Here is a 144,179-nt window from a genome sequence, read left to right as displayed (position 1 = left end):
TATGTAGAACTGACTGTACAGCAGAAATTAACATGACATTGTAAATCAACTATACCTCAACAAAATTGTTTTTAAAACACACTGCTTTCAGTTATTTTGGGTTTATAGCCAGAAGTGGAATGCTAGATCACATGGCAGTTCCATATTTAATTTTTTGAATAACCACCATACGGTTTTCCATCGCTGCTGTACCATTTTACATCCTCAACAGTACACAGAAGTTCCAGTTTCTTCACATCCTAACACTTGTTATTTTCCGTGTTTTGTTTTTTTTTATAATAGCCATCCTAAAGGGTGTGAGGTAGTATATCTTTGTAGTTTTGATTTGTGTTTCCCTGATAATTAGTGATGTTGAGCATCTTTCATGTGCTTATTGGTCTTTTGTAATCTTCTTTGGAGAAATGTCTTTTCGAGTCCTTTGTCCATTTTTGAATCAAGTTGGGTTTTTTTGTTGTTGAGTTTTATGAGTTCTCCATATATTCTGGATATTAATCTCTTGTCAGATATATGATTTGCACAGATTTTCTTCCATCCTGTGGGTTGTCTTTTTACTCTGTTGATTGTGTCTTCTGTGGCACACATTTTAAATTTTTCTTAAAGCCCAGTCTATTTATTTTTTCTTTCCTTGCCTGTGCCTTTGGTGTCATATCCAAGAAATTATCACCAAATCCAATGTCCTAAAGCTTTGCCCTGTGTTTTCTTCTAAGAGTTTTATAGTTTTAGGTCTTACATTTAGGTTTTTAATCCATTTGGGGTTAAATTCAATCTGCGTTGTTAGATAAAGGTTGGCCACAGGTACTCTTTGAAATTGCAAACATTTTTCTGATATTCCTTTCTACAAACTCCAACAGCTACATAAGTAAAGAGGACCCCTTCCGGGCTTCCCTGGTGGCGCAGTGGTTGAGAGTCCGCCTGCCGATGCAGGGGACACGGGTTCGTGCCCCGGCCTGGGAAGATTCCACATGCCACGGAGCGGCTGGGCCCGTGAGCCATGGCCGCTGAGCCTGCGCTTCCGGAGCCTGTGCTCCGCAATGGGAGAGACCACAACAGTGAGAGGCCTGCGTACCTCAAAAAAAAAAAAAAAAAAAAAAAAGAGGACCCCACCCCCCCAAATAAACCCCTCATTTTTTTCATATTTTGATTAGCAGGAATAATCACATCTTTCTCACATTCTCTATTCAAAACACCAAATGTCACAATTTCAATAAAATTGTATTTACAAAAGCTTGCCTAATAAATACAACGGCTTCGGAAGAAATGTTGACAGTAGAAGCAGCTGTTACTGCTGAAAATTTTGGGGCTATGTTACTATCTTCTCCTAAACTGGTTCCTCTGGGATGGTCTTTCCTTGTTGTTAAAGAAATGTGCTGTGACTTGTCTGTGCCCATGGAGCGTCCAATCTAGTCTTTAGCACCAGAAATGCCCTCCTGAGAGGTGCATGGATCAGGGCTGCATACTTCTCACCATGTCGTGGGTGCTCATTTCTTGCAGAATGAAGGATGGATATTTTCTCTTTCTGGTCTTGGCAGGTTGGCTATTATGTTCTTTTTTGCAGCCCTTTTATTTTTTGTATTTGCTTCACAGTTCACAAGTCTTGAGTACACCCCCATCCAATCTCTTAAAATCATCCCTAAAAAATCTTTTTTTCTTTGTTGGTCGGCTGGTTTAAAGATTTGTCAAGTCCAAATCGGATAGGGAGACAATTCTAACACATTTAATTCCCCCAAATCATTGATTTGTCTCTGTATTGGGTCATAGAAAATGATGTGCATACTTCACCTACCCATTCATTTGTTTCCACTCCCCAAACACAATAGAACTAATAGCTCTCACATTTTACGAGTTTTCTACATTCCAGAAAAAAATGTAGGGTGCTTGACTTACATGTTAGTTCATTAAGTACTCAGCGTAACTCTGTGAGTGGATGTTATCAGCCTTAATTTATAAACAAATAAATCTATTTGTAATTAAGTCTGAAGTTTGGCGAAGCACTCCTCAATATCGAAAAGCATATTATTACTTTCATAATTGCTTGAAAATGTCCCATGGCACTTTTCCTATGCTGCAGTGCAGCTTTGGGGTTTGAAAGATGTGAGTTTGAATCTTCGCCTTGCCACTTGCTTTACTGGGACTTTAGGCAAGTTGCTTACATTCCCCTAGGACTGTTTCCCAGGATGCAGTGTGGGCCAGTGGGGACCAGGAACTCCCACTAGCGAGTACTGTGGGCATTAGGGAGGCACTATAATGGAGTGTCTAGTTCTGGGTCAGCTCCTCCCCTCTCTAGGACACTCTGGGAAGGACAAGTGCCAAAGTCTCAACACCCCGAAGAAACCTCTTCTTGGGAGTTAGGGTTTGGTCAGGACTCCCTAAGAGCTGCCTGAGTCATAAGAAAACATGAGTCTCTCATGCTCCCTGAAATACTTCCAGAATGGGTCTCCAGGGCCCACCTCACGCAAAATGCATCAGGGAGGAGGTTCTATGGTTCCTCCATGTTAATCTGCAATATGTTTAGCATGTCTACTTGCTTATTAGCAAAGGGACCTCTTTGCTGGGTAGTTTCCCCTGTATTTTGGGTGTATCCCAGGCCCCTGGATCTCTGGCAGCATTCAAAGTATTACCATACAGTAGTTACTAAGGTGACCCAGGAATATTTAGCCATTATTTTTAAAAAGGTGTTGAATGGGTTTGCAGAAGGGCTTAGCAAAGGGCACTTTGGAGTTTGCAATATTCTGTCAGAAAGGTCTCTGCAAGAACATTACTCCTGTAGGTTCTCGGTTATAAATATTTAAAAGTCTGAGTCCAAGTGTCCATTCTCTACGTCTGCATCTGGGGGGGGGGGGTGGGATGAACTGCGAGGTTAGGTTTGACATAAATACAGTACCATGTGTAAAATAGATAGCTAGTGGGGGGCTTCCCTGGTGGCGCAGTGGCTGGGAGTCCGCCTGCCGATGCAGGGGACACGGGGTCGTGCCCCGGTCCGGGAGGATCCCACATGCCGCGGAGCGGCTGGGCCCGTGAGCCATGGCCGCTGAGCCTGCGCGTCCGGAGCCCGTGCTCCGCAACGGGAGAGGTCACAACAGTGAGAGGCCCATGTACCACAAAAAAAAAAAAAAAGAGAAAAATAGATAGCTAGTGGGAACCTGCGGTATAGCACAGGGAGCTCAGCTCGGTGTTATATGATGACCTAGATGAGGGGAATGGGGGTGGGGAGGGAGGTCCAAGAAGGAGGGGATATATGTATACGTATGTATAGCTGATTCACTTCGTTGTACAGCAGAAACTAACACACCATTGTAAAGCAACTATATTCCAATTAAAAAAAAAAAGTCTGAGCACACAGAATGCCAAATTTGTCTATCAGCTCTGCAAATAAAACTACCTATTATTTTTCCATTTAGTACTACACATTTCCTAATTTACACATGCCCCAAATCAAGCTGTTCCTGCCTTATACAGTGGTGTGTCTTCTCCCTGGAGTAGCCTCAAGTGAGCCAGCTGCTAAGAAGACTGATGTTTTTATTTGCAGTTTGTTCTCAGTCCTTGACCTCAGAGAAACTGCTTTCATGAGAGGTTAGGACTCTGCTATGGTGGGAGCAGGGGTGGGGGTGACAGTGGTGAGGGAGCAGCTTCTTCTGGAACAAGACCATCCAAGGCCCCTTCTGACCTGCTCCATGAGGCCTGTGAAGAGTAAGGGTCTCCTTTCTCAGGAAGCCTTTCTCCTCATCTTGGCAACACCAGAGACCATGTGTACATCAGCGTTAACACATTTTGTGGGGCAACAGGCAGAAGGGAATCAAATCTATCTTTGCCTGAGGACTTGAGAATTTCCTGGCCCTTTCTTACCCGCCCATAAGTATTCCTTATGCCTACTTTCTAGCTCCCTGTGTAGAAGGAAGCAGAGAAAAAAGAACTAGCTGATTGCTGTTTAAAAGTGAGGCGAAGGACCACATCAGTCATTCTGAAATTTAAGCCTAAAGGGAATTCCCTGGCGGTCCAGTGATTAGTACTCCACGATTCCACTGCAGGGGGCACCGGTTTGATACCTGGTCGGGGAACTAAGATCCCACGTGTTGCGATGCAGCCAAAAAAAAAAAAAAAAGAAAGAAATTTTTATTTATTTATTTTGAATTTTATTTTATTTTTTTATACAACATGTTCTTATTAGTCATCAATTTTATACACATTAGTGTATACATGTCAATCTCAATCTCCCAATTCATCACACCACCATCCCCATCCCCACCGCCGCTTTCCCCCCTTGCTGTCCATACGTTTTTCTCTACATCTGTGTCTCAACTTCTGCCCTGCAAACCAGTTCATCTGTACCATTTTTCTAGGTTCCACCTATATGTGTTAATATATGATATTTGTTTTTCTCTTTCTGACGTACTTCACTCTGTATGACAGTCTCTAGATCCATCCACGTCTCAACAAATAACCCAATTTCGTTCCTTTATATGGCTGAGTAATATTCCATTGTATATATGTACCACATCTTCTTTATCCATTTGCCTGTCGATGGGCATTTAGGTTGCTTCCATGACCTGGCTATTGTAAATAGTGCTGCAATGAACATTGGGGTGAATGTGTCTTTTTGAATTATGGTTTTCTCTGGGTATATGCCCAGTAGTGGGATTCCTGGAACATATGGTAATTCTATTTTTAGTTTTTTAAGGAACTGCCATACTGTTCTCCATAGTGGCTGTTTCATATTACATTCCCACCAACAGTGCAAGAGGGTTCCCTTTTCTCCACACCCTCTCCAGCATTTGTTGTTGGTAGATTTTTTGATGATGGCCATTCTGACTGGTGTGAGATGATATCTCATTGTAGTTTTGATTTGCATTTCTCTAATAATTAGTGATGTTGAGTAGCTTTTCATGTGCTTCTTGGCCATCTGGATGTCTTCTTTGGAGAAATGTCTATTTAGGTCTTCTGACCATTTTTGGATTGGGTTGTTTGTTTTTTTAGTATTGAGCTGCATGAGCTGTTTATATATTTTGGAGATTAATCCTTTGTCTGTTGATTCATTTGCAAATATTTTCTCCCATTCTGAGGGTTGTCTCTTTGTCTTGTTTATGGTTTCCTTTGCTGTGCAAAAGCTTTGAAGTTTCATTAGGTCTCATTTGTTTATTTTTGTTTTTATTTTCATTACTCTAGGAGGTGGATCAAAAAATCTCTTGCTGTGATTTATGTCAAAGAGTGTTCTCCCTATGTTTTCCTCTAAGAGTTTTATAGTGTCCGGTCTTACATTTAGGTCTCGAATCCACTTTGAGTTTATTTTTGTGTATGGTGTTAGGGAGTGTTCTAATTTCATTCTTTTATATGTAGCAGTCCAGTTTTCCCAGCACCACTTATTGAAGAGACTGTCTTTTCTCCATCGTATATCCTTGCCTCCTTTGTCATAGATTAGTTGACCATAGGTGTGTGGGTTTATCTCTGGGCTTTCTATCTTGTTCCATTGATCTATGTTTCTGTTTTTGTGCCAGTACCATATTGTCTTGATTACTGTAGCTTTGTAATATAGTCTGAAGTCAGAGAGTCTGATTCCTCCAGCTCCATTTTTTTCCCTCAAGACTGCTTTGGCTATTCGGGGTCTTTTGTATCTCCATACAAATTTTAAGATTTTTTTGTTCTAGTTCCATAAAAAACACCATTGGTAATTTGATAGGGATTGCATTGAATCTGTAGATTGTTTTGGGTAGTATAGTCATTTTCACAATATTGATTCTTCTGATCCAAGAACATGGTATATCTCTCCATCTGTTGGTATCATCTTTAATTTCTTTCATGAGTGTCTTATAGTTTTCTGCATACAGGTCTTTTGTCTCCCTAGGTAGGTTTATTCCTAGGTATTTTATTCTCTTTGTTGCAGTGGTAAATGGGAGTGTTTCCTTAATTTCTATTTCAGATTTTTCATCATTAGTGTATAGGAATGCAAGAGATTTCTGTGCATTAATTTTGTATCCTACAACTTTACCAAATTCATTGGTTAGCTCTAGTAGTTTTCTGGTGGCATCTTTAGGATTCTCTGTGTATAGTATCATGTCATCTGCAAACAGTGACAGTTTTATTTCTTCTTTTCCAATTTGTATTCCTTTTATTTCTTTTTCTTCTCTGATTGCCGTGGCTAGGACTTCCAAAACTATGTTGAATAATAGTGGTGAGAGTGGACATTCTTGTCTTGTTCCTGATCTTAGAGGAAACGCTTTCAGTTTTCCACCATTGAGAATGATGTTTGCTGTGGGTTTGTCGTATATGGCCTTTACTATGTTGCAATGGTAAATGGGAGTGTTTCCATAATTTCTCTTTCAGATTTTTCATCATTAGTGTATAGGAGTGCAAGAGATTTCTGTGCATTAATTTTGTGTCCTGCAACGTTACCAAATTCATTGATTAGCTCTAGTAGTTTTCTGGTGGCATCTTTAGGATTCTCTGTGTATAGTATCATGTCATCTGCAAACAGTGATAGTTTTACTACTTCTTTTCCAATTTGTATTCCTTTTATTTCTTTTTCTTCTCTGATTGCCGTGGCTAGGACTTCCAAAACTGTGTTGAATAATAGTGGTGAGAGTGGACATCCTTGTGTCGTTCCCGATCTTAGAGGAAATGCTTTCAGTTTCTCACCATTGAGAATGATGTTTGCTGTGGGTTTGTCGTATATGGCCTTTATTATGTTGAAGTAAGTTCACTCTATGCCCACTTTCTGGAGAGTTTTTATCATAAATGGGTGTTGAATTTTGTCAAAAGCTTTTTCTGCATCTATTGATATGATCATATGGTTTTTATTCTTCAATTTTTTAATATGGTGTATCACATTGATTGATTTGCATATACTGAAGAATCCTTGCATCTCTGGGATAAATCCCACTTGATCCCACTCTTTGATTTCTTCAGTGATCTCTTGGTTATTTAGTAACGTATTATTCAGCATCCATGTGTTTGTGTTTCCTACATTTTTTTCTCTGTAATTCATTTCTAATCTCATAGCGTTGTGGTCAGAAAAGATGCTTGATATGATTTCAATTTTCTTAAATTTACTGAGGCTTGATTTGTGACCCAAGATGTGATCTATCCTGGAGAATGTTCCATGAGCACTTGAGAAGAAAGTGTAATCTGCTGTTTTTGGATGGAATGTCCTATAAATATCAATTAAATCTATCTGGCCTATTGTGTCATTTAAAGCTTCTGTTTCCTTATTTATTTTCTGTTTGGATGATCTGTCCATTGGTGTAAGTGAGGTGTTAAAGTCCCCCACTATTATTGTGTTACTGTTGATTTCCTCTTTTATAGCTGTTAGCGGTTGCCTTATGTATTGAGGTGCTCCTGTGTTGGGTGCATATATATTTATAATTGTTATATCTTCTTCTTGGATTGATCCCCTGATCATTATGTAGTGTCCTTCCTTGTCTCTTGTAACACTCTTTATTTTAAAGTCTATTTTATCTGATATGAATATTGCTACTCCAGCTTTCTTTTGATTTCCATTTGCATGGAATATCTTTTTCCATCCCCTCACTTTCAGTCTATATGCGTCCCTAGGTCTGAAGTGGGCCTCTCGTAGACAGTATAGATATGGGTCTTATTTTCGCATCCATTCAGCAAGCTTGTGTCTTTTGGTTGGAGCATTTAATCCATTCACGTTTAAGGTAATTATCGATATGTATGTTCCTATGACCATTTTCTTAATTGTTTTGGGTTTGTTTTTGTAGGTCCTTTTCTTCTCTTGTGTTTCCCACTTAGAGAAGTTCCTTTAGCATTTGTTGTAGAGCTGGTTTGGTGGTGTCGAATTCTCTTAGCTTTTGCTTGTCTGTAAACCTTTTGATTTCTCCATTGAATCTGAATGAGATCCTTGCTGGGTAGAGTAATCTTGGTTGTAAGGTTCTTCCCTTTCATCACTTTAAGTATATCATGCCACTCCCTTCTGGCTTGTAGAGTTTCTGCTGAGAAATCAGTTGTTAACCTTATGGGAGTTCCCTTGTATGTTATTTGTCGTTTTTCCCTTGCTGCTTTCAATAATTTTTCTTTGTCTTTAATTTAAAAAAATTAATTTAACCCTAAAAAGTCAATCTGAGGTGCTGGTTAAAATGCATATTCCTGGGCCCTATTTCCAGCAAATCTGGTTCATTAGTTCCAAGCCCCCTGATGATGGCTTCCAGACTAGTTACCAGGGTAACCCTGGCAATTACTTAATCCACCCCAGCTGATACATCCCAAGGTTTTAGATTTCATTGATCCCCAGCCTGGGGCCAAATATCCTGTCATCACTGAACTCTTAGCCAGTCACTGATTCACTGCTCTTTGTTGTAACTCTGCTTCCTGTTCAAGTACATGACCACACAGTCCTCCTATATAACAACAGTTCAAAGTTCCTGTGTTCCTCTTCCTCTGTTGTCAGGGACACCCCCATGCAAGGCAAAGGGAAACAAGAGCAGCTGTTTTTCAGTGGAGTGAAAAGGCTCTTTGGTCCATCTTTCTCTCCCAGTGCTTGCTCCCCTGACCCATCCCCTCCTCCAACTGGCATATTGGTCATTTCTCACAATTTTTTAGTAAATAAAATCACAGTCACATCAGAGCTAAGCAGCACCTTTGAAAGGACCTGGTCCTACCTCCTTACTTTCCCGGAAAGTAAACTAAAGGAGAGAGGGATTAAGGGCCTTACCCAAGGTCACACAGCCAACAGGGGCAATGGTGGGGTTCAAACCCAGACAGTCTGGCTCCAGCACTTCTGCTTTAACCTCCATGCTCTATGGTGCATAGATTTAGTGAGAAAGCTGCACTAAGAGTGGAAGACAGGCTGGCATAACCATGTTGGGAAAACACACGTATAGTTCAAGGGCAAGGCTATCCTTATGCTATTCTTGTGATTTTGTTCTTCTGTCAGTGTGTGGGTAGAAAAATAGGCAAACCTGAACACTGTCTTGACTATTTCGAAGCTCTAATTACATCAGAGAGGAGATTAAAACCCAGAACGTAGGGTTATTTGGCCTCTGTCACTTCATTCTTTCCCATAACTCAGAAGAAGAGGCAGGTAGCATGGACAGGACAGGGAGTGCTGGTCGACCCCAGAAGCCTGGGGTTCTACTCCAACTCCCAACTCTGCCTCTTCCTGATTCTGATGGTACAGAACTTCTCTTCTCTGGGCACTATTCCTTCATCTGTAAATTGGAAAGAGGATTCATTCAAGGTGATTGCTGAGCTGCTTCCAGTTCTATGATTGGATGTGTGTCTCACCAAAGAGTTGGCAGGGGTGTTAGTGTTGTCTCTGGGCAGCTGAGGCTGAGGGTAAATGTCTTGGTCACTTGCATTTCTATTGACTGGTTCTGTGTCAATACATACCCTTAGGAATGGGGAGAACCTTCACAGCCTTTCTAACTCCCTCAGTATTCTGCCAGTGAATGGTATTGAATAATACTGCTGAGTGGCTGTGTACAGGGCCAGAGCCAGCTGGGGACCCCCAGAGCCTTCATAATGCTGCCCTCTATAGAATTCTCCTGCTCTCCTCCTCTTCAAGAAGTTACTCTGGAGTTTAGGGGGCTCAAGTATTCAACAAACAGATCTGAGTGACCCTCTGACTCTGTCATCTCATGGTGACTGGGCAGGAAGACAGCCTATCTCTCTGACTCTTGTGAGGCTGCTCCCCTGACCTGTACAGATATCTGACTGGAGGCAAAGGAGCCCTCATTTTGCTTCTTGCTTGGGTTGTCTGGGGTGCCTCAGGGTGTCTTTGACAAAACAGAAAGTGTTCAAAATCTTTAAAGTATCCCCCTGTCCCTACCTTTGACCTACAGCCCCGTCATCACCAATAATTAGTCAGTTTCATCTCTTCTCCCATATCCATATCTCCCATATCCCTGGGGTAGGGAGATGGGTTCCATCCTGGTTTCATGATGGAAGGGTTATGAAGATCTGTGTCAAAGCCTAAGACTGTATAAAACCCAACAAATTATTTGCTGAAAAGGAAAGAACTTCTGTGTTTTCATTATGCTATGGCCAGGTAAAATTCCACTTCAACAAATATCATGGTAAATATGCAAGTTTTTTGCATAGCCCAGCTGTTTTCATACTTCTTTGGTGACTTGTTACAACATCCCTTCACAAACAGTTGTCTGAGTCCATTCAGGCTGCCATTAAAAAAAAAAAATTCCATATACTGGGCAGCTAATAAACAACAGAAATTTATTTCTTTTAGTTCTTAGAAGTCCAAGATTAACATGCCAGCAGATCTGGTGTCTGGTGAGAGCCTTCTTCATGGTTCATAGATGGACAGTTTTTTGCTGCGTTCTCACACGGTAGAAGGAGTAAGGATCTTTCTAGGGCCTCTTTTTCTAGGGCACTAATCCCACTCACGAGAGCTCCACCCTCATGACCCTATCATCCCAAAGCCCTACCTCTAAATACCATCACATTGGGCATTAGCATTTAACATATGAATTTGGGGACAGGGGACACAAACATTCAGTCTATAGCAAGAGTCATTTAGTTCAACAAAATAATTATGTCTCTCTTTTAGATAGAACACATCCTTTCCTCACAAAAGTAACCAATTGATGGCACCTACCTTATAAGAAGAGTAGACCAGAGTTCAGTGTAGTTATGTCTGACTTCAGGGCATTCTTGATCTCCAGAAAGCAGCAATTCCTTTTAACTCCTCTTTTATCTCTTTTCATGCCACAAATCCCACTAACACACCTAAAACCCCCCAAAATTCAATCATACCCTTGGGGATGCATATCACAGTGCTTTCCTCTACTGAGAGATTGAGCATAAAATCTCTTTCACTCCTTACTCCTTTCAGACTATACAATGGTGTCTGGTGGTGAATTGTGTATACATTCCACCAAAACGAGCCAACGAAAAATGGAGTGAAATTGCCTCATTTTTTGCTGTATGGATTCCTGAAAGTTCCATCACATTGTCAAGTAGGTTTCCAAAATGGATAAGCAATGGTCAAAAATCTAGTTGGCAACATTATGTAGAGGAACAAATGCTATCAACAGACTAATGTGTTTCTCCCTTAATTTTACTTGTTAGCTGTGTGAACTTAGTAAAGCAAACAGCCTCTCTGAGTAGAGATCTTCCTCTGTGAGCTGGATGATCTCTCAAGTCTTCCCAGCTCACTGATCCTGTACCTTTATTTCCCTGCTTATTTATAAAGCTTACCTTTTTGCATAGGACATCTTTGTTCTGCTTTTCTAATTTTTAAAAATATTTAATTTATTTATTTGGCTGCATCGGGTCTTAGTTGCTGCACACAGGCTCTTCCTGGCAGTGTTCGGGCTTCTCCCTAGTTGAAACGCATGGTCTCTAGAGTGCGCGGGCTTAGCTGCCCCACAGCCTGTGGGATTTTAGTTCCCTGACCAGGGATCGAACCTGCATCCCCTGCTTTGGAAGGTGGATTCTTAACCACTGGACCACCAGGGAAGTCCCACTTTTCTGATATTTTAAGAGAGTAAAAGTTATTTTGCAAAAAATATTGAACCTCCCAAATTGCCATATACATTATTTTACCTAAAATGTCAATTTCCCTATCCAGAACTGAAAACGTTCATTGATGTAGTCGACCATTCATTTGATGTTATTTCTTTCCTCTCCGCGTTAATGTGAAAGAGCTACCTTTAGCTCATGAGGAAGGAACGACTGTTTCCAAAACTTTGGGAGAAGAATGAGGGAAAGAAGATTTCGTGTTTGTCTTGCTTTTATTTTAGTTTTTCCTCCAGAAGAACTCCTCCTATACTAACTGCACCAGGACCCATCAGAGGGAAGAGGGTCCTCACACCTATGTTCAGATGCACGAAGGGTCTTGGGCACATCATCCCTCACTCGTCCTTCCACCCCAGATTCTCACTGAGGCATGTAAGTCATGTCCTATACGAGAACTCTACCTATGCCCGCAGCCCCTGCTCAGACCCCTCCATCCAGCTGCAGTTGCCTCCCACCCCCCAAGCCTGGGGCTCTGGCCAGGGGATTTGGCTCACCAGGCAGAACCAGCTGGATAACAAATGGTCCCAATTAAGGTGCTCTCTGATCACATTAAGGTGTGAACCTCTCCAGCACTATTTTTATTTTGTCTCACCTAGAGGAGGACTGTCTGAAGGAAGAGTGGGGAAGTGTAAACAGGCAGTGAGGTTGGAATGTTCTGACAGTCCAGTGCCTCCCACAGCTCCTGGACTGAGGCAAGCATGAAGGCTGCCCAGAAAAGGGGGCCATCATGAGAAAAAGCCACTGACCGGAAGTCAAAAAGCCCCATGAAATATGTACAGCGTTGGAGTGCTTAACTCGAAAAGGGAGTGGGGAGCCTCCAGAGTCCCGCACATCCCTTACCCCACACAGTGGTTCCAGAGGCACCTCCTTGGGTCAAAATCATCAGTGATCACTTCCAGGAATAATTCCAGGAAGCCTCACTGCCTGCTGTGTGGAGGCCTTGATACCATTCCCTGATAGAAACAGCCAGAGGTGGGCAGGGAGCTTCTGCTTCCTCTACAGAACTCTCTACAACCCTCACTTCACAGTCTGTGCCTCAGCATCCTTCTATCCTCATCCCAGCGGCTCCACCCTCACACCCACACACCCCACCTCCGTCATATCAAGCCATTCACAGTTGTTCACATCCTTTCACTTCTCCGTCATTGGGATGCCTTTCCTCTGGGTGAGCCTCTTCTCAGCCTTTAAAATTCACCTCAAATTGTACCTGTTAAAGCATAACCTTCTCACACTGGCCTGAAGTCTACCCTTCTTGGTCTTAGCTTTGTATTCACTTCTGACTATGATGTTTGCCAAAATAATTTCTTCACTTCTTTCACTTCTCTACTTGACTATCAACTCCTTAAGGTCGGGGACAAGGTTATATACATCTTTCAGCCCCAGGGCTAAATACAGTACCCTTACATATGATAGTTACATTTCTGTGTCACCATGGCTAGCTATGGTGCACAGTTGTTTGGTCAAAACCAATCTAGATATTGCTGTAAAGATATTTTAAAAATGTGATTAACATCTAAAGCAGTAAACTTAGAGTAGAACAGATTACTCTCCATGTGTGGGTGGGCTTCATCCACTCAGTTGAAGGCTGTAAGAGAAAAGACTTAAGTCCCTGTAAGAGGAAGGAATTTAGCCTCCAAACTCCCTTCAGACTTGAGTCACTACATCAAACTCTTGGAATTTCTAGGCTGCCAGCCTGTTCTGCAAATTCTGGACTTGCCAGTCACCACAATCATGTAAGTTCATTCCTTAAAGTAAACTCTCTGCCTCTCTCTGTCTCCATTTCTCTGTCTCTGTCTCTCTCTGTGTCTCTGTCTCTGTCTCTGTCTGTCTCTGTCTCTTTCTCTCTCTCTCTCCCTCTCTCTCTCTCTCTCTCTCATATATATATATGTATATACACACTATTGCTTCTGTTTCTGTGGGGAACCCTAACTAACATAATGCCTGTTTACTGGACCTCAGACAGACTTAATAGCAAAGAAAGGAATATGGCAAATGGGACTAAAGGCTGAATAGCAGAGGGAAAATGGCTGAAAATATGTGGATACGTAGACAGATTGAATGACCAGAAAGTAAACAACATGCCACTATTTTTGAAATAATGATTTCTACATATATTATGCACCTGGGTACCATATGTGCACAGAAATATTTTAATGCAATTGGATATCCTTAAATTTTATAGGTTCCCATGTAAATATCAAACTTTAAGGTAGAATGGGATTAAGATATGGAAAAGGGGATTTAGGCCAACATAAAGCACATATAACAAAGCGTATTCATATTTTGTAGGGGATTTTCTGGAATCTTTAGAGTCTTTTGGGACTGGATTAATTCCCTGGGATTCCTAAACCCTTAGGAGTCCTCAAGCTATTTTCAGCATTTTTAGAAGTCACATTGAAGTCCTACCCCTGCCTGCGAAGACTGCGTAGGCTCATTAAAATGTCAAATTTTGTTTGCTTTCGGCTAGAATTCTCTTAAACCAGTGTGATGACATTGGTTATCCTTTGCTGCTCAATATCTCTATTTGTTAATTGTATATATCTTTGATTAATTTTTTAAAATGGAAACATAGCTCAACTAATTAACAAATATAAGATTTTGATAGCAAAATCTCTTCAGACAAAGGGGACCCAAGAGGTGGAGAAAAGTGGGGAGATAATGAAAGGAGTTTCTGGTGATGGAAAGGTAGGAATCCTCAGACTGGATGATTGCTGAGCTCCTTCAAGGCCCCGGAGCTTAGTGAAGTCAGCTCAGTAGCTTATTAACCACTAGGCTTATGGTGGGCAAATGATAAGTGCCTGCCCTCAAGTTCACATGCAGGTGGAACAAGTAAGATGGCTTAGAGAAGCTGGCCCAGCCAGGCAATGGGTCCAGCTGAGAGGCAAGGTGCTAGAACAGCAACTGCAGTGGTTCTGCTCCTTAAATCTTGACTGTGGGATGTTGAAGCAACACCCCTCAACCCAGACTGCCTAACTTTGAGTCCCAGCTCTGTCCCTCACTAGGTCTGTGACATCTTTGTGCCTCACTTTCCTCATTTGTAAACTGATGATGATGTGTTCTAGATTTGTTATAAGGATCAAATACTTTAACATGCAAAGCACCTGGAACAGTGCCAGGAACAGAGGAAGCCTCCAAAAAAACTGGATTTTTGTTATATGTCAGACATTGTATCAAACATTTTGCATACACTTTCTCTGTCTCCAGAATAAGCCCTCAAGGTAGGTACTATTATTATCTCCATTTTACAGATGAGAAAACTGATGCTTAGAGAGTTTAAGAAACTTGTCCAAAGTCACCCATCTCATCAGTGTCAGAAATTGGACTCAAGTAAACCTTGACATTGCCAGTCACTCGTTGCCTGCCCCAGTGGAGTGAGGGTTGTGCCTGTGGGAGACCCCAGAGCTGCTCACACACTGTGTGCCTCTGGGCAAGTCACCCAGCCTTCCCAAGCTTCCATATTTTCATCTGTAAGGTTAGAGGGTTGTTTCCCAGTTTGGATAATTTATTAAGGTTATGTATACTGTTATTATTGGGGAAAGCAGGGTGAAGCACAGCAACCTTATGCACTAACTTTGCAACTCCTCTGGAACTTCTAAAATGATTTCAAAGTAGAAATTTTAAACACTACTGTAGGGATATGCTACTTGGCATTTTTCTTCATGTCAGGCACTGTGCTTTGCATACAAATGGTGCTCACAAATCCTTACTGATGTGATTTATTTGATTTCTAGAAAATGAAATGTGACCAGTACTGAGCAGATTGCTCTGTGTGATACAAAATACAGAGGTCTCTCTGTAAAGTCTTGATTTAAGTAGCAAGAACAAGTAATTTAGATGATGAAAACATCTTATTCTTTAAAATAACATTTTTCATGCATTTAGAATTTTATATTAAAAAAATCCATCACATCCACAAACTAAAAAAGAAAAATCACGTGGTCATATCAATAGATGCAGAAAAAGAATTTGGCAAAACCTAACACTCACACATGACAAAAACTCTCAGTAAATGTACAGCACACAGAATATAGCCAATCTTTTACAATAACTATAAATGGAGTATAATCTTTTAAAATTGTGAATCACTATGTTGTACACCTGAAACTTGTTTATGATACTGTAAATCAACTATATTTCAATGAAAAAAAGTCTCCAAAAACTCCTCCTTTAGCTATCTTGTTAGTGAGTATTTTAATTCTTGGACTGTCTTACGTATTATAAACATTTTTTCCAGTTCATCATTTATATTTGCATGTTTTTGTATATAGTCATTAAACATTTTTGTATACACTTCAATAAAAACACCTCTCAGTAAACTGGGAATAGAGTGGAACTTTCTTAACTTGCTAAAAACTAACTGCAAAACTCTTAGAGCTAACATTATACTTAATGGTGAGAAACTTGAAGCTTTCCCACTAAAATCAGGTACAAGGCAAAGATGTCCTCTCTCACCGGTCCTTTTCAAACATCCTAAAAAATGAAGGAAATGGACTCCATGTTCATGGATAGAGAGACTCAATATTGTCAAGATGTCAGTTCTTCCCAACTTGATCTACAGATTCAATGCATTCCCAGTCAGAATTCCAGCAATTATTTTACAGATATCAACAAACTAATTTTGAAGTTTACATGGAGAGGCAAATGATCCAGAATAGCCAACACAATATTGAATAGAAGAGCAAAGTGGTAGGACTGATGCTACCTGACTTTAAGACAACTTAAAGCTACAATAATCAAGATAGTGCGGTATTGGTGGAAGAATAGACAGATAGATCAATGGAACAGAATAGAAAGCCCAGAAATATATCCTTTTAAATATAGTCAACTGATCATTGACAAAGAAGCAAAGGCAATACAATGGAGCAAAGGTAGTCTCTTCAACAAATGGTTCTGGAACAATTGGACATCTACATGCAAAATAAATGCATCCAGACACATACTTTATATCCCTTCACAAAAATTAATTCAAAATGGATCATAGACCTAAATTTAAAACACAAAACTGTAAAACTCCTGGAAAATAACATGGGAGAACACCTATACGATCTCAGGCATGGTGATATCTTTTTAGACACAACATCAAAGGCACAATTCATGAAAGAAATAATTGATAAGCTGGACTTCATTAAAATTAAAAAGTTCTGCTCTGGGGGATCCAATGTCAAGAGACTTAGAAGGCAAGCCACAGATTGGGAGAAAATATTCACAAAGGACACATCTGATAAAGGACTGTTACCCAAAAATACATAGAACTCTTAAAAGTCAACAAGGAAACAATTTAAAAATGGGCCAAAGATCTTAACAGACACCTAACCAAAGATACATAGATGGAAAATAAGCATGTGAAAATATGCTCCACATCATATACAGGAACTCTCATACATTTCTAGTGGGAATGCACCAGTGGGGTACAGCCACTTTGCAAGACAGTTTAGTGGTTTCTTACAAAACCAAATATACTCTTACCTTATGATCCAGCAGTTGCACTCCTTGGTATTTACTTAAAATAGCTGAGGGCTTCCCTGGTGGCGCAGTGGTTAAGAATCCACCTGCCAATGCAGGGGACACAGGTTCAAGCCCTGCTCCGGGAAGATCCCACATGCTGCAGAGCAGCTAAGCCTGTGCGCCACAACTACTGAGCCTGTGCTCTAGAGCTCGTAAGCCATAGCTACTGAGCCTGCGTGCCACAACTACTGAAGCCCACGCGCCTAGAGCCCATGCTCCGCAACAAGAGAAGCCACCGCAATGAGAAGCCTGCACACCACAACAAAGAGTAGCCTCTGCTTGCCACAAGTAGAGAAAGCCCACACGCAGCAATGAAGACCCAATGCAGCCAAAAATAAATAAATTAAATATATAAATTTTTAAAAATAAATAAATAAATAAATAAATAAAAATAAAATAGCTGAAAACTTATGTCCGCACGAAAACCTGCACCTAGATGTTTATAGCAGCTTTGTTCATAACTGCCAAAGCTTGGAAGCAACAAAGATGTCCTTTAGTAGGTAAATGGATAAATAAACTGTGACACATCCAGACAATTTAATATTATCTGGCACTAAAAAGAAATGAGCCATCAAGCCGTGAGAGGACATGGAGAAAACTGAAATGCATATTACTAAGTGAAAAAAGCTACATACAGTATGATTCCAACTCTATGAAATTCTGGAAAAGACAAAACTATGGAGATAGTAAAAAGATCAGTGGTTGCCAGGGGTCAGGGAGGGGCAGGAGAGATGAGTAGGCAGAGTCTAGAGGATTTTTAGGGCAATAAAAATACTCTGTATGGTATTATACTGATGGATGTATATCATTATATGTTTGTCCAAATCCATAGAATATACAACACCAAGAATGAACCCTGAGGTAAACTATGGACTTTGGATGATTATGAGGTGTCATTGTAGGTTCATCCTTGGTAACAAATGTACCACTCTGGTGAGTGATGCTGATCTTGGGGGAGGCTATACATGTGTAGGGGGAGGGGTGTATATATGGAAAATCTCTGTACCTTCCTTTCAATTTTTTTGTGAAACTAAAACTGCTGTAAAAAAAATACAGTCTTTAAAAAAGAAAACAACTTAGACGGCTGGATGTAGGGTTGTCTAAGGGTCCTTCCTGGGGTAGGACCACTGTCTGCAATAGAACAAGCCTCCCCCATCAGATTCTCCTGCAGCAGAAGCAGAGGTTCTGTGCACACCCGGCCCATTGCCGCGGGCTGCCAGTCCCGTCTTTCGTCTCATTCAGTTTGGACACTGCCTCAATGGTAAATACTAGCGTGCCCAACCTCCGCCCTTGATGCAATCACTGCTGCCTTCAAGAGCAGCTGGAAATCCTTCCTGCCAGGTGTATTTTGTCTGATAATGTTGGTCACTGTGGAGGTGAAAACAGAACTAAAAGGCTCTCTGTGTTTTAGGGAGCTGTGAAAATCTGGGGCCAGGCAGGTGGGCTCCAAGCACCATTCCCAGAAATAGCAACAAAGGGATTCTTTTAAAAGCCTGGTGTTTTCCTTTTGATTGAACACTCTCTTAGCGACCAGGCATTTTGCTCTGGACAGAGAAATCTGTGTGCCTTTCTTTGTTATACAACAGTCAAGCAGAGCCAGGACACGTCAGTCAACCGCTCTGTGCCTCAGTTTACCCATCTGTTATAAATCACCTCTACTTGGTGGGAAGCATGTCATTTGTACAGTGGGGAGGGAGAAGGAGGGAGGGAAGTAGAATAGAAATGAAAAGCTTCTTTTTTCTTATTTCAGTCCATGGCCAGAATGTAAACAGTAGCCTGTTTCTAAAACTCAGCCGACAGAGGAATAGCAGTGAGCCGATGCTGGCGGGGCCCGGGACCAGCCTGAACAGAAAAGACTGACGTGGTTCTATCTTGGTCCCTTCACAAATAGTGCTCACTGGGGGTTGCTCCTCAAGGCCAGGCCTCCTGGGCTGTCCTGGGCGTCAGATGGAAATGATTTGGGCACATCCGGTATGGCCTGAATTTGATCCTTTGGGTAAGATCCGAAAAAGAAAAGAAAGAGAAGAGGGAAGGCAAACCGATTCCCTTAAAAACTATGCATACTGAAAGCTTGATATTTAAGGCTCACCCCTTAGAGCTGTATTCCTAACTCTGGGTTTGTAAGACACAACATGTTTTTCCCCTAATCCTTTCCAAAAATGCATTCCATAAATTGTTAACATCCCTGCCAATGGCCCCAGTAAACTCACATACCAGCTTTAAAGTCAACCCCTTTTAAACCAATGCATCAGTCCTTTGAGTTAAGGGGATATTATTTCCAGATTCCTATAGCTGCTAGCTTCTTTTTAAAGTTGCAAATGATCCTGTTTCTCTGTTGCTGTTAATTTTTAGAGAGAAATAGATACAGTGGCAGCAATACATGTATACAGTAGCTGTGACATCCTCCACGGCCCCTTAGTACCCTAAGATGCTCTGACAACCCCCCACCACCTGCCTCCTTGTTTAATCGCCCCTCTCCTAAGGGCTCAAAACTCTCCTTGTTCAGAATGACCAGAAGTTCCCATATATGGTATTACCGTGCCACTGCTATTATTATTTGTTTTATGACAGAGAGTGAAGTGTGGTGGTTTAACACATGGGCTCCAGAGCCAAACCACCTAGGTTTGAAGTCTAGCTCTACCACTTACAGCTGTGTGACCTTAAGCAACTTGCTTAACCACTCTGTGCCCGGGCTTCCTTATCCGTAAAATGAGAATGATGATAGTACCTTCTTCATTCACTAATGTATATAAAGCGGTTAAGCAGGGCCTGCGCAGAATAACTTCCACACGAGTGCTAGTTGCTATCGCACAGTTTTTCTAGGTAGTAAATTCAGCCATCGGGCACGGCTCTGAGTCAACCATCAACATGGAAAACGTCTAGAAAGATCTGGGGACCAGTTAAAATGTATGCGGGGAATACAGGAAAGCAAGCCTCATGACTTATGGCCCCTCAGGGTCACAAAGGCTGCTGAAGGAGAGCATCTTAGACTTTATGGATCAGGGTGGGACTCACAGACTGTCAGGCCCTACCCCTCATCCTAGAGCCTCGTGCTGACAAGTTGAGAGCAAACCTAGTGCCAGTCTCTAGGTCTCCATGCTTTCTTTCCCCAGACCAAGTTTTTCCCATTGCCTGGAGCTGCTCTCAGAGGGGAGAGCTGTCATGCCCCACCCAGGTCCTCATCACACCCAGGCCTTGGGTAGGGGGTCTCCCTGTTTGAGTTTTCCCTGCTCTGATCCCCTTTACATCTTTTTGCCAGAATAGTTTTGCTCAAATACAATTTTTTCTCACTGAACTCCAACATCTAAGGATCTGCAGGTCTTCTCTCCTGTATGTGACGTGCCGCTGATTTTCATGGAGACATAAAAAACCAGTTTCATTGCTTCTCATTTTTTATGTGACTTCTTTTTCTCTCCAGTGCTTAATAATTTGCTTTCCCAAGGGGTAAGTGTTCAATAAATGCTTATTGCCAAAAAATAGGACATTGGGGCCCTGAGATATAAATACAGAGACAGAGATAGAGATAGAGACAGAGAAAGAGACAGGGATAGAGATCCTCTGGCTCCCATGCACAATCCCTGAGCAGAACAAGGTTCATGGAGTATGTGCCTTGCTCTAAAACAGGACTGCCAGATTCTCAAAGCCTCTCTGCGATGTTCTTCCAGGAAAAGCTACTTTTTGATGAACTCAAGGAGACTTTATCCATCATCTAGGCCAATGCAGTTCAAACTGTCCCAAAGTTCGGATGAGGTACCACACAGGCCAGGCGAGGAAAGCGGGGAGTGAGTAGGGAGAGTTCTGGGGCCCTGGCTCCACTTCCAATGGGACAGCTCTGCTTTCATAGTGTCCTGGTTTAGAAAGAAGGAAACCATAATCTAGAGCACTGCCCAAGGCAATTAAGTTTCAGAGATGAAGCAAGTGACCACAGGACATTCAGCTAGTTAGTGGCAGAGCCTGGCATCAAACCCAAATCTTGGGGTCCTTTGCATCTCTCCATGCTGTACCACCAACTGTCTCATACATAAGGTATCTCAAGCATTCTGTGGAATGCTCAAATACTGCTTTTTAAAAAGCATTAGGAAAGAAAGCACCAAAATCTCCATAAAGCGTACACAACACTATCTATTGCCAACAGCCCGAGACAAAGATATCTTCACATCCAGCTTGAAAGTGTACTGTTTTCTCTCCTCCACCCCAACTGAAGATAAACAAGGCCAACGCTTACTGTAATCAGCTAGTCAGTAACTTTGTTTTCCAGGTCTTTCTTCAACATAATGCTTTCCTCTGCTTTAGCACCCTTTTCCTCTGTTAAAGCAGAGAGAAATCTACCACCAATAATTTTACCTGTGGTTCAGTTTACTGACTACTTTTTTCCTTATGAATGGCTGTCTTCAGTATGCTCTGTTCCTTAGTGGTAATTGCTTTAAAAATTTTGTCTCTAATGATTTCATAAAGATTTTTGGTCCCTTATTAAAGGAATTTCAGGCACGTGTGATGGAAAAAGGAAAGATACTTTTTCTTAGTGGTTGGGAAGATCTTGTGATCATATTAGGTACTCATTCAAGGTACCCTTAAGGTGACTTAGAAGAGGAAATGCTATTTTGATCTTTCAAAGGCAGAAATCCCTACCTAGTCCTCTGGATCTGCATAGAACTTGAAGCATCCCTTGCTGATTTTTTCAACCACAGGCTACCTCAGAAGCCCTCACATGCACATTTGCCAGAATTCTGCCTGATGGGGAGAGAGACATAGGTAGCTGGGGTGCCCTATTCCCTCTCCCCTTGTCCAACTCCACCAAAAATCTGAACCTTCCCCTGCCTCTGACAACTCCCCTGTTCCAGGAAACGAGGAGTCATTCTTTATTTCTTGCTCCATAAGGGGAGGGCCCCACGTGACTCCCTGTGGAAGGGGACGGTGGGGTGGGGAGGCTGAGTGGCTCCTCGGGAGCCCACAGTGGCCCCGGCTCAGGCGTCCTCAGGGAGGACAGGCTCTGTCCCTTGTAGCTCAGCATCGCCAGCCTGGAGACTGACTCCCCTTGGTACAGCCCCACAGCAGTGTCCTCTTTCCCCTCTCGTCTTCCCCACACATTCTGCCTTTACTGAGCTTTCCCCTCCCTCAGCCCCAGGGCTCCTGTTTGCATTCTTTCTATCTTCTGGCATTTTTTTCATGTTGTTTTGCTTTGTATTTAATAATAGCTCCACCTTTTTTTTCTTTACCTGAAATCAAGAATCATGCCTGTATCAAGTGTTCGCTTTGGGAATAAAATTTATGGCAATGTTTGCCATTGGATTAATTGCTTTTCATTAGCTTCATACTTCTTAATGATTACAAATTGTTTTGCCTGTACAAGAAACAGTTCCATCCTGTTCTCTGAATTTACTGGCCTTCAATTGCAACCAGAAACTGGAAGTCTTGGATTGCCCGTACTTGCGGAATGAGGTTCCTGGCTTTTTGCATCAGGGTCTGGCTATACTGAGGGTGGGTAATCCTAGATCTTTAGACTTCAAAGCTCAGATCATGGTCCATAGGCCAAATAAAAAGTGAACTTAGCTTTTCTAAAGCATAGACTGTTCTGTGTCTTGGTTCTCAAATCCATAAAGTGCAGTGAGAAAGACAGAAAGACAAGATATAGATATTTAATAACCAGTTTACTTTAAAATCAGTTTCAAAAAACCTATACTTCATATAATGAATGGGGTTTTTAAAAGCAAGCAGGAAAGAATATACCCACCAAAAGGGAGCAGCAGAATAAATCCCAATGGAAAATGTGTGCCTTTCTGTGGTTGGAGTCATTTGGTCAAGAAATGATGAAATTACAAATTTCTGAAAAGGGTGTGTGTTTTGGAGTTACTGAGGTCCAGGTCTCAGCATGAGATTTAGGCAAGGCCAGCATTTAACTTCAATGCAGAATAAAGAGAAGGAAGTGGTCACGACCAGCATTCTTTCCCACCAAGGCAGCACCTCCCTGGTCTAATGTTGCTCATCAGTCTCTTGTCTCCTGAACTTGGAAGCCAGCTCTCTCAGCAAGCCTGTGCGCCCAGCATTCCCTGCGAGATAATTTGTCCTTTAACTCTATATGGGAATGGTTGGTAAAGAGTGAACTGCGGCTGGAGGTGTAGGGGAGCTCAGCCGTCTGGCCCTGCACAGAGAGGACCTGTGTGTGCAGCAGTATCAGCAGCTCTGGGAGCTGAGCGCTGGCGCTGGGGAGCAGCGGGAGTTGCTCCGTGCAGGGCAGCACCGCTGCCCTTGCCCACAGCCCAGCTATTGACTTTAGTCCTTTCAGTAACTAGGATCCGCCTCAGACTAACACATAGGAATAGAGGAAAGTAGACCCAGAAGAACCAAGCACTCCAGACCAATCTGTGTGTTTTGTGCCCATAAGCACAATGGTTCACTTATTCAATCATCCAACAAACAATTGAGTACCAACTGAATGAGGAAAGAAGCTAAACTATTATGACAGAGGCACACACTACACTGACACTGGCTTAAGAAAGTCTCTCTCTCTCTCTCTCTGTCTCTCTCTCTCTCTCATCCCTGTTACATAAATCCTTAACTATTGTTAACCTCTTTTCCCCTAGCACAGTGCTATTCAAAGTATGGTCCAGAGCTCCCCCGGTGGTGCAGTGGTTGAGAATCTGCCTGCCAATTCAGGGCACATGGGTTTGAGTCCTGGTCCAGGAAGATCCCACATGCCGCGGCGCAACTAAGCCCGTGTACCACAACTACTGAAGCCCGCGTGACACAACTACCGGAGCCCGTGTGCCTAGAGCCCGTGCTCCACAACAAGACAAGTGACTGCAATGAGAAGCCTGCACACTGCAACAAAGAGTAGCCCCCGCTCGCCGCAACTAGAGAAAGCCCTTGCTCAGCAAAAAAGATCCAACGCAGCCAAAAATAAAAGTAAATAAATTTATATTAAAAAAAAAAAGTACGGTCCAGGGATGGGCAGCATCAGCATCACCTGAGAGCTTGTTAGAAAGTTCAGTTCTTAGGCCCCAATTCAGAGCTATTGAACCAGTATTTCTGGTGGCTGCGCCCAGGAATCTGTGTTTTACCAAACTCTCTAGGTAATTCTTCTTTTTTTTCTTTCAATTTTTTTTATTGTGGTAAATTACACATAGATTTACGATTCTAGCCATTTTTAAGTGTATAACTCAGTGGTATTAAATACATTCATAATGTGGTACTACCATTACCATCAGCCACTTCCAGAATTCTTTTTATCTTGCAAAATTGAAACTGTACTCATGAAACAATAACTTCCCATTTCCCCAGCCCCTGGCAAGCACCATTCTACTTTCTGTCTCTATGATATTGACTACTCTAAATATCTTACATAAGTGGAATCATACAGCGCTTGTCTTTTTGTGATTAGCTTATGTCACTTAGCATAATATCTTCAAAGTTTATCCATGTTGTAGCATATGTCAGAATTTCCTTCCTCTTTAAGGCCGAATACTGCATTGTATGTATATATCATATTTTGCTTATCCATTCTTCTGAACACTTGGGTTGCTTCCATGTTTTAGCTATTTTAAATAATTCTTCTGTGAACATGAATGTACAAATATCTCAAGAGCTTACTTTCAGTTATTTGGGATATATACTTAGAAGTAGAATTGCTGAATCAAATTGTAATCCTATTTTTAATTTTTAGAAACCACCATACTGTTTTCCACAGCTGCTGTATCCCTAAACATTTTCTGCAGCTGCTGAATGTAAAATTCCCATCAACAGTGTACAAGAGTTCCAGTTTCCCTACATCCTCACTAACACTTGTAGTTTTCTGTTTTGCTTTTGTTTTTGATGGTAGCCATCCTAAAGGGGGTGAGGTGGCATATCATTGTAGCTTTGATTTGCATTTCCCTAATGATTAGTGATGTTGAGAATCTTTTCATGTGCTTATTGGCCATTTGTATACCTTTGGAGAAATGTCTGTTCAAGTCCTTTGTCTATTTTTGAATTGAGTTGTTTTTTTATGTTGAGTTTTAGGAGTTCTCTATATATTCTGGATATTAATCCCTTATCAGATAGGTGATTTGTAAATACTATTTCACACTCTGTGGGTTGTCTTTTTACTCTGCCGATACTGTGTTTTGATACACAAAATTTTTTAATTTTCATGAAGTCTAATTTGTCTATTTTTTCTTTTGTTGACTGTGCCTTTGGTGTCATGTGAAGAAATAATTGCCAAATTCAATGTCATGAAGCTTTCTTCTAAGAGTTTCATAGTTTTAGGTCTTATGTTTAGGTCTTTGATCCATTTTGAATTAATTTTATTTTTTTTTGCGGTACGCGGGCCTCTCACTGTTGTGGCCTCTCCCATTGCAGAGCACAGGCTCCGGACGCGCAGGCTTAGCAACCATGGCTCATGGGCCTAGCCGCTCGGCGGTATGTGGGATCTTCCCGGACTAGGGCACGAACCCGCATCCCCTGCATCGGCAGGCGGACTCTCAACCACTGCGCCACCAGTGAAGCCCCCATTTTGAATTAATTTTTATACACAGTATTAGGTAAAGGTCTAACTTCATTCTTCTGCTGGTGGGTAGCTATCCAGATGACGCTTATGCACTTTGGTTTGAGAAGCCCTGGTCTCTAGCACTGTTCTCACTTACATGCGCCAGGACTCTGGACGTTTTTGTGCCAGCTTGAAGGAAGGGAGGAGAGAAAGTAAGTCCAGGGCAGCAATTCCCTTTTAAGGATGTGAGGGTGGGAAGCTGAACTCTTCATTTTAGCTCACAATCCATTGGTGAGAACTTAGAAACATGGCCACTCGAGCTGCAAGGGAGGCTGGGAAAAGTAGTTTCTGGCTGGCTGGCTATGACCCTACCTGCAGTGTTTTATTATACAAGGAGAGATTGTGTCTTAGGTGGGTATCTAGTGGCCTCTGCCACTCGTGTCATGTGCTAGGCATGGTGCTAGTGGGAGATGATGCTTGCTCTTCAACAAGACAGTCCACGCACTCAAAAGCGGTCTAATAAGGTGTTCCCTCCTGGTGCAATCATTAAATAACAGGGCCTGAGTATGGGATAGTCCCCTCAAACTAGAGTGCACTAAATATGCAAGTCTCTCATCTTTAAAAAATGGTATTAATATCTATGGACATTCACATCCTAATAAGGCCACCAAAGACATTGCTCCAAAGTGGGGATTGGCCAGCTCTGACCAGTGAACCAAATCAGGCCCACTGCCTGTTTTTGTAAAAAGAAGTTATTGGAACACGGCCACACTCTTTCATCTTCAAATAGTCCATGGCTGCTCTTACACTACGACAGCAGAATTTAGTAGTTTTGAGGGAGTTCGTACGACCCACAAGGATGGCCGCATTTACCAGCTAGCCCTTCACAGGAAACGTCTGCCAAGACCTTTACAAGCACTCTTAGTTGTGAAGTTCACAAACCATTCTTGGTGGTGGGTGCTTAGTAAAGGCCTTTCAGGTGGTCTTGGCAGATCCAAGGAGACACCCAAAGTTAGGCTCCCCCGTCATCAAGGGAGAAGAGGGAAGTCAGGTAAGGAAGCTGTTTATTCTAGGGACTGAATGATAATTTCAACTTTCTTTTGCAGCTAAGCACCATGCTAGACATTTAGATATGTTATCCTGTCTAACTCTCACGAAACTCCATAACGTAGGAACCACAGCTGAGCCAAGCTGAGCCCCTTGGCTTCTCTCTTGTGGTCCAGGGCTATGTTTTTAACTGGTCACAGGACATGCCTATGTAGATAATCTATTGACACCTTAAGCCCAACGTATTCAAAATAACTGATTGTCTGTTTCCCTAAACCAGTCCTTGGCTTCTTCTTTAGACTGTAAACTAACACCTATTTCATTGACTTCTTATCATTAGCAAATCCTAGACTGGTGCACTTATGAATCAGTTCCTTATTAATTAAGGTTTTTCTGGTCACTCCTGTTTAAAACCTGCCTTAGTGTGTCTGGGTCTTCCCATTTACTCAGATCCCTTCTAATCAGTCTCCAAGTCCTGTGAAATTAACTCACCCCTCTGGCTTCCCGTCCTTCTGTTGTGATCCTTAAAGCTCAGTGTCAATGATATCACCCTCACGAACATTTTGTGAACCTGCAAATGAGCACCAACAGCATTTTATTGCCGCTGCTTCATGACTTTATGCATATTCCTCCCAGAACCATAGCTAACACGACACTATGCATATTCCTCCTAGAACCACAGCTAACACGACATTATGCATATTCTTCCCAGAACCATAGCTAACACGACATTATGTATATTCCTCCCAGAACCACAGCTAACATGACATTATGCATATTCCTCCTAGAACCACAGCTAACACGACATTATGCATATTCCTCCTAGAACCATAGCTAATGACATTATGCATATTCCTCCTAGAACCATAGCTAATGACATTATGCATATTCCTCCTAGAACCATAGCTAACACGACAATATGTATATTCCTCCTAGAACCATAGCTAACACGACATTATGCATATTCCTCCTAGAACCACAGCTAACACGACAATATGTATATTCCTCCCAGAACCATAGCTAACACGATGTTATGCATATTCCTCCTAGAACCATAGCTAATGACATTATGTGTATTCTGCCTAGAACCATAGCTAACGACAAACTTGAGTTAAGATCCTTAACAGAGAGTAGGCTTCTTGAGGACCAAGAACTTGCCCTGGTATTAGCACTGAGCCAAGATTCCATCCTAGGATCTTTGCTTATAATGTGCTGAGCACGTTTACCTACACTGACATCTGTAAGAGATAACAGCAAGTGAGAAACCATAGCAGAGACCTGTAGAGATTGAGATACTGATTTCCTCCAAATTATGCTTTTCATAGGAGATGTTTGTCTGCTTATTCCCTACAATCACCTGAAAGTATCTCTACCCAAGTCTGGATACTTTGATAATTGCTTGTAAATGATCGAACAGATTTTGACAGAGGGACCATCCTTTGAATTTTAAGAATTTAGTTGGTAATTGGAGGAGATAAGACTATATTAGCAGAACTACTGGCTGAGCTGAAGCCATAATTTCTCTTTTGCTTTGCTCCAAACAAAACAATATAGTCAATATGTACATTTTGACTAGGGGGTCAAGGTAACTTCCATTCTAGACCCAGATTTTTATTTATTAGCAGTTTGATATTTGGCAGGTCATTAAGCTTCTGTGGAGCTCAATTTCCTCCCCTTGCAGTATGGGGATTACATACCTGCCCCTCCTGCCTTACTGGGTTATTGTGAGCAGAGTAAAGTGAAATAAGGTAGGTGAAAAAAATGTATAGCACATAGCTTTTGCTGCTGATACCCTAAAACACAGTGGCTTATAATAATAACCATTTATTTAGCTTATGACTTTGCGGATCGGCTGGACTGTGTAGTCTGGGTCAGCTTAGTTGATCATTGCTGGGCTCACTCATGTGTTCATGCTGAGCTGGCAAATTGGCTAGTGGATGGGCAATCTAGGATGGGCTCAATCACATGGTTGCTGTTTGTCAAGCTGTAGGTCTGGGTAACAGGAGTGACTGGGCCATGTGTATCTCATCATCCAGGAGGTCAGTTTGGACTTCTTCATGGGCAGCCTCAGGGTTTTAAGAGAAGACAAGCTCCATTGTGCACATGTTTTTCAAGTCTCTGCTTATGTCACATTTCCTGACATCCCATTGGCTGAGCCCAGAATTATGTGAGAGGGCATTCAAAGTTCCACGGTAAGGAAGCATGGATGGATGGATAAGGGAGGAGAAGAATGTATGGCCATTTTTGCCATCTACCAGACCACTGCCAATTGGGATAACAGCAGCAGAATTTCTAGCACCCAGTGAAGACATGCAAGTTTCTCACCTTTTAAAAATGGTTTTAATATCTATGAACATTCACACCCTAATAAGACCACCAATGACGTTGCTCTAGCGTGGAGATTGGCAAACTCTGGTTTGTGAATCAAATCAGGCCCACTGCCTTTTATTGTAAATAAAGTTTTACTGGAACACTGCCACACCCATTCATTTTCCTATAGTATATGGCTGCTCTCACACTACAACAGCAGAATTGATGGTAATTTTCTTTAAAAATTTTTAAGGAATCTCCATACTATTCCAGCATCATCGGTGGGAGCTGCAGTATTGGAATCCAAGTGGCAGGGGCACTGGAGTCCTTGCTGGAGCCATCCCACACTGTGCTTTGTGTATTACTCTCAGCTGAGTGGGCTTCCAAGCTTAACTCTCTGGCCTTCCCGAAGAGTCTGTGAGGCATCTGATCTCTTTTAATAAATTCCTTTTTTGTTTAGACTAGCTAGAGTGGTTTCTACTGTTTCTAACTAACTAAGGATCCTGACACCGATAGTTTTCTAAGCCTGGGGCTCTATGGCTTGAAATACCCTATGTTGAAGAAGGCACAATATTTTATTTTTTTGCAAATAAAATGTTTAGTTTACCTACTCCTAGGTATGCATTCATATAATCCAATTAGGCGTTCATACACCAGCTCTGGACTCCCCAAAAATCGAAGATGGTTTGAGAAAAGAAGGAAGGCAAACTCCATTTTCTCCCATTTAGAAAAGCAAACACTTCAATTTTGTTTGAAAAATCTAAGCTCACTAGCTCCACTCAGTGTCCCGATGAACTTATGTGGCACCATATTTGTTTGTAAAAGGATGAAAATAGCTTCGTTGGACAACCTTATTCTTTGGCCAGCTTTATAGTTTTACGTCTTACGGTTAGGCATTTAATCCATTTTTGAGTGAATTTTTATAAATGGTGTAAGTGTCCGACTCCATTATTTTGCATGTGGATATCCAGTTTTCCCAGTGCCATTTGAGAAGAAGCTGTTTTTCCCCACTGTGTAGTCTTGGCACCACTATCAAAAATCATTTGGCCATATGTGTAAAGGCTTATTTCTGGACTCTCTATTCTGTTCCATTGGTCTCAACATCTATCTCTTTGCCAGTCCCAATGGTCTTGATTACTGTTGCTTTGTAGTATGTTTTGAAATCAGAAAGTGCGAGGCTTCCAAATTTGCTCTTCTTTTTCAAGATTGTTTTAGCTATTGAGGGTCCTATGAGATTCAGCTTTGAGATTTTTTTCCCTCTACTTCTGCAAAGAGTGCCATTGGGATTTTGATAGAGATTGCACTGAACCTATAGATCTCTTTTGGTAGTATGAACATTTTCACAACATTAAGTCTTCCCATCCATGAGCACTGATAACTTTCCATTTATTTGTATCTTCTTTAATTTCTTTTAGCAATATTTTGTAGTATTCAGTACACAAGTCTTTCTTCTCCTTAGTTACATCTATTCCCAAGCATTTTATTGTTTGTGATGTTATAGTAAACAGAGATTGTTTTCTTAATTTCTTTTTCAGATTGGTCATTATTAGTGTATAGAAACACAAGTGATTTTTATGTGTTGATTTTGTATCCTGCAACTTTGTTGAAATAATTTCTTAATTTTAACCATTTTTTTGTGGAATCTTTAGGGTTTTCCACATATAAGATCATGTCATCTGTGAACAGAGATAATTTTACTTCTTTCCAATTTGGGTGGCTTTTATTTCTTTTTTGATATCAGAGTAATGCTGCCCTCATAGAATGAATTTGGAGTGTTCCCTCATTTGAAATTCTTTGGAAGAGTTTAAGAAGAATTGGTATTAATTCTTCTTTAAATGTCTGGTAGAGTTCTCCAGTGAAGGCATCTGGTCCTGGACTTTTCTTTGTTGGGAGGCTTTTGATTATTGATTTAATCTCCTTACTAGTTATATGTCTCTTCAGATTTTTAAATTTCTTATGATTCTGTGTTGGTAAGTTGTATGTTTCTAGGAATGTATCTTTTTCTTCCAGGTTATTCAATTTGTTGGCAAATAATTGTTCATAGTACTCTGTTATAATCCTTTTTATTTCTGAGACATTCTGAGTTGCAATGTCCCCCATTTCATTTCCAATTTTAGTTATTTGAGTCTCATTTTTTTCTTAGTTATTCCACCTAAGGGTTTTTCAATTTTGTTGGTCTTTTCAAAAAAAAAAAAAAAACAACAGCTCTTATATATCCGGAGAAAAACATAATTTGAAAGGATACACCCTAATATTCATTGCAGCACTATTTACAATAGCCAGGACATGGAAGCAACCTAAATGTCCATCAACAGAGGAGTGGATAAAGAAGATGTGGTACATATATATAATGGAATATTACTCAGCCATAAAAAACGAACAAAATAATGTCATTTGCATCAACATGGATGGACCTAGAGATTGTCATACTGAGTGAAGTAAGTCAGACAGAGAAAGACAAATATCATATGATAGCGCTTATATGTGGAATCTAAAAATGGTACAAATGAACTTATTTACAAAACAGAAATAGAGTCACAGATGTAGAAAACAAACTTATGGTTACTGTGGGGGAGGTGGGGGGAGGGATAAATTGGGAGGCTGGGATTGACATATACACTCTACCATATATATAAAGTAGATAACTAATAAGGACTTACTGTATAGCACAGGGAACTCTTCTCAATACTCTTCAGTGACCTATATGGGAAAAGAATCGTAAAAAGAGTGGATATATGTGTATGTATAACTGATTCACTTTGCTGTATGGCAAAAACTAACACAACATTTTAAATCAACTATACTCCAATAAAAATTTTTCAAAAAGCTCTTGATTTTAATTTTTTCTATTGTTTTCTATTCTCAATTTATCTCTGCTCTAATCTTTTTTATTCCCTTCTTTCTACTAACTTTTGGTTTAGTTTGTTCTTTTCTAGTTCCTTGAGGTGTAAAATTAGGTTGTTGATTTGAGACTTCTTCTTTTTAATGTAAGCATTTGCCACTAAAACTTTCTTCTTATTACTGCTTTCACTGTATTCCATACATTTTGGTATGTTGTTTTCATTTTATCTCCAGATAGCTTCTAAATTCCCTTGTGATTTCTCCTTTGACTTGCTGGTTGTTTGAATCAATTATTTATTTCCACGTTTTAGTGGATTTTCCTGTTTTCTTCCTGCTATTGATTTCTAGTTCCATTCCATATGGTCAAAGAAGATATTTTACATGATTTCAACTTCTTAAATTTGTTAAGACTTGTTTTGTGGATTAACATGTGGTCTATCATGGAGAATGTTCCATGTGCACTTGAGAACGTATTCTGCTGTTTGGGGTGGAGTGTTCTGTATGTGTCTGTTAAGTCTAATTGGTCTAACTGTGTTGTTCAAGCCCTCTGTTTCCTTATTGATCTTCTGTCTGGCTGTTCTATCCATAGCTGAAAGGAGGGATTAAAGTCTCCTATTATTATTATGTTGCTGTCCATTTCTCCCTTCAGTTATGTCAATGATTCATACATTTGGGAGCCTTAATCTCTCTTTAAATAATATAGGATTTATGATATAGGGATCATATTTCTCAATAGTGGAATGTAAATGTTGCCTTGGGGAGAAAGTGGGTTCATGTAGCTGAAGCTCTTCAGTGGCAGCGAGGGCTTGGGCCACTGGACCACTCTTCTGTTTAGAAGACCTTCTATATCTTCCATACATCCCACCATGGTCCTGTCTGGCTTCTGTCTACTTCTCCAATCCCATATCATGATGCTTCATTGCTCATAACTATTCTCGAGCTATCCTGATATTATCTGTTATGTTTCTTAAACACCTTTTTCTGCCTCAGCACACACACATGCATGCATGTGCACACACACATGCATGTGTACATACACACACATACACACCTCATTCAAGATTTTTGTTATGAAGATATATTTGTAAAGGTACATAAAATGTTAGCTTGATTGATATTTTAAAATATTTGGACAAATAGTATCAGGCCTCATAAACACTCAGGAAGGGCCTGGAGAGAAGTTATATGAACAGAATTAGTTATTATAGCAGAACATTGAAAGCATCTCATTGTTCCCCTTTGGGACATTTAAATTCTATCCAAATAATGGAATGGTATTTATCCATATAGTAAGATTGTTTGAAGCCCATGAAGCATGAAGAAATACTTATGATGAAGAAAAGCATATAAAATCAAATATAAATTAAGAATATATCTATGTGAAAATGCATATAAGAAAAAAATGAAATAGTTTTCAGGATTGTAGGATTAAGGAGTTTTCTGTAGTTATTTTCAAAATATTTATATTGCTACATTTAACTCTATAATTTGAATAAAAGGCAAGAACACAACTCATTAAATAACCTGTTTCCACACCATTATAGCAGCTGCCTATGGAGAAATGCTCTGAGATGAAGGACTACTCAGCCTCACTTGCCTTCCTATCCACCAGCAGCAGGGTTTCCATCTTTGCTTCCATGGATTCACAGTGGGAAGACAGCCACAAAGCACAGTACAGATTAAGACCAAATATCTCTAGACAAGAAATATTTTAAAATAAATCTACAATAAACGGACAGTTTAATGCTCAAGTGAGATAAATTGGGGGGATTCTTTTCTGAAATTTTTTTAAAGTATTTATTTATTTAGTTGTGTTGGGTCTTAGTTGCGGCACGTGGGATCTTCATTGTGGCGTGCGGGCTCCAGAGCGTGCTGGCAGGCTTCTTTCTAGTTGTAGTGCATGGGCTCCAGAGCGCACAGGCTCAGTAGTTGCGGCACGCAGGCTTAGTTGCCCTGCGGCATGTGGGATATTAGTTCCTCTACCAGGGATCAAACCCACATCCCCTGCATTGGAAGGCAGATTCTTCACCACTGGACCACCAGGGAAGCCCCTGGGGGATTCTGAAGAGTAAATTTGCATGACCTTGTCTGGTACCCAGCTTCATGAGGCAGAGAACTTGAATTCATTCTTCTGCCAGTGAAAAGACAAAGGAACAGGTGAGATCCAGCACAGGTAAATCACAGGCATCCATGGGAGGCTAACAGCTCTGAGGGATAAGCAGATGTTAGGCAGGAAATAAAAAGAAGGCAAAGTGGGACAGGCAATGGAGGGGAGATGAATGCCAAAGCAGAGCCTTAAAAAATGATCGTGTCTCTGAAAGTCTGCGTGAAGTTCTGTGTGGTAGATCTTGTGAAAAGTCACCCTGACAAATCTTGGAGAGGATTGGAGAAGAGTAAAAGCGGAGGCAGGAAGATCGTCTAGAAGACTGTTGAAATGTTTAAAGAGAGAAAAGATGAGGATGTGACTCAAGGCCTGAGCAATGGGGACAGAGAGGAGATGAATTTGAAAGGTATGAGGAGAGAGAACCAGCAGGACTCAATAAGTAATCAGAAGAAGGAAGGTCAAGGATGACGGCCAAATCCTGCCAAACATCTGAGTGCATCTGTAGGAACAACGTTGCCAGACAAGTCTCCAGAAACCAACAAGGACTTGGTATTATTAGTTTGTATTTTAGATTGAAAACTGTCTGCATCTTTCCCAGGTTACAATCCCATGGGGATCCACGATGTTTATATTTACATTTTATGTTTACCTAGGCTGAGCTCTGTAGTTACATAATCAGAGAAGGAAATCCCACAATCAATTCCAGGACTCTTTAGACATTACCTTTTGTAAATAGCCAGAGCTAGGTTTGCAGTCAAACCCAGAGGCATTTATGAATAAATACTGACCCCCAGTGTCTAACTGCAGAAATAAAGATTAAAAATAAAGATAAAACACCAAGACTCTTAGGAGAGTACCTGGAATTCCAGCTACAAATAATGTTCCCTGCAATCCAATTCAGAATCCTGGGGCGCTTCAGAAACAGAAATACTGACTAGTATTTTACTATACCGATGGCTAGTGGCTGCCAGGAGAACTCTAGTGAATGTTCTATAGAATAAGTGTCAGAATGGATTTGGTCTCAATCATGGGTGTGTAACTATGTGATGGTCTTGGCCCTCTCTGCTCCAACGTCCAGGTTTAACTACTCCAAAGAGTCTTCTCACTAAAAGAGTAGATTTTTATGCAATTAATTTGACTGATACAAACTCCAGCTGTGTCTTAATCCCCACCTAGGTCAGCATTACATCAAATGAAGATTCCTCTCAAGTGGATGCAGGACAGTGTGGTTGGTGGATGTGCCCTTTTCAGCATCTGTGTGGCTAGAGTGAATTCATGAGAAATTCTTGAGTAAACTCTCTGCAGCAAAATAGCTCCTTCCGGACTTCCCCGGTGGTGCAGTGGTTAAGAATCCATCTGCCAATGCAGGGGACATGGGTTTGAGCCCTGGTCCAGGAAGATGCCACATGCTGCGGAGCAACTAAGCCCGTGCGCCACAACTACTGAGCCTGCGCTCTAGAGCCCGCAATCCACAACTACTGAAGCCCGCACGCCTAGAGACCGTGCTCTGCAACAAGAAAAGCCACCACAATGAGAAGCCTGCATACCGCAACGAAGTGTAGCCCCCGCTCGCCACAGCTAGAGAAAGCCTGCGCACAGCAACGAAGACCCAACACAGCCAAAATAAATAAATAAATTTATAAAAAGAAGAAAAAAATAGCTCCTTCAGCTGCAGTTGGTGTCAAATGGTATCTGTTTTTTGCAACTGGAAATGAGGCACTGGCTGTTTGGAGACAAGCTTATGTCACATTCTGGTCTATGCTGAAGTTTTTAAGAACTTGGCTTTGCAGAGAATTAAATGAAGCCGTCTTGAAAAGTTAGAGTTTCCTTCATGAAAACAGGATTGTTTTCGTGAACGTTGTTTTTAAAGTAAGAATAGACTTCAGGCTTAAGTTGTCAACCACAACATAAATAAAAGGCCAATCTTTAGTGCCAACAGAACCTATTTGACTTCTGCTTTGGGCAATGAGAAGCATTCATTACAGGCTATTGACCCTCAGCAGTCTTAGTAGAAGGAAGCATGGAGCAGCAGTAGAAATCATGGCTGCTTTGAGGTCACATGGATTCAAGCTGGGCGATGACACTGAGCTGAGGGACACAAGGGACACGGGAGGTGGCCACTGCAAAGAGCTAAAATCGAAGGAAACGGAGGCCCAGAGACTAAGTAGAGTTTAGGGGCCAAACGGTGGCATTAAGAAGGGATGCCATCCTAAGGTACTAAAAGATTAAAGTAGAAGGTTTTGTATCAGGAGAAATTCTATTTGTTCAGCTACAAGGTGATGGCAATCATAATCCTATTTTTGACTTGTATTAGCAGAGAAGCTAATTGTCTGATACATAACTGTAGCACTAGACCTAGTAGAAAAAAATAAGTGTAGAAAATTTGTTTCTTGACAATACAAAGAAGTTTTTCCTTTACTAACCAAAACTGAGATTTCAAGAATAAAAAGTATAGAAACCAGGCACCTTTATCCAGTCACTGCATATAGCGAAACATGTTTTAGTGACTGTACTTAATACAAGGTTGTTTTAGTTGCTTCTTTGCCAATTTTTTTTTCTCCTGTCACTTTATTTATTTGGGGGGATTTTATTTTGGAAAATGTCAAACCTACAGAAAAGCTGGAAGAATAGTACATTATTAATTCTTTCCTCATCAATTACAACATTTACTATATTTGCTTTCTGCGTCTCTTTAAATATATAGGAGCAATTGTGTTGGCTCAAACATTTTAATGTGAGTTGCAGACATAATGACACCTCACCCTTAAATTTTTCAGGCCCCCAAAATATCCTTTATAACTTTTAATTAAAATATCAAATTAAGGTTCAAATGTTAAAACCCTAATCCCCGGTGTGATGGTATTTGGAGGTGGGGCCTTTGGGAGGTGAGCAGATTTAGATGAGGTCGTGAGGGTGGATCCTTCATGATGAGAACAGTGTCCTTCTAAGAGGAAGAGACCAGAGCCCCCTCCCTCTCTACCATGTGAGGACACAGCGAGAAGGCGTCTTTCTGAGCACCAGAAAGAGGGTTCTTATCAGACACTAAATCTGCCAGTGCCTGGATCTTGGACTTCCCAGCCTCCAGAACTGTGAGAAATGTTTGTTATTTAAGCCACCCAGTCTGTGGTGTTTTGTCACAACAGCCTGAACAGACTGAGACAAATGTTCTATAATCCATTCTTGTTATTCTTTTCTTTCATCTCAAACGGTCCCAGATTTGGCATTTGAAGCCAATTTTTGTGTCCCACCAGTCTTTGGGCATTTTTTTCTTTTCTGACTCAAGATGTTCTAAACTCACCTTATACTTTATCTGCCTCCAACCTGGAATCAACGATTTTCCCAAACATGCCTGGGTCTGTGGAACAGTATTTAGAAAACAAGATCAAGGGAACTACGTGTGCTATTACTAGGTTATGGCTTCTAGGCCCTTTCAGAGCACAGAGCCAGAGCTGGGGTTGGGGGGTGGGGGAAAGGTGGGGTGGCGTTGGGAAGAAAGAGAGGGGAAAATGCACACACATTCCTACAGGTATCTCCAGCTCAAAACTAGTAACACGGGGGTCTTCTTTATCTTCCTCCACTTTCTATCTTTATCTTCCTCCACTTTCTATCTCCCTTCTCCCATTGTGAGTAACCTAATTTACAATGACATCAACAAATTTGCTCAATTTTTTAAATCTATGAGATTCAGAATTACATCCTAGAAACAGTCTCAGGAACATTTTCATCTTTAAACACTTGAATTTAACATCAGCGGTACCATATCATCCCAAATTATTCCGCAGAAGTCGCACAGACTAACAGCTCTTTAAATAGCAACAAGAGATAATGCACCTATATATAGGACTCGAATTGGACAACTTAGCAATGGTTGTTTCTTGAGAGGACCAAAGAGGACAAATTTAGAACAGATTACTGTGGCTTCTGCTTTAATTGGTTGAAGACTATTTGAGGTGTTTTCCTTTTCAAAATTTATCCTGTTTGACGTTTGGCATTTGTTTCACAGCAATCCAGTGGACAGTGTGAGAAGATACACATAATGGTTAATGAGGTGATAGTGGCTGATGGGTGAGTGTTCTTTGTGTTATTTATGCTCTCAGCTTTTGGGGATGTTTAAATTTTTTTATAATAAAAAGATTTCAAAATATATATTCCTGTCAAATCAGAGTAAGCATAAGCTTAAATGGCTAGCCCCAACTCAAATAAATGGCAAATAAGATGTGGCTCTATTATGTGAAAATAGGAAGTATTGATGACAATCTAGCTTATCTTTAAAAAATTGTCTAAGGAACTTTCATTTTTTGGGGGGCTTAAGTTGCATGTTTTAAAGGTTAGTCTATATAGCTAGATTATCCTCCAATAAATAAAACTTCACCAATTGTGGAAAAAGATTGACTTAAATTCTGCCTATCATTTTGCCAAATAGCTTTGTCACTAGAGGGAGATTGTATGATTAAAATATTCTTATAGAACGGATGTTTCATATTCCCCTTGGGATCAAAGTCCCCTCACAGACCGATGTGGAAACCATCAGGCTACAGCATAACATGGCATCTGTCACAGCCAGATCTTTTGAGAGGCCAGGCATGATTTAATACAACGAACAGTGTTACATAAGTGAGCCCCAAACTTGCAAAATCCAACCATGCAGAAGACAAAAACAGGAGAAACGATCAGGGTCTACAATGTTGAGGCAATTTGAACATATGAAAGACTTTCCAGGTAAGAGGAAAGCTGAACTTTGAAAAGAGGCTTGCCACTTTTTATGTAAAAGCATAAAAATATATTAAAAATGACGCTGGGGATGATGAATCTTCTGTCTAGTAAAGCTGGTTCCCCTACCTCATTCTGTCATAAACACAAAGGAGCTAGAAAAATAAAAAACTATAACTACATAGTAGGAAAAGGGGAGAAATGTACATGACCTCTGGCTTCTCTTTCCTGAGACTGTCATCATGATCAGGAGGACTTCTGCTTCTGGCCACCGAGTTGCCCAACTGCTGTCCGATGGGGCAGTTGGGTTAACCAGCTCACACACTGACCAAAAAAAAGCATTTTCACAACAAAACTATAGAGCCTGGGGAGGCTTCCCAGGCCAGAAGACAAATAACCACTGCCATTACCGTGCACATGGAGGGACTGCATTTTAATAAAAGTGGTCATGACCCAAGATGAGAAATAGTCTGCAAATCTGGAGCAAAAGAATCTGGTTGAGCTTGGAAATAGCCAGATCATGTTAAGAAATTTGCCTCATACATCTTATCAAGGAAACATACACGACATTATGTACTCTAACCGAGGATGCTTTGTTAATTCAGTGCTCAAATTAGTACTGGATGATGCAAGAACTTCCATTTTCTGAGGCAGAATTTCTGTTCTTTCAGAAAAACAAAGTCTGAGTGTACTGGGATACACTACTCATCTGAGATATTTAAAAATTAAAACTCTAGGAGTAGCATCTTGCTATGGCTCTTATCTTACCACACTGGACCTGCATGAAACAATCATTACAGCCTGGGCAAAAGAGACGTGTCTAACTGGCTCCAGGGCAAGCCCAACCTGGCAGCAGGATGGGCTGCCCTCTCCAAGGACCAAATTTCTGGATAAGCTGTCTATCATTTTTTAAATTTAAAAAAGTCCCCATTTTTTGGTCCCAGCTTGACGTGGTACAGAAGGATGCCAAGATGAGGATGCAGGTTAGGCAGATTTCAAGATACCTACATCAAAAATTCTGGATCCGGGCTTCCTTGGTGGCGCAGTGGTTGAGAGTCCGCCTGCCGATGCTGCCGATGCGGGGGACGTGGGTTCGTGTCCCAGTCCGGGAAGATCCCACATGCCGCAGAGCAGCGGGGCCCATGAGCCATGGCCACTGAGCCTGCGCGTCCAGAGCCTGTGCTCCACAATGGGAGAGGCCACAACAGTGAGAGGCCCGTGTACCGCAAAAAAAAAAAAAAAAAAAAAAAAAAATTCTGGATCCCTTGTAAGCCATGCAAAGAAAACAGATTCACTAGGTGGTCTCAAGGTTGAAGTGCTGGAGTCGTTAAAAATAATTTTACAGCAAATTTTCATAAATATCTCTTCATTTATTTCAGCCAAGATCTCAAAAACCAAATTGTACCAGAAAGTGTCAGCAAAAATTATCCCTCTCTCAGGAAGTCTATAAGATTCCACAGTGACGGGGTGTGAGCACAGCTCTGTGTGCAGGAGCACATCATGCTGCCAGGTGTCCATGGGAGGTGGATATCTAGATGCAGGACAAGGGAAGAATCCAACTCTAGGCTCTTAAGCTGTGTTAAGACATGGTCACTTCTTGGGCTGGAAAATTCAGATGCCAATTCCAGAGATGAAGCTGTTCAAAAATGGCCTGAGTTGAAGCTTAGCCATAGGTTTGGAATTCTAGGAAGATCTGGTAGTTGTATTCTTGGCCCTGATCTCTGAATTATAAACAGTGTTATTTGGTTAGGCAACAGAACTGTGAAAAGAAGGACTACGGCAGAAAAGCCAGTAGTTGGTCAGGAACGTCAAGCATCCACGTTCCATGTCCTTATGCATCACAGATGCAGCCAGCTGTGAGCAAACCAGGTTCATTTCTTCTTTTCAGCTGATGCCCTAAGTCTTGATTTAAGGATCAGTAGAGACCAAGCAAGCAGTAGCAAGGGTTTTAGAATTAGTTTCCTTCTAATGACAGTTTTACTATAAAATGGATACAAATAAACCAATCCACCAATGGAAAACCATGAAAAACTGGTGATATCTGTAACAGCTTTTATAGTTGTAAATTGTTTACATGACTTTATCACTGAAATATATGTCACTTGCTCTGAAATAAGGCAGTAGCTTAAAGAAATGATCACTTACCTATCTCCAGCATCTAAAAACATCCTATATCATTAAGATTGATAAGCAGTCAGTTCTGTCTGTGGCCTACCCTGAATACTATAGACTACGTACCATAATGTTTTGCCCTCAGCAGATAAAGAACAAATGTACATGACAAGGGCGAATATACCATTTCCCCTGTTCAAGTGAATAAAATTACACCCACTATATTCTACCTTCCCCCGACCCGACCTTCAATTTTTAGAGAATTAGGCATGTCTATGTGTTGAAATAAGTACAACTCTTTGTGTTATAGGAAGATAAGAGCAGAGAATAATTCAGCAGCCTATACTTAATATTTATGAATCATATGGAAATTCTTGGGATGGTACCATTTTCAGTCACAGAACTTATTTTTAAATTAATTTTAAAGACCCCAAAATTAAAGTTTAAAACACAAAAATAAAACAAAAAGAGAACACGAACAGCTATAGCTGTCTATATGCTGCTAATTCTAGCAGCCAGAGAGGAATTCCACCAAATGTTATGAGGCAAAGGGCCTTGGTGTTTGTTGTTGGCTGTCTTGGAGGAATCTATCCATGACTCTCCCATTTAATGGGCCTCTGGTCTTAACCTATCAAAGCATCCCTCTCCCTAGAGGAAAAGACTAGTAATAAATACTTAAGTATAGTGTGTTATCTAATGCCCTTTATTATCATCCTAGAAAGTCTCAGTAAATATAACTGTGAACTACTTATTGGAGGAAGTAGTGCCTGTCAGTGGTCACTCTATACTGATTTATTGAATGAGGAATACCTTGAACTTGACCTCCACTTGTTGCTTCCCCACCTTGGAAACTTATGACATTGATTTAGCCCCACTGGTGACTAACTTAGTGACTAATTCAAACGGGGCCGGCAGGGGCTAATGCATAAGGCTTATGACATTAGCACTCAGGCATCCTAAAGCCTTTATCTGGGCCAACATATGTTACCTAGTTACTTACACAAACTCTACCCCACAGCCTAGATCTGGAAAAATCAGGAAAAATCAGCGGGGGAGAAAAAAAAAAAAAAAGCGAGATCAGCACCCATAACACACCGCATACCACTCCTGCTGCAGCTATCCCTAGCTAGCACGTGGGAAAGATTTTATTTGTCAGCACGTTTCACTTTTCCTTGATCCTCTACTTTCTTAATGGCCGCTTGGATAGCCTCTTGGTTGCCCAGGAACTGGTGAGGTCCAACGGCATGCAGGTTCTCATCCAGTTCCAGGAGAATGGGGACTCCAGTAGGAAGAGTGATGTTGATAATGTCTTCATCTGAGATACCTGGAGATTAAGACAGGGAGGAGCAAGGCATTAAAGACAACCCAGGAGGCAGCTGTGTTTAGTTAATTAACTACACATTCACTTAGTCCCATATTAACTGCATGTTTGGAACCACACCAGGTACTGTGAGGGATTCCAGCTATAGTTGCTGGAAGCCAAGGGCGTCCCAGAAGTTTTATTTATTTATTTACTTATTTATTTGGTTGTGCCAGGTCTTAGTTGCGGCAGGCGGGCTCCTTAGTTGCGGCATGCGAACTCTTGGTTGCAGCATGTGGGATCTAGTCCCCTGACCAGGGATCAAACCCTGGGCCCCCTGCATTGGGAGCACAGAGTCTTATACACTGCACCACCAAGGAAGTCCCTCAGAAGTTTTTTTTTATAAAAAATCTAAGACAGAAATTCAAATTACATTAAATCTTAGGACAGTAAATACCTTTTGGGGCAAACTGTTCCTGGTTGTTTCCTATCTAAATCTTAAAGAAATGAAAATTATTCTCTCCATGCTCACATGTGTGTTACTGGTTTTCCGCAGAAATCAATCTTGAAAAATCTGAAAGTGAACTAGGGGGGCTTTCCGGTTTTTTTCCTTTCATATGTTGTCCCCAGGCTGGCTAAAATTAACCTCAAAATCTAGTTCAATTGATTAGAAAGTGGCTGGTTTTCCAACACTGAGTGAGCATGGGATGCCCTGGGCTAGACCCAGTCAAGGAATAACTCTCCCCTAGGTGCTCAGGAAATACAATCAAGAGGAATCAAAAGAAGGTTGATCGACATGCCTTGTAAACAGGTCTCGTTCTTCTGCTGTCCCTTAACAGCCCAACTGCTAGGAGAGAAAGGTATGTGTAATGGACAAATCACCTTCAATTCTTTTTTTATTTTTTAAAAATTTTACTTACTTATTTATTTATTTACTTACTTACTTACTTATTTTCGGCATGCTGCGCGTCCTGTGGGATCTTAGTTCCCTGACCAGGGATTGAACTCACGCCCGAGGCAGTGAAAGCGTGGAGTCCTAACCACTGGACCACCAGGCAATTCCCTCAGTTCTTTTTAAAATAGCCTGAATCAGGGAATTCCCTGGTGGTCCAGGGGTTAGGACTCCACGCTCTCACTGACAAGGGCCCAGGTTCGATCCCTGGTCGGGGAGCTAAGATCCCACATGCCGTACAGTGCGCTCCCACAAAATTTTTTTTAATAAGTAGATAACCTGAATCATAGGTTGTTCAATTTTGACCAGAAGAGCTGGAGTTGTAGCAAGGATGGTAGCAGCAGTGGTCGTGATAAGGTTTCTATTATTATGAGTGTTTTTAAAAAACAATAAACAGCTAACATGTACTGAGTACATTCCGCATGCCAGGTACTCTTCTAAGCACTTTATGTGTATTAACTTATCCTAGGAAGATATGCACCATTATTTTTCCATGTAACAATTTCTGACACAGAGAGGTTAAGCAAACAACTCAAGGTCACACAGGCAGTAAATACCAAAGGCTGGATTTAAACCCAGGTGTATGTAACTAGCGCACAATGTCTTTCAAGTTCCTCTGAGTTCAAAATGGGCAAAGAGAAGAGAGGAGACCTAAAAAGATGGAGTTAAGCCAATTAAAAGGTGACTGAAAGTATTCAAATTATCTACTTTAAAAACACACTTTTATTATATAGACTTCTAAATTCTAACCATATACTTCTGTTCTTTATTAATAGAAAGGACCCAGGGTAGAGCAAGTTCTGAGGGGAGTGCAAGGGTCCATCTTGGAAGGTGAGAATGGCAGAATAAGTTAGTAGCAGTTAGTTATCAATGCACTGTGTCATTTTAACTTTGGTCATAACTATGAGCACCAGTCACAGAATCATAGCACTGGATCTCAGCCGCTGGGGTGGTTCTTTATTAGAATTTCATTTCTAGGTTCAGAAGAGCTGCCTAAGAACTCTTATGCACAAGCTGTATACTCAAACAGCTATGAAACAATGGAAAGGATCATAACTTGTAAGTCAGGGTCTATTCTAAGTACCCATCCCATCTCCTCCTTTGCTAGTCCCCTTCCAAATATATAACTTTAGTTAAGTAACCTCTCTGGGCCTCCACTGCCTCTGTCTAATTAAAAAAAGAAACACACACTCTTCTCTACCACTATTACAAACCCTGTGGGGCAGGAGGAATGGACTTAAAAGAGAACATACATGAGAAAGTATAGCCCAACAAGTGTTTCTTCTTTCTGTACTACGAATTCTCTTCTAGGTAGAAGATTTAAAGGGTAGGCTACTAAAACACTCCTTTGCCCTGCCAAGCCCCCATCCCCACACTGCAACCCTACACAAGATTACCATCCCAAACTAAAGCTGGCAAGAACAGATAAATTCAGACCAGACAGCCAGCTGTTTAGCTGGGAGATGACTGCCTGGGATTCTAAAAGCCCTCAGACCCTCTCAGGTCAGATCTGTCGGCTGGCCGCATAGTAGCTGCCACCCACATCCCCTGGAGATAGCCAGAGAGGAATGCAACAGCACGTGGTTTAGAGCCAGGTGACCGCTAAGGATATAGAGAAACTGAAATCCTAATACACTGTAAAATAAAATCCTGTGGAATCTTTGGATAACAAGTCTGGCAATTCCTCAAACGGGTAAGCACAGAATTACCATGGGACCCTGCAATTTCACTCCTAGGTATATATACCCAAGAGAAATGAAAACACATGTCCACACAAAAACCTGTACACGAACCCTCACAGCAGCATTATTCATAATAGACAGAAGATGGAAACAGTCTAAATGTCCATCAACTGATGAGTGGGTAAATTAAATGTGGCAGATCCATGCAATGGAATATTATTTGGCAATAAAAAGGAAAGAAGTGCTGATGCATGCTAAACGTTGACAACCCTTGAAAACATTATGCTAAGTGAAAGCAGCCAGTCACAGAGTACATATTGTATGAGTCCATTTCTATGAAATGTCCAGAATAGGCAAATCTATAGTGACATAAATAGATCTGGGGTTGCTTAGGGCCAGAGGGAATGGGAGGACTGGGCAGTAATAGCTAGGTATGGAGTTTCTTTTGAGGGTAATGAAAATGTTCTGAAATTGACTGTGGTGATAGATGGGTAACTCTGTGAATATACAACTCTGTGAAAATACAGCTCTGTGAAAAGCCACTGAACTGAACACTTTAAATGGGTGAACTGTATGTCATGTGAATTATACCTCAAGAAAGCTGTTTAAAAAACTACTAAACAGATCCAGAGAAGTTAAATAAAACTCTTCGAGTCACCAGACTGTTAAGGTAGTAAAATTAGACCTTTTTTTTAAATTCCCAAATTCCAGGACTTCAACTCTGGTCGTCTGACTTGTCTATGGCTATTTCCACCACAGCATAAGGAGAGAGGAGAATGTTTGTGTTCATGCTCTGCCCTTGTGAAGGGCTGGGTGCTAACTGGACACCAGCACCAAGTGTTCTCATGTTTTCAAGACTAGTAAAGGGATCAACAGATTTGTCTGATCCCCTTGAAATACCTAACACACTGGGATCATGATGGGCCAGGTTGAGGGTTTGCAGTCTGTGGCCTCAGTAAAAAGTTCTGGGTCTTTGGCAGGGGGAGAGGGGCACACATAGAACTCATCTGACCATGGCCTCAGATCTAACCAGATCTAACAAGCCCTTTCTTTAAGAGCACCACTCTCAAGCTCATGCCTGTGGCTTAGATAAAAACCCACTTTTGTGTGGGACCAAATGGAAGAGCCAACTAACAAAGGCCACGAGAACTATAATGTTTCACTTATAAAGAAAGGAGGGCTCAACAAAAATAGAAATGTTTCCAATAAATAAAGCTGACATTCCACTTTAATGACTACTCAAGCCATTCACACAGCAGACTAATTACTTCCAAATATTTAAAATACTTAGACTGGTTAATAATCAGTCAATGAGACTTAAGCGACTGGCTTTTTAAAATAGCAAATGAGGAAAAACCACAATGAAGCCATTATTCATTACTCAGTTTTGGCATAAGCCACATTCTTTGTCCTAAGAGAGTCAAGCAAGCAGAACTCCTAAGGCTAGAAAAATGCATCTGCATTGGATTAAACCAAACTGAATCGATACTATATTATGTAATATCGTATTACAAATTCATTAACTGGAACATCATATGAAAGTTAAAACGCATGGCCAGATATCACATCCTCTGATAATGGCTTAGATTGTTTGATACAGCATCCAGGAACGTTCTGAAGGGAAACATCTAATCCTGCATCAACCCATCTCTAACACTGCCCCTTCACCAACCCCCAACCATTGTCTTTAATTCTTGAATCTTCATGTAGGAGCGTCTGGGAGTTAACTGCTATCCATTTAAATGATTGGGATATTTTAAATAAGAAATAATGAAAATTTGGTGGTAAGTCAAACGAGTAGCTCAAAGCCAAAACAGGAAGAAATTCAAACAACTTCATTTTCTGCATACAGGACTAACTTCAGAAAGTCAAATCTGTACCTTTGATGACTCCCCTGAGTCACTGGAGCAGGAACAGGAACCACAGACAGTAATTAAGATCACTGCACATATATACAGCACTCCCACTCGCCTTCTGTTAGAAGTGGCTGAGCAAATGCTCACTTCTCCCACCGGGATTATAAGGGACCATGTTTTATACATCCTTGTGTCACCCATGCTCTCAAAACAGTGCCTTATATGCTGCAAGACGTTAGTAAATGTTTGTTCTACTGTAAGGAATTCTATCATGTGTTGCTGCTAGGATCCAGAAATGATTTAGCTTTATGATCCAATATTACAACTATATGTATTATATGAATCTACTTCTTACAAACAAAGGCTATTAGGAATAAAATGTTAACTAGAAACGCTAATGCCTAAAGCCTATATGTGAAAGCACTCTGAGGACTTTCTCGGAGGTACAGTACCAGCTAAGTTTCAGAAGGAAATCAAAAGGGAGATGTATGCTCCTCAGAAGTAAGGACTGGGGCTTCCCTGGTGGCGCAGTGGTTGAGAGTCCGCCTGCCGATGCAGGGGACGTGGGTTCGTGCCCCGGTCTGGGAGGATCCCACGTGCCGCGTGAGCCATGGCCGACTGAGCCTGCGCGTCCGGAGTCTGTGCTCCGCAACGGGAGAGGCCACAACAGTGAGGGGCCCGCGTACAGCATAAAAAAAAAAAAAAAGAAGTAAGGACTTTGTATGTCCAATTCCAGGTGCTGTATCCCTGTACCAAGAATAGTGCAGTACCTGATTTAATGGACCCTTGGCACATAGCTGAAATGAATGAATCTGAACTCTCTGAGCTTTCAAATTAAATCTAGTCCTTTACTGTTGAAGCTTTGGTTAAAGGTTGTGTTTCCTTTATTACCTTATTAAGAAAAAAAGTCAAATTAAATTTGTCGTCTATATATTTTCTTTGGTGTTCTCCAAACTGTGCTCAAAATCTTTGAATATCAGGAAACAGGAGGAAAGATGTTCAGGGAGACAGATCTGTTACAGGACAAGAGGAAACCCCAATTCCATAATGCTTATTTTTGAGGATGACAGAGAGAGAGGGAAAACAGCTCCGATCAAATCATTCAGCTCTGAGGTTCCACCCATGCCCCGCTTCCCTTTCCCAATTGAGTTAGTCACAATCCAAACCCCACCGATGGGTGATCTGTGATAAGAGTACTGTATTCTTCTATTGCCAAATAAGAGCTGACAGAAGAGATTCTGAATTTCATATATGGCTTACCTATTTTTAATTAGAATTCTTTTAGGTTTGAATGCTATCCATGTACAACTTAAAGATTGGCTGGGGAACAAGTGGAAATGGGTTATTTGAATCACGTACCATGATGACAGTATAACGGCCTCTAATTTAGAATAAGGTAGAGAGAAGAATCCATTCTACATCTAATTTTATAGTTAAGTGGCCTACAACTTTTAAAAATGAAGGTTTCTATAAATCAATTATACTTATAATAAGAGAAAGCTTAGCCACACTACTAGATAAGCATTTGCTTCACAGAAGAGAGGCCTGACTGCTACTTCTGAAAATATCCCACTACAGCATACCAAAGGTGACTGACTGGTCAGTGTCCATCCCCACAGCAAGTCCCAGCTGACCTTTCCTCGAGTCTCTAATTTCACCTCGTCACTTCTTTGCCTTGTTACATGTGCAGCTGCACACGGTTCTTCAGGGCTCAAGTCTGTCTTGCATGCCACTCTTACTCCAAACTTGAAACTGCCTAGTCCTTTCTTTTTTTTTTGCGGTATGCAGGCCTCTCACTGCTGTGGCCTCTCCCGTTGCGGAGCACAGGCTCCGGACGCGCAGGCTCAGCGGCCATGGCTCACGGGCCCAGCCGCTCCGCGGCATGTGGGATCTTCCCGGACCGGGGCACGAACCCGTGTCCCCTGCGTCGGCAGGCGGACTCTCAACCACTGTGCCACCAGGGAAGCCCTGCCTAGTCCTTTCTTGAACCCAGACTAAACAATCCACTTCTGCTGGCAAGATGCAGACTACATCCAGTGCTTCAGTTCAGTACCTGGCTTCTCCTTCAATGTGGGCCGGCAGGAAACAAACACGAAGTGACTATGCCAACCGCAGAGAAAGAAACACACACCTGTCTGGAGTGCTAAGGAACAGGGTGTTGTTAGACACTACGCCTGGGTTAGGAGTGTTCGTGGTGGTGCTTGGTGGGAGGTGGGCCCTGCTGTAATCCGGACTTGTTAGGCAATTGTTTATGCTGCCACAAATCAGTAAAGCAGTCCCTTAAGCAGGAATTTTCTCACTATATAATATTTCTTATATCTGTTTTAAGTCTTCTTTATTCTGAAGGGATTAAGAACTACTATCAAGTTAAAAGTAAAGCATTCCATGGGACTACACCAAACTAAAAAGCTTTGGCACAGACAAGGAAGCTACCAACAAACCAAAGGCAGCATTCTGGATAGGAGAACATATTTGCAAATGATATATCCGATAAGGGGTTCATATCCAAAATATACAAGGAACTAATATACCTCAACATCAAAAAACCAAACAACCTGATTAAAAAATGTGCAGAGGACCTGAATAGGCATTTTCCAAAGAGGAAATACAGATGGCCAACAGACACATAAAAAAGATGCTCAACAGTACTAATCATCAGGGGAATGCAAATTAAAACCACAGTGATATATCACCCCACACCTGTCAGAATGGCTATCATCAAAAAGACAACAAATAACAACTGTTGGCAAGAATGTGCAGAAAAGGGAACCCTGTGCAACGCTGGTAGGATTGTAAATTGGTGCAGCCATTATAGAAAGCAGTATGGAGGTTCTTCAAAAAATTAAAAATAGAACTACCATATTATCTAGCAATTTCACTTCTGGATATTTATCCAAAGAAAACAAAAACACTAATTCAAAAAGATACATGTAATTCCCTGGTGGTCCACTGGTTAGGACTCTGCACTTTCACTGTCAAGGGCGCAGGTTCGGTCCCTGGTCAGGGAACTAAGGTCCCACAGCCATATGGTTGCGGCCAAGAAAAAAGAATGTTTTTTCAAAAAGATACACACACACCGATGTTCACTGTAGCATTATTTATAATAGCCAAGATATGGAAGCAACCTAAGTGTTCACTGATGAATGGATAAAGAAGATGTGGTGCATATATACAATATTACTCAGCCGTTAAAAAAAAGAAAGCTTGCCATCTGTGACAACATGGATGGATCTAGAGGGAATTATGCTAAGTGAAATCAGAGAAAGGCAAATACCGTACGATCTCACTTATATGTGGAATCTAAAAACCAAAACAAACAAACAAAATAAAATGCAAACAGTGAACAATTGCTCAAATGAAATTTAAAAAACATGGCTTAGCTACATTAAATAGCAGAGTAAAACAAAGTATTGAACAAAGTCAAAATACTGAACCATAGCTTTCCAGTGAGTTCAGAGACTTGTTCTAGTTCCTACAAGAAACAAGATACATATGTAAAATGCCTAGAACTGCATTTAGCACACAGTGTGCGCTCAAAAAAGGGCCACCTGGTATAGCTATACTAGGGAGTGTCATTCACAGACCACAATGTTAAGGTAAAAGCAATAATGTAAGACTCAATTAGTTGCACGAAATTACCTTTTTATGGTTTACTTGCCAAAGATACTCTTGACTCAGCTTCTCACAACGTACTATTCTGAACAGAATAGATCAACAGAAGGGCTACATTTTAGAAAAAGTTTAAAACAAAACAGCCCAGGCAGTAATTGTGTGTGGAGACTCAGTGAACTGGGTTTAGGCGGAGTTCATGACTCCAACTACTTATCGTGATCATGGCTAAGCCATCTGAGGTCTGTCTGGGTTTCATTTTCCTTCAACAGCATCTGTCTTCTTTCCCACAAATGGAAGAAGTGTCAGGCAGGACTTGACTGATAGGGTAAAATCATAGCACCAAATAGTTGAGAAACAAAATAACATCTAAGGAACTACCAACACTCTCCACTGCTGAGGTACATACAATCTAGAGTAAATTAGTAACACTAGTATACTCTTAGTCAAAGATCTTAAGGCACTTGGAGACTTCAGGGTAGACCAGTTTCTTAATTAGCTATGTGACTGGGTCATCATTCTTCCTACTTCAAAGTTACAATAAAGTATTTTTATGATAGGACAGTATGCTGTCATTGATTCTATCAGTTACCACACTCCTCCCTAGCAGAAGGTAAGATGCTTGAAGTCTATCAGGCATTTTAAGGACAATATGGGGAAAAATTGCCCACTTCCTTGAAAGATCCTGTTTATATGGGAGAATCTTACATACACATATCTAGAAAACATGACTAGGAATCAGATCAGTCTACAACGACATGCATTTTTACTTTTGTAATCAATTCAAAGAATTTAGCAACTTTCATATTTATAGGGAATATGCAATCTGGTCACACCCATTTCAAAGATTCATTCTTAATACAGATGAAAGCTAACTTTCTTATAACATGACCATATAATCCTCCAAGCTGGGCACTTTTGAAAGTGAAAGGAGATGCTGTTAATAATTGCAACGGATAACAGGTATTAACCAGAAAATAGGGGGGTGTGTAGTCATATAAATTCACTATAAAAATAAATTGGCAATTAAAATGTTACATTTTATGACATTTTTTAACACAATAAACACATACACACAAATAAATTAGCCAGTAATCTTTCCTATAAAACAAAAATCTATATTTTCTCCTTAACGTAAGGGAGATTCACTTAATATTTGGAGTCTTGGAAAGTCAGTATCCAAATTCAATAGGATGTTTTCTTTTAGGTTAAGAATTTGTCAAGTACCACAGGAAGCCTTCATACATGAACTCTTGAAAGTTAGACATGCAAGCAGAAGCAAGAAGAACTAAAATCCTGCAGCCTGTGGAACAAAAACCACATTCACAGAGAGATAGACAAGATGAAAAGGCAGAGGGCTATGTTCCAGATGAAGGAACAATATAAAACCCCAGAGAAACAACTAAATGAAATGGAGATAGGCAATCTTCCAGAAAAAGAATTCAGAATAACGATAGTGAAGATGATCCAGGACCTTGGAAAAAGAATGGAGGCAAAGATCGAGAAGATGCAAGGAATGTTTAACAAAGATCTAGAAGAATTAAAGAACAAACAGAGATGAACAATACAATAACTGAAATGAAAAAACACTAGAAGGAATCAATAGCAGAATAACTGAGGCAGAAGAACGGATAAGTGACCTGGAAGACAGAACAGTGGAATTCACTGCTGCGGAACAGACTAAAGAAAAAAGAATGAAAAGAAATGAAGACAGCCTAAGAGACCTCTGGGACAACATTAAATGCAACAACATTCGCATTATAGGGGTCCCAGAAGGAGAAGAGAGAGAGAAAGGACCCGAGAAAATATTTGAAGAGATTATACTAGAAAAATTCCCTAACATGGGAAAGGAAATAGCAACCTAAGTTGAGGAAGTGCAGCGAGTCCCATTCAGGATAAACCCAAGGAGAAACACGCTGAGACACATAGTAATCGAATTGGCAAAAATTAAAGACAAAGAAAAATTACTGAAAGCAGCAAGGGAAAAACAACAAATAACATACAAGGGAACTCCCATAAGGTTAACAGCTGATTTCTCAGCAGAAACTCTACAAGCCAGAAGGGAGTGGCATGATACACTTAAAGTGATGAAAGGGAAGAACCTACAACCAAGATTACTCTACCTGGCAAGGATCTCATTCAGATTCGATGGAGAAATCAAAAGCTTTACAGACAAGCAAAGCTAAGAGAATTCGGCACCACCAAACCAGCTCTACAACAAATGCTAAAGGAACTTCTCTAAGTGGGAAACACAAGAGAAGAAAAGGACCTACAAAAACAAACCCAAAACAATTAAGAAAATGGTCATAGGAACATACATATCGATGATTACCTTAAACATGAATGGATTAAATCCTCCAACCAAAAGACACAGGCTTGCTGAATGATGCAAAAACAAGACCCATATATATGCTGTCTACAAGAGACCCACTTCAGACCTAGGGACACATACAGACTGAAAGTGAGGGGATGGAAAAAGATATTCCATGCAAAAAGGAAATCAAAAGAAAGCTGGAGGGCTTCCCTGGTGGCGTAGTGGTTGAGAGTCCACCTGCCGATGCAGGGGACACGGCTTCGTGCCCTGGTCCATGAAGATCCCACATGCTGCGGAGAGGCTGGGCCCGTGAGCCATGGCCGCTGAGCCTGCGCATCTGGAGCCTATGCTCCGCAACAGGAGAAGCCACAACAGTGAGAGGCCCGCGTACTGCAAAAAAGCAAAACAACAACAACAACAAAAAGAAAGCTGGAGTAGCAATACTCATATCAGATAAAATAGATTTTAAAATAAAGAGTGTTACAAGAGACAAGGAAGGACACTACATAATGATCAAGGGATCAATCCAAGAGGATATAACAGTTACAAATATATATGCACCCAACACAGGTGCACCTCAATACATACGGCAACTGCTAACAGCTGTAAAAGAGGAAATTGACAGTAACACAATAATAGTGGGGGACTTTAACACCTCACTTACACCAAGGAACAGATCATCCAAAATGAAAATAAATAAGGAAACAGAAGCTTTAAATGACACAATAGACCAGATATATTTAACTGATATTTATAGGACATTCCATCCAAAAACAGCAGATTACACTTTCTTCTCAAGTGTGCACGGAACGTTCTCCAGGACAGATCACATCTTGGGTCACAAATCAAGCCTCAGTAAATTTAAGAAAATTGAAATCGTATCAAGCATCTTTTCTGACCACAATGCTATGAGATTAGAAATAAATTACAGGGAAAAAAACGTAAAATACACAAACACATGGAGGCTAAACAATACATTACTAAATAACCAAGAGATCACTGAAATCAAAGAGGAAATCAAAAAATACCTAGAGACAAATGACAATGAAAACATGACGATCCAAAACCTACGGGATGCAGCAAAAGCAGTTCTAAGAAGGAAGTTTACAGCTATACAAGCCTACCTCAAGAAACAAGAAATATCTCAAATAAATGTAAGACCGGACACTATAAAACTCTTAGAGGAAAATATAGGATGAACACTCTTTGACATAAATCACAGCAAGATCTTTTTTGATCCACCTCCTAGAGTAATGGAAATAAAAACAAAAATAAACAAATGGGACCTAATGAAACTTCAAAGCTTTTGCACAGCAAAGGAAACCATAAACAAGATGAAAAGACAACCCTCAGAATGGGAAAATATATTTGCAAATGAATCATCGGACAAAGGATTAATCTCCAAAATATATAAACAGCTCATGCAGCTCAATATTAAAAAAACAAACCAATCCAAAAATGGGCAGAAGACCTAAATAGACATTTCTCCAAAGAAGACATACAGATGGCCAAGAAACACATGAAAAGCTGCTCAACATCACTAAGTATTAGAGAAATGCAAATCAAAATTACAATGAGGTATCATCTCACACCAGTTAGAATGGGCATCATCAGAAAATCTACAAAGAACAAATGCTAGAGAGGGTGTGGAGAAAAGGGAACCCTCTTGCACTGTTGGTGGGAATGTAAATTGATACAGCCACTATGGAGAACAGTATGGAGGTTCCTTAAAGAACTAAAAATAGAATTACCATATGACCCAGCAATCCCCCTACTGGGCTTATACCCAGAGAAAACCATAATTCAAAAAGACACATTCACCCCAATGTTCATTGCAGCCCTGTTTACAATAGCCAAGTCATGGAAGCAACTTAAATGCCCATCAACAGACAAATGGATAAAGAAGATGTGGTACATATATACAATGGAATATTACTCAGCCATAAAAAGGAGCAAAACTGGGTCATTTGTAGAGACGTGGATGGATCTAGAGTGTCATACAGAGTGAAGTAAGTCAGAAAGAGAAAAACAAATATCGTATATTAACACATATAGGTGGAACCTAGAAAAATGGTACAGATGAACCGGTTTGCAGGGCAGAAATAGAGACACAGATGTAGAGAACAAACGTATGGACACCAAGGGGGGAAAGCGATGGTGGTGGTGCTGGTGGTAGTCAGCTGAATTGGGAGATTGGGATTGACATGTATACACTGATGTGTATACAATTGATGACTAATAAGAAAACTAAATAAATAATAATAAACATTAAAAAAAAGTTAGACATGCAAGAAAAGAAGACAGATGCTAGTATTCTTATTCCAGTGAGCACATACGTCTACAATAAATTTTAAAAGGGCTGAAATCTCACTAAATTAACAGAAATGATGGGAGAAATAACACATTATTTCTTCTTATCTTTGGGAAAGTGACTTATGCTTAATTCTTAGAGCTGTGACATAGAATAGTTGGATCTTATTTTTCAGTACACACTGCAAGAGAATTCTATTAGTGGAGATTGGCCTTTAGAGGACCCCTAAAACAAAAGATGACAACTAATGTATGATGTGATCCTAAAATCTAGTCCAGTCTATTTCAGGCACATGAAGTAATTCTTCCATGTGAGGCATGGAAGTTAGTACAGGGAATCTTAGCAACATCAAAGAATTTGATGAATCTTAACAACAGTACCACCAGGGGGTACTATAGGCCAAAAGGGAACAAAGTTGTTCTCCTCCCCAGGATGGCTGAGCTGAGACTACAAACCACTCTTATGTCTTCCTATGGACAAACCGCAATCCTCACTCCACTTCATTTGCTTCCCCAGCTATTCGCTTGTGCCTAGTGGTATATTCTGACTTTTCTGCCAGTTTTTTTCCCTGAATGTCTGCCATCCTCCCTGGCCACCAGCCCTACCATTTCTATTCCCTGTCTCCTGCCCATTCACCTCCCTTCTCCTCTCCTTCAGGCATCTGCCAGCCTCACACCTTTCTCTACACATACTTCCTACTCTTTGTACAATTTACCTCTTCCAGTATGAACACCACTGCTTTAAATCAATTATCCCCCAAATAAAAACATTTTCTAGGGGCTTCCGTGGTGGCGCAGTGGTTGAGAGTCCGCCTGCCAATGCAGGGGACACGGGTTCGTGCCCTGGTCCGGGAGGATCCCACATCCCACATGCCGCGGAGCGGCTGGGCCCGTGAGCCATGGCCACTGAGCCTGCGTGTCCAGAGCCTGTGCTCCGCAGCGGGAGAGGCCACAACAGTGAGAGGCCTGCGTACTGCAAAAAAACCCCCCCCCAAAATTTTTCTATATAGCCTATTTATAGTGATAGGGATAGGAGTTATAATTTAAGGTTGCTTCTATTTCATTAATCTCTGAAAGTTAATTTAGTTCTGTACATCCAAATTAAAAAAAAAAAAAAGACCTTCAGAAGAAAAGTTAAATGAAGCCTGAGGATAAATGCCTGCTTATTTCTCAGTAATCCCTGTAAACACATTTCTGCCCCACCGTGGTCAAAGCTGTGTTTTAATTCTTTTCTTTATTCTATACTCCACATCCATGCATATCTCCTTTGTTATCTGTCACTTCCACGTATTTACCCTAAACTATTGCTTTCTAGGCCAATGTCAAATCCTTTCATCTTTAAATCTCATTGGTTAAATTGTTTTGCAGCTTTAATGAGATAATTCACATACCATACAATTCACCCACTTAACATATACAATGGCTTTTAGCATGTTCAGAGTTGTACAACCATCGCCACAGTCAACTTTAGAACATTTTCGCCACCCCAGTAAGAAAACCTGCACATATTAGCAGTCACTCTTCAATCCACCCTCTTCCCCTCCACACCAGTCCTAGGAAACAAATCATCTATTTTCTGTCTATATAGATTTGCCTATTCTGGAGATTTTATACAAATATAATCCTACAATACGTGATCCTTTGTGACTGGCTTCTTTCTTTCTTTCTTTCTTTCTTTCTTTTAAACAGGGCAGACTTTTTTAAATAAATTAATTTACTTATTTATTTATTTTTGGCTGCGTTGCGTCCTCTTTGCTGTGCGCAGGGCTTTCTCTAGTCGCGGTGAGCGGGGACTACTCTTTGTTACGGTGTGCGGGCTTCTCATTGTGGTGATTTCTCTTGTTATGGAGCACGGGCTCTGGGCATGCGGGCTTCAACAGTTGTGGCTCACGGGCTCAGTAGTTGTGGCTCGCGGGCTCTAGAGCACAGGCTCAGCAGTTGTGGCACACAGGCTTAGGTGCTCCACAGCATGTGGGATCTTCCTGGACCAGGGAGCGAACCTGTGTCCCCTGCACTGGCAGGCAGATTCTTAACCACTGCGCAACCAGGGAAGCCCTGGCTTCATGTAATCATGATTTCAAGATTCATCCATGTTATAGCACGTGTCAGTACTTCATTTTTTTTAATGCAGAATAATATTTAATTGTATGGACATACTGCATTTAACTTATCTAATCACTTGTTGATGGGCATTTGGGTTGCTTCCACACTGTGGCTGTGGCTATTATGAGTAATACTGCTTTGAAGGTTTGTGTACAAGTTTTTGTGTGGACATATGTTTTCACTTCATTTAGGTATTGTTATGAGTTGAACTGCATTCCCCCAAAAAAGATATGCTGAAGTTAACCTCCAGTACCCCAGAACGTGACCTTTCTTGGAAACAGGTCTTTAGAGAGGTATTCAAGTTAAAATGAGGTCACTGGGGCAGGCCCTAGTCCAATATTATTGGTGTCCTTATAAATAGGAAAATTTGGACAAGAAGAAGAGACACACAGAGAGAACACCAAGTGAAGATGGAGGGTTGCACTGATGCATCTACAAACCAAGAAACGTTACAGATTTCTGGACTTCCCTCGCAGTCCAGTGGTTAAGCACAGTCCAGTGGTTCTACTGCAGGGGGCACAGGTTCAATCACCAGTCAGGGAATTAAGATCCCACATGCTGCACAGCGTGGCCATAAAAAAAAAAAAAAAAAAAAAAAAAGATTTCTAGCAAACACCAGAAACTACAAGAGGCAAGAAAGGATTCTCTCCTAGTGTCATTAGAGAGAGCACGACCCTGCCAATACTTTGATTTAGGACTTCCAGCTCCCAGAACTGTGAGATAATTATCTGTTTTTCTAAGCCACCCAGTTTTGGGTACTTTGTTACAGTAGCACTAGGAAATGAATACAGGTATGTACCTAGGAGTGGACCTGCTGGATCATATGGTACCTCTATGTGTCACCGTCAAGGAACTGCCAGATTGTTTTCCCAAGCAGCTATACCATTTGATTGTTTTTCAATAAACTATTAATGGTTTCAAAACCTCCCTCAAATATAGACAGTCAGCTTTTCTATGTGTTACCTTGCCCTCGACAGGTAGTTTTCCCTGCATCCCTACAATGGTGGCAGTCTTCTTCACCACCATTTGTTAAACCTTCCTATTTCTTTCAAAAATAACAGTAACAAATGGTTAAGTTACCAACACACTAATGGAAGGGGGTATCTAGAATACGCTATGGTCGGGGCTGCAGAATAATCTTAGCGCTCTAAACCTGAAGATGGGTAAATGGTACTAACCAGCAGGAAACTGTCTTTAAAAGGAGGATTTCCTAGCTGAGATGGGGAAGAAAAGAGGATCCTGAAGGAGATGATGGTCTTTTCTTAAGGGAAGGGAATCTGGCCACAAAGAGATCTAAGTCCCATCTCTGGAAAAAAGGAATTGGCATGGAGACAGAGAATACATCTTCTGGCAGAAACTTTGAAATTCTGAATTTCAGTTTGTTGTTGTCCTAAGAGGAGCTTCAACTCTTCTTCAAACAATAAAGTACTATAATAAATCCAGTAATGATGAAGTTATATATAGATATTTAATCAAATACATGACTATTCTGAACAAGGAAGAATAATACCATTTATATAGTTGAGTAAATAAGATATATACACATACACAAACAGATCAAGTGTCATGTCTGGCCAATGATGTTTTAAATAGCCAATAAAGCCTGTAGATTTTAGATCTCTGCACAATGAATGGAGGTCAGGTATATGAGTAATGACTTGGCTCTTGGCCATGTTATAAAAACTAGGGGGAAAAAAAACACATGCTAAAAGGTTTACATTAAAATCTTATAAAGATCAGTTCATTTTGTTAACAATAACCGATTTTCACTTATTTCATGTGCAAGGTCAACTTTTTCATTTTTCACAGCCTCATATAGAAAAGTAAAGCAGAATGAAAAGGGAATGTTGGAGAAATGCATTCTAACGCCAGTGGCTGACTGCTGACAGTGACGATAGACAGGAAAACACCAGACAGAGCAGATCACTCAAAACGCACAACCTTCCGGGATTATTTAGTGAAGGGAGAGAGGGGAGGGAGAAACCCCCTGAAGGTGTCACTGTGCAATCACTGGTGCCCAAAACTGGTGAGCTCAAGTCCTCAGAGGAGTTCATTTAGTTCATGTTACTTAAGAGGAAGGTAACAACACAGTACTTTCTAGAACATAACATCAAGGAGTTAAAATAAAATTAAGGCTACTAATTATCTCCAATAAGCCATCTTTTTATTTTCCTTCTCCTGAACTTTCTCCCAGTCGATGACTAAGCCTGGTCTGGAACAAAGAGAAGACTGGAACAAAACAATTATTCAGGAAACCTAGGTCTGAAAACACAGCAATGATTGTTTAAAGTTGGAAGAACGGGAGCAAAACTGGAGTCTATATGATATTACTTAACTTGAAAGACTCAAAAGAAAAAAAAACTTACCTTGCATACCATTTCTACAAAAATTTCTTCCCTCCCTAGCCTCCGTTTACCTTGTGACAACAAAAGCCACAGAATCTTTTAGATCAGTGGTTCTCAAGCACGTGGAGAAGCCCAAGCATTATTATCAGCACCACCTGAAAATTCCTTAGAAACGCAAATTACTGGGCCACACCCCAGACCTACAGACTGAGAAACTCCAAGGGTGCGGCCAGAAACCAGTGGTGGTCCCAGCGCTCCCTCCCTCCAGGTGATTCTGATGCTTGCTGACGTTAGAGAATCACTGCTTCAGATAACACAAATGTAAAAGGCCCAGGATTTTTGACTGACAGAACAAAAGGATCCTGAAAAGACTGAAAGGACAAAAGGTAATAGGGAAGGAAAGTCTATTACGTAAACTGTGCATTATTAGCTTAGAAACCAGTTCCTTTCTAGATTAAGGCCCAGTAGCAACCTTCAGTAAGTAGTAGCATAAAGATGGTACCTTCCAGATGTTTCAGAAGTGCCCGGCTGCTATTTCCATGAGCAGATATCAGAATGGTTTTACCACTTAATACTTCAGGAGCAATCCTTTCATTCCAATAAGGAAGGAGTCTCTCCAGAACATCCTTTAAGCTCTCAGATCGTGGCAGCTGATCCAAGGGAGTGTCGCACACTTTATATCTCCGGTCGTTGTAGATTTCGTGGTAGTAAGGATGGGACTCCTCTATGGGCGGTGGGGTCACACTGTAGCTCCTTCTCCACAGCCTCACTTGTTCCTCGCCGTGATTCAAAGCCATTTGCTCCCTGTTGAGACCGATCAAGGCTCCATAGTGACGCTCATTGAGACGCCAGGAGCTTTCCACGGGAACCCACTCCTGCCCCAGCTCTTCCAGGATCAGCCAGGCTGTGTGGATGGACCGGTTCAGGATGGATGTGAACACAAGATCAAACTCAAAGTTTAGCGCTTTGAGTTGCTTCCCACAGTTCCGAGCTTCTTCCATTCCTTCACTGTTAAGTTTCTGATCCACCCAGCTACAAAAACGGTTCTCTTTATTCCAAGCACCCTCTCCATGTCTTAACATAATCAGTTTGTACTTGGACATACTGATGGCTGAGCTTCTCTAGTGCTTTCCAATGGGCCAGTGTTCAGTGACAGCAATACATCTAGAAAGAGAAGAAAAAAAAGTATAAGTTATATTCTTCATTCAACTAACCACCTGGGGGTGGAAGCACAACTTTTCAACAGCCAGTTTCTAAAACACACTGGAATGATTCCTTGAACAGTTTTGACATCAGACATCCGGCAACTCATACATACTGTGGCACATCCAGGCAGAGTCTACAGATAATTACAGGGAACCTAGTTAGTTGACAAATTTTCTGATGGCTGGGTAGAAAGTTAATTGTATGACACAAAACAACAGAACACTTCACTCTATTGGCATATGCTACACTTCCACCAGATCAAAAGGCAGTTTCTGCTTCCAGGAGACAGGATTTAATAGAATGAGTTTTAGGTGTCTAAAAGGATGACCCGTAGTTGGGAACTCCCAGGTCTGAGAAGCTGACTCGAGACTGAAGGCACCCTTCTCATTTTGTTTCCCCCTCTGGTGGAGAAATAATTTACCAGTCTCGTCTTATTATCGAAGTTATTAAACATGTTAATTCAATAAACCACCACATTCATCTGGTATGTAAATCATTGATTGGTGGCAACTAGCTCTTCAATGCCACAGGCTACATCACATACAAGAAAACCTAAGGTTCAACATTTAAACATTAAAATGATTTAAATCAACATTAACACCCAATATGGTACTCACCTAAATAATCTTTCACCTGCCTCAAGATAGAGTTTTTGGCAGGAATAAATTGGATGCAAAACAAGCTATCAAATTAAGCAGCTGAGAGATGCTGCCTGTAGAAACAGATTACCAGAAGCAGGTCTGTAGGAGTGAGAGGAAGCACACTGATAAGGAGGCCCCCCTCTCCTTCTCCCAACCCTTCAGCTGTCCTACACATGCCAGCCACATCTCAGCAGGCGAAGACTCTAGTAAAGAGGGACAGGCAACCCTAAAGTGTTTCTGAACTTCCTAAGTGAAGCTGCCGGCCCAAAGATCTGCTGGGCCCACTCTGTCCCCTGGAGAATCTTCGGACTGGCTGCATCAGCCTGCCTCGCTATCCTTGCAGTGGACAGATCTACACTGACAAACCCCGCTCAGTTTACTTGCCCAGCACTTTCCACCTCCAGCCCAGCACTTTCCACACTGGAGAGTAGAGATTATATGAACATCAGGGCCTGGGCTTCTGCCATTCTTGGCAACTTCCATTAACTGGAGATTTTCTGTCCCACTTAAACTGTGATTCACCCACAGTTATATAACAATCAATGACAAAGTTAATTGGAATCTAGATCTAATTTCTTCCTTCCTTTAGTAATTCCTAGAGATTCTCAAGGGCGGAAAATGTCTTTAAAACAAAGCTTCCAATTTCAGTGGAGGGCCAACAGAGGACCCAAGGGAGGAAGCAGATTGAGGTGATTTGCAAGTGGCTGAAAGGCTACAATGGTTAGGTTTATGACTTCCCTTTCTCATCAGGTATCAATAAAATTTGACGCTTTATTTAGTGCATGTGAAGTGGGGAAGCATCAGGTCACTGCAAGAAGCTGGGCTAAGGACTCAGGTGAAGGTACCTTGCAGAGCTAAGACTTTCCAGAGGGAAAGCAATGTCTCTATTCTCAGCCCAGATGGGCATCGGGTGGCAGAAGAACAGAGAATGGGATGAAAGAACTGGGCAGTGTTTGGCTAGGGGATTACCGGTGCCCGGAAGAGGAATAATCATGAAACTAATGAAGCTCAAGTTTCAGGGCCCCTCACTTGAACAAACTCCTTCTAAGGCACTGGGAGAGACCAAATAATGAATTCACATCGTTGAGGATGTGTGTATGTGTGTGTGTGTGTGTGTGTGTGTGTGTGTGTGTTTAATCAGCAGAAGACACTTCTGTATTGCTTTTTTTTGTAAAGGGCCCACCCCAATCCACTAAGTACTAGAAGTTTCAGGCCCATCAAAAACTGGATCCATGCCCACGCAACACTTACTGTTTTGTTTTCCGTGATGGTGAGGAGGGGGATGGAGAAAAGAGAAGTTATCAATTGTTCTCTACCTCAGCCCTTACTGTGTCTTGTCAAACAAGAGTTCCTTAGGTTGATGAAGCTACTTTCCCTTCAAATGAAGAAGGTGTGATAGACAAATATTATAGGCAGAGGCACTTCTCCATCATCTTTTGATTATAAACTATATGGAGGCAACAAAAAAATGTAGCAATAATATCATGAACACTGAGGCAACTATCACCAAGCTCAGCAGTATTTTAATCTGCTCTATTTGCTTACTTAAAGAAATAAAATAATTTCTGTTTCTTCCCCTCAAAATATATATATTGGAGCACAGAAATAGTGCTACAGCCACAAGGACTCTACAAATAAATACACACCTGCGCTTTACTCCGGTGTACAGAGGGCGAATACAGGATAAGGTACCAAACTGCAGCATCTACCTCAGGTCAGCAGAAAGTCCCTCCCCTCTCTCCTCCTTGCTATCAACTGATCTTTGCCATTTAATTAACTACTGAATATTCACAAAGGAGCTGTTGAGGTTTATAGTTTGCATTCTTTACAATTTAATCATTGTGGGAGTTGGTATGTCAAGTGTCAACAAACATAACACTGTAGTCAGTTTCATTTAAAGTTTCAGGCAGATCTGTGAGGAGCAGTGCTGCAGGGCTGCAAGGTGGTAGGAAAAGTGCTGAACTGCAGGGAACACGCGCTTCTCTGATGGAAGCAACTCATGTGCATGGACAAAGCATTTGTATAATCTGGTCTCGCTGAGCTAAGGGTACCATTCTAGAACTTTTCTGCAGAACAAGGAGAAGCCAGGGCTGCTGAAAACAAAGACTGGAGAGAATGCAAGACTCAGACCAGACAGAACCTGTGGATTCTGTTTTGTTTTTAGGGTAAATAAATGTCTTTTTTTTTAATGTGATCATTTCAGCTCTCAGAAGCTCAAATGAAAAATGAAGGGAGTAGCTGCTACTTAGCTCCAGCCCATTTCTCTGTGAGACTGAGGAACTGGGGTCCTCAATCTTCCAATTCTCAAAAGAACTGGAAATGTGAATTTTATGTGATATCTAATACAAATACTAGCAACTAATTTGAAGACATTTTAAAAATGTGAGCTAAACAAGACATTTCTGAGGGTAGATTGAGTCTGCTAGTGTATGACTGTGACTTAAAGAGAAACCTCCTCCAGGCCTCAGGTGAATGAGGACCACCACCCCCCAGCCCCGCCTTCCTGCCCCCTGGAGCTGGTCAGACCCCAAGCCTCCAGGCTCTAACCCCAGCCTTCCTCTGTGGTTGTCCAGCACACTCTTTCAAAGGACAGACCCTCTAATCCCCACGTGTGCCAGGCTTCCTTGTCCCTGACCCTCTCTTCACCAAAACTTCGCCAGTGCCCTGCAGAGTCCCAGCTCTGTAATCAAACTCCTACTCAACTTTGGACTCTTCTGGAATGTTTCCTCTAGCTCTCAACTTTAACCAAGCTGAAAATGAACTGAACACCAAACTATTCCCAGGTGTCTGCTTCTCTCTTCAGCAGGGGTGTTCGTGCCTCGTATCCTGTGGCAGGGGCTGCTGACGAGCAGGGTCCCTCTCCCTCCCTCTCAATAGTACTTCCTGTCCAAATGCCTCCATCCCCACCATCTTTTGGGCAGGTGGGGGGGAGCTTTGATTCTGAGCCTTGCAATATTCAGCTGTAGCTCTCTTGCCCTCATATATTAGCTACAAACTTCCTGAAAACTGAGTACCCTATTTAAAACCCTCAGATTACTTCCTGTTGATCTTAGGACAAAGCTCAAAATCCTTAATGCGACCTGCAAGACTTTGGTTTTCTGGCCATGTTCTTTCTGGCCTCGGGACCTCTGCACACACTGTCTCCTACACAGAACCCTCACCCAACCCCCCTCCCCTCGTCCCCATTTCAATTCCTCCCTGCTTTGGGGGCCTGCTAGTTATCCTTTCGATCAGCTGTGTCCAATCAAAATGTAACGCAAGCCACATATAATTGGCTTTTTTAAATTTGTAATTTAAAATTTTCTAAAAGCCGTACTAAGCAGCAAAAATAGGTGAAATTTTAATAATACATTTTATTTAACCCTTTAGGTTCAAAAGATTATCATTCTAACATATGATCTATATAAAATTCTCAATGAGGTATTTTACTTTCTTTTTTTCTTAGTAAGTTGAAACCTGATGTGTATTTTATACTTAAAGCACATCTCCATTTCGACTAACCACATTTCAAGGGCTCCATAGCCACACGTGACCAGTGGCTACTGTATTGACAGGTGCAGCTTTAGCGCTTAGCTTAAATGTTATTTCCTCTAGGCTAGTCGTCCTCAAACTTTAATGTGCATCAGAATCACCAAGAGGACTGGTTCAAACAGGCTGCTGGGCCCCACTTCCAGAGCCTGAATGAATAGGTCTGGGGCAGGCCTGGGAATCTGTATTTCTAGCAAGTTTCCAGGTGATGCTGAGGCTGCTGGTCTGAGGACAATGCTTTTAAAGCCTCTGCAGACTTCTCTGCCCTTCTTTCCCACCCACTGGGAAGTAGCGAGGTGCCTCCACAGCCCCCTGCTTTAGGACACTAGGTGCCGTTGTGATGGGTCACTTATGACAGATCACTTGTTCCACGTCTGTGTGCCCTGTTAGACGGTAAGCTGCAGCAAGGTTGGTCTGACTCACTGCCCCATCTCTAGAACCCAGCATGACACCTGACACATACTAGGTACTTAGTAGGTGTGTTGACTGAATCAAAGTTAGGCAAAAAGGATTAGCTTGTGCCAATAAGGCTAAGGCCTGACATTTTTAGTGGTAACCACCAAAGCAAAAATAGTCAGGCCCGAGACTTTAGGAAGCTTTAACTCAAGAATTCCAATGTATTTGATGGCAAAGGCAGCGCCAAGAATAATCATCCATTATATTTTTCTTTTGTTACAGTTTAGTATAACAACTAGACAACTAAACATGAAAGGCCATAATAATCTCCACAGAGAAAAGAGAGACACTGATTGACTTGTCCAAAAACACAAAGCCACTAAATGGAATTGGAACTGCGATCCAGGTCTGTGCCTCTGACACCCACACTCTTTCTGCCTCACCACGGAAGATTTGTAAGTCTGGGTGTGAGCATCTAGGCTCACTAGGCTTCCCTTCACAGGAGAATCTCCAGTCACAGCTTGTCTCCCCAACCCAGGCAGACATTTCATGAAATGCACACAAACAAGGTGAGTATAAAGGAGGGCTCGGCGTATGACTGCCTGAAGAACCTCAAATCACAAGGTCAAGTCAGGCAATAGTCACCCCCGACTTATAATAAGGTGCCATGCTAAGAATTAAAAACTATCCTTTCTAAAAATCAAGCTTTGTTTTTTTGTGTTGCTTTTGGTAAAGCTCACCACGCTGGAGTTGGTTCTTAAGGGTCCTCATTTATCCGTTGGCAAGGGTTACTGGCACTTGAATTAAGCACTAATTTTAGTCAGTGATTTACTTCATACCCCCAAAGGGCCACACGGGTCACTAAATTACCATACCCCAGGGTTCCTTCCTTTTTAAAGTATGGTGTGGCTGAAAGAGAAAAATTTAGTAAACAAACATATCTTTTACATGACGCTGCATCTCATCTTCCTGCCGCTTCCTCTTGGCTGTTTTTCCCTTCCTTCTGGCCATTACTTTTTTAGTCCTCTGACACCTAACTTATACCTTGCCCACTCTACTGAAATGCTCTCAAAAGACTGCTGATTGGTTACTTCTTACTAAGTGAAGACCATCTTTACTCAGGACTTACACTGCTTTGACCCCTCTGAAGCTATTACTATCAAGGGAAGAAAAAATCTTCTAAGATTTTGGTGCTGCATTTCTCCCAGCTCTTCTATTGTTATGTCCCAGTGTTGAATCTATATTTTCTTTTTTTTTAATTTAATTTATTTATTTTTTATACAGCAGGTCTTTTTTTTTCCCAATAAATTTATTTTATTTATTTATTTTTGGCTGCATTGGGTCTTCGTTGCTGCACACGGGCTTTTCTCTAGTTGGGGCGAGCTGGGGCTACTCTTTGTTGTGGTGCGCAGGCTTCTTGTTGCGATGGCTTCTCCTGTTGTGGAACACGGGCTCTAGGCACACGGGCCTCAGTAGTTGTGGCTCACGGGCTCCAGGGTGCAGGCTCAGTAGTGGTGGTGCACAGGCCTAGGTTGCTCCACAGCATGTGGGATCTTCCCAGACCAGGGCTCAAACCCATGTCTCCTGCATTGGCAGGTGGATTCCCAACCACTGCGCCATCAGGGAAGCCCCAGCAGGCTCTTATTAGTTGTCTGTTTTATACATATTAGTGTATATATGTCAATCCCAATCTCCCAGTTCATCCCACCAACAACAACTACCCCCCCGCCCCACCACTTTCCCCAGTTGGTGTCCATATGTTTGTTCTCTACATCTGTGTCTCTATTTCTGCCTTGCAAACCGGTTCATCTGTACCTTTTTCTAGATTCCACATATATGCGTTAATATACGGTGTTTTTTTTTCTCTTTCTTACTGAATCTGTATTTTCTGCCCGCCAGCAACAGTACTATGACGATGAAGACAGCATATGACACCATAGCCGCTACCTTTCTCAGAGTGCTCACCGTGTGCTTGGGACTATTTAAATCCTCAACCACCATTCTGTGGAGAAGTTACTATGATTACTCCTGTTTTACAGATGCAGAAACCTAAGAGGTGAGGTTAACTTGCCCAAGATGACAAAGACTGTAACTGGCAGAGCTGGATTTCAATCTCAGGCAGGCTGGACCTCAAAGCCTATACATATGCCTTGACCCACTCTGCTCCACCGCCATATTGGCACCCAAGGCTCTGTCCTCAGTCCTTGGAAATCCAACTTTTCTCACTACTTAAATTACGTTAAAATGGATGATTTATACATTGACATTCCCAAATACTCATCAGTCTACCAAGTCTGGTCAATTAACTCATTCTTCAAACGTGTTACAAACTCCATTTGAACACGGCATAATGCTAGGCCTGTGAGGAATATAGAATCCAACATGAATGATGTCTCCAAGTGACTAATGGGGGAAAGGATACGTGTGTGTGTCACTAAAGCAGAAATTAACCCACATCATGAGAAAGCAGTTCATGTATATGGGAGATGGAAAAGGAGAGATTTTTTTGCTGTACGCGGGCCTCTCACTGTTGTGGCCTCTCCCGTTGCAGAGCACAGGCTCCGGACGCGCAGGCTCAGCCGCTCCGCGGCATGTGGGATCTTCCCGGACCGGGGCACGAACCTGTGTCCCCTGCATCAGCAGGCAGACTCTCAACCACTGCGCCACCAGGGAAGCCCCAAGGAGAGATTTTTTACTTGAATAATGCTTCATGGACATGGCACTATTTAAGCTGAATTTGAAAAGATGTTTAAGATTCAGATTTATAGAAAAAAGAAAAAGAATTCCAGGATGTTTAAGATTCAGATTTATAGAAAAAAGAAAAGGAATTCCAGCCTAAGGGAACAGTGAGTAGAGGGCAAGGGAATAGGTGTTTATGGAGAAATGGTGAGCCATTCAAAGTGGTTTGCCTAGAACAGTCTTGCTTTAGGCCTGTTTTCCCAACATACTTATTATAGGGCCCCTTTCACACTTGAAGGTCCCATCTGGAAAATTATATGACCACCTTAAACTAAGTATAGGGTATAACAAGGAAGTAGGAGGAGACTAGTCTAGAAAGATAAGACTGAATAGTGGCCCCCAAAAGGGCCTTGTGCCAAAGAACACAGGTTCTTCTGTAAGTATTGGGACATCATTAAAGGGTTAATAATGTGTATTTTAGGAGGATCAGGCAGCACCTACAAGTAAGAGAGATGGGAAAACCAGGGATTTGAATACTTGTGAGGCTTTTGCAACCATTCTGGTAACATTTAATGAAGACCTGGACAAGCATAATGGCTCTTGAAAAGGGGTAAAGGCAATGATGTGAAAGACACTCCAGCTTAACTCAGGTGGGGGCAACTTTCTCTGTAAAAGGCCAAAGAGTAAATTTTTTAGGCTTTGTGGGCTATGTGGTCTCTGTTACAATTACTCAATTCTGCTGAAAGCAGCCATAAACAATGCATGTATGAATAAATAAGGCTGTGTTCCAATAAACATACTGGAACTTTTTTTGTCTTTTACATATGGACAAAGAAATTAGAATCTCATATAATTTTCATGCACATGAAATATTGTTATACTTTGATTTATTTCAACCATTAAAAACCATTCATAGTTTGTGGACTGTACAAAAACAGGTAGTGGGTCAGAAGGCCTTAGTTTGCCAAACCCTGGCCTAGCTGGGATTATTCAGATCGACTAATCACATCAGCATTTTGAACCTTTAAGCATCCTGTCATGGGATAATCCCAACATTATTAAATCACCTGCTTTCATTCTTGGCCAGAACTGCAAGTGCCTTGAATAATGGAATCCCATTCATAACTGTTTTTATCCCTCACAGAAGATAGTACTGAGCACATTTAAATCAGTCTGAGTAGTTTATTTTGCTTCATCGAATTATTTAATAATGGGTGCAAGATAGAAGAGGGAAAAAATTATTCATCTTGTTAACCAACTTCAAAAATATAATCTGTCATTTTGACATGCATTACTTTTATTAGACATCTTTATAAATGCTTCACACTTCAGGTGAATGTATACCTGCTCAGGAATGGGTGCTATGGAATTGCCTTGGCAAAAAAGAAACAAATAGGCGATTTGAAGAAAACACAATTTGCAGGTGACTCATATTTTCAAAGACCTTTTGAAATACATATACGTATATGCATTTTTTCCCACCTAAATTGGCGACAGGGTAAAAAATATCCTTTCCATAAACGTCACCGTAAAGTCGAGTTATGTTTCAAGATTAGCATCCTTTTGGCAAGGTAGGGATGGAGAGGGTGGGTAGGTAGGTAGGAGACTGGTACACATCAGGCCATTGCATTTACTGAGGTTACTTCTACAATACTTCCAGAATCTCTAGGTAGTATCAACAAATGTAGCTAAAAATCTTGCTGCTGCCTCCTACACCTGCTCCTCATTAAACCATATAATTTCACGTACCTCTCCCTCACCCACCATACCTGAGTCTCGTCCTCTCTCCCAAACCAATGCTCCTAGGACAGTGCTTCCTCCTTTCCTCAGGTGTTTGAAAAATAATAATGTCTAATACTCTAGTATGGCAACTCATGAACAGGTGGGGAAAATTATAGGATAAAGTCCAGTCTAAACAGTTTGTTTATTGTTTTCAAAATTGAGTAAGAAATGTGATCAATGATATAATGTTGAAGTAATATAAAATAAGGCATGCAGAGCCAGAGTTGCTTTGAGCCAAAGCTTACCCTTAAATATTAAATATTCAAATCCTACCCTAGACCACTTGGATGTTTTCCCTGGTCCAAATCCTCACTACATACCTTTGAACAACTCTTAACCTCCGCTGCATTAGGGATCTAACTCTATAAAGATAGGCTGGCTAGATGTGAGGATAGGAAAAAGAGAGGTTAACCGTGTTTCTGATAGATTAAAAAGGAACAGTGGAAATGAAATCTGGAGCTCAGTTCCTTAGGGTCTTAAAATATGCCTTTCCCCAAGCCCAGCTCATTACGAAAAGTTCAAACATGACTATTTCCAAAAGTACCTATTGTTCCATAATCTATTACTTTTCCTAAAGCTTTATGGGAACTGTTCCATTTGTGTTTGCATTATAAGAACAATTCTTTACCAGGAGCAAACGCTATTACTTACAGGTGTTTTCCAGACACTATTACCCTGTCATTCTCCAACTTTATACCTATTAACCACTTGTTACAAAGGTAACAAACCATAGCAGGTAGACCCCTCTTCACAGGAAAGGGACACACGTGTAATGACATATGTGTGTGCCTGGGGCATGTGGCCTGTTCCAGCCTGCGTGGCATCACTGATGTGCACAACACCCACTCATGACACCTCCTTCCTATCTAATTACTATTCTCAAGGGGCTATGAAGAAGACTAAATGAGATTAGGGTGAAGTGGTCTACCAAAGAGGGTGAGGTATTCTGGGTTGAATGGAGCAGACTTTGACTAACACATGAACACTGACACAGACCTCAGACTCTTGAGAGTGATCCTGACTTGCTGATGGTATGAGCAGAAGTAAAAGCTGGGAATAAAGCAAAATGAGGGTGGCAGGAAGGAGAAAAGGTTAAATTAGACAGTGGAAGTAGGAATGCAATCAAATGTTGTGTTTCTGGAAAGAGGCGTTGCCAGTAAGATACAGTCCTAGAAGCATACCAAATACTAAGCAATATTCTACAATCCAAATGCTTTAGTGAAGTGGCTAACATTTATTTTATAAACTATATTTTATCCATATTTGTGGCCAAGTTTCAGTTAAAGAGTTTTGTTATTAAGTGATACTTTTAGTCCTATTTCCCCATATAAATATCCCTTCACACCAGATTTCATTCCAAGGATGTTCAAGTGACCTCACAGTTCAGACGCTGGCGTGTCCTCTATGCTCTAGGCACCAGACACACAAAGATGAGGGCATGGCTGAATTTAGATGTCATTACTTAAAATGAAACATGCCACTTAATTTCAACCAACCATAGGAGGCAAAAGAGGAAGAGAGACTGAAAGATCTACCCAGACACCAACAGTGGTTGCCTCTGAGTGATGGAATAAAGGATGGCATTTTCTGCCACATTATACTTCTGTACAATGTTCATTCTGGACAGAAGCCAAATTTCTACAATGATCCACTTGGTTTGGTTTAAATATGGACACAAAAGAACAGGTACTACTGTTGTAGCTGGGAACTTTTATTTGCTAACAGGCTGGTTAGGAATTTACTGCAATGAGATTTTGCTGATGTACTTGTGGTGGAAAACGTCTAAGGATCTTTAATTTAAAACAGACTTTGAACACAGGCATGGACCTTGGAAATAATCCAATGCGACATCCACTTTTTAAAGATGCGAAAATTAAGAGACAGATAACTGAAATGATTTAAGATCACACAAATAGCTTCAAGACTAAAACCCAGGTGCCTTGACTGCCAACTCAGAGCTCCTTCCATGACACCATTTGTTTGAATTATGCTTCTCTCAACCCCACCACAATTGAGTAGCATCTGTGGTGTGTGAGGTGCTACAGGAACACAAAGATGGATCAAACCTAGTCCCCTGGCCTCAGGGAAGACAGTTTTAAAATAAAAGACAAAATGACATGTGTTCTGCTTTCATTATAGAAAACCCTAATAGCTACTGGTGAAAGATAGCATTTGATTTTTTTTCCCAAAAGTGTGCATTCAGTCAGTTAACATTCTGGTACCACTCACAAGCTACAAAGCCTCCATAATTTGGAAGGGAGGTGGTAGGGGAATGAGAGTTACAATAAGTTAACTAACAACCAATTATCCTTAAAACGTTAACTGTGAACTTCACTTCCATTACACATTTCTGTTGTCCTTCTCCAGTAATATGGCCCCCATCCCTTCGAAAGGAGAAGAAATACACTTATTTTTTCATTTGTAGTGGTTCGAAGAACCTGTGATTTAGCTCCAGACTGGAACCCTCCATAAACCATTGCAGATATTCACCTTTCTCCTTTCATGACGTTCAAGTTTCTTCTGTCTACTGAGACTTTTAGGGCCAGGTCTGCCATGGCCCTCAATATACTGGCACAGCCCTGAAAACACACCGAGCTCCCTTCCAGTGGGAGCCCTACTATTTACGGGGCTCTGTCACCCCGTGCCTCAGACGTCCAGGGGAGTTGAGTTCATCACTCCCTTCAATTCCTGTTTATTCTTGCCGTCAAGGTACCTCTACCAAGCGGAATCCTCCTTTCGGCTGTCAGACCAGAGAGGCTTATTCTGACAAAGGGACAGCTGAGCGGGACCTGGGGGATAAGTGAGGGTCGGAGCTTGAGGGGTGGACGCGCGAGTGCCAGACTCCCGTCAAAGACTGAACCCGGGGAGGAAAGGAACTGGCCCTCCCGCACGCCAAAATAAACGACCACATCATTGAGAAATGGAAACGTTCGCAACAGCAATATTAAAACCACTCACCTGCAAAAAGGCCACCAGCAGCAGCCGCTCCTCGGAACCGCCAAGCTGCGAGTACCTCCCAAGACTCATCACTGCTGCCGGCATCGACTCTCTTTTCTAGCCCCGGAGCCACAAGGGGCAGGTCCTATGGCTCTGACTATTGGAGGGTCAAGCTGTCACTCATTCACAGCCCCACCCTACTCCCAGGAACAGGTCGAGGTCTTTTCCGTTTTTCAAATCCCCGGCGTAGAAAGTAAGGCTCTGAATGGCTTGCTGAGGAGACGAGCACACTTTCGGGCCAGTGAAGAGCTAGCTTTGACGCTAGTGGGCGGGCTTCTGCCTAGGGAAGTAGAAAAACAAAGCCGGGAGCGTCGCCACGGCAATTGGAAAACTTCAGGAGCGCTTAAGCGGTCGAGGTGTTAGAAAGCGTTCGGCGTCGTGAAGGAAATACCTGCCAACGTAGAGAAGGGTCGACGGAATCTTGGAAGTGATGAGGTGATGCCTTCCTTTACTCTTGGGAAACTGCAGCCGGCGGATGAAGGTGGGCACTCCTTGCGGAGGAAAGCTCCTCCTTTCCTCATGGTTTTAAGTCCTAAACGGTGATTAAAGCAAAAGCCTTTAAAGTGCCCGATTTATGGGCAGTAACTCGTCCTCACTCTCTCCTAGTGTTGATACTTTTATAGGGATTTCCCCTTAGGCAATCCCCCGAGATTGTTTTGGTTGGGGGAAGAACAGTGAACATGGAAGGCACTAAAAGCTTATAGAACAGACGAAGAGAGGATGGAGTGATATGAGAATGATAAATTGGGGGGCCACGGTTACTGAACAAGGGAAATCTATGAAAATACTCGAAGCTGGGCACAGGGCCTTGTAAGCTTCTTCAAGTAGGATTGAACTACCACACAAGCCTTTGAAGCATAAAGTGTCAGAACCTTTGGGTGGGTGTGAAAATAATGATTGGTTTGTTTGCCTGACCACATGGGAAATTCTGCTTCTTGATTTCTAAAAGCTGTCCTACCTAGTGTTTAGTATCCTCTTTTGAGTTTTTCCTATTTCATCCTCATAACAAGTCCAGTAGATACGTGATGGCCAAGCAGGTCCTCAGAATAATTAAACATAAATTTGAAAAGCTAATTTCCACATTTTTAACCCTGTGACACATTATGTATTGAATTCGTTAAGATGTAAGCATTGGTAGTTAGTTCTGTATCTCCTCTATCCTTCTTAGAGCATAACAATTCCTCCTAGGATGTCAAAGAACAGACCCTTACTTCTGGGAGAGCACAAATCCAAGGACTGACAGATCCCAGCAGGTGATAGGTACCATCTAGGGACAGTCAAATTAAACTTGTACGGGATTAACTAGAGGTCAGGTCAGAGCAACTGGAGGAGGCGGCTTCCGGTCTTGACTCCCAAGAATGCAGCTTCCAAATCCTATACTCTTACCCACTTCCTCTTCCTTTTCTCTGTACCAGGTGAGGACAAAGTGAAGGGAAACCTTTTCTGCTAGTGTAACATCAAAGCTTCCTACTTAGAGTGCCCACCATCCATACTCTGGAGGATAAAGACAGGATAAAGACAAGTGTCAGTCTTATAGCATTTAGCGATACTTATCTGGACTTAAGGGCTCACTGGATTTTGTTTTACTGTTATGTATACCAGTGGAATGCTGGTTTGTCACATAGAACATTAACAACATCAAACATCACCTGCCTTTTAGAATCTCCTTGTACAGGTGAGGAATCTGAAATTTAAGAAGTTTATTCAGAATTACTTAGCTGGTTGGGGGCAGAGCCTGGGCAAGGATCCAAGGTTGCTAATTCATAATTCTGGGGAAAATGCTTCCTCTCCTGCTGCCTCTTGCTCCCCACTAAGACACACACACAAAAGCAATATTTTTTTAAATCAAATTACTAATTTGAAAATTTATTTCCATTGAGACCAGTCATGAAAATTTACTTCTGATGTAGCAAACAGTATAGATAGTACGAAAATAACTCAGGGTCTCAGTTCACTACTTCAAACAACTTTTGGTGTAGTCCCACTTTCATCCAAATAAGAAATGAAAATGCAGTAAAGTATTATAGCCATGTTGTCTTTCTTTCTGTTATGTGAGTGTATCAAAAAGGCAATGTTAACACATATAGTACTTTAAGAATTAGTAGCAGATTGTCTTATTCAGGACCTGAATAAAATACAATTTTATGAAAGCCTACATACTGGGCCTAAATTTCACAGCTATTTACACAGGGCCTTTGCAGGTGGGGTTGAGCTGGTCCACCATGCATCAAAACATCATCCAGAGACCTAGGCTATTCTGCCTTGGCTCTCTCCTTCCCTCCAGCAAACTCCAGAAAGTAGTTGATCCTATATCCCCTTTACAGATTGTCTCCTTGACAATCTTATCGTTATGATCTGGTTGTTTGCTGCTAGTATCTAGTCTCCCACCACACGCTACTGTCTTTCAGGGTCAGATTAAAATATGCTCCCCGTAATCTAGTGTAACAGGCCCAAAGTGTTTGGCTCCCACCTATTGACCTATTCAGTACACGATCCCTCTACTGAAACCAAAAACTGGAAATGCCCTTTGGGATCAGCCATGTAGAACCTTAGAAGAGACTTTGAAGCCATCTGTCCCTTCATTTTACAGGTTAAAACAGAATGCTCATCTCACAGAGTAGTGCAAAGAATAACTGAGGCCATGTTGAAATATTTTTGCAATCTCTGAAACACCTTACGTCTGCTACTTCTTTGCACTGGGAACTTTGGCACGTTGTCTGACCTCAGCCTGTGTCTTTATCTGTGAAATAGGGATAATATCTAAGTGGCCATTGTGAAAATTAAATGAGATAATGCAGGATGTACCTGGCACAAGGAAAGTGTTCAGTAAATGGTAGTTATTCTTAACAACTACAGTAATGATAAATGTAAAGTGTTTTAACTACTTACATGTACTCTTGTTTTAAGAACTCAAGGAAGTCTAGGCCTTGTGCTTTCCTCCCCTTTGCCTGCTCTCTACTCACATGGAGACCTGGCCTCCTGCAGAGATTACAGGACAGGAATTTCCTTAGTTATCTTGCTGCCATGCAGAGAGGTGACTGTCAAGATGTGAATGCCAAAGAGAGTACAGATGCACTGCGGGGCTGGGAGCCTCTGGTATTGGGAAGTCTGAACTATATGAAATTTCCCTACTGTACAACATGGAGCATCAAGGGGTGAATGAAGTTGTCATAATTTCTCCTCGTGGAGTTGTTTTTCAAATGCTATATCAGATTTATGTATTATACTTTATATTAAAACTATTGTTTATTGCATAAGGCTTAGAAAAGAAAAAATTTTAAACACCCACATTCCTACCACTTAGAATTTATTGTTAATTTTTATTTCCTTCTATTTTTTCTCTATAAATCAATTATTTTAAAAAGACAGGAATCCGGGCTTCCCTGGTGGCGCAGTGGTTGAGAGTCCGCCTGCCGGTGCAGGGGACACACGGGTTCGTGCCCTGGTCCGGGAGGATCCCACATGCTGTGGAGCGGCTGGGCCTGTGAGCCATGGCCGCTGAGCCTGCACCTCTGGAGCCTGTGCTCTGAAATGGGAGAGGCCACAACAATGAGAGGCCCTTGTACCGCAAAGGGAAGAAAGAGAAAGGAAAAAAAAAAAAAAAAAAAGACAGGAATCCGTAGTATATATACTGGTTCATGGCGATATTTACTTAATTCATTATGAACATCTCCTCATGTCATTTCATATTCTTCTTCGATTAAAATTCCATCAGGTGACTGTGCCTTTGGGTATTATGTCTCACAATTCAACCAGTTTCCTACTCTCGGGCGTTGAGGTTGTTTCAGTTTCTTTCAAAGATTCAGGGACATAAATGGGCTGCTGCTTTCCTTAAATGACAGGGTGCTCTGGGAATGTCTGTTGAACCGAAGGTACTGGCTGCTGGCCTTCTCTGCAGAGAGGCTGATAAAGTCGCCAGGCATTCTTTTCTCTGTGGCCTGGAATTGCAGAGCTAAGAAAGCTGAAGCCAGGGAAGCCTGAAAGCTCCTGTAGGGTAGCCCCTTCACCCCTGCTCCCCCCAGAGTTTCCTGCTCTTCAACCTGAAGAAAAGGTATTGAGGTGAAAGAAATTGAGGGAGGGGTTGGAAATCAGGGCTCAATTAATAAAACCTCACAAAACTCCTGGCATATGTGTCTCCAATTTACAGATGAGGAAAGTAAGGCACAGAGACAATCTGTGCAAACCTGCACAGCTAATTAGAGAGTCTGAGTTTGACTTGGTTCTGAAATTTGAACTCTCCCCACCATGCTTCCTACTTCTTCTAAAAACAGATGGCTATAACTTCATTCTTCTTTTTTTTTTTTCTGTGAGAAATTTGTTGTCAGTCTCCTAAGATTTATTGGTTATCTGCTCCCTTAAAAAAAAATTCCCTCCTGACTGTCCAAGGATTTCTTCTGCCTCTGGATTTCCCAAGTTGGCTCCCCCTTTGCCAAAAGAATATATCCTCATTCTTTGATAAAGAATCAGACAATTTAGCTTTTGTTCACCCCTGCCCAACATTTGCTAGTTTTCTTCCCAAAGTGTCCTCACTATATGCCTTGGAAGGTCAAACTCATAAAAGGAAGTTCTCATAAAGCCTGCATAAAGTTAACAATGTTACACATAGTTCCTTAGCTTTGGGGATTTATAAAGTATGACTATATAGAGAGCAATAAGTCTGTTTTTCTGGTTTGGTTATAACCTGGTTCTAAACGAATTTCTAAAAGAAACTTTACAAAATTGTTTAGAGCCATGCAGCATCATTAAAATGGGTGTATAACCTACCAATATGACACTTTTAAGGCAGTAACACATATTTGGAAGTGTAATTTCTGGAATGTTTTGTTAAAGGGTCTATATATAATCTAATCAGAATCAGTTTCAATCAAGAAGATATCTTTTCTCGCTCTTTTTTTTTTTTTTTTTTTTTTTTATTTATTTATTTGGCTGTGCTGGGGCTTAGTTGCAGCACACGGGATCTTTGTTGCGGCGCACGGGCTTCTAGTTGTGGCACGGGGGCTCCAGAGCGTGAAGTCTCAGTAGTTAGTTGTCCCAGGCATGTGGGATCTTAGTTCCCCAACCAGGGATCGAACCCATGTCCCCTACACTGGAAGGCAGATTCTTAACCACTGGACCACCAGGGAAGTCCCAAGAAGATACCTTTTTTCCATCCTCCCTGCCCCACCCCCCATACTATACCAGTACCCTAGCCCAAACTACCATCACCTCTTGCATGGATTTTCTCAGTAGCTTCCTAACAAATCTTCCTGAATCCACTTTTCCTCTCTTTTAGCCAGGCAGGGTGATCTTTGTGATCATAGTACAGCTAACCCCCTCCTTCCCCCAGCTTGAAACACTGCAATAGCTTCCCACTGTCCCTGGTATTGGCCTTCTTTCCTCTTCCCTATGGCCATTAGACCTTGGCACAAGCATTTTCCCTACCTAGAATGCTCTTCCTTTCCAGGTAGTTAAAGCGCAGAATAAGAACCCAATTTTCCTAATTCCCAGGCTGAATCTCTAATGTAAGTGTGTTCCTGGGGATTAGTTGTTGTCCAGCAGGGGGAAAACATGATTTGGAGGTTCAAAGGAAATTCAGTAGTGCAGGGGTTAAGAGTGTGGGCTTTGGGGCCAGTCCGCCTGGGTTCCAGTCCAGTACTAATGATATGATCTTGGGCAAATTTTTTTTTTTAACACCCTTGCCTTATTCCTTCTGTTGTATAATGGGCCATGGTAAGGTTATCTACCTCATAAAGCTATATTGTTTAAATAAGTTAACACATGGAAAGAGCTCAGTAAATTTTAACTTTAACAATAGTCTCAACAATAGATTAAGGGCCCAATATAATTTCTTATGTAGAAAGTAAAATCAACCTTGTTAATTTTCTCTTGTTTTCTTCTGGGAAAAAACAGATACAGCAAGCAACTGGGAGGCCCTCCTAGGGCAGCGGAAGGCTGGTCCTAGCAGATAAAGCTTCAGGGTCTGCACTGTGTAGGGAAAGACACATGATTACGTAGTCAAAACAGGTGCCAGGCCACAAATGCTAGTGAGCTAACATGAAGCCTAAGGGATTTAAAAAATACACAAGGAAAAATAAATTAAAGAAATCTAAAATAGTATATAAAAAATCACAATAGCGGACAAAAGATAATCTGTTTACAGATGAAATCATTTTCAGCTTCTAAACTAAGCCCTGTCATAAAATATCTTTTCCATGTATAATAAACATTTTGGAGGCTACCTGAGGTCCCAGAATTTTTTTACCAGAATGTTCTATGGTAGCTTTGAGATCTGTCATTTCTAGGTACTTCTAGGTACTATTTTGTACCTAGAAGAGAGAAGCTACTTTACCTGTAGACTGTTACTCCAGCTTGAATGAGACAAAGTTCTTTATATTCCCCATTTAAATCCTTACAGAATCCTTATTAAATAAATTTAGAAAATAGTTTGACTGCCTTCACTTATTAGTGAGTTTTCAAGTAAAGAGTAATAAGAGTACAGAATTTGTTACCAGTTTGGTAACCATCAGTGACTTCTGGCCACTGGAGTGTAGGTCTCTTTATGCCAGTTGAGTCTCCTAACTAGTCTCTGGCATCATCTCTCTGTGAGGTCAGATAAGAGGAACAGGTAAGTCTCCTGTCGGTAGCCACAGGATATAAAAATTAGCAAGAAAGGCTATTCTCATACGTGGTGTTCTATAGACTATTATTAGACTTACGAGTAATGGCAGAGGCTCTAACACTTGATGGTTCTTGGAGAGATGATGGGCTGAAACTCCGGTTGTTGTGATCCATGATTATTCAGTGACAGCTGGAGCAGAGAACTGCAATGCCAAATGACCTACATTTCTTCGCCTTCGAAACTTTAAGCAATTATATAAAGACCAAGCATCTATAGCTTGCTAAAACTTCCCTACTGTTGAAAATTATTTTTAGGACCATTAGGAAAAAAACCTATGTTCTCAGATTCAAAGTCAGTTATATTAGGCAAAATATTAATAACGGACCAACTTTTAACAAAATATTATGGTAAATATTTCATTTTTTATCCAAAACTGGTAACTGTTGCTTTATATATATTCCTCTTTGCCTAAACACATATATTTCTTTATGCTTTGTTGCTTCTCTACCTTCTCTAAAATGGGTGACAAATAAGGACAAAAAAAGGAAAAGGAAGAAGGGGAAAATAAGTAAAACCTTCAGAAATGCACAGGTCTGGTCCCAACCAGCAAATCAATCCAAAAAGTAACCAATTATTCATTGAATGAAGGAAGAGAATTAACAACACTATTAATGCCTACCATAAGCTGTGCCAGGAGCAAGAGATATTAAGATACATGAAACATGATCTTTATCCTCCAGGAGCATGGCCCAGTAAGAGCGAAACCAACTCATGAACTATGAATCACGGTCCAACAAATACATGTGCAAGTGCAATCATTGAGGACTCACAGGGTGTTTTGGTTGGATGGGGGAGGGGGAGTTCTTAAGTGTGTGTGGGGAGGGGCTGGGGGTGAGAAGAGTTGGCAGGGATGTGAGAATTATAGATACATAATGGAAGAGGTAACGTCTGAGCAATGTTAAGAAATGAGTAGACTTCCAGCAAGAATCCAAAACTGGATTGTGGTGATAGTTGCACAATTGTATTAAACTTGCTGAAACTCATTTGGATTATATGCTAAAAATGGGTAACTTTTATGGTATATAAATTATATCTCAAACTGTTTGTTTTTTTTCTTAAGAACACTGGCTTTAGAAACAGACACATGTGGACAGATTCCTGCAATTGGCTTGTTTCAGAGAGAAAGTGCATGAATGATCTTATTTGTAAAGCCACTGCCTTTGCCCAATAGACCTCAGGGTCTAGTGCTACCTGTCTGGGTGGATAGTCAGTGTGTCTAGGTCTGGGGATGGTATTAAGAAGCTTATTGTTGCCTCATACTTGAGCCACATTATCCAACAACTTTATCAGGCATACAGCTGATATTCTACTTCCTACCTTTATGACACCTATTTCTTTCCATACTTAGTTACCAATTTTACAACTTTGGACTGGTGAAAAATTTATGTCGAACTAAATTTAGACTGATAGAAAAGTTGCTGGAATAGTACAGAGTTTCGTGTATCCTTCACCCAGCTTCCCCTAATGTTAACATCTGACATAAGCATACTACAATCGTCAGAATCAGGAAATTAACATTGGTACAGTACTACTAGCTAAACTGAAGACCTTGTACAAATTTTGCCACTAATCTCCCACTAATGTCCCTTTTCTATTCCAGGATCTTATCTAGGATCTCACATTGCATTTAGTTGTTAGTTATCCTTGGTGCCCTGAGGTCTGCAGTAGCTCCTCAGTCTTTCCTTGTCCTTTATGACCTTGATATTCTTGAAGAGTGTAGATGATTTTGCCAAATGTCTCTCAGTTTGAGTTTGCCTAATGTTTTTTCATGATTGAACTCAGGTTCTGCAGTTTAGGTGAGAATACCATGAAATATTGTGTTGTCTTCACTGCATCATATCACAGGGTTCATGATGTTGATATATTTTATTATTGGTGGTATTAACCCTGATCACTTGGTTAACGTGGTTTCTGCCAAGTTTCTCCACCATAAAATTACATCTTTCCCTTTGTAATTAATAAGTATGTTGGGGGAGATCTTTTGAAGTCATGAAACTTTATTTCTCCTCAAACTTTTACCCACTAGTTTTATCATCTATTGATGCAATTTGGCTACAACAGTTATTATTGTGGTATTTCATGGTGATTTTATATTTTTCTCTTTTACATTTATTAATTCAAGTTCTACCGTAAGGAAGAGTTGTCCCATCTCTACCATTTATTTATTTCATTTATTATTTTTATCAGTGTGGACTCATTTATTTATGGATTATAATCTAATACTATAATTATATGTTTTGCTGCTCAAATTGTTCCAGCTCTGGCACTTAGGAGTTACTTTGCCCCTGTGTTTTGTTTTGTTTTTGGAGCATGTTCTTACTTTCTGGCAAAAGATGTTCTAGTCTCATCTTATATATTACCTGCCTTGGCCCTGGAATCAACTATTTCCCCAAGGAACTCTGGTTCCTTTCATTAGAGAGTGGTGTTTAGAATCCAAGATCTGAGCACAAGGTGTGAAATGGGCTAAGATTTCTCACAATTCCAGGCTGATGAAAATGGGGACTAATTGGAATTCATATGCTTATGGGAATTGGTACAATCAGGTTGGAAAACAATTTGGCATTAGCCACTAAAGCGTAGGTAGGTACATTCCATGAGTCAGTAATTCCACTGGAAGAACTCTTGCACATGTGCAACTGGAGTTGTATGCAGTTTTGTTTAGAATAACACATAACTGAAAACAACCCAAACGCCCATCAGTAGGAGAACAGATGAATAAAGTGCAGTATATTCATACAATGGAATATTCTAAAGCAGTGAAAATGAGCTACAGCTATACACATCAACAGGAATGAATCTCAGATGCATATTAGCCAAAAAGAATACAGACAGTATGATTCCATTTACAGAAAGTTCATCAATATGCAGAATAAAGCAATATAGATATTTGTAGGGAAACATAAGTGATAAGATGATAAAACTGGAAAGAAAAGGTAACGATAACTACAAAATCCAGGATAGTGATTACAGTAGGGGGTGGAATGCATGGGGCTTCAGAAGTGTTGGTAGTATATTTTTTAAGCTGAATGGTGGGTTAATGGGCATTCATTTTATTTAGATCAGACATATATATATGTGAAATATTGCATGATGAAGAAAAAGGGGAAGGAGCTGGGGGAAGGGAAAGAAGAGAAAAGAAGAAAGGAAGAAAAGAAGGGAGGGAAGGAAATAAAAAGGGAAGGATGGAGGGAGGGAAAGAAACAAAAGAGCATTCCTGTACATGATGTCTTAAGATCTGGGTGGCAGTTCAGATTCTGACACCAAATATCTCTTTGGCTTTGAATGAGTCACTAAACTTTCCAGAGCCTCAATTTTCACACCAGTTAAACAGGTAAAATGTACTTTGTCCTGTGTACTTCACAGTGTTATTTTCAGGAAAAAATGAAAATATGTATAGAATAGTACTTCAAAGAAGTAATATTCTAAAATATAAAAGGAAAAGGAAGTTAATACCTCAAATTACCTTGCTTCCTAATGCCAGAAACCTAGTGTATCTCAATATTTATATATAATTTTATATTCAATCACTAACTTATATCCTGCCCACTCCTTGCTGAACTAACATATCAGGAGGAAAGCAGATACTTTGCTTATGCCTTTCAAGAAGGTTGGTTTGCTCTTCTGACAAAATTCACGAAGAGTGGCTTAACCAGAGTATTCCTGAGGTCTCAGGCTGCAGAACTTAAGGGCATTTCTCACTTGGGAAGGGCAATGTTGATGTGCCATCCGGTGGTCAGAGGAGAAAGCATGTGTGATGAAGGGGTTGGCGATTGGCCTCAGTTTCAACAAATACAATAATAATCAATGTAAGATAAGGGCTACTATGCCTTACTATGGGCCAGACTTTGTTCTAACTTCTTCATTTTCATTATCTCATTTAATTTTCATAACAACCCTGAGAGATATGTCACGTTATCTCCATTTTACAGATGGGAATATAGACTTGAGAGTTGAAGTAAATGACTCAAGGTCACCGAGTGAGTGACGAGGGCAGATTTCCTCCTCGGGGCCACCTGTAGCCAAAGCCCATTCTCGACATCTAACCCAAATGTCTGTTGATCTACTCAGTTCTCTTAGAGATCTTAACATCTCACGGGTATAATCTCTGGGCTAATATGACTTCTCATCACCAGCCAACTTTACAAAGAAATCTGTGATTTTATTAGATATTACTAATTTTTTTTAAATTCCAGCTGTACTGGTAGCACACCAATGGGAGCCTCATGGGGAATACTAAACAGCTTGAATTATTTGTGCTAGGAAGGATCTTCCTGTTGTAGTTGAAGGACCCCTAAGGGAAAAAGAGAAAACAACAGGAAAGATCACCAAATGTCTAATTTACTGACTCAACCCGTATAGTTTAGTTTTCTCACTGTCCCTGTTGTTTGCTTGGAATAACCCTCTTCACCTGTTTTGACTGGACCCCCTGGCTGCTTCTTCAGCCTCTGATTTCTGCTATAATGACTGGCTCCTGACCTTCTGCTCTTTTTAATCTTCTATTCTATTAATAAAATTCATTGGTTGATCACTTTATAGATATTCTAGTATTTAACTATCTTTTAATTTCTGAAGTAAAGCATATTTGGGCGCACTGTGGTTTACAAATATGCCATTAGAATCAGTTGTTATGTATTTTATTTATAATTTTTAGTTTATATTTTTTAAGAGGCTGTTCTACAGTTTTGAATGATTCTTGGGAAGATTTTGGTCCTGAGGTTATTCTAACCTTGTAAGATGAATTGGGAAAATGCCTTCTTTTCTGATGCTTTGGAATAATGTGAATATCATAGATATTACCTGCACTCTGAATGTTTTTTCTTTTTTTAAAAAAAAATTAATTTATTTGGCTGTGTCGGGTCTTAGTTGCGGAATATGGAATCTTTTAGTTAAGGCATGTGGGATCTAGTTCCCCGACCAGGGATAGAACCCGGGCCCCCTGCATTGGGAGTGCAGAGTCTTAGCCACTGGACCACTAGGGAAGTCCCCTAAGTGTTTGATAGCATTCTTTTGATTAATCATTCTAGCTTGGAACTTTTTAGAGGGTAGACATTTTTACATACTTTTTACCCTTTCAATCCCACCTCTCACCCCTGGTGCAACCCAGTCTACTAAGGTTTCCTTTTTCTTCTTAAGTCAATTTTTGTAATTTTTGTTTCCTATGTAATCAGACATTTCTTTCAAGTTTATGGCACCAAAATTTTATGTAGTATTCTCTTAGAACATTCAAATATCTTTTTGACTGTACTTACAACCCTTTTGTTATTCAAGATGGTATCATTTCACTTTGGCTGCAGTTACCTCCTGACTAGTCCCCCCATATCCACTCTGACCACACCCTCTCTATGTGTATCTGCCCCATCTTTTATCATTCCCTGCTATGTCCATCAGTGGCCCAATGGGACTATTTAAGTAGTAAAACAGGGGTAGTTTCTTTCTAGATGATCTGTTACTAATCCTGGCTGTGAGCTGTGGGAAAGTCTTATGTCTATTCTTGGACATCCAGAGTTGTCATTATGTTACTTACATCTCTAGCTCTCCTCACCTATATATACATACACCTGTCCTTGATGGGTCCTTGCTCTACTCAGCCCAGCTGCATCTATCCTATACATCTCCCTACCCTGCCTCCATAGCTCATTTCTGTTACTGGGGAAGGAAATTAAGATGCCCTGTACATGTTCTCTTGGATTCCTAGTATTGTGTAAAGCAACTGAGTACCTAATGGTCAAATGACCATTTGACTACAAGACTATAGTGCTACAAGCAAACCCTCGACCATGTGGCAGCCTTTTACTAAAGAATCACTAAGGAAACTCCAGTTCAGTTCTACTCAGCCTCACCATGAAGGGAGGTAGAAAATAGACAAAGACAGTGTACACTGAGTCTTCACCTCTTCAGAACTTCTCCCAAATCAGCTAAGCATATCCATCTTTTAGAATTTTAGATCCCAACCTGACCGCCTCACACATGTACAGCTCGCTCTTTCCCTCTTCACCTCTTTGCTATTTATGTCTCTGTCTGAGACACCTTGATTCTTATGCACAAATCAGCTCTTTCCTGATCTCTAACTGAAGTTCTATTTCTTGCTTACTCCTGGGCAGTATCCTTAAACACTGAGATTAGGAGTTGAACTATTACCAAAAAAATTTTTTTAAATTTGCCCTTACAGTGCAAACTATTTTTAAAAAAATACAATAGAGTATTTATATTCATAGAAAATATGTGCTTCTTTCAGCAAACAAGGTTATGTATGAAGTCATCAGTTCTGTAAAAGGAAAAGAAGGAAAACAACTAGTTCAAAGAGAGGATTTTCCCCCTTCTTTTTGGTATGCAGTGCCACACACTTGAACAATTCATATTGACTCAATTCAGTGATATAGTGTGGTGTAATACACACGCATGGCCTGGAGTCAGGAGATTTGGGGTCTACTCCCATGATCTCCTATACTAGCTGTGTGACCTCAGGATAAATTGCTTAAAACTGTTATCCAAGTTATTTGTCTGTAAATTTAAGATGTTAAACTGCATAACCTTTAAAGATCTTTTTAATATAGCAGTCTTGGATCCCACAGAGTACATAAGTACTTATCCTGTGTTGGGGCCCTGAGTAGTATGGGAGAAATATAGTCTTTATTCTCAAGAAGCATATCGTCTCATGAAAATGTGACTTATTTTAAGTAGTCAGTTATAAGATGACATTTTTCTTTTTTGCTCTTTAGGGTGAATTTGGTTCAAGCCATTTTAGCCCCATTTATAACTAACTTTTCTTCATCTGTTCTGCTGTCTCTCTTTCTAGAAAAAGACACATGATATAATCATGGTCCAAGAAACCAAATCCTGTTATTCAGCACATCTACATGGCTTATTATTTGTTTCTCACTTCTTTTTTCTTCCAAAGTTCCAACCTTCAACTGATATAAATTAAAATTTTCTAATGCTTTTCACAGCTAAGATTATGATGGACTAGACAGAATGACTCTCCCACTACGAGATGACTAGAACCTGGATAAATTTCAAACATAGTTTTAATACATCACTGACATACAAGAAATAAGTGGTATCCCCATGTGCCAAAAATGGAAAATGAAAACAGCTAAATTTGGAATGATGAGCAGTTTAAACAAATGGAAAGGCTAGGATTGCCTTGAGGGAAAAATGTCAATACCAGCACTGGGATTAGAAAATTAAGCCTTGGGATTTCTGCAAAGTGGAGAAATAGAGACACAGATGTAGAGAACAAATGTATGGACACCAACGGGGGAAAGTGGTGGGGGGTGGGGGGGATGGTGGTGGGTTGAATTGGGAGATTGGGATTGACACACGTACACTAATATGTATAAAATGGATAACTAATAACCTGCTGTATAAAAAAAAAAATAAAATTCAAAAAAGGCATATTTCAAAAAAATAAATTAGAACCTTTATAAATAAAATATAATTATTGAAATTAATAACTCAGTGGATGAAGTAAACAGCAGAATATATGCAGGTGAAGAGAGAATTAAGTCTGAAGGAAATGCTCAGACTATAATGCATAGAGACAAGGCAGTAAATTTGAAAGAGAGGTCAGTTACATGGAAGATATAATGAGAAAATATAACACATCTAATTGGAATTCCAGAAGGAGTAAACAGAAAAAAAAAGGCAATATTTGTAGACACAAAGGCTGAGAATTTCCCAAAACTGATGACATGAATCCACAGATAGAGTCCAAGACAGAATAGATACATAAAAAGAAAGTCATACCCAGATATATTTTAGTAAAACCAAAGAATATCAAAGACAGAGAAGATCTTAAAAACAGGCAGAGGAAAAAGGTAGATAATTTACAAAGGACAACAAGTAGATATCAGGTTTCTCAATAGCAGCTATGGAATCCACAACACAGGAGAATGATAGCTTCAAAGTTCTGAAGAGAAAATAACCATCAACCTAGATTTGTAGGCTTAGCAAAACCTTTTTTCAAGGACAAGGGAAGCAAAGACATAGACTGACATAGATTGAATTTACCTCCAAGAAACCTTCCCTAAAGGAACTTTTAAAAGAATGCACTTTAGAAAGAAGAAAAATGATTCTAAAATCAAGTTCAGGATACCCACATGCAAAAGAATGAAGTTGGACCCTTATCTTACACCACATACAAAAATTAACTCAAAATGGATCAGAGACCTAAATGTGAGAGTTAAAACCGTAACACCTTTGGAAGAAAACGTAGGGGTAAATCTTCATAATCTTGGAGTTGGCAATGGTTTCTTAGATATGACACCAAGCGCACAAGCAACAAAAGAGAAAATGTACTGGACTTCATCAAAATTAAAAATTTTTATGCATCAAAGGACATTATCAAGAAAGTGAAAAGGCAACCACAGAGTGGGAGCTATTATTTGCAAATTATATAAATGATGTGTCTAGTATCCAGAATTTATAAAGAACTTGTACAACTCAACAACAAAAAGACAATCGCAAAGTGAGCAAATGAGTTGAATAGATATTTTTCTAAAGAGGATGTACAAATGGCCTACAAGCACATGAAAAGATATTCAGCATCATTGGTCATTAGGGAAATGCAAATCAAAACTGCAATGAGATACCACTTCATGCCCAGTAGAATGGCCATGATTATTTTTTAAATAAAAATAAATATCACAGGGACTCCCCTGGTGGCACGGTGGTTAAGAATCCACCTGCCAATGCAGGAGGCACAGGTTTGATCCCTGGTCCAGGAAGATCCTGCATGCTGCGGAGCAACTAAGCCCATGCGCCACAGCTACTGAGCCCTCGAGCCCGCGTGCTGCAACTAGTGAGCCCGTGTGCCGCAACTACTGAGCCCATGCACTGCAACTACTGAAGCCCGCACACTCTAGGACCCACATGCCACAACTACTGAGCCTGCGTGCTGCAACTGCTGAAGTCTGCACGCCTGGAGTCCATGCTCTGCAACAAGAGAAGGCACCGCGATTAGAAGCCCGTGCACCACAATGAAGAGTAGCCCCTGCTAGCTGCAACTAGAAGAAGCCCATGTGCAGCAACAAAGACCTGAAGCAGCCAAAAAAAAAAATAAATAAATAAATAAACATCACAGATATAGAAAACAAACTTATGGTTATCAGGGGGAAAGCGGGGAGGGTTAAATTGGGAGATTGGGATTGACATATACACACTACTATATATAAAATAGATAACTAATAAGGACCTACTGTATAGCACAGGAAACTCTACTTAATACTCTGTAATGACCTATATGGGAAAAGAATCTTAAAAAGGGTGGATATATGTATATATATATAACTGATTCACTTTGTTGTACACCTGAAACTAACACAACGTTGTAAATCAACTAGACTCCAATAAAAATTAAAAAAAAACAAGTATTGGTGAGGATGTGGATACATTGGAACCCTTGTACATTACTGGTGGAAATTTTAAATGGTGCAGCTACTGTGGAAAAATGTTTGGTAGTTCTTCAAAAAGTTAAACGAAGAATTACCATATGACCCAGCAATTCCACTCCTAGGTATATAACCCCCAAAACTGAAGACAGCTATTCAAACAGATAATTGGACACAAATGTTCATAGCAACATTATTCATAATAGTCAAAAGGTAAAAACAACCCAAATGTCCATCAATGGATAATGGATAAATAGATCTGGTGTATCCATACAATAAAATATTATTCACAAAAAATGAATTAAGTACTGATGCTTGCTGCAATATGGATGAATCTCAAACACATGCTAAGTGAAAGAAGGCAGACACAAAAGGTCACATATTGTATGATTCCATTTGAAATGTCCAGAGTAGGCAAATCCATAGACAGCAGGTTACTGGTTGCCAGAGGCTGGGGAGAGGAAGGAATGGAGAGTAATTGCTTAACTGGCATGGATTTTCCTTTTGGGGTAGTGAAAATGTTCTGGAACCAGATAGTGATGATGGTTGCACATCATTGTGAATGTACTAAATGCCACTGAATTGTACACTGTGAAATGGTTAAAACTGTGAATTTTATGTTTTACTGTAATAAAAGTTCACAGATGTAATTAGCAAACGTGGGTAAATCCCGGCATTGTATATTGTGATAAATGATTTTTTGTGTTACTATAATAATAGTACCCAACACAACATGTGAGTTGAGAAAGGGGTAATCAGAGTTAAAGCATTTTAAAGTCCTTATGAGACCCTCTGAGAGCCATTGACTTTCAAGCGCTTTTGACTGTAATCCACAGTTAGAAAATTGCCACCCAGTGCACACACATACATATATGACTGAAACAAAAATTTCATAAAATAATGCTTGCTGTGTTATACGCTGATATTTTCTAATCTAATTAATTTCATTTTTTAAAATGCTGATTGTGTCCCATTTAAGTTGATTTCATGGCCCACTAAATGGATTATAACCCACCACTTGTAAAAACTAGTGTAAAGAGCATGTGGTGACACCCAAGTAAAGATGGGTAAGAAGAGAAAATGAAGAGAAGAAAGGGTCTTGAGCAGTTCAATATGGACTCTAATAACTGTATCCACAAGCATCTGCAAGTGGTGAATTGGCAGTATTTTTCAAAATCTTTTGAAGATATCCCCCTGTTAAAGTGTTGGAATCTCCATGGGGCAAAATATTTCTACTAGTGCACTGGGAACCTTTTGAACAGTTGTGTATTTGTGTAGTATTCAGTGAATTGCGAGTTATTCAGTATGGATGTAGCTAATGGAAAGCATTTCATATCCATGCACATTGCCAAATAGTCTACTTCAATTTGAAGAAATCAGGTCTGAGTGGTGGCCTTTTTTTTTTTTTTTTAAGAAGATGTTGGGGGTAGGAGTTTATTAATTAATTTATTTTTGCTGTGTTGGGTCTTCGTTTCTGTGCAAGGGCTTTCTTTAGTTGTGGCAAGCGGAGGCCACTCTTCATCGTGGTGCGTGGGCCTCTCACTGTCGCGGCCTCTCTTGTTGCGGAGCACAGGCTCCAGACGCGCAGGCTCAGTAGTTGTGGCTCACGGGCCCAGTTGCTCCACGGCATGTGGGATCCTCCCAGAACAGGGCTCGAACCCGTGTCCCCTGCATTGGCAGGCAGATTCTCAACCACTGCGCCACCAGGGAAGCCCCTGAGTGGTGGTCTTACACCTTGTTACCTTGGACAAGTCACTTTATTTCTCCTGGTTTCAGCTCCCTTATCTGTAAACTTTTTCCTAAAACAGAAATCTGTAACTCACTCTAAGTCTACGGAAACCCCTGACTTCACACACTTACACATATACACACAAATGCATTGCATTGAGATGAAGGAAATTTAATGTAAACTCTTAGGAACCACCCATGGCATTGGCAGTAATCTGTTTTAAAATAGAAAATGATGAGAAGTGATGATATATTAAGCATATTTTTTAAACATCTTTATTGGAGTATAATTGCTTTAAAATGGTGTGCTAGTTTCTGCTTTATAACAAAGTGAATCAGCTATACATATATCCCCATATCTCCTCCCTCTTGCATCTTCCTCCCACCCTCCCTATCCCACCCCTGTAGGTGGTCACAAAGCACCGAGATGATCTCCCTGTGCTATGCGGCTGCTTCCCACTAGCTATCTGTTTTACATTTGGTAGTGTATATATGTCAAAGCTACTCTCTCACTTCGTCCCAGCTTACCCTTCCCCTTCCCTGTGTCCTTAAGTCCATTCTCTACATCTGCATCTTTATTCCTGTCCTGGCCCTAGGTTCTTCATAACCATTTTTTTTTACATCTTTATTGGAGTATAATTGCCTTACAATGGTTAGTTTCTGCTTTATAACAAAGTGAATCAGTTATACATATACATATGTTCCCATATCTCTTCCCTGTTGCATCTCCCTCCCTATCCCACCCACCCTCCCTATCCCACCCCTGTAGGTGGTCACAAAGCACCGAGCTGATCTCCCTGTGCTATGCGGCTGCTTCCCACTAGCTATCTATTTTATGTTTGGTAGTGTATATATATCCATGCCACTCTCTCACTTTGTCACAGCTTACCCTTCCATAACCATTTTTTTTTTTAGATTCCATATATATGCATTAGCATACAGTATTTGTTTTTCTCTTTCTGACTTGCTTCACTCTGTATGACAGACTCTAGGTCCATCCACCTCACTACAAATAACTCAATTTCGTTTCTTTTTATGGCTGAGTAATATTCCATTGTATATATGTGCCACATCTTCTTTATCCATTTATCTGTCGATGGACACTTAGGTTGCTTCCACGTCCTGGCTATTGTAAATAGAGGTGCAGTGAACATTGTGGTACATGATGCTTTTTGAATAATGGTTTTCTCAGGGTATATGCCCAGTAGTGGGATTGCTGGATCATATGGTAGTTCTATTTTTAGTTTTTTAAGGAAGCTCCATACTGTTCTCCATAGTGGCTGTATCAATTTACATTCCCACCAACAGTGCAAGAGGGCTCCCTTTTCTCCACACCCTCTCCAGCATTTATAGTTTGTAGATTTTTGATGATGGCCATTCTGACTGGTGTGAGGTGATACCTCATTGTAGTTTTTTTTTTTTTTTTTTTTGCGGTACGCAGGCCTCTCACTGTTGTGGCCTCTCCCGTTGCAGAGCAACGCAGGCTCCGGACGCGCAGGCTCAGCGGCCATGGCTCACGGGCCCAGCCACTCCGCGGCATATGGGATCTTCCTGGACCGGGGCACGAACCCGTGTCCCCTGCATCGGCAGGCGGACTCTCAACCACTGCGCCACCAGGGAAGCCCCTCATTGTAGTTTTGATTTGCATTTCTCTAACGGTTAGTGATGTTGAGCATTCCTTCATGTGTTTGTTGGCAATCTGTGTATCTTCTTTGGAGAAATGTCTGTTTAGGTCTTCTGCCCATTTTTGGATTGGGTTGTTTGGTTTTTTGACATTGAGCTGCATGAGCTGCTTGTAAATTTGGAGATTAATCCTTTGTCAGTTGCTTCATTTGCAAATATTTTCTCCCATTCTGACGGTTGTCTTTTCCTCTTATGTTTTCTTTTGCTGTGCAAAAGCTTTTAAGTTTCATTGGGTCCCATTTGTTTATTTTTGTTTTTATTTCCATTTCTCTAGGAGGTGGGTCAAAAAGGATTTTGCTGTGATTTATGTCATAGAGTGTTCTGCCTATGTTTTCCTCTAAGAGTTTTATAGTGTCTGGCCTTACATTTAGGTCTTTAATCCATTTTGAGTTTATTTTTGTGTATGGTGTTAGGGAGTGTTCTAATTTCATTCTTTTACATGTAGCTGTCCAGTTTTCCCAGCACCACTTATTGAAGAGGCTGTCTTTTCTCCATTGTTTATTCTTGCCTCCTTTACCAAAAATAAGGTGACCATATGTGTGTGGGTTTATCTCTGGGCTTTCTATGCTGTTCCATTCATCTATATTTCTGTTTTTGTGCCAGTACCATACTCTCTTGATTACTGGAGCTTTGTAGTATCGTCTGAAGTCAGGGAGCCTGATTCCTCCAGCTTGGTGCTTTGTGATGACCTAGAGGGGTGGGATATATACCCCAATATATCCTTTGGGATAGGGAGGGTAGGAGGGAGGCTCAAGAGAGAGGGGATATGGGGATATATGTATGCATATAGCTGATTCACTTTGTTGTACAGCAAAAACTAACACAACATAGTAGAGCAATTATACTCCAGTAAAGATGTATAAAAAAATTTACAGCATGAGAAAGAAATATTATTTTCTTGGAATATAGGCATGAAGTTCCCATTGACGAGAAAGGGACTGCATTGTCTTGCTGGCTGTGCTCTGTAAAGCTCCTCCTCTGACCTGTTTCCAATGTCTTCTATGAAGACAAGCAAAAATTTTCTCAAGTCTCTCTTAGCCTGACCTTCAGTGACTGCCTGGGGGTTGAGGAGAGGCATGCAAGGATCTGTGTGGGAAGAAAGTAGGGCTGCTATCACAAAGATTACAGTTTGTGCTTTCCTTATCTTGCCACCCTTGGTTGCTCTGGCCTTCTGGTTTCCTCCCATTAACAGGAAGCTTAAATAATGTGTTTATAATCAGTTATGCCTCTGAAGTAGATACTTTTGGCACCACTCATATCCTCTTGGCACTCAGTATCCCTATACTGTACAGGATACTGATTCCTGTACACTGATAGCTTTCTATTGCCAGTACCTGCATCCCTTAGCCTGAGAGCTTCTCTGACCACAGGAGCATGCTGGGTGCCAGGCTGACTGGAAGTGCCAGGGAGTTAACATCCTTGGGAACAGCTCCCGTGACAGATGGGAGTTAGTAGCTAAATTCTCCACCTTTCTCATCCTTGGGGTGGGACAATTCTCAGGTGTGCTCTCCACCACCTCCCAGGGTTGCACAATGGAAATGAGCCCCAGTTCCCCATGGTAGTAACATACTTGTGAATGCATCCTCCTCAGGCTGCCTTCCCTTCCCTGGCTCACTGTCCCCTCCCCTACCAATGCTTCTGGAGATCATCTTCCAAATAAACTAGCCTCAATCCTAGTCTCAGGGTCTGTTCTGGAGAAACCTATTCTAGGCTAGTTTAATATCAAGCAAACTAATAAAATAATATTAGAATGAACATATTGGGACTTCCCTGGTGACGCAGTGATTAAGAATCTGCCTGCCGGGCTTCCCTGGTGGCGCAGTGGTTGAGAGTCCGCCTGCTGATGCAGGGGACATGGGTTCGTGCCCCGGTCCGGGAAGATCCTACATGCCATGGAGCGGCTGGGCCCGTGAGCCATGGCCGCTGAGCCTGCGTGTCTGGAGCCTGTGCTCCGCAACGGGAGAGGCCACAGCAGTGAGAGGCCCACGTACCGCAAAAAAAAAAAAAAGAATCTGCCTGCCAATTCAGGAGACACGGGTTCGAGCCCCGGTCTGGGAAGACTCCACATTACACGGAGCAACTAAGCCCGTGCGCCACAACTACTGAGACTGCACTCTAGAGCCCGCGAGCCATAACTACTGAAGCCCGCGTGCCCTAGAGCCCATGCTCTGCAGCAAGAGAAGCCACCACAATGAGAAGCCCACGCACCGCAATGAAAGAGTAGCCCCCGCTTGCCGCAACTAGCAAAAGCCCACGCGCAGCAACGAAGACCCAACACAGCCAAATAAATAAATAACATACTGTTAATAAATCTTCTAACAGTTTAAATGCTTCACTTCACATCCAGCAATCCTAAAGACCTAGAATTCGCTTCGAGTTTACCTGGTGTTATCCCTGAAGTATTATTGTTAGAGAATTCTTCTCAGGTAAAGATCGAGTTTAAGGAATAATCCCCAAACCAAGGAAGTCTGTCCCACATATTTGAGTTCAGATGGATAGTTAGCTACTTGCGTTCTCAAAGCAAATTCGTATAATGTATATTATTTCTCAGCATATTAAGATACCTCTGTGTATAATAAAAGACATTCTTAACGTATTGATGTTTTGGTTTTACTCACCTTTGCCCATTTTTGGAAACAAATGGAAAGTGAGGATAGCTTTGCTGAAGGAAGAGAGATGGCTGATGCTGGTGTATGTACAGGCATGTGTGTATGTGTGGACCCAGGAGTCCTCAGCATTCTTTGCCCTCCACACACTCTTCCTTCAAAAACATGAATACAATGACAGCTAAAATATTCTGGCTAGTTTAGGTTTATGGATGTGCCATGAGTTAAGTTTGGTAAACAGCTCCACTTAATATTTTTATAGGTCAAGAATCGTAAGAGTATCACAAAATTGAAACATCAGGGTCCCATGGCCCAAGATGCTAGAAATCTTCTAGCACCAAGATAAATTTTACTTTCCAGCCATTAAAATATTTCTTCTTCAATCCCAATCCCAAATCCAGAGATTCAGGCCTGAAACTTAGTTCCGTAGCCTACTTCAAATAATTGTCTTCCACGTAATTTAATATTAATTTCACTGGTTTTTTTTTTAACAGTGTAATTGCTACCTGATAAGGACTGAACCTTATTCTAATTTCATGTTTAATTGAATTAAATATACTCTACGGTTTATATGAAGAAGAAGAAGAAAAAAACTCCTAGTGCCACAGGTTTGTGTCATGATACTTTCAAAGAAATCCTTGAGTCAGCATAGTGCAGTGCAAAGATGCCTACTAGTCCAGTCCCAGATTTTCTAATTCCCCATCTCTTTGCTCATCAATTCACAATGAAAGACTTTGTACGCTTTCTGTAACCAGTATCCTTGTAAACATAACACCTTTCTCATCCTCCCTTCCCCACCCATGTTTTCTTTCCAGAGGAAACTGGGGCAGGCGTTAATAAACATCTATTCTGGTTATTCTTTGATCCTCCCCAGATCCATTCTCTGTTCTCCTCTGCTCTGTTCTTTGTACTGGGACGCTGGCCTCTGTGAACTGTGTCACCCTCTGACCAGTGGGAGGCACCAGCAGTAGACCAGATTGTGGGAGGAGAGAGATGCCAGGGTGTTTATTCCCTCCCACTCACTCACTGCCTCAATGTGGTTCTATCAGTGGCCTCATCACCAGAACTACAGCTGTGGTTGGGTTGGGCAGTCCCCTCTTGACTCCAGCTGTCAACCAGGCTCTGGAAATAGGGTTGACTTCCCCTGCTGTCCAGGCTGGGGATTACAACAGCCCCCTCTGTCCCTAGTCCCTGGGGGAGTCTCAACATCCCTCGCTGGCTCCTCTAACTCTGCCTATATCTCTATAAATAGTTCCTTTATTGAAAAGCCTCTACACAATAAAGTTGGGTATGCTCTCTATTTCTTGCTGAGCCCCTGGCTAACATAGCCTCCGACCTTCAAGTTTTCAGCAGTCCATGACACAGTGACAGATTTAGGGATCACAGTCATTTCTCTGAGCCTGGAATCAAGTAAGTACCTGTGCAAACAGAGACATCACATTTCCCTCTCAGAGGGAAATGATGTCAGAAATTTAGAAAAAGAAAAGAAAAATAGACATGTTTGTCTGAAGCACACTGTGCCATTTGATCTAGAAGCTCACAGAAAAATATACTTGCATCTTTTAGGGTCAAGAATGGTATTTTCTGGGAACTGAAACAGAATTGGGGAAAATCTAGTCACTTGTGTAGCTATTGGTATATATATCAATTAGCTATGGCCCCCCAAATTCTGTGTGACAAACCACCCCAAAGCTCAGTACCTTAGAATAATAATCATTTAATCTCACAAAGCTGCAGGTCAGCTGGGCAGTGGCTCTTCACCCTCCTTAGATGGATGACTAATTAAGACGTGCTCTTATGGTGAAGACAGAGGTACAAGAGGCAAGCCCAACCACTCAAGCACATTTCAAGTCCCTGTTTATGTCACATCTGCCAAAGCAAGTCACATGTCCAAGCCCAAGGTCAAGGGGTGAAAGGGAGAAGGTGTAAATATTTTTGACAATAATCTACCACAGCAGGTAAACTACAGGAAAGTCACTCAAAGGCAGGCTACAATTTGTTCAGTTAAAGGGAGGAGAATTTTGGTTTCAGTTTTCCTCTCATTCATCACAGGTGAACTAGAGTGACTTTTTAAAATAGGCTAAATTTCTTGGCATCTAGAAAGTTTCTTATTAACAGAGATGATATTGCCCTAGAAATAGAGGCATTTGGAGGTTTCAGATATTAAGCAAATGTTATTGTTATGGAGGTTTCATTATCTGTTCATGACTAAACTGGGATTGCCAGACTTGAGACCTGAATCTAGCCTTGTCCATTTTTTTTTTCTTGCAAGGTTCAGATCCCAAAAGAATTACTCTCATTCTGGATCCTGGGCTGAGAATCAGCACATCCCACTGAATATCCCTGTTTGTGATTCCACAATCTGGATAGCCAAAAAGAGGTAAAAGGATCCAAAATGAATGCTTTCTTATCTACACAGGCTTTCCTTAATAGTGACTAATTTGCACTTTAACTGAGGTTTATTCAATTTGGAAGGGGTTAAAGTTGAAGATTCTAACAGCTCTCACCAGTTTAGTATCTACTAATCTTTCTTAGCCCAAGGAGAGGGGAAAAAGTGCTTCCCTTGCATAGGATTGAAAAGGAGCAAAAAGTCCTTAGTTATCTTGGTCATCTTTGGGAAGGAAAGAATTGTTTAAAATGGTGAGCCCAGCAAAGAAAACAGCTAGAAGATCTTCAAGAAATCTCCATTATGCTCCTAGCACAGTGTGTGAAGCCAATGAGTGTTTATAAATAAGTTAATTTCAAAAGAAACATTAGCTTGGGATTCTAGCTGTCGAGGGACAGTATAGAAATTCAGAGTAGAGAGATACCAATATAGTTTGCAGTCATGACAAACCATGTAGATCAGATGATACTGGGACTGGACTTGAATAAGTTGGTTTGAATAAAGAAAAAGGAAAATGCACTGGGAGACAGTATGAGTAAAGTTTGGAGTTATGAATAAACATGATACATGGGGTAGTCTGTAGGGGGTAGTGAGGAGACCATCTTGATCAAAATGGGGAAGCAGTCATTAATTAAGTGGGTTAGAGATTGTACTGCCAGGTCGTGAGGGTCTTAATAGGTGAAGGCCATTTCAATGTTATGTGGTGGATATTAGAAGCTGTTGGATTTCTTGGTGGGGAGATTATTTAGTGCAAACATCTCCAGTTGTCACAACAGGCTGGTTTTCCTTATGATGCTAGGACAGATTTTGACTTGATGGTAATGATTGTGGTGGATGAAAAAGGAAATGATTCACATGTATTTTAACTTCTTTACAAATTTGTTTTTAGCCTGAATCATAGGAAGAGTCTCTAGCCTTTTCCCATGGTTTTTGTTGGCAGCAGCTGTATGTTCCCATGGGAACACACATACTTACCTATCCAAACCTTCCTCTTTTATTTATGCCCTCAGCTTCTGTTCACTTGGATGTTTTCATCTTTTCTATGGAGCATATTCACATGTAAGCTTAGGGCACAGCCCATTTTTCTTTTGCAACTGAGGATTCATTCTGAATATTTTCAAATGTATAAAACTCCAGGTAGGACTTCCCTGGTGGCGCAGTGGTTGGGGGTTCGCCTGCCGATACAGGGGACGCGGGTTCGTGTCCCGGTCCGGGAGTATCCCACGTGCCGTGGAGCGGCTGGGCCCGTGAGCCATGGCCGCTGAGCCTGCGCGTCCGGAGCGGCGGGAGAGGCCACAGCAGTGGGAGGCCCGTGTACCGCAAAAAAAAAAAAAACTCCAGGTAAAACTTCAAACCAAATATGATGGGAGGAGGCATTTGGATAGACCATGGAGTGATAACATCACTTTGAATACCATCTGTGGTAAACATTTTAGCTTTCTTCAGTGACCAGATAAAGGAAAGATGGCTCAGAGTGCTTCTTCGGTAGCTAATTCTGGAAAGCCTTTGCTAAATTTTAATCCAAAATAGTAAGACTCTCCCTCCCTCGTGTTCAAGAAGCTTGCAGTGCTGGGGGTGACACTGCCCTTTTCATCTCCTGGAGAGAAGTTCTCCTCTGACCATAACAGCAAATCAGCAAACACTCACTGAACTCTTTACTCACAGAGGACACACTAATTTCTATGTTACTTTGTTCCTTGCCAAATTCCAATGGCTTGAAATCCAAAATTGATGAAGTTAAATAAGAGCAGTTGTATATTTTCAAGAAACTCTTGAGTTTGGTTACTGGATGTTTTCTAAGATATTGCTTTCCTTAGTTTATACCAAAAACATCTATTGAGCTAGCTTCTAGACTAAATGCTGGTGATTCAGACATGAATAACACTTCCTCTGGAGTGTTTCAGGTAAGACAAATACATAATAAGCTATAATTAAGTTTAATAAGTCCTTCAACAGAAGTGCACAAGTTCTGTGGGAATGCTGAAGAGAACAATTCCGTGGTTCCAGGGTGGCCTTCACAGAGCAGAAGGCATTTGGGCAAGTCTCAAAGGGTGAGCAGGGCCTCCCTAAGTGGAGTAAGAGCACTTCAGGCAGAGAAGAGAACGAATAAAAGCACCAGTACATCAAACTGCAGTGCTGGCTGTTATTGCTTTTCATTCCAGATGACACAAGTCAGGAATCCAGGGAGAGACAAGTGTCTGGGAGGCTGCCCTCCTCAAGGATGGTCTTCTCAGCTCAGCCCTGCTGCAAGCAGAAATTTCACGACTGCAGAATCAGGCTGGTTAAATCATAAGGGTAGGACTTCCTGGGGAGCAAAATATTTGCAAACACTTTCATGGAAATGGGACAATGGACTCAAAATTACTGCAGGTTTTCCAGACTGTCCAGAAACATGATTTCTGGAGGAGGAGCCATACTCTTATAGAAGGAATCTAAGGGAAATGCCACAAGGTTTTAAGAACCTCAGGTGGTCCCAGCCTCCTTCCATGGTCCCAGGAATGCTTCCTTGTGGTTTTCCTGACCATGTATTCTTTACTTTACTAAGCTATGAGTTCACTCCCTGTATTGTTTTCCTAGGGCTACCATAACAAGTTACCACAGGCGTGGCTGAAAACAACAGAAATTTATTCTCTCACAGTTCAGGATGCCAGAGGTCTGAAAATCAAGGTGTCAGCAGGATTGGTTCCTTCTGAAGACACTGAGGGAGAATCTGTTCCATGCCTTTCCCCTAGCTTCTGGTAATTACCAGCAATCCTTGGCCCTTATAGATGCAGCACTCCAGCCTCTGCCTCCATCTTCAAAATGCCTCCTTCCCTGTGTCTCTGTGTGTCTTAAAGCTCCCTCTCCCCTCTCTTTATATGGATACTAGTCATTAGTTTGGGGCCTATCCTAAATCCTGGATGATCTCATCCCAAGATTCTTAATTACATCTGCAAAGATCCTATTTTCAAGCAAGGTCATATTCACAGGTTCCAGGAATTAGAACTTGGACATACCTTTTGGGGGAGCAGTATTCAACTCACTATGTCCACCCTTTCGTTGCCCACATCCGGTGGCTTCTGAGCACTTGTAGCTGGGTTGTTAGACCTTGTCCAGAACCTGGGTACTGGGATGGAAAGACACAGTACCATAGCTCCCATTGGCGAGGAGTAAAACAAAGGTCCAGATTATCCAGAGTTTTCTTACTAGAATCTTTGACCAGAGGCACATCAAAGATGTGAGCTCTACCTGCAAAAGGTCCAGAGTAAAAATTTTTTCTGGAGAAAGGTGGGGCTAGTTAAAACACACCTTTTTTGCTTTTCACAGTCTGTGGTTGTCATATGTTCATCCTTTTGTGAATGGGAACAGATTATTTACAACACTAACAGTTAAATGGAATGTTGGGTTCTGATCCCTTAGCTAATAGGTAGCTGCAGGGTCCACCAGAGCCAAGAGGCTCAGCGAGGAGGACTAGTTCACAACATTTATTGAGGGTAGAAGGGTTAGCCAATTGCTTCCTGAAAAATCCCAGATCAGTTTTTGTAGAGCAACAAAATTTCAAACTTTCAAAATGGATTGAGTAAAGCTACTTCTACCTTACTTTCCCACAAATCACTTTTCTCTCTTTGCTTATAGCATATTCCCAAGAATCTTGGAATTCAGGATGACTTTGCCAAGAAAATTTTATTTCTTAGCTAATTACTATATAATGTCTTCCTGGAGTAAAACTACAGGTTGGGGGTCATAAATAAAGCCTGCTCAACCTTGGTCAAATCTAATTTCCCCTACTCCATGCCTGCATGCAACAGCTGAACATGGCTGGAGAAAGACCCAACCTTGCTGACTGCTCTCACTTTATATTATGATCACTAAGCTCAAGTGGGCCTTTGGTGCTACTTGGCCATCTCTCTCCATTTCTCTCATCTATTCCCAATCCTGAATGACTGTTCCATAACTTCTCTCTTCTCAGTCCTCCAACAACTCTTCCTCCTCAATTCTCAAATATCAGCTAACTTCCTTGCTTCTGTGAAAAATATTGCAATTCAGAAGAGAATTTCTACACACTCCCCCACTCTCTACATGGCCATAGCTTCTGCCTTCTCTCCATGAACATGTGCTCCTAAGGAAGCCCCCTCCAGTTGTGCACTGATCCCATGTTCCCTCTCATTTACTAAGGATATCTGTACTTTTCCCGCTTTTTCCTGCCTCATCAGTTTTTCCCTCTTGACTGGATCAGTCCCATCAACATGCAAATGTGCTGCAACATTTCCCATTTTACACACGCGCGCACACACACACACACACACACTCTCTCTCTCTCTCTCTCTTACACCCCTCTCTTTTGAGCCCCACATCTCCCTCCAGCCACTGTTCAGTTTCTCCACAACAAAACTGTTTGAAAAAGTTACTCTCTTCCTCCTGCTAGGAGCACTTTTTAAACTTGCCTTCCACGACTCCACTCTCTTTTTCACCAGCCTCTCCAAAGTCTCCTTTCCTGGTTTCTTCTCATTTCCTTGACCTCTAAATGTTGGAATGCTTTAGAGCTTTGGACACCTTTTCTCTCTAACCTCACTCGCTTTTGGGGTGATGCTAGATCATTTCATGCTGTGGCCGCCCCACCTGTATCCCTTCAAGACTCGCCTGTACACACAGAAGGCTGCTTGCTGGCAACCTTTCTTCTGAGTCTCCCTGGGTTAGGGGAGGGGTTAATGGCCCCCGGGGCGAGGGGCTCTCCTGTGAGGAAGCTGGAAGTGCTGGAGAGTTAATGCCCCCAGAGCAGCCCTCAACCGAAGATGGACGGTAGTTTGGTGGATAATTAACCTAGCTTTCCAATCCCTCAGTTAGGATACCTGTTACGGAGCCCAAGCTCGCTCTGCTCACTGCACAACAGGCCAGTAAATTGGGAGACGAGCTGTTGGGGCAAGGAATAACGACTTGAGTCAAAAAGCCTGCAGACCAAGAAGATGGCGGATTAGTGTCTCAAAAATACCGTCTTCTCTCAGTCCGAATTCGGGCTCCTTTTATACAGAGGAAGGGGGGAGGGGCCCACCGAGATGCCAACCAATGGCTGAGCGGGACTGCTAACGGTCACTTGCTAACAGTTGCTCCGTAACAGTTGCTCACTAACGGTCGCTCGTTTGGGAGAGGGGCCCACTGCGATGCCGACCAATGGCTGAGCAGGACTGCTAACGTCGCTCGCTAACAGCCGCGAGCCTGCCCCGCCCCTATTACATTCCTTGGAAGCCTGTTCGACATCCTCTGCCAGAATTCCACAATGGGACAAATTTCAGTTGCCGACAGAGATGACTTCTTTCGTAACGCACATTTTATTGATTCTCTTCCTTTTCCTGTCTCACTTTTCTTCTCTACTGGTAATTCTTGAACTCTCCTCACAGATAAACTACTTGCGCTCAAATTCTTGTCAGGGTCTGCTTCTAGACAAGTAGACAAACTAAGACAAGTACTGTCTATATGCCCGTGACCACCACACTTATATCTGCGGTCCAAACATCTCCCAGCTTCCAGAATCACTGTTCAATAGCCTTCCCTCACAGCTGTGTGTGGGTGTCTAATAGCCGTGTCACACTTCATGTGTCCCTAAGTGAGCTCCTGGTTTCCCCTCCAAACCTGCACTTCTCAAGCTGAGGTCAGTTTGATGCCACTCCTTTCACATGCACGTATAACCCAACAACGACGTCTGTTGGCTCCATCTTCAACATAGGTGCAAATCTTACCTCTCCTCTACCTGTTGGCCCTCACCCAAGCTACCTTGCCTCAATTGAGATAATTTCTAAACTGTTTTTTCTCTTGGTCTCTTGCCCCATTAAAGTTTCTTTTCCTCACAGCAGCCACAAGGATCCTCGTAAACCATAGTCAGATCATGTCACTCCTCTGCTCAAAACTTGCCAATGACTTCATCTCAGAGCAAAAGCCAAAGCCCATGTATGGCATATAAAGCCCTATATGGTCTGCTGCCTGTCTTTCCCTCTGACCTCATCTCCTACCACTCCCGTGCTGTTTCTGTTGTAGGATCATTCGTTGCCTGTGCCCCTAAACATGTTCTTCCTAGGGCCTTTGCACTTTTTCTCCTGCTGGCACATTTTTATTCCACATATCTGCATGGTTTGCTTCTTTACTTCTTTAAAGTCTCTACTGAAATATCACCTTATTTAGAAGGGTCTTCTCTGTGTGGTATGAGGTGCATGTTCTCTGATCACGACCTTGCTCAGCTCTGCTTTCTCCTGCATGCTGCTTTTCTCAGACTCCTATGTTAGCTGGCTTCTGGTCAGATTCAGTCAACTCACAAGCTTGGAGAGTTGGAGGAGGGAAGAGGGAGGGATATTTTCTCCTGTCTCAGCCTGCATCTCCAGGCAGCAGCGTGTCTCTCCTATGGCTCCAGTTCCCTTTGAACTAGCTTCTAGCTTCTTCCAGGGCACTCCAGCCTCCAGGATCTGATAGCACAGTATTTTTTGTCCCTCCGTCATAGGAATGGTAGTGGCTTCCATCTGTTGCTGATTTCTGGGTTCCTTTACTCTTACTTATTTGGCCTCTCAGGTCTTCCAATATCCATGTAACCAATTCTTTGTATTAAACTTCTCTCTTTTAAAATACTCAGAACTATTTCTATTTTATCCATTGAATCCTGATTGACAGCTTGTATCAGTTTCAGTCCCCAAAGGAACTTTGTAATTTGAAGAGAGTTTAATAAAAAGGACTATTTACATAGGTGAGACTATTTACATAGGTGGGAAGAGGGAAGGGGGGGGACAATATGGGGTAGGAGAAAAAAGGGTCATTATGGGATTATATGAAATCATCTGTGTGAAGCTTTTGAAAAGTATGAAGCACTGTAGGGACTTCCCTGGTGGTCCACTGGCTGCGACTCCACACTTGCAATGCAGGGAGCCCGCGTTCGATCCCTGGTCAGGAATTAGATCCCACATGCCACAACTAAAGATCCCGTGTGCCGTGCAGCCAAATAAATAAATATTTTTAAAAAGAAAATTATGAAGCACTATAGAATTGTAAAAATCTTTCATTCAAAAAAAAATAAATAAATACAAATATATAAATACTGGACTGTAATAAGAAATCATGTTCTGGAGATTTAATTAATATATTCTGAAAAAAGTTTTGAGTCTAGCATGTTGGGAAGTTAACAGAGACTAACACTGGTGAGTTATATGGCTCGTGGGTCATTTTTGTTAAGAAAACTACAGCGTATGTCTTTTCTATGGTGTTTTGTTGTTGCTATACTCTGCTGCTAGAGGGGTTTCCATGATTTGATGTTTTGGTCCTTAGTCTGACATCTGTATGCCAGTGCACTGCATTTAATTTTTCACTTAACAAGAATTTTTATATTGTGATAGGCTAGAATGGAGAAAATTAATCTAACAAGATGGAATTTAACAGACATCCTTTACTCAGATCTAGAACAACAAACAGCTGTCCAAGATCTGGGTGGGAGAGAGATGGAAAAAAAAAAGGCTCAGGGGTTTCCGTTGGCTAGAAGTTGAATATGAGTCAATGGCAAGTTGTGGCTTCTTAACAAAACATAGCAAAACAAAACCCTAAAGAAATCTTAGCTTGGAAAAACAGAATTGTAGTATCTAGGCCAAGGTGAAGAAACCTTTTTGTTTCTCCTTCACTAATCAGCCCATACCTGGGGAACTGAGTACTGCTTCAGGCATTGCATCATAGAGGAACAGCATTAAGCCACAGGGGTCCAGAAGAAGGGGATGGGAAGGTACAAGGCTCAGACCATCCACCTGAAGCGTGTCCGCAGGAATGGCGAATATAGTGATGGGTATATCTGCGCTGGGCAGGGAGATTCAAGGAGGGAGTGTGTAAGAGATAAATTACTTACTCTGTGCCCCTCCCTTCTACAGAAAAATGATAGAAAGGGAACTTAATATTGAGTGTCTACTCTGTGCCAGGAAGTGATAACCACTTTACACGTGCTGTCACATTACTTCCCTGCACCAACTCTCTAAGACAATTATTGATATGTTTTCAACACCTTAGCAGCATTCTAATGACTCTTCCATTTGAAGATCAAGTATATGCTTGCTAATATGAGCAAGTCTTTTGATACTGGGCTCCAGTATTCAACGTGAAGGTTAAGCAATCAGCTTCAGAAGAAGGCCCTTTGCTTCCAGGATCTGACACAGTGGTGTACCATTCACTTTCTGTCCTCAGACCAGGAGCAGACTGGGACAGGGCCGGAGATGGACTTCAAGGAAAGAGGGATTTATTGGAGGATGCCAAATCCAGAAGCAGTGCCTGAGTAAGAGACACCCGCCTCCTTCCACCTCAGCTGTTGCTGGCTGGTGGACAGAGACCGATCTTTAGGGCTCTCTCTGTTTGCCAGGTCGTTCCCATCCGAGTGGTATGGTACAGCAGTCACCCCCCACCCCACCCCCCCTTCAGTACTCTGCTTCGGCAATTACCTGCCCACTGGCTCCTTAGCAGATTCTTACTCCCACTTGCTCTGTCTTGAGACTCGGTTTAAAAACAACTTGAAAATCATATTCAGGAAATTCTTTGAAAAATACTAGGGAAAGTATTTGAATTTCAATCAATCACTCCTGTGCCTCCATATGAAGTATAAATCCTGCTCCATGCTGTCCAGGACTCTCCAGGTACAAGTCAAACATGTTTTTTTTCAGGCTTAGTTTCCCATGACATCCCTACGTGGATGTACTGTTTGCCGTTACAGTCCTTGTTTCACCTAAATTGAATTTCTCATCCCTAGTAACACACCACTGTGCCTTTTCCTGTCGTTCTACTTGGAAAGACTTCTTTTTATATATCTTTCAAAATCATACTCAGCATTTCGAGTCCTTTTAAATATCATCTGCTTCATGAAAGCTTCTTTGACCAGCACCCCCCATATCATGGGTGAGGTTTTCCCTTCACTGAGCTCCAGACTTCATGGCTAAGACCTTTGTATGGCCCTTATGTCACTACTTCTCAACTTCTAAGACCAGTTCACATATTATGGTATGCAGATTTAATATATTTTGTTACCTGTGTTTATAAAAACAGAATGCTTAGCGGTTTCACTTGCATAATGGCTCATTGTAGCCCATGTCCTAAATGGAAAAAACAACTCAAAGAACTAGAAGGTAGCAACACAATTTTGCACTTCAACACTTTTTCAACTGGTCGTTTGAACCATTTATAATTGATAATGTACAATGAGGGAACCGCTCTATTTTTCTTTTACCTTTGCCTTCAAAAACACTGTTGGCTCTCCCTTCACTCTTCTTTGGAGATACCATGGGCAGATCCAATGGCTCCCCGTTCACTTTCTATTCGCTGTTGGGTATTAAATAGTCTGATTTTTCAGGTATTAAAAGGTACTCTCCAGCCGGAAAATTCAAATTGTCATCCATTTCAAAGTGTTTCCCCTCCCTCAGCTTAGAACTGATTTTGGGTTTGAGGATTTACCAGTGGGAAAAGATATGTGGTCTATTCTTTGACTCCCCTTGCTCTTTGCTTTCTCCTCTCCCAGCTTGTCCTGGCAAGGGCACCTGGAGCCACTCCTAATAAACTCCTGGAATATCTCCTCAAAGTTTGGGAAAAAAGGATGCCTACAGTAAATGAGGTGGAGATGATGGAAATTCCTTGGCAGAGGAAGGGGTCAAAGGCACAGAAAGGCGGGCCTATTAGAACTGACTTATTTGTGCAACACCAGAGAATCACCAGATGACTATGTTTCTCAGGAAGGTGAGTGAACACTCTCTTCACTAAAGTAAGAAGTGATGCTTCATGAGGGGGACACTAGAATCTTAACAAACTCAGTGTTTTCTGTCCTCTGTAGGCCATGGTTGTAGGCCAAGTAGGAAATACTGCTGGGAAAACTGGGCTCCCTGGTGTCAGGGGGGATGATAGAACTCTGGAGTAGAAGAAGCAAGTTGAGAGCATATAATTGTCAGAGCGAAGGTAGGATTGGTGGAATTAATTTGCTGTGTTAATTGACACAATAAGTCTAAAGGAAGACAGGTTGGTGCGATTATCCTCATGGATAACAAGGTCAGAGTGACAAGCAAGGGGACTTGAACCGCAGGAATCTGTGCCAAAAACTAACTAACAAACAAAATGGTATCCTAGGAACAAGCTATAAAGGCAGGCAATTGCTTGATTTATATATCCAAGAAAGATCTTGAGTCAGTCAGTACCACAATGGAAAATCATGGTCTCTTGTCTAGTTTCAAGAGTTGAAGCAGTTTTCAGACTCAGAATCCATTGATTGAAGAGCCATGTCCCCTTGAAGAAAGTCCCTGAAACACCATAGCAAGTAGTTATCATAGCTATGAGCAATCCTTCCTCAAAAGGGCCTGCAGACATTTACCAGATTAACTACACACTGGGGAAAGTGAATATTCAGGTATTTTGAAGGCTGTGGATAAGTCAACATGAATACCAAGCAACCCAAAATAGCATCAGCCTCTTTATTAGAGTGGGGATGATTAGGGAACAATTGATATATGGAGTCCTACCCCAAGTCAGGGGGCTGTGGAATATTTAACAACTGGAAGAACCCTCACATTGGTTCTCTGTGGAGTGAATCTTTATAGTAGGAAAGGCTAAGTGGAAACCCCTAAAAGTCCTCCCTGATCCCCATCCCTGGGCAAAGATAGTAAATTGAAAGGACATCCTGCAGTGATTCATGTCACCCTCAACCACTTCAGGGATGCAGGAGTGATGCTCTCCATATACCCCATTCAGTGCACCAGTTTGATCATCACTTAAAGTATATAGATCATGGATGATAATGACGGACCTTGATTGCCTGGACATTCTGGTCACTGGTCCACTATATTGATGACACCATGCCAGTTGGACCCGGTAACAAAAAGTGGCAAGAGCTTTGAATGCCTAATTAAGAAATGTGCACCTCAGGTAATAGGAAATAAACCCTACAAAGATTCAGGAACCTGACAGATCTGTGGAACTTTTAGAGGTACAATGGTCTAGACCAGTGGTTGGCAAACTATGGCCTGTGGGCCAAATCTGTCTATTTTGTATGGTCCACAAGCTAAGAATGGTTTTTAAAAATCAAAAGAAGAATATTTTGTGATGTGAAAAATATTTGAAATTAAGGGTTAGTATATGTCAATGAAGTTCTTTTGTAACACAGTCACACTCTTTCACTTATGTATTATCTATGGATACATTTGAGTTTCAACAGCAGAGTTGAAAAGTTGCAACAGAGACCATATGTGGAACTCTCATCACTTCATGCTTATCACTCAACGAGTCATAACCCACTCAAAACAGTGTTACAAATGCTAAGCATTTTGTTATACCATTTTATTTTATTTTATTTTGTTCTATTTTACGTTACCAGACATGTTTTCATGTCTAAACAAGAAAAGTGGACTTCAAATGTTGCACTTTTAAATCACTGGTGGAGGGTGGTTTGTTTGTTATTGAATTATATTTATTAGGCAATGACACTATAACTGTGCTAAAATAACACAAGATATATCAACATTTCCAGGTTAAGCACTCATCACAATACCCCAAACTCACAGGAAAGCAACAGTCGGAAAAATTAGGAAATTTAAAATAGAATACCTCATTATAGCAGAATTTCTTCACAAGAATTAAAAATGTAAATGAGGCTGCAAAGAAAGTGAGTTTCTGAGTGGCTCACTTGTTAGCAAGCAAGGAAAGTCATTTACCGATGGCAAGTTAATTAAATTGTGTTTGATCATAGAAGCTGAATAAATGTGTCCAGAGAAAATAAACCTGTTTAAGATGATCAGCCTTTTGGTATGAACAGTTGGTTCGGAGTTGAGGACCTTGGTAGCAACATCAATAGTTAGTTTTTAAAAAAAAAAAAATGTTAATGGTTCTGAGTATTCTTCCTTGTATCTTCATGAATTGACAAGATGGTACTGATGCTGGTCAGCTGTTGTTTACTTGGATGTGTCAATGCCAAGTTTGAAATGACTGAACAACTGGCTTCTATGAACAGTCTGTGTTGAGCTACAAGCAAGAATATTTTCAAAGAAGTTGAGAAAATTTCGAATTTAGTACAACCTGAAGTGGAATCTGCTAAGATGTATACAACTCCTGGTGATAAAAATTGGTGTGGAGCAGGAAAAGGCTTAGTTGGACAAATTTACAAAGCTTGTGGAAAAGAAGGATATTAAAGACTGTGATTATTCTTTGTGTGATTCATCAGCAGATACTTCAAAGGCAATATTTGAATCTATCATGAGTTATTGAACCAGTACTGTAAAAAAAATTAACTTTATTCACTCTTGTATACTTACACAACTTCAGTTCTATTAATTTTTGTCAGCAATAGAAGTTGAATATCCTGACTTGCTCAACTAAACAGCAGTTTGATAGCTTAGCAATGGTAAAGTTTGACTGTGTTGTTTTTTTTTTCAGCTTGAAATTTTTCTGAACAAGAAAAACTACCCTCATCCACTATTTAACCCTGAATGACTCTGGGAATTTTTTGCTAATTTTTAGGTGGGAAGTGGTATTAAGAATTCTTATCAGGGGCTTCCCTGGTGGCGCAGTGGTTGAGAATCTGCCTGCTCATGCAGGGGACAGGGGTTCGAGCCCTGGTCTGGGAGGATCCCACATGCCGTGGAGCGGCTGAGCCCGTGAGCCATGGCCGCTGAGCCTGCACGTCCAGAGCCTGTGCCCCGCAGCGGGAGAGGCCACAGCAGTGAGAGGCCTGTGCACCGCAAAAAAAAAAAGAAAAAGAAAAGAAATGTAGAATCCACTACGTAAGAAATGAAAAATTCTTTAGAAATCCTCTACCCTTCAGGGAGTAGAGAAGGGAACCCTTCTGGTTCAGCCAACGACCCAACTGACTGAGAACAGTGTGGTCAAGAGCAGAGCTACCCAGGAAGCAGCGGTACAGGAATTCCAAACTTCCCAGGAGAAGGATGGGAAAGAAGAGTAATTAACTTCCAAAAACTTTTACAAACTCAGAAAGGAGGAAAGAGGTGATGGAGTTTGAAGGGTACAGAAACTTGCCTGAGGTCAAAGGAAGTCAAATTGCCTAAAGTCAGGGTTCTTCTTTCATAGGCCACACATTCCTTTAAGAATTATTATTTTTTTTTAATGAGAGAAAGTAAACAAGTATTCACAAGCATAGAATTTTGCATTTGATTTCAGAGCCTCCCCAAAGCCTGGGATCCATGAGCACTATGTTAAGAACTCCTGGATGAAAATCTTCCTTACAGAAAGTTCACGGTGGAAAATAAATGGCAGCGAAGGTAAGAAGGGCAATTCTGAGTGTGGTTTGCCCATTTCAGGCAATGAGCGCATAGCAACATCATGGATGCCTTCTTGCCCTAGGAGGATATACGTGAAACTGTAAAGTACCACGTTAAGGGGAGATTTTTCCCAATGGCCATGTGTTGGAGCAGTCACTGAAATGTTGAAAGCAGCTACTTAACTTGAGAAAGCCAAGTATTTGAAACTAGCTCAGCCAGATCCCAGCTGTCATCTCCACTCCACCCCCTGCAATCACCATTAGTGATTTTTCAACATTCAAACCAATTCAACCAACATTTTGTAGACAATGTGTTGGGAAGTGTGGGAGATGGAAAATATTATTGAAACATGGACTCTAACACAGGGATGTTCATCTCCAAGTGGAGAATGTGAATGGTGCTTGCAACAACCTGGCCCTGGATTCTCTGACCTTCAACTTTATTGTCTTCAGGACATTTTTAGAAGCACACAACCATGGCTACTCCTTTGGTATTGATACTTAATACTCCTCTGTCATCAAGATTTCAAACTCTGAAATTCTGTTAGGCCACAAACTCTTATTTTTCTGTCTTTCTCATACCTACTAATTTTTTCTTTAACCTCACGTGAACTCCAGACCCCTTGAATGCTCATGCCCGAGTATTCAGGTATGAGTATTCAGCTCTGTCTTGGTTTCACTTGCCTCCTCCTAGCTTGGATACCGTGGACAGCTGAAGTGACCAAGGACCACCAGGTGGCAGCAGAGTCTCAACTAAACTGTCCACCAACTTGGGCACCAAGTCAGGTATGGTCATTGTTATTTATAATGGGAGCCTCAAGTTTGAAGGGGAAGTGGAATTAAACAAAGGATAGAGCATACAGGGAGATCAGGCAGCAGGGGACAAGAAGATCTTGATCCTCATGTAAGTATAAACCAGAGAAGTGGCTAGACCCAAGCAATGGGGGAGATGGCAGGGTTCTCCCAGGTTCGTTCTGTGTAACCATTTCATACCTATACACGTGGGTAGTCTCCTCCTGCTTTGAAACATCCCTTGCCCAACTGCTCTGAAGCTCTTTCTAGTTAAGGGTTAGTTACTTAATGTCAACAAGCCTCCTGGAATCCTTTGCTCTTAACTGCCTTGCCAATCCCCAGTGCTAGATGGAATCGACCCTCTTGTCTCTCTCCTTCCAGGCGGCCAGGTGCTCCTGCAGAAAGTTACAAAAGTCTACACATTGGATCAACTCTAAATCCATAATATGTAACCTCAGTGGTAACCTCAAGGCTGCTGAAGTTTCCTCTTTTCATCCTTAGTTAATTCCTTGGGGCATTGCTCATAGAAGCAATTCTAAGCCTTCTCCACTCGCTGAAGTCCCTTTCTGCATTTCAGCTCCTCGACCACAGCAGATGACCTCACATCCTCCTTTGTCTGGAGGACTGGGACCATCCATCCAGTCCTCCTCTGCAGGCCCTCTCCACTGTAGACAGAGCACAGGACCTACAGAGTCCTCCATGGTACATTTCTTGAGCTGAATGGGAAAGACATCAGAAATTTCATCCTTTTCAAGGCAAAGTAAGAAAACAGCTAGCCTACATCTCATCTCAGAATCAACTTACTACTCTGAATGATATGTTACTCTCTTAGTCAGCTCGGGCTGACAAAATAACACAGCCTGGGTGGCTTAATCAATAGACATTTATCCTCACAGTTCTGGAGGCCGGGAAGTCCAAGGTCAAGGTGCCAGCCAATTCGGTTCCTGGTGAACATCTTCTTCCTGGTTTGTAGACAGCCACCTTCTCCTTACGTTCTTACGTGGTTTTTCCTTGGGTGCATACAGAGCGAGAAAGAGATCTCTCTCTCTCTCCTCTTCTTATAAGGCCACCAATCCCATCATGAGGGCTTCACCTTCATGATCTAATCTAACTCCTATGGCCTCATCTACAAATACCATCACATTGGGGATTAGGGTCTCAGCATATGAGTTTGGGGTACACAAATATTTAGTCCAGAACAGTTACAAATGTTGATGGCTGGAGTGTTTCCTAACTTAGGACTGGGGTGGCAGCTGTTAAAAATCTCATCTGCAAAGACAGTGCTTTCAAACTTTTCATTGAAAAATTCACAAACTAACATAAAATCTATTCTGTCCAATTTTAATTGACCTTGTTCTTCCTGTGCAATGATTTCTGATTCATTTATTCAGTCATTCAATTAGTAAATACTTAACTGACTTGAGCCAAGACTCCTAACTACTACGTACTGCCAAATACAGACATGTGATGATGAAGCACATTTGTGGCAGATAAAGAATATTTAACAAGAAGAATCATTCATCCAGAATTTGTCAGACTCCCCCTTCAGCACTATGGAAAGAGAATCCACTCACTGGCCCGCAGGCATAGGCCAGTGTGCTCAGCTGGGTGCTCAGTCAAGAGGTAAGTGCCCCAGGATAAGGTTTTTATTATAATCTCTCCCGATGTTCAAGTAGTTTTCAAAGGCTTTCTATTTAATGAAAAGATAATGTGTGACTAGCAGATACATGTATGTTCTAGACTGCATGACGGGTACCTCTCTCAGAACAGTCACTTAGAATCCTGCCCCATTTATCTGTTTGTTATGAACTAGATTATTATGGATTATCCCAACTCAGATCACTTCTGAGTAAACTAACAAAGATGAACTTTAAAATTTGCAACACTGTAGACTAGACCTTGGCTTCAAAATGACCTCACCAATGCACTGGCTGGCATCCTCGAAGGTTCAGCTTGATCCTTCTTGTCTCTTAAAGCTATCAGTACTAAATTAAAGACACGTCCAATTTAAACTGTATTAATTGAATTTAATTAATTTACTCTTGATTTAATATTAAAAATTAATTTGAGATAATGTATTAATAAATTAAATTATTAAAATGAATTCATTCATTTTTTGAATTTTTGAATTTTATTTTATTTATTTATTTTTATACAGCAGGTTCTTATTAGTTATCTATTTTATACATATTAGTGTATATATGTCAATCCTAATCTCCCAGTTCATCCCACCACCACCACCACCTTGCCACTTTTCCCCCTTGGTGTCCATACGTTTGTTCTCTACATCTGTGTCTCAGTTTCTGCCCTGCAAACCAGTTCATCTGTACCGTTCTTCCAGGTTCCACATATATGAGTTAATATACGATATTTGTTTTTCTCTTTCTGACTTACTTCACTCTGTATGACAGTCTCTAGATCCATCCACGTCTCTACAAATGACCCAGTTTCATTCCTTTTTATGGCTGAGTATATTCCATTGTATATATGTACCACATTTTCTTTATCCATTCGTCTGTCAATCTTCTTTGTGTGTGTGTGTGAGTGTGTTTTGTGTGTGTGTGGTTTTTTTGTCAATCTTTATCCATTCGTCTGTATCAATTAATTGGTGATATTTACCCCAAACAACTGGGTATAACATAGGACTATAACAGCTATATCATATATTTGGAGGGTTTTCACAGCATTACCAAGTCCAAACTTGTACTGCTCGCTGCATGACGAGCCAATAAATTGAGAGACAAATTTCTGGAGCAAGAAGTAGCGACTTTATTCGGAATGCCAGCAGGCTGAGAAGATGGTGGACTAATGTCCCAAAGAACTGTCTTACCCAGGTTTGGATGCTAGTTTCTTTTATAGAACGAAGAGGGGGAGGTGAAGAGGTAAAGTAAAAAAGGCAATAAGTTGTTGCAGATATTTCCTGGTTCTGGCCAGACTCCAGAGGGGTTATGTTAATTTCTTCTTTCCGGCAACGATTCACAGGTGGGCCTGGTCAGGATGTTTCCTGTGAGCTAAACAAAGGTTTTTGGTTTTGTTTTTGTTTTTTTGCCGTAAGCGGGCCTCTCACTGCAGTGGCCTCTCCCGCCATGGAGCACAGGCTCTGGACGTGCAGGCCCAGTGGCCATGGCTCACGGACCCAGCCACTCTGCGGCAGGTGGTATCTCCTCAGACCGGGGCACGAACCCACGCCCCCTGCATCAGCAGGCGGACTCCCAACCACTGTGCCACCAGGGAAGCCCTAAACAAAGGTATTTTAACTTAATGCTCATTGCATGGGAAGCAGGGTTCCCAGAGATAGGCCATTATGTATATTTTAGGCAACATCCCTTTAGTGATTAACTTGTAGCAAAAGCAATAGAATACAAAGGTTAAAGTAAAAGAAACAGATCCAATATGGAGTCAGATTTGTTCTTCCTTATTACACAAGGATCAGGATGCTGTGTGGTCACAGCATACAGAATTGAGATCTATAAGTGGAAGATATAGGAAGGCAAATTTTACCTCAGCATAAGAAAGACCTCTCAACACAAGATTTTTCTGAATACTAGTGGGCAGAAGTAAATTCTGAATACTAGTTGGCAGAAGAGAAGGCTGGGCGTTAGCCAGACTGTGATGTTTGAAGACCTGGAAGACCTTCAGTGCCTCTAAGGCCCCACCAGCATTGATAGCCTGTGAGTCTAGCCTGGCTGGTACCAGGTGAATCTCTTAAATCAGCCCTATCATTTCTGCCATAGCCCAAAATGCACAGCTGCCCTTTAGCCTTGGGGGTCCCTCAGCTGCTGGCTCTGGCCTACCTCATACAACACAGAAGCAGGGCATAACTCCAGGGAGACAAACCTATCTGTTCAGCAGAGCTTGTAGAGCATGCAGCTGTGAATGTGCCACTTATCCACTGGTAGATTTGCAAGCAGAAGAAGAACAAAGAGTGTTTCGCTCACCATCCAGTTCTACGAATATGAACCCACTGCAGTGGCTGACCAACAGTGCATCCCTTACTTCAGACAGAAGAGACTAAGGCGATAACAGGGTGAAAAACTCTGTGCTCCAGACAGAGGAAATGAAGATGATAACAGGATGCTCTGTGCTTCTGACGAGCAGGCCCCTTAGATAGTTAGATGTATTGTATCTCAGGAAGAACTTTAATGAATCCAGCTTCTTGCATTTTCCCATACATAGTAAAGCACTAAAATCATTGACTTGAGTTACCTGTTCTTCATGACTAGCAGCAATCTTCTACCAAGATGCATACTTGACTGCGCATATTCCCCAGCACCCCCCAAAAAAAATCATATATGAGCTAGCCTTCCCCCCTACCTCTTCGGAGTACTTTCTCAGAGCTACCAAGAGGCCATAGTCTCCTGGGCTATAGTCCTCAGTAAGAATATGAATATAACTTAACTCACAACCCTCACATTGTGCGGGTTTTTTTTCAGTTCACAGATTCATACTGGATTGTGTTACACGGTTGATAGTTAGGATGAAGCAAATATTTAAATCCTTGTCTGGGTGCTTGGCTTCCAGCTTACAGGTAGAAATGAAATAAGTTACGGAACATTAGCACACAACAGTTACAGCAGTATATTCTGCTTTTGAATATCACCTGTTGGTTTAGAAATAAACCAAGCAAATCTGAAAGAAGCTGTACATCTGAAGTTCTGAAATAAGAGAAGAAAGAAGTAGAGGGATGTATTTTCCTGAGATCCTTCTTTTTCCTCTGAAATCCTAAGCAGAAATTAAGGAATTAGTTCAGGAGTTCAAGGGCCCTTAGAACCAGCTGGTTTCACATTTTTGCCAGGAAGTGGGAAGTGTGGGGTCCAAGAAGAGCTACATCATCTGAGAGGCAGGCAGAAGAGAGGGAGCTTAATTTTGGCACATGTGCAATTATTAATACTTTTGGAAGAGTTGTAGGTTCTAACTTCAATCTATTAACCTGTTTCTGGACTTATAAGAAAATACTCGGTATTTGATTTACTCTGAAGAATATATTTCGGTGATGTGTGTGTTGCTTTATTACAATAACTAACAGGAAAAAGAGGTTGTGAAAAGAAAGAATGAGCTGGGGCTTGTGGATAATTTGATTTTCAGAGGACTGCCGCCTCTGACTCCGCTGCCCTTGCCTTGCTGAGAGAGCGAGCGACAGCCTTGGATCAGAAGGCCAAAGCCCCAGATCCAAAGACAGGGTGAGGAGGATGCATATGCAAAGTCATGGTGTGGGGAACTTGGCCAACCATGTAACAATTGATAAGATTGTATTGATGTTTGGACATGGTAGTGCAAAGTGCAGAGAAACAATACACATAGAAGGCAGTGGGGCTGCTCAAAAAGTGGAACCTCATGACCTTGTTTCTGGTCATGTCTAGAGACTAAGGTCACCAAGACAATAAAAAAGAAAAGACTGATTTTTATTAAAAAACAGAAACTAAAAAGTAGTCCTATGTATTTATTGCGTGCTGAATTCTAGGAGAAATATGTAAAAAAAATCAGTAAATATTAATTCCTTTTAAAATTAAAAAAAACTATTTGAAACCCTGCTTATTGCTATATAAAGGAGTGGCCCGGGACCTTGACAAAACCCTTGGCATTTCTGTGTACTTTGAAAAACATTAATTACATTCTTAATATGCTGTAGAAAGGAATACTCTATTTTTCCATCCCTTTGAGCTTCAGCTTTGCCATTTTGATACATGACCACTGATTTTGTTGAACAGCTCTCCTGATGGGATTGTTTGATGTTTCCTCATGTTTATATTCAAGTTATACAACTTTGGCAGGGATATCAGAGATGTGATGCTAGCTTCTTCTCATTGCCTCCTAGCAGGTGATACATGATTTCAATTTGTCCTATTACTGATAATGTTAAACTGATCACTTGATTAAGGTGGGGTGGTAGGCAGAATTTTAGGATGGCCCTATGACCTTGGCCCATGGTGTTGCTGCCATGATTTTGCTTAGTTATATGGCAAAAGGAAGATTATCTGTGGGCCTAGTCTAATCACATCAGCCCTTACAAAGCAGAGTTTTCTCTGGCTGGTAGCAAAAGGGGAAGTCAGAGAAATGCAAAGTGTGACAGGGATTCAACTCCAGGGAGATCTACCTTGTTGAGTTGGAGAAAACCTGTGGCAAATAACTGTGATTGGCCTCCAGGATCTGAGAGCAGCCCCCAGCTGACAGCCACAGGGAAATGGGGACCTCAGCCCTACAGCTACAAGGAACAGAACTCTGCCAACAACCTGAATGAGTTTGAAGGAAAATTCTTCCCCAAAGCCTCCCTCCTGATGAAATTCCAGCCTGGCCAACGCCTTGATTTCAGTCTTGGGAGACCCTGAGCGCAGAACCCAGTTGGATCTGACTTACAGAGCTGTGAAATCGTAAGTGGATGTTGTTTCAAGCCATTTGTGATGATTTGTTACACAGCAGTAGAAAACTAATACCAGAGGTATCTGCCACCTTTCTCCACCGTAAACGAACTCTTTCCCCTTAGTAACTGTTTTAGACAGCTTGGGCTGCTATAACAAGTTACCATGGGCTAGAGGTAACTTAAACAACAGGAATGTATTTCTCATAGCTCTGGAGGCTGCAAAGTCCAAGATCAAGGTGCCAGCAGATCTGGCACTTCCTGATTTGCAGATGGCCATCTTCTCATTGTATCTTCATATGGCAGCGAGGAGAGAGAAAGAGAGAGAGAGAGAGAGAGAGAGAGAGAGAGAGAGAGAGGCAGGTGGGGGTGGGGGGAGGGAGATCTCCTGTGTCTTCTTATAAGGGCACTAATCCCATTCATGAGGGTTCTACCCTCATGACCTAATCCCCTCCCCAAAATCGTACCTCCTAATACCATGACATTAGGAGTTAGAATTTCAACATGTGAATTCCGTAACAAACATTTAATCCATAACAGTAATTAATATAATTTATGATTAGTTGTAGAGTCCTTCATAGAATCACTTCAGCGTAGGTAGGTAGGTAGGTAGGCACCATGGGTTGTAACAATTAAGAGACCTGGTTTCAGTTTTCTCATCTGAAACATCAGAATAAAAATAAAATAAAAATAAACAAAAATTCCTGCTCTCATAGAGCTTACATTCTATTAGGTAGAAACAGAACAAGCAAGCAAGCAAATAACAAATAAATAAAACACATAATATGTTAGGTAAATACATGCTATGGAAAAGAGGAAAACAGAGAGGAGAAAGAGGGAGCCCCAGAGAAGATGGATTAATCTTAAATAGGGTGGGGAAAGAAGGGCTTCCTGAGTAGATGATAAATGAGCAAAGACCTGAAGACTATGAGGCAGAGAATCACTCACACTATCCGAGGGTAGATAAAGCATCCCAAGCATTGATTATAACCCGGGCAAAGGCCCAAGGCCACAAACACGGTAACCTCAAACCACCTATCGTGGGTAACTTTTAAACAATGGTCAAAGTCTTCTCCTTGGTCTTTCCATCTCTCCCTAACTGACGTGGGGCCTGACCATTCTGAACCAACAAAAGTGCTTAAAGACAGCACTTCCCTGGAGTTGCTGGGAAAACATTTACCCTACTGACAACAAATGAGAAAAAAACAAACTGGATAGAATTTTAAATACAATGTAATCACATTCCACCGTGTAGTACACTCAGGGTGTTGAAAGACCAACTGAATGAAAATGACTTCAAGTAAAAATGTTTCTTTGATTTGACTTTCCCCATAGGTGTGTGAAATAACTGATTGAGTTGGATCCTTGTTATTTTTTTTAATGCTTAAAAAATGTTTAATGTTTACATCTCTGGTTGTAAACATGAATTTCCTATTTTAGAAAATACGAAAATTATGTAAGAATAACAAACATGAAATTCACTGGTTACCACATAGAAAAAAACCCTGCTTACATGTTTATTTTGCTAGATAGATTTTTCTTTTATTTTAAGCTTTATTGATTTGATAGTGTAGATAGCTTGTTATAATTTGCATTTTTGGTTACTAGTATGAATAACTTTTCATGTTGTTTATTGGCCAATTTTCATTCACCAACTTTTCTTTTGACATCTTAGATTTTTCTTACTGATTTGAATAAGCTTTTTTGATTGTAAGAAAATTACTCATCTGTTGTCTGTCACATTCATGGCAAATGTTTTTTTCCAAGATTCTTTACAGCCTATTATTTTTGCATGGTTTTTACGTTCAGTTTTATGTTTCACTCTTATACCCATGTGTACTCAATATTAAAGCAAAAAAAAAAAGCTTATTTCCAACAATGTTCACTGATGAGGGTCCTTTCAAATTTTACTGGAAATTATTTTCTACAGGAACCTCTCTCTAATCTGTACCCCTTTTAACTCTATAATATAGAGCAAAATAGCAAAATCTCACAATAATGCAATAAGTAGGGTACAAAATTCTAGTCATATAAAATGCAATTATTGCAAGTTAATGAATGACTAAAGCAGGCCTGAGAGGTTGCGCATTATGGGGTCTTATTGAGAAAGTCAAATCCCTCCAGGTCTCAGTTGGAGTTTGGTACCATCTGGCTGGCATTTACCAGATCTAACTTAAATACTAATGGGTCCAGTCTAGTCCTGAGACTCCCTGGGACTTGTAGGACAGCAGCAGTGATTCCCAGATTTCCAGTTAGCTGGTACCCATCTTTCCAGCTCAATCCAAAAATACAGGTGGGGAGACATACCTGGGACATGAGGACCAACTCCCTGGTCCCCTACTTCCCATGACAAGCTGCCTTCCTTTTCCACACCCCGCTTCACCATCCTCCCCTCCCCATCACTCCCCAACCTCTCTCCCCATAAGAAAAGGCAAGTTCACTACATAATCACGTAATCATAGAGTAGAAAGAGTCAATTTAACGCACACCTGTAGTGTGTATCTTAGACTGGATTCAGGTTTAGCTGATGACTAGTGTGGCTTTATTCCCAGCAATCCAAAATCAGTGAACAAATTTTAGGATGGATTCATTGTCTTGGTTAGAATCGTGAGATTGAAGGGTCTGAGGCCTGCAAAGTTCTCATTACTCGAGATGTAAATGTGAAAAGTGAAATCAGGAAAAACTAGGAAGTTGTTTTTTTAAAATATTTCTCTATATCAGCATTTTAATTCACCTCTGTTTGGTTAAATTCAAGTGAAACAAAAAATGTCATATAACTTATTAATAGGAACCTAATCTTTTTATCCTATAACTAAGCTTTTTAATTAAGGAAATCATAATCATAATCACATGAAGGAAAATTTTTTTTTAATTTTAAAAAACACCCAAAACAATCTCATAGATTATTTATGGATATATAAATAAATAGCAAAAATATAAAAATGTGGATGGGAAGTGTGACACCATACTCTGTCATTTACAAGGCCCATGAGGTAGAAACAAAATGATGAACTGAAACCCCCAAGCTTGTCTTTCAGAGTGCCAGGGAAACCGCAGATATGGAAATAATTTGCTCACAGCCCCTTCCGCTGATGCCCCAGATGATTGATAGTGACCAAGAATGACAGGGCCCAGGGTCTCCCCTAGGAACTACTGGCTCCACTGATATTTCCCACAAGGAGCCCTGGGTAAAAATGACTGTGGGAAATAAGCTTGTTGATTTTTTGATTGATACCGGACCTACTTTCTCTGTGCTAAACTCTAAACTGGCCAAAGCCTCCTCAGAGATAGTGACTGTCTCCAAAACCTCTCCAAAAGCCCTTTTGGAAGCCACTGGAGTGTCAGATAGGAGACTTATTTGAAGCAGTTTCCCTGTACATGCCTGAGTGTCCAATACCTCTGCTGGGACGAGACTTCTTGAGTAAACTAAATGCAAGAGTCACTTTCTCCCAAGAAAGGATGGACATTAAGGTGCCGCCAGAACAAACTTGCTCGCTTCAAGCAACATTACTATAGCTAGGAAAGACTGAGTGCCTGGAATTTCCTGAAGAGATCCTGCAGAAGGTAAGATAGGATGTTTGGGCAGATAGGAGGCCAAGAAGAGCAAAGATGGTAACACCTGTACAGGTGAAACTCCATCCAGGGTCTAAGATCCCGAACTTAAAACAATAGCCCTTAAGGGAACATGCCAGAAAGGGAATCCAGCCAGTGATATCTGCCTTCCTTGAACATAACCTCATCTGCCTCTGCCAGTCACCATACAACACTGGCATCCTACCAGTCCAGAAGCCAGGGACCCACTTTGTACAGGACCTGAGAGCAATAAATCAGATAGCTGAGGACATTCATCTGGTGGTAGCCAACCCCTATACCTTACTTACAACTTTATCCTGGGATTTCTGCCGGCCCTACGGTTTGGGACCCACAAGGCACCTTTTATTGCACACCCTTAAGTCCCGAATCTCAGGATTTTTTGCTTTTGAATGTGATGACCCAGAGACCAAATTGAAACAGCAGTTTTGCTAGATCGTGCTTCCCCCCGGGATTCAAGAATGCCCCCACCATTTTCAGGAAAGCCCTAGCCAAAGAGCTAATGGACCTACAGTTATACGAGGGAACCTTACTTCAGTATGTAGATGACGTTTTGATTGCAAGCGAAACCAAAGATCTCCCAAGAGCCTTTGAAACTTGGTTCAGCCACTTACAACCTGAGTGGCCTTGAGCAAGTTCCTTGGCCTCCCCATTCCTGCATTTCATCTTCCGTAAAATGTGAGTAAGAGTATCTACCTCCAAGGGGTGCTTGCAGGATTCAGTGAGTAACACATACAAAAAGCATTCCAAATAGTGCTGGCACAGGGTAAATTCTCCATGCATGTTGGTTATTATTATTCTTTATTCTTTTAAATCTTCATATCCTCAAGATAGCAGAGTCCCCGTGATCAGATCAGAGGTACAGCTGTGCTCAGACCTGACAGGACCTCACCGGCTGCTCCCCCAGCCCATCCTTAGTCATTCATCTCAGCTCTGAGGTCAGCTTCCTGGCCTGAGAGATTGCAAGGTGCTGGGAAGGGGGAAAAGCCCACAGAAAACTCAGGGACAGCATGAGAGGCCTGGTGAGGGAATCTCTCCCGTCCCCTCCTCCACTGAGAAAACCAGGGCCAACCAGCTGGAATCTTACCTGAAAGTTCTCAGCAATGCGTGCTGGCGTCACGTTGGGAATTACGACGACGTTCCTCCGGATATGGAACCGGATCAGAACCCGTGCAGAAGGGGACGTGGTGTTTCCACTTATCTACAAGGACTGCTCCCTCTACTTTTTTTCAGAAAAATAAAACATCTCTGCCACTCACTGTATCTTTAGTACAACAGCTAGTATTGACTGAGCACTTTATAACTATCAGAAGCTTGTCAGTCCTCTGCCAGTATCTCCCTTAATCCTCACAACAACTCCATAACCTTCCTTTTTTATTTTATTTTATTTTTATTTATTTTTTTTTTTTGCGGTACGGGGGCCTCTCACTGTTGTGGCCTCTCCCGTTGCGGAGCACAGGCTCCGGACGCGCAGTCTCAGCGGCCATGGCTCATGGGCCCAGCCGCTCCGCGGCATGTGGGATCTTCCCGGACTGGGGCACGAACCCGTATCCCCTGCATCGGCAAGTGGACTCTCAACCACTGCACCGCCAGGGAGGCCCTCATAACCTTCCTTTTTTAAAAATAAGGAAAGTGGCTTGGGACAGTGTTTGGGGTCATGAGGCTGATAAGTAGTGGAACTGGGATCTGAACCCAGATCTTTTGGCTGTATAGCCATGCTCTTCTTCCTGGACAGCAGGACTCAACAGAAGCCGTTAGATGCCATCCTTGTTTCAGTGATAACCACGGGATTTCCTGGAGTTCCAAACAAACAGGCTTTCAAGGAAGGGCCTCAGTGGGCTTCCTTTCCTGTTTTTTTTGCCTTCAAGGAATTAAATGAAGACAGCACAAGGAATAAAACACAAGACTGATCTGCTGGATGGAAAAGAAACTATATACCTTGTGTTGTGTTAGTTTCTGCTGTACAACAAAGTGAATCAGCTATATGTATACATATATCCCTATATCCCCTCCCTCTTGAGCCTCACTCCCACCTTCCCTATCCCACCCCTCTAGGTCGTCACAAAGCATTGAGCTGATCTCCCTGTGCTAAGCAACAGCTTCCCACTAGCCATCTGATGGCTTTTCTTAAAGAATGTCAGGAGAAAGATCAAATGCCTCGCCCAGGTCTATCTGGAAAGCCCAGAGGGCTGTAAGCCATGACAGTGATGCCCTTGGACTGGCAGTACTGGATCAATTTCTCCTGCCTGAGGTATGGGTGACACTCAATCTGTAAAAGGGGACAATCCTCATCACTAGAAAAGTCCACCTGCTTTTTGAGCTGCTCATAGGGAGTTCTACACACAAAAAAAGACCGTCAAGCAGAAGCCAAACACTGCCCACTGCTAGCCTGGCTAAACCAGACCCCAAGAGCTGTCTCACATGACCAACGAAGTACCTGATGACTGACCTTCAAATGAGACTCAGTGCAAAGCACTGAACTTGCCTCCAAATGTTTAAGAAGTAATAGCGCAGGACCCTTACCCTTTACTAAACAGAATTTACCTGGTAAGCACTGGTTTGTATTTCAGTCTAGGTTTGTTCAAGAGCCTTTCGATCTGGAAGTGGTTGAAGTTGGAGATCCCAATGTTTTTCACCAGCCCCTCGTCCACCAGTTCCTCCATGGCCTGTCATAGAAAGGGACACCTTTGGGCAGTGCTAGAGGGACCCCAGGGATCCTGGCTTGGCTTAGTCCTCTCTGGGACAGGAGTAGCTGGTACAGGATCCACCGTCGTAAGGATTAACCAAAGCGTGAAGAGGAATTTTCCATTCAGCCCATGGAGAGAGAGGAAAGCAGGAGGAAAGGATTTTCAATAACATTTTGTAACTTGCCTTTTACTAGACTGAACTAAAATGAAATTCATATATGACAATAAAAACGCTCCCACCATTTTCCAAAATACCTGCTCGCTGAGAACGTCTGGGCCACAACCATTGAGACCACAGTGCTGAAAGGTGGAGCTTTAGGGCTTCCCTGGTGGCACAGTGGTAGAGAGTCCGCCTGCCGATGCAGGGGACACGGGTTCGTGCCCCGGTCTGGGAAGATCCCACATGCCGCGGAGCAGCTGGGCCCATGAGCCATGGCCACTGAGCCTGCACATCCAGAGCCTGTGCTCCGCAACGGGAGAGGCCACAACAGTGAGAGGCCCGCGTACCGCAGAAAAAAAAAAAAAGGTGGAGCTTCAGGATCCATTTCTGACTGCAGCCTTAGCTTTTAACTGCCACGGGGCAGATGGAGCCCACTGATGGGGAACGGGGATGCTAAGGGTACTGCCATGGCTCAATGGAGCCATCCCCACAAAGGGAAAACCCAGTCGAGGTGGGTAAGGTAGCAGTAGCGTCTCTGCACACCAATACTGAGCTAGAGTGTGGATGTTTGTATCCAGGGATGTTATAAAGGCAGCGGGGGAAATGACCAGAGTACTTAGAGCAAAGGCTGGCAGAGTTCCGGGTGCTGACTAAATCCAATACTTCTGCCTGCCCTTGAAGTGCAGTCCTCCCATCTCCTGCTTCACAACCTTCTCTCAGATCTTCTGTTGGATGGCTTCCCCCCACCTCACGCTCGTTCTCGTAGGCATAAGCACAGTCCAAGTGGCGACATCCTATGTCAGTGGCCACTTTCACAGCCTCTCTGACTTTGCCTGGGGTAGACCGGAAGGAAAAAGAAAAGACCATCATAGACTCTTATCCCCAGACCACCTTCAACAGGCTCTCCTATACAGCCCAGCTTCTCCAAACCAAGGTTTCCCTGGGGTCCCCTTTTCCAGGGGACACCTGGGAAGAAAACGTGCTTTGGAAAACTTTTCAAAAGAGAAGGAAGGAAAGTGAATTAACTTTATGATTATAGCCTCATGTCGTATCCTAGCTCAAGCCCACTCCCTTCTAATCCAGGTTCACCCTCCAGCCGGGAGCTGTCTCCAGGTGTGTGGAAGAGACTGCAACCTCTTTCTAATGACCAGGCTGAAGACTGGATTTTGAAGTAACTCAAAGGAATCTTCAGAGAGAAAATGGTCATTACTGCATAAATCCAGGCTCATCGCATACTAGGTGTGTGGCCTGAGCAGATTACTTAACTTCTTTAAACCTACTCTACAAAATGGGAATAATAACAATAGCACCTGCCTCATGAGGTCACTGTGTTAAGGGCCACAATGAATGTCAAGTTTGCAGCACAGCACTGGGCACACACCTAAGAGTCAATGGATGCAAGGCATTATATAACTGTTGTTTCAGAAAAAGGAGAAATAGAAAACCTTGTAAGAATGGGGTTTATTCCTCCCCCCGACCCCCGCAAGGCAAGAAAGAAAGAAAGAGAGAAAGGAAGAAAAGGAAAGAAAGGAAGGAAGGAAGAAAAAAAAGAGAAAGGAGGGAGGGGAGGAAGGAAGGGAGGGAGGAAGGGCATTAAAAATACCACATTCTGTCTAATCTAGCAAAGCCAAACTGAAAAAAAAGCACTTAATACTGATCTTTCACAAAATCTTTTTCAAACCTCTTCTTTCATCATGAAATAATAAACACATTCAGAAGCATCCCTGGGTACTTCCCTGGTGGTCCAGTGGTTAAGAATCCACCTACCAATGCAGGGGATGTGGGTTCCATCCCTGGTTGGGGAATTAAGATCCCACATGCTGTGGGGCAAGTAAGCCCAAGCGCTCTAGAGCCCACGCTCCAGAACCAAGAGCCCACACACCACGACCTGCATGCCCCAACTAAGACCCAAAGCAGCCAGATAAATACATAAAAATAAAAGAAAGAAGCATCCCTGGATGCCCCTCCCAATCACTACACCCTACTTTACCTTCACTGGTAAACACATAAGCCTTAAAAATTACACCATCCCTACACCTTGAAAATGTTTCACTTCATAATCCTTACATCTAATTCTGAACATAATTTTTTGGGTGAACTTTTTATTTATTTATTCCAATGAAAAATCATTTATTAGAGTAGATCCAGTATTGCTTTGTAGGGCTAGAAGAAGAAATATTGACGAAGCATAGTTGAACTTAGTAATCCAACTTTTAAGTTGTCTTTTAAAAAGTAATTATTGTACAAAAATAAAGACCAAAAGTATATGGTATCTTTGATGAATACTTGGTACCAAATACTTGGCATCACATTGATTATATCTTTATACAATACTGCTTTGAGTGCTATATTCTTTTTTTTTCGAATTTTTGAATTTTACTTATTTTTTATACAGCAGGTTCTTATTAGTTATCCATTTTATACATATTAGTGTATATATGTCAATCCCAATCTCCCAGTTCATCTAGCTTTATATTTTTTCAGATTAGTGGGGGTTTTAAAATAAATTTATTTTTCTATTTTTGGCTGTGTTGGGTCTTCCACACCGTGCGCCGGCTTTCTCTAGTTGCCGCGAGCTGAAGCTACTCTTGATTGTGGTGCGTGGGCTTCTCACTGCGGTGATTTCTGTTGCGGAGCACGGGCTCTAGGCGTGCGGGCTTCGGTAGTTGTGGCTCAAGGGCTCTAGAGCGCAAGCTCAGTAGTTGTGGCGCACGGGCTTAATTACTCTGTGGCATGTGGGATCTTCCTGGACCAGGGCTCAAACCCATGTCCCCTGCATTGGCAGGCGGATTCTTAACCACTGCATCACCAGGGAAGTCCCCTTTTTGGGTAAATTTAGACGAGGTGAGCAGATTCACTGGAGATCTGGAAGTAATTATTTGTCACATCTGTGTCAAAGCTCTGATTTGGAGAAAAGCAGCCCTGTTCAAGCAAGAGAAGCTGGGATGAATCAAGCTGGAATTAATCTGCTCGCCCAGATTATCCGAGAGAGCTTCCTGAGAATGACGCAGTCCTGGGACTAGGAGGGAGCCTACCTACAAACCCAGGAGAGGAGATGAGAAAACCAGGTGCAGAGAAGGACAGAGTCAGAGGAGAAAGACTCAACAGAGAGACAAGAGGGAAGAAGGTAAGTAGAGAACTGGAACTAGTTAGGATGGCGCCATCATGGACGGAAGTGACAGCAAAGGTAGTTAGAAAGTGATGGGAAGACATTTTGAACTTATCCTAAGAGAGGCTCCGCAATCTGCTTCCCTGAGCACTGGGAGTGCCTTTCTGGGTTTTGCCAGCTCACTCTAGCAACACCTGGGGAACCCGAGCTCCCCGACTCCCAGCCCAGGCGCCCCTCTCTCTGGGACCACCCTCCCTGTGGTCACAGCCTTCTCAGACTCTACTATGCTCTGGAGATCGTTAAAGAGCAGGTTCCAACTCAGTAGCCTGGGGTGGGGTCTCAGCTTCTGATTCTCAACACTCTCCCAGGGACTGCTGATGCTGCCTGGGCAGTGCCAGAGCCTCCTGAGCCCTCCCAGCCCCTCCTCCCAACCCCCCAGGCCACAGCAGCCAACCCAGGGCCCTCTAAGTGTCCCAGAGCCAGGGGGAGTTGAGAGGGAATGGCTGCTGAGAGAGAAAGTGCCCAGGAAAGCAAGTGTTTTTTAGTCCCCAAACTGCTTAAAACTTGATACTTGCTAGCAAAGCTCTCACCACTGCTGGAAAAAGCCAGTCTTGGAGCTTTGCAGCCTGAATCAGCCCTGAGAAAGCAAAGGAACCTCGGTCCTGCCTCCAGGGCCCAACATTTACCTCTCCAAACCCTTGCCTCTGAGCTTTCCCTACTGACAGGAGAAAATGTCCAAAGCCCCTCGAGGGAAGTAGGTGTCCAAATCCTTGCATACATACCTTCCAGGTGCCCAGGCCCAAGTTGGCCTTAGTACTGAGCTCCACAAAGGTGGCCACCGTGAGTGCAAAATAGTCGTGAGTGAGCAGATTAGTTGTCTTCTGCCCCGCTTAATGGTGCTGACTCTGGCTGCAGAGGGAGGAGCTAGAGGTTGGGAGTGGGCAGGCATTTCCAACCCTGGAAAGAACAGGAAAGCCCTTTCAGCCTTTTGTAATATTGATTCATTTGAATGAACTTCAAATATTGCAACCTTGTGTCCAGTTCTCCCTGATTCAAAATGCATGGATTATTTTATGAGAGTGACACTTAGAGATTTTATCCATTTTTCTTTTCTTTTGCTAGTTTAATAAATGGAAAATAAAAAAGGTGCATGTATTTTAATCTGTTCCTATCTAATTGCTCAACAGTTGCAAATTTTTTCCCTCAGAACATGGAAATTACAGAAGTATAAGAATATGTTTATCTGTTAACCACCTGGACAGGATGCTAACACTCTTCGTATATTTATTTAGTGATTCTTGTCACTTCCTTAAAGAAAAAAAGCTTTGTGATAACAAAATGATATATGCTCATTATAGTAAAACTAGAAAATGTAGATTATAAGCAAGGAAATATTAATCATCTGTATTCTCACCACTCATGATACCATTACAAGAGTGCATATATAGAGTGCACCATTTCTGTGCATATATACACAGGGAAAAGAGGAAGGGGCTACGTGCTGAGGCTTGTTGGATGTGTGATCAGCTCGTGGACATTCTTCTGATAGGTTGGTGGTGAGGAAATCGGGAGTCGACATCATCAACCTTATTGGTTCCAAATGGTCTGGGGTCTCCATGCTTGTGAGCAACATACAGTTAACTTCTTATACTTGATGGGGGTTTCAATATCTGGAATCGAGCTTGAAGGACATGGCTCAGAACATTATCTATAGTCCTTGCGGAGGAACTAAAGGTCCTTGACTTTGTTAAATGGTTAAACTATTATTATTTTTTCTTGCTTGACTATTTTCCTTTCTGCATTTTCTCACTTCTCTGATTAAATTTATTCTTTGCCTAAGTTCTTCTACTGACAAGGGACAGGCAGAAGACATGCGGGGAGGTCAGTTCCAAGAAGGCCCCATAGGGTCCTGCTCAGTTACACATATAGTTTTAAACTTAGGACCACAAAATAAACTTTTCTATACATTCATAAATGCTCTTCTTAAAATTGTTTTTACATCAACTATTTTTAGTTGTTGTAAAAAATTCTGTTTTATGGTTATAATGTACTCAATCATTCTCCCTATTCTTAGACATTTAGTTTATTTCTAGTTTGTTTCTATTATAAATAATATTTCAAGGAATAGCATTGTGAGTAAAGCATTGAACACATTTTGATTAATTTTAGGCTTGTTCTCCAGGAGCAGGATTATGTGGTCAAAGGAAATTTGTTTTAGTTTATCATGTGAAATGTGGTTCGAAATTGAGAGGGTTTTTTTTTTGTATTACTATTTATAGAATAACACACCTTACTGTTTGTGATGTTTCAGTAATTATTTACAACTTTCATTTTTTAATATTATGTTCTTTGTAAAATATAAAAAGAAAAATCAGTGGAGAATGAAGAATAGATTAAGTAAGAAAATAAAACCCATCCATAGTCCCACATTTAGAGGTGATTATTGTTAATATCTTCAGGCATCTGTGGATACCCTATTGAGTTGGGACATCCTAAAGCAGAGGAGAACTGTGCCTCGTTTCCCGGGGTGAGGCTGTGGGGAAGACACCAAGTCTAGGATGGACTCTCCTGGTTCCCAAAGCTGTTGGATCGCCACGACCACAGGAGATGTCCAGGTGAGTGGGCCTGAGGTAGTCTCAGGGTGTCCCACTGGGAGAACAGCCGGGTTACTGATGTCCACTGGCAAAGTTGGCTGAAAGGAAGTGTAACCGAGCAAGTGGGGCTGTTGCCCTGTGTAACAGCAAGACCAAAAGAGGCAAAGGTCTTTTGCAGAAAGAGAAAGGCTTTATTGCAGGGCAGCCAAGTGAGGAGACAGAAGGCATAGCTCAGCTCTGTCTCCCCAGTGGGCTTTTGAGTGGGGTATTTATCGTGGAAGTAGGGAGTAAGACAGGGAGGCGGCTCGGAAACGATTGGTGGAAAGTTAAGAGGAAGTTTCAGGAGTCCTCTGTGCAGGTGTGAATGTCCTTCATGTCTCTTCATGAGTGGCATGTGCAATATCAGGAGAGTTCCATACGTTACACTTGGTAGATTTTTGGCATATGATGTCCAAAGTTCGTGATCAATCATTCTAGTCCCTCAGTGTGCCTGTGTGATGCTCAGTGGCAGGGGCTGTTAGTGTTTCCATACCTGGTTTCCCTGGTACTCTGTAAGACAAGCTTGGGGGTCTCTGTTAATTATTTTGTTGCTACCTTATAGGCCTTGAGTGTGTAAGTTACAGGGTAAGGTTTCCGAGGGAGCGTGAGCCCCTGAACATCTCAAGGCTGAGACTGTGAAAGTTGTGACGTGTACAAGTTCGTCCTACACATTATATTCAGGGGAGCTGGATGGAGGTTATAGAGTGGGCTGTATGGCTAGGGCTTGATGGAGATAAGGACATCTTGGATGACTGCACAAAGGGATGGATGATCACACCTAAGCACCGGAGAGATGAGTCATATCTCAGGGGAAGCCAGTGTATAGATGGTGATCCACACCGGCTACCATTCCCACTCTGTGGAATTTTGCAAGTCTCCCCTAAACCCTGCTGATAACTACAGAGAAGGAATCCTAAATGTAGTAGATTTTAATCCTGAAATACAAGGAAATCAAAGTCAAGACTTTGACCTAAAGGAGAAAGCCAGTGTAAGCTGGAGGTGTAACACAGAAAATTTTCAGAAGTGGATATAATCATCCAGAAGCAGTTGCTTGCAGCCCATTTTTTAGTTCATGCCATCAAAAATTAATTTCAAACTCATTTATAAAGAAAAAGTAAGTTTTAGTTCTGTGACGAAACGAGGAATATCTGCTCAGAATTTATCTCACAGGAAGAATGACCCAGGCACAAGTCTTACCTAGCTTAAAACAAACAAGCAAAAAAAAGCCATCATTGTCAGGTGAGGAGAGAGGTGATTCTGATTATGGTTTGCTATTATTGTTATTACTGTTAACAGGCCTGTGCTACATAATATTACATGTATTTGCTCATTTACTCTTCCAGTAGCCTCATGAGGTAGATACGTTTCTTATCTCCATTTCATAGATGAGGAACTGACACATCGAGATGTTAAGTAATTTGTTCAAGGTAAATGGTGGAGCTGGGATTTGAATACAGATTATTGGGCTCTAGAGCCATTTATTTGTTTGTTTATAGTTAGGCACTGTGCTAAGTGCCATACACATTCTCCAATTCAATTGTCACCGTGCTATAAGGTAGATATGATTATTAATCCCATTTTATACCAAGGAGAAAACTGAGAAAGAGGTACAAGGCCAACTGGAAAAGCCAAGATGCAAACGGGCCTTCAGAGTCCAGAGGCTCCACGACTAACTCTTGTGCTATTCTGCTACCCTCACACCCCAATCCCTGTATTCCACTTATTGCTACCCCTATAAACAAACACCAAAGAAGGAGAGAGACTGTAGCATCTGGTGGGGGATGGCACTGGGGATTCTCGGGGACACTAATAACTAGTGGAGGTGGCTGACATGCCCAGAAGTGGTGCCAACGCGTGCAGGTTTTACACACTCATTGGACGGAGTGGTGGTTCCTGGCAGACGGCAGCTGATGGTCAACAGGATGTGTCCACGAGCATGAGAAGGGTATTCTCTGCTGTATTAGTTATCTGCTGCTGCATGTTAAGTTATCCCCAGACCTAATGGTTTAAAGCAACAAACATCTATTTTCTCATAGTTTGTGCGGGTTGATGACTTACAATGATCCGTGACCAGCGACCCAGGCGTCCAAACTAATCAAGCACATATTCAACTTCGTAATTAAGGAAAAATGAATCATCGAGAGCATAAGAGAAAACATATTTGGGGAAAAGATTGCCAGAACAGGAGAAGGCTCTCAAGCTTCGTTTCTGCTTCCCAGAAAACCATGTTCTCATGAGAAGGGGTCCTCAGGCATGGGGGTCCCGATAGTGTAGGAGGAAACCAACTGTATTGGATTCTTGAGCTTTTGTCTTTGTTTCCATAAAAAATACACATTTCTAAATATCAGTTCATGTTTTCTCATTCATGTGTTTCTGGGGGGTCAGGTGCATGAACTGACCTCATGGAATATGAACATCATCGTTTCATACAAAGTCCTCTTTGTCTGTTGGGTTTACATATTTATCCTGTTTTATTTCTATCGCTCATGCAGGACATCATGCTAACATATTTGGTCAATGCTTTCATAACGCTTATTGGTATGAAGTGTGCCTGTGTCTGGAGTTTTTTTTTTTTTTTGCGGTACGCGGGCCTCTCACTGCTGTGGCCTCTCCCATTGCGGAGCACAGGCTCCGGACGCGCAGGCTCAGCGGCCATAGCTCACAGGCCCAGCCGCTCCGTGGCATGTGGGATCTTCCCGGACCGGGGCACGAACCCGCATCCCCTGCATCGGCAGGCGGACTCTCAACCACTGCGCCACCAGGGAAGCCCTGGAGTTTATATAAACAGTGTTGTGTTATGCACATTTAGTCCACATACTCCACACGGTGCTCCGCCCTGTGCATTCACCACGTTGTGCCTGCAAACTCCATCTTTATCCAGGTAAAGACACCCTTTCTTCTCAAGGAGGAAGACAGCCCAAATGGTAGACGATCCCCTGAGAAAGTCTGTCAGGCAAGGGAGAAATCAGATAGAAGAGGAACCACCCTGGAGAAGGAGAAAAGGAGAGGAGGGATGCGGTCAGCGTGATGCCGAGCGCTTTTGTGTAGTTTTCCCATTTAACGTCCAAAGTAACTTTACTGAGTAGACATCATTATCAACCTCTTATGATAGAGGAGGGGGCTCGGAGAGGTTAGGTAAACCGTTCAGGTCAGTCAGTTGATCTGAGGGGACAGTTTGTCACCTTAAAAGTCACACAATTAATAAGTAAAAGATCTTTGCTATAGACCCAGATTAGGCTTTTTCTAGAGCAGTGTTTCTCGACCTTAGCTGTACAGTAGCATCACCTGGAAGCTTCTAACTGCAGACGCCTGTGACCTCCCACCTACACGCACCCACACTCACACCAGACATTCAGATTTAACTGGACTCAGGTAGAGCCCAGACACTGACTTTTTTTTTTTTTTTAGCCTTAAGTATTAATAGATATTTGGTTGAAGTTTAACATACCCTTCAAGACGAGTGCTCAGGACCTGCGCATAAGCTGATGAATTTCACACAGTGAATGCTCCCGCGTAACGACACCCACAGCAAACAACTGAACATTACAGACACAGAAGCCCCTCACGCCACTTCCCCGGACCCTCAAGGACAACCATTCTCTGGACTTCTAACACCATAGAGCAGTTGTGCCCCGTTTTGAACTTTACTTACATGTTTTAATGGAACCGTACGTTGTGCATTCTTGTGTGTCTGGCCCCTTTCATCGAAAAGTATGCTTGTGAGATTCATCCATGTTGCTGGATGAAGTTGTAGTTTGTTTATTCCTATTGTTGTGTCGTATTCCACTCTATGACATCTTGTTCCACGATTGATAAGCATTAGGATTTTTCCAGTTTGGGGATATCATGAAGTAGTGATGCTTTAAACAGTCTTGTATGTATCTTTTGGTGAATATTTCTGGTGGATATTTACATGGGAGTGGAATTGCTAAGTCTGAGGGTAAAACACTGGCATTGTAAAAAGCTCCCTGGGGGATCCTAAGGTGCCCAAAAAGTGGAGAAACCCTTCTCTCCACTAGAGATTATACCTTGAGCACCATGAAGGTACAGTAAGTTCCCTACATACGAACCTTCAAGCTGTGAACTTTCAAAGATGCAAACGTGGAGCTTACTAATGAAGACCTGATGGAACTGGAGGCCCAGAGAAAGGATGAAGAGAGACAAGAGAAAGAAGTAACTGAAGAACCGAAGAGATTCACAACACAGAAAATGGCAAGGGGATTTTCTTTATTTGAGGAGGCACTGTTAGTTTCTGAGGCACAACACCCGAACATAGAACAGTACACGAAGGTTGTAGCAGCTGTTTAGAATGCAATGCAGTGCTACTGTGTTGTCCGTGGCGAGAAAAAAACAGCTACTACCCAGACATCCCTGGATCGTTTTTTCAAGAGGGTAGATAGAATTGAATCCAGCAAGGAGCCAGAACCTGTGCCATCAACGTCAGGCGTGAATGAAATTCAGCTTGCCCTCCATCTCCTATTGCTGAGGATCCTTCAGCTCTACCATCTCCCCCCTCCTCTCCCTCCTCCAGTCAGTAACTCTTCTTGCCTGTTCACTCGATGCCAGCCCCTGTGTGCCAGCTGTTGTACTGTACAGTTGTACCTTTCAAGGTACTGTACTGTGAGAGTAACAATGTTTCCTTTATTTTTTGTGTTTGTTTTTATGTATTATTTGGGTGAAAAGTATTATAAACCTATTACAGTACAGTACTGTATAGCCGATTGTGTTAGTTGGGTGCCTAGGCTAACTTAGACTTACAAACAAATTGGACTTTACAAACACGCTCTCTGAATGGAACTTGTTAGTATGTTGAGGACTTACTTTATTTCTTACAATACGATCTACCAGTCGCTGGCACCTAAACCAACTCAAATTCTTGTTAAAAATGAAGATTCCTGCATCCACTGAACCAAAATGTGGAGGGGGGATGTGGTCCTTGGGAATCTAGCTTTTTAACAACCCCCCAGGTGATTCTTACACACATCTAAGTTGGAGAACCACTGTATTATATCATATTGCAAAGAAGTCAGATCAGACCCAGTAGTATTTCTCGACCCAAGATCTTTTGAAACTGATGAAAATGCAGCAACTAAATGGAATGATGGTTTTAATTGCCTTCAGTGAGGATTTATGGGTAAGACCTACTCCTCTCAGGCATTGTTAATTTTGAAAGTTTGCTACAAGAACGGAGATAGGGCTTCCCTGGTGGCGCAGTGGTTGAGAGTCCGCCTGCCGATGCAGGGGACGCGGGTTCATGCCCCGGTCCGGGAAGATCCCACATGCCGCGGAGCGGCTGGGCCCGTGAGCCATGGCCGCTGAGCCTGCGCAGTCTAGAGCCTGTGCTCCGCAACGGGAGAGGCCACAGCAGTGAGAGGCCCGCCTACCGCAAAAACAAAAACAAAAACAAACAAAAAAAAAGAATGGAGATAAAAACGTTTATAAGCTTTTGTAGCTCATGAAAGCACTCTTTGGTTGGATTGCTTATCTCTGGGGCTGATAAAATATGCTTCATTTACTCACGTAAAATGAGATGGGTCTAAGTCAAGGCCGTAGCAATCTTATCTGTGATGGACAAAGAACACACACAGGTTTTCTGCCAGGAATGATTTTGTGTATGTGTGTGTGTGTGTGTGTGTGTGTGTGTGTGTGTGAAACACAAACAACCACCAGAAGTGCTTTCCAGGCCTGTTCAGTCTCTACCCAGCCAGAGAGGAGTCTTTCCCTCTGGCATCCCCATACCCTGAGAACAGGACTCTTCTGTCTCAGCTGGTCTCTGCTTCCAGGAATCCAGCTCCCACCTGGAGGTTCCTTTGTAATTGGTACCTAATGCCTTAATTCCTCTGAGCCCAGCTTCTTATCCTACACAGAAAATACTCTAGCTTCCCAACCAGCCCCATTCTATTCCCGCTCATGCAGTTTCTAATTTGCTTTTTACTTTTTTTCCAGTAGGCTGTTTGCCCAGGCTTCTTCAAGAACAACCCCAGGCCCCTTCTTTTCTTAACATCCCAGCTCTGTGTGAAGCTCTTAGCTCATTTCCAGCTGAGCCCCAGCCATAGAGCAGGCCCACACCCAAATTCACTGGGTATTATGTTTCATGCCCACACAGCAAGGACCTTAGTATAACATTTGTGGGTCCTGGACACTTGTGCCTTTATGAGCCCCCTCTCCCATCATATATTTTAAAGTATATTTTATGACTGAGGTGGTATAAAGCCTGGATTTATGATTATATTGGGCTGGCTGAAAAGTTCGTTTGGGTTTTTCTGTAACATCTTAAGGGAAGATGTTACAGAAAAACCCAGACCAATATATGTGTTATTATATTCATGTTTTCCTCCTGAGTTTTAAAGAAATTAAAACATCTTTGTGGGTCCCTAAAAAATATCATGGGCCCTAGACCCTGTGCCTGCTGGGCCTCATGGATGTGTGGGCCCTGCACATAGACCGTTTCAAGACGGGACAGCCTCATCCTTATGACATTCTTTTTTTCCTTAATAGGGTTCATTTTGGGGGAAAGTTTTAGGTTTACAGAAATTATCCATACATTATTATTAACTAAAGTCCATAGTTTATATTAAGGTTCACTCTTTACGTTCTATGGGTTTTGACAAATATATAACGACACGTATCCATCATTAAAATACCATACAAAGTATTTTCACTGCCCTAAAGTTTCTCTGTGCTCTGCCCATTCATCCCTACCCCTTTCCCCTCCAACCCCTGACAATCACTGATCTCTTTATTGTCTCCATAGTTTTACCTCTTCCAGAATGTCATATGGTAGGAATCATACAGTGTGCAGCCTTTTCAGGTTGGCTACTTTCACTTAGAAATACTCATTTCAGTTTCCTCCATGTCTTTTCATGGCTTGACAGCTCATTTCTTTCATTGCCAGTATCCATTGTATGGGTATATCACAGTTTGCTTACCCATTCACCTATTGAAGAACATCTTGGTTGCTTCCAACTTTTGGCAATTCTGAATAAAGCTGCTGTAAACATTCATGTGCAGGTTTTTGTGTGGACCTAAGTTTTCAGCTCATTTGGGTAAATACCAAGGAGCAAAATTGCTGGGTCATATGGAAACAGTATGTTCAGTTTTATTCTTATGATATTTTATTCCTGAAACCTTGCATTTACTTCTTACACACCCAGCGCACCTGTCCAAGGTATCAAAACACCCGCTGTGATTTTCTCTGAAAAGTGTGTGCTTGCTCCCACAATGAGAAGGCTTTCCCCTCAGCCCCAGCATTCCTTTTCGACTCCATCCTGCTGACAAGTCCATGGGGCTTCTAACTACATGGCCTCTTTATTGCTCTCTGGGGGATCCTATTTCACTGATGAAAACAGGGGAGAAACAAGATCTAAAGGGCCCATTTCTGTTCAGTCAGGTTTTTGCTAACAGACCTGAATTAATTTCAGAGCCCTAGATCACATAGAAGTGCAATAGAAGTTTCTATTTGTTCATGGTAAGGCAACAAAGTCAGTACAACTGGAAGTTGGAAAGGTGGACTTCTTTTGTGTTAAAGGATCTCAGCTGGAGGAGAGAGAGAGAGAAAGAGAGGGAGGGAGGAAGGGAGGGAGGGAAGGAGGGAAGGAAGGAAGGAAAGAAGGAAGGAAGGAAGGAAGGAAGGAAGGAAGGAAGGAAGGAAGGAAGGAAGGAAGGGGAGAAAGGGACTCTTCTTGCCTTGTGATTGTTTCCACTGTGAAATGGGGTCTAGAAGAGGAGAGAGGAATAGCAGTGCATCAGTGCTGAAGGTTGCAATTCCAGGCTTAGTTGCGAGACGGCCAAATCGTGATCTAAGTCAGCTGTGACTAGTTGGGTAGTCAGCAATACAGAGGACATGACAGAGACTCATGGCATGGCACAGCATAGATTTCAGCCTGCAGGTAGGGGGGTCTTCTGTCTTTGTGTTCTCCCTTGTTTGTGAGTTGGCTTTGATTGACTCTTGAAGTGAACATTAACCTCTAGACTGTGGATTATGACATAGCTCATTGGAGTCAATTGGCATGATATTTGCACCTATGAACGGAAAATCTTCAGACTCCATTAATGTTTGTTAAATTATCTACTTCAATATCAGGTAACATATGCATGTCTCATAAACCCACTGTGGCCACTGGGTTTTAGTAAAATCTCGTGAATCCACATAGGGGCATCTTACCGTCCCAGCACATAATGATGACATGGCAATGCAAGTATTATTGAATTAGTAAATTCTTTGTGACTCACAGAATACAGAAAGGTGTGTGATCCCTCCTAATATTTCTTCTAGAACCACTTAAACTGTGAGCCAGTGAGAACGGAGATCTTTATTGGACAACTGGGGTTAGGAAGGTGTATCAGCTGTTTCTTCGTCAAATATGAGCTCGTTATAACAACAGCCATTTATTTGCTCATGATTTTGTGGGTTGGCAACTTGGGCTGAAATCCGTCAGCAATCCCGTCTCTGCTCCACGTGGTGTGAGCTGGGCTCACTCACGTGTTCAGCTTCATTTGGCTGCAGGCTGCCAGCGATGACGGCCGAGACCCCCCTCCACACATCCGTCATCCTCCAGGAGGCTAACTTGCACTTGTTCACAAGACAGCAGCATTTTAGGACCTATTCTTAGAACATCTGCCGTGTTAATTCCGCCACATTCTATCAGTCAAAGCAGGTCACGGGGCCAACACAGATTCAAGATGTGGGAAAACAAACTCCACTGCTCGTTGAGAGTTGTTACAGAGAATCTGTGGCTAGTTTTGATCAACGCCAGGAGATTTAGTAAGAGCTTTGATTAGGTACTTTCCAGCTTCATGGTTTTATACTTTTAAGAAACTGAAGTTCTCTTTTATCTGGTCTGAGGAATATGTATTTATAATAAGTTTTACTTCGTGTAAAATAAATACAAGTTAAGAGAAAATTATTTCATAGAAGAATGAGTGAGGGGCAGTGACCATTTTTCACCCTCTGTAATATTCCCACATCAGTGTATCCAAGAGGGAGAGGAAGCAGCAACCCATGTGTCTGTTAGAAACAAGGAGGAAAGAAACAGTTCCAAGAATGGTGAGACACAGAACTTTCTGGGCAGAGGAATAGTATAAGCCAAGGTCCTGCGGTGAGAGACCCTGAAATTCATCAGAGGAAGCCAGTGTGTGGACGCTCCAAGAGCAGAGCTAAGGATGAAGCCAGAGAAGTATAAAGAAACCAGATGGTGCAGAGCCACGAAGTCATGTTCACAGAGGTAGATTTATGATGAAACTTAAGTTTCAGTTGCTCTTATCTTTTTTCTCAATAGATATTTTTATTTATTATTTTTTCAGATTTATTGAGGTATAATTGACAAGCACAATTATAAGATATTTAAACTGTACAACATGACAGTTTGATATATGTATACATTGTGAAAGGAGTCTGCTCATTGAGTTAGTTAACATATCCATCATTTCACATATTTACACTTTGTGTGTATGTGTGTGTGTGTGAGAGAGAGAGAGAAAGAATATTTAAGTTCTGTTCTCTTAGCAAATTTCAATTATACAACAGTGTTATCAACTATAGTCACCACGTTATACATTAGATCATCAGACCCTATTCATCTTTTTTTTCACTCAATGAATGTTTATTGTTATTTTTAAGTAAGCTAAAAATGCTTGTGATAAATGCTAAATTGGAAATGCACAGGTTTCTGGGATAGACAATTCTGGGGCAAAGAGCTGTTACATATCACGTAAGCCTACAGATATTTTTAATTGGAGGAATTTTTTAAAAATTACTATCAATTCAAAAGAGAGCAAAAAAGACCAAAGAGAAAAAATGGAACTAATAGAAAACAAAAAATAAGATGATGAAAATAAAACCAAAATAGCGTTATTAAAATAATCATGACTGGTCTAAAAAACTCAGATATATCATGTTTAAAAGTGCCAACCCTGGAACATAGGACTGTATATACAAAGGTTCTAAATAAAAGTATAGGAAAATATATATCAGAACAAAGCATACAAAGGAATGAGCTAAAGTCTTTCACAAGGATGCAATAATCAAAATCCAGAATATGGGGAGTTGTATAGGAAAAACAAGACAGTTTTCAATAAATAAAATCCATGGAAAAAAAGAGAGAAGTTGGGAGCAGACATCTTAGATTAAAAGAGACATGAGAGATATATTAAGCTATTGCAGTAAAAGGATCTTGTTTGAATTTAAGTTCAAACTAAGCATTTTGAAAGATGAGACAATAAGTGATATTTGAACAATGATGGATATTTGATGATGTTAAGAAATTCAGACCTTATTCATCTTATAACTGAAAATTTGTACCCTTTTAATAACTTCTTCCTAATTCCGCCCCCCCCCCCCCCCCCCCCCGCCGCCGCCCAGTCTCTGGCAACCACCATTCTATTCTGTTTCTATGAGTTTGGCTTTTCTCATAGATTCCATATATAAGCGATACCATGCAGTATTTGTCTTTCTCTGTCTTATTTCACTTAGCATAATGCCCTCAAGATCCACCCTTGTTGTTGCAAATGGCTGGATTTCCTTCTTTTTAAAGCTGAATGGTGTTCCATTTCATGTATGTACCACATCTTTATCCGCTCATCTGTCGACACACACTCAGGTTGTTTCTGTAAGTTGGCTATTGTGAATAACGCTGCAATCAACATGGGAGTACAGATATATTTTTGAGAGCCTGTTTCCATTTTCTTTGGATATATACCTAGAAGTGAGATTGCTGGATTATATGATAGTTCTAGTTTTAATTTTTGAGGCGCCTCCATTTCCTTTTCTATTTGGCTGAACCTATTTACATTCCCACCAACAGTGTACAAGGGTTCCCTTTCCTCCACATGCTCACGTTGTGTCCTGTCTTCTTGATGATAGCCATGGTCTCTTTATCTTTGAGTTTTGATAGGTTAATTATAATATGTCTTAGAGAAGGTCATTTTGCATTGAGATAAGGGGTGATTTATTAGCTTCCTGAACTTGGATGTTCATGTTTCTCCTCAGGGTGGGGAAGTTCTTCAGCAATTATTTCTTGAAATAAACTTTCTGCTTCCTTCTCCCTCTCTTCTCCTTCTGGAAACCTGATTATTCTGATATTTGTATGTTTCATTGAGTCCCATAGATCATGTAGGATTTCTTCACTCTTTTTCATTCACCCTTTGTTCCTCTCTGGGTTATTTCAAAGTTCCTGTTCTCTAGGTAACTTACTCTGTCTTCCTTTTGATCTACTCTATTGCATTTTTCATTTCACTAGTTGAACTCTTCAGCTCCAGAATTTCTGTTTGGTTCTTTTTTTATGATATATATCTCTTAGTTAAATTTCTCAGTTTGTTCATATATTTTTGTCCTGACATCACTGAATTGTCTTTCTGTTTCTTGTAGCTCATTTATTTTGTCAGAACAGCTATTTTTAATTCTTTAACAGCTAGATCACAAGATTTTGTGCCTTTGAGCTCGGTTATTGGAGGATTATTGTTATTTTTTGGTGCAACGTTTCCTTGATTCATCGTGTTCCTTATAGCTTTGCATTGCTGCTTTTGCACTTGAAGTAGCAGACTTCTCCTCAGAGCTTTACTAGTTGCCTTCAGATGGGGTGTATTTTTCATTGGGGCTATTACATCTGAGGTTTTCTGTCTGCCTTGATATGGATCTACCTGCTCCACACATCTTGCTCTCTTTTGTGGCAGGATTCTTAAGCTTTTCTGTCTTCTCTGGTTCTTAAAACTCACCTGGCTGGCTGCTGAAACCTCTCTTGTTTCCAGAAGGTGGCGCTATAGCCCAAGTTTGTGGCTTCTCCCTTGCCCACAGATCCTGGTCTGTTTTTCTGATGGCACTGCTTTTACCAGACTCTCTCGCCACCACACTCAGAGCCAAGCCAGCAACAGAGTGAGGGGAGGTGTGTGTTTAGTCTTGGGGCCTTGGGGGTGCCTGTGGCTGGTGGAGAGATCCTCAGGGGAGGTGCTCCCAGTGGCTTGTGGGCGAGCTTCCTGCTGGAGTCCTGAGCTCAATCAGCAGCAATTGCATCCCTTAAATGGCCTTTGATGTTTTCATCTGCCCCTTTCCTGATCTCCTCCCTCCCACCCACAATGGAGGTCCTGCCTGTGTGCACTGGGCGCTTCTGGAGAGAAATGGGTTTCTCCAGCTGTGTTCCTCACAGCTAGGGGTAGCTGGGCACTCACTCACTACTCCCCTTTCCCCGTGGGAGAGGTCCCCGAGGGATAGCTCAGCCCCTCACTGTGTTGTCCTGGGGGGAAAAGCAGCACTAGCCAAGTTCCTCTTACCCTCGCCACTGTGTACAAACTCATATATATATATTTTTTAACAACATGCTGGAATCTCCTCTTGGGAAGGCTGGACTTCAACAAATTCTCTCTCATCTTTGGGTATTTTCCCAAGTCAGCACTCTCCAGGTCTTCCCTGGCCACAGCCAAGAGCGTTTGGGGCAGGATTGCTGGCTCCCCTGGTCCCATGGCCCTTACTGAGGTCTGTGTATTACCAGATGCACAGGTGGGCAGACTCCTTTTGGGTCCCTTGGTGTATAGTGCTGGATCCCACAACTCCCACAAGGCATTTTTATTCATGGATGGATGCCTAATTAGGTGCTTTAAAAAGGGACAGAAAGGGAGGGACATCCTATGCTGACATAAGAATTTTAAAAAGATGCCCACACATTATGTAAGTCAGAGAAAACGTTCAGTTCTCAGTTTTACCGATTTATCTCAACCTTTTTATTTGGGACTTTAAAATATTTAAAAGAAGAATAGAATAATGTTGAAACAAGGTTGTAGAATTTCTTTGCAAACTTTAGAGTAAATTTTAGTCAGGAACTACATCGACTTTTCTTGTTTTTATGACTAAATGCTTTTTATAGATCAACTGACTGATTCCCTCTCAACCTCCTTTCCATTGAAACTGTACACCATGTCCATGTTCACCTGGATCCCTGAAATAGCTCCTAACTGGTCTCCATGGACCTATTCTTGGTTCTCTCAGAGCAGTAGTTCTTAGCAGAGTGGGCCCAGCCCAGTATCAGCATCACCTAGTATCTTAGTCAGGCTGCCATAACAAAGTACCACAGACTGGGTGGCTTAAACAACAGAAGTTTATTTCTCACAAAATTCAAGAGCCTAGAAGCCCAAGATCAAGGTACCAGCATGGTTGGGCTCTGATAAGGGCTTGCTTCCTGACTTGTAGACAGCTGCCTTCTCACTGTGTCCTTACATGGCACAGAAAGTGAAAGAGATGTCTCTTCTTATAAGGGCACTAATCCCCTCATGTGGACCCCACCTTCATGACCTCACTGAAACCTAATTACCTCCCAAAGGCCCCATGTCCTAATGCCACCACACTGGGGGTTAGGGCTTCAACATACAAATTTGTGAGGGACACAATTCAGTCCATAGCACCTAGAACTTGTTAGAAATGCAAATTCTCAGGCCTCGCCCCAAACCTACTGATTCAGAAACACTGGAGGTGGGGCCCAGCAATCTGTGTTTTCCCTAGGTGGTTCTGATTCATGCTAAAGCTTGAGAACGACACAAACCATTCTCTTCACTATACCTTTTTAACAATGAAAATGGATCATGTTACCCCCTGCTTAAAAATGCATCAAGGAGTTCCCACTGCACTCACAGTGAAATACAGACTTCCAATAGAGCCTTCAAGGCCTCTGCACTTTGTCCCTTTACTGCCTTTCCTCCCACATCTTGTGACTCTCTCCCTTGGCTTATCATGTGTCCCACTTGCAGGCTTCCTCGCTGTTCCTTAAAGATTCCAAGTTCTTTCCTGTCCTAGGGGTAAAGAAAAACATGTTGCCTGCCATTCCAGTACTACAAAGATCAAACCATTAGCCCCTTCAGTCGCCTTCAGGGGAATTCAGGATGGAGAAAAACGGGAAGCATTCTGTGCTTTGAATATACCGGCCCCTAGGTAGTTAAGATACATATCTAAGGAAAAATGTCCAATGACCCCAGAGTCTTACATTTCCCTATACATAGAAAAGCACTAAAATCATTAACTTGAGATGTCTGTTCTCTATGATTAGCAGTCATCTTTTGATGCCGGACTACATTTTTTTTCCAAGCAGAAAAGAGTTCAGAGACATCCCGGCTCCTCTCTTACCTCTTTGGAGCAGTTCCTCAGAGCTCTCTGAGTGGTTCTCTCCCAGGCTATAGTCCTCAGTAAGCTCCGTGAATAAAATTTAACTCATAACTTTTACATTGTGTGTTTTTCGTTTAGTCAACACAGGGCACAGGCAGTTGCTTTTCCCTCTGCCTGAAATCTTCTTGTCTGGCTCTTAGCAGAGCTGACTGCTCTCTGCCTGTCTCGGCAAAATTGTCTCCTGAACTGATGCTTCCTTCCTTGACCAACCCACGTAAAGTGGCATGATTACCCACTCCCCCCCCAGCTAGTCTCTACCATCAGGTTTATTTCTCACGTCATCTCATTACAATCTGAATTAGTGTGTTTACTTGTTGTTTCTTTCTCCCATCACAAGAATGTAAACTCCACGTGGAAGAAATCTTATCTGTCTTGTTCACCACCATCACTGCCTGGGAGAGTACCTGGTACATAGCAGGTGTTCAGTACATACTTCGTGTATGAATGAATGAATGAACGATTGTGGCTGGTGAATGTCTTGGTCTTCAAGGGAGTGGGCTACACAGCCTGCTATATTGCTTCAAAGTTTTGAGTCAGTGGAATTTTTTAAAAATAGCCAACAACTCTGTCTTCCTGCTGCTTTACTCTGTATCTGTTATTTATCATTTTTTTCCGTGATCAGAGGGAACTATTTACCCTCTGAAGCTGGTGCTCCCATTTCTTCTCTGTATGCAGCTGCCACCACCCAGCATGGCTGGTAGTGGAAAGTTCCCAGAAGATAAATTTGGTATAAAAGGTGAAGGAAGGAGCAAAT

General features: G+C 41.6%; 2 protein-coding genes across 2 annotated transcripts; both read right to left on the bottom strand.

The window, feature by feature from the left end:
- Positions 1-41,263: 41,263 nt before the first annotated feature.
- Positions 41,264-72,350, bottom strand: BPGM (bisphosphoglycerate mutase). The gene is made up of 3 exons (XM_065884180.1): positions 72,236-72,350; positions 59,548-60,209; positions 41,264-41,898 (listed from the first exon to the last, which is right to left on the bottom strand). Exons 2-3 carry the CDS (start codon positions 60,146-60,148, stop codon positions 41,720-41,722), a joined length of 780 nt encoding a protein of 259 aa, XP_065740252.1. The 5' UTR covers positions 60,149-60,209; positions 72,236-72,350; the 3' UTR covers positions 41,264-41,719.
- LOC136127947 (aldo-keto reductase family 1 member B10-like) lies at positions 71,982-137,833 on the bottom strand. Its single transcript, XM_065883584.1, is given in 11 exon segments — positions 71,982-72,017; positions 72,236-72,331; positions 72,416-72,487; positions 121,781-121,889; positions 122,856-122,987; positions 123,238-123,359; positions 124,251-124,283; positions 124,285-124,373; positions 126,515-126,575; positions 127,432-127,530; positions 137,765-137,833. Coding segments are annotated over 11 exon segments (918 nt in total).
- Between the last annotated feature and the right edge of the window lie 6,346 nt (positions 137,834-144,179).

Source organism: Phocoena phocoena, chromosome 9, assembly GCF_963924675.1.
Source record: "Phocoena phocoena chromosome 9, mPhoPho1.1, whole genome shotgun sequence".
NCBI lineage: Eukaryota > Metazoa > Chordata > Mammalia > Artiodactyla > Phocoenidae > Phocoena > Phocoena phocoena.
Note: the sequence above shows the minus strand (reverse complement) of the source record. Positions and strands in the feature narration are given on the sequence as shown.

Bases quoted from the DNA above. Each gene is read 5' to 3' on its own strand.
- BPGM (XM_065884180.1), bottom strand. From the start codon at position 60,148: ATGTCCAAGTACAAACTGATTATGTTAAGACATGGAGAGGGTGCTTGG. The intron at 41,899-59,547 runs GTACCATCTTTA...CTTAATCTCCAG, and splicing joins ACTTCTGAAACATCTGGAAG to GTATCTCAGATGAAGACATT.